Source organism: Fringilla coelebs, assembly GCF_963513975.1.
Source record: "Fringilla coelebs genome assembly, chromosome: 21".
Taxonomy (NCBI): domain Eukaryota; kingdom Metazoa; phylum Chordata; class Aves; order Passeriformes; family Fringillidae; genus Fringilla; species Fringilla coelebs.
Genome location: NC_140047.1, coordinates 8,940,440 through 9,062,146, shown reverse-complemented (window position 1 = coordinate 9,062,146; position 121,707 = coordinate 8,940,440). Strand labels below are relative to the sequence as shown.

Sequence of the window (121,707 nt, the reverse complement as noted above, 5' to 3'; positions counted from 1 at the left end):
TGAAGGCAGCACCATCTAATCTCCCGCGAAGGACCCGGTGCATTTATCCGAGCAGAGCTACTCCAGAGCTACTCCAGAGCTACTCCTGGTTGTTCCTCTCAGCCTTCAGGGACACAAACAAGAGGCTGTGGTTTGCTTCCGTCACAGGGAAGGCATGCTGCAATTCCCTGTTCCCAGGAGATCTAGGCCAAACACAAAGAAGAGGGAAGCAAAGAAAAAAAAAAAAAAAAAAAAGGAATGACCACACTGTTTAAATGTTTATTATCAGAAGTATCCTGACTCTGCTGCTTAATCTGCTTCCTGCTAGTGCAGGGAAGCCAGCCCTCGTGGAAAAAAAGGAGGGAAATCCTTTAGTGGGCAAGATTTAGGGTTTTTTTAAGGCTCTCTTAGTGCTGTCTGTGAAATTCCTGGCTCTGTTATCACCAAACTGGCAGAGGTTGATAAGGGGGTGGGTGCACTGTGAGAGGGGCAAGGAGGAGGATTGGAACCTGCCACCAACTGCTCTGACCCTGCCCTGCAGCCACTGCTGTGAGTCCCTGGAGTCAGGACCCTTCCCCATAAACCACGGAGGCAGCAGCAGGGGAATGGAGGAGGTGAAACCCAGCTGCTGCTCAGTCAGAGGCTTGTTCCTCTCCTCCTTCCTCCGAGGAAATTCTGCTTTGCTGTCCCTGAGCTGCCTCAGGCCGTTCTCTGCTGTGCCATGGCTGCAGTGAGGGGCTGGGCTGGGCTCTTTTCCCCCTGCCCAGCTCCCAGGGCTGTGAACACTCCAGGTCTGGCTGATTTTAATGGGAAACCTGTTGGGGTTGAGGAATTCTTAATTAGTGGGGGTGTCCCAGCAGCGTTGGGAGCTGTTAACTGGTGCTGGCTGGCATTCATCCCAAAATGAGCCTTTTCCACAGAGAAAGGCCCAGGGAAGTGCCAGCTCCACCTGCTTGGTGCCTGGGCTCAGAATCCTCTACCAGAGGAGGTAACTCCCAGGCTGAACAAAGAGCAGCTGAGTGCTCAGGTAGAAGAGGAGAATCCAGTTCATCCCTCCTGGCCCGCATGGAGCTGTGCCAGGTTCATTTTCCTGCTCCTTTCCGTGGTGACAGGCAGTGACCTCCAGGGGCAGCTCCAGGAGGTGGCTCCCGCAGGAAGGGACCGGGGCAGGGCGCACCTTGTCTGGGCAGGTAGATCAGGTGTGCGATGAACCAGACAGAGGATTAGTGTCTGTACCCAGCAGCCCAACGCTTTGGTGGCCCTGTGGTTTTCCCCCCGGCTGATAATCCAGCAGTAGTGGGTTTGCCGAGCTGGGGCTTGCGCGGCTTTCCTAAAATAGCCGGTGACGGGAGATCGCAAATTGGGAGGGAGTGCTGCGAACGGCACGTAGGCTGTGTGACAGCTGCCGTGCCAGCAGCCGGGCCGCCTCCTGCTCCGGGGACCCTGCTTCCAGATGGACACACGTCCCCTGGCCCCAGCAGGGTCCGGGACACGCTGCTGCACGCCCGGGCTGATCCAGAAGGTGGCAATGGCAATCCGCAGACACCGCCTGCGCGGGGAAAGAGGATTTCCTGGCGGTGTGGGTCTGGGGTTTGAGGGATGTTTTCAGAGGGGCTGCTGTGGAGAACTCTGGAGTGACACCGGCATTGCAGGAAATGCACCTTTCTTGGGAATGTGGCTGCGTCCCGGGTGTTTTGGGGCTGATTTGTGAGGTATGGTGTCCTCATACATGTTAGTGCACTTAATTTCCTTCCTTCCTTCTCTCTCTCCCCCTCCTTTCACTAGTTTTGCCTGTTCCATGCAGCACTGGGATGTCCCCAACGAGCTCTGGGACATTTCCAAAGTGTCACCACTTCCCCAGCCGGGTCCCCCTCCCATTCCCTGTGCACGGGGACCCGAGCTATGGGGAGGGGGCTGCCTGCCAGGCTCCTTGTCCGTACACACGGACACATTTGGGGGCGAAAAGGCACAGAAAAAGCACAGAAAAGGCACAGAAGAAGCACAATGTTCCCTCGGCAGCATCTTCATCCAGCCACCTTTCGTGAGAGGAGTTGAAACAAAAGCCCAAGGAGCAAAATCTGAGCGGACAGAAGCTCCAGCAGAGGGTGGTGTCAGCCCCTGCCCTGCCTGGCCGGCATTCCCTCGCTGTCTGTCCTTCCCTGGCTGTCTGTCGTTCCTTGGCTGTCATTCCCACCAGTGCCAAGACGCAGGAGAGGGGAGCACCAGCTCCAGCACAAAATCCAACCTCTTTAATTTATTCAAGCTCCCTTTTAGGTCCACATTAAAAACAGGACCCGGGTCCTCTCCACACCCTCCTGCAGGACAGTTTGTACAGTCTGGAGCTCACGGCTCACCAGCCTGTGCTGGGTTCAAGCTCCTCCTGAGCCTGGTTTTGGTTGTTTTTAGTTTTGCTGCTCTCAGAAATGCCTCTGCCATCAGCCTTTGGGTTGCCAGAGGTAGGCGAGGAGCGTGCTTGCTCCAACACCTCCCACGCAGAGCCTGGCTCTGCAGCTGCAGGGATTGCTCCCAAGTGTCCAGGGGCCAAGAATGCTTTTTATTACTCAGTGAAAAAGCTGAGCTGCGGCTCGCAGCTTTAATTATGCACATACAATCAACTCCTCTGTTGTCATCTACCTACAGACCTGACCTCACACGGCAGGCTGGTTCTGAGTCAACCAAAATTATCGCTGGCACGACTCCACTGCCTCCAGTAGCCTCGTGATCCCTGCCCATGGGTGCTGTTGGAGGGCAGAATCGCTTCGTGAAGAGCTAAAAGATCAAGGAAATCATTCAGAGAAAGCACCTCCTCGGGGTATGGGGAGTGTGGGCTGAGATCTGGATCCTCCCAGGGCAGGGTGCAGCTCTGACGGTGAGACTGGAGCGTGTGGATGCTGCTCCTTCTTGGATGGCACTGCTGACACCCTGCCCTGGCCCAGGGGCACAGCCAGGATGAGCTCTGGACAGCCAGCACCTCGGCATGAAAGGATTTCTTCTTACAAAAGAAAAAAAAACAACCCAAACTTTCCTCGGAAAGGAAGGATCATGGCTGTGGAGTTGCTGTTTCTCCTTTATCTCCGCTTGGCTCCATTTGGAAGAGATTAGTGTTGCATTTGTTTGACATCCAGGTTAATAGCTTCCCTTCGTCCCAGTGCCGGCTTCCGGTTCTGCCTATCTGGAAAGCCGGGCTGGAAATTAATCGGCAAACTCTGGGGAGAGGATCTCGGAAGAAAACTCAGAACAGATTTGAAAAGAGGCTGTTCTAAGCCGCGCTGATTTGGAAGGAAGCCACCGGTGAAAATCAGAGATTTTTCAAGAGTTTGCTGCCAAGGAGTTAATGCCTGAGAGTCGAGGTTTTTAATAAATACGCTGGTAATTAATTATAGGAGTTGTCCTCCCGTTTGAAAGTCAAGGAACACGATGCCTTGTTTGGGTTAAACATCTCCCCTGCAGTATTTGCAACCCAAACACGGGATGACGAGTGGGAGCGAGCGCTCAGACAAAGCGGGGTCTGTGTGAGCGTGTGCGGCCCCGGGGAGGCGGGGGAGCCCCGGCACCGCTCCTGCCCCAGGACCGGGGGAACCGGGGAGCCCCGGCACCGCTCCTGCCCCAGGACCGGGGGAACCGGGGGAGCCCCGGCACCGCTCCTGCCCTGCCCCAGGACCGGGGGAACCGGGGGAGCCCCGGCACCGCTCCTGCCCCAGAACCGGGGGAACCGGGGGAGCCCCGGCACCGCTCCTGTCCCGGACCGGGGGAACGGGGGAGCCCCGGCACCGCTCCTGCCCTGCCCCAGGACCGGGGGAGCCCCGGCACCGCTCCTGCCCTGCCCCAGGACTGTGGGAACTGGGGGAGCCCCGGGGAGTGGGGGACCCCACAAAATGCGGTGGCGGCTCTTCCAGCGGGGACAGCAAAGCAGCGACGGGGCTCCGGGCGGATTTCCTGGAACAGGGAGAGGAGCGGGAGGGAGGGATGCAAGGGGGGGTGGAAGGGAAAAAAAACCCCAAGAAGCAGGGAAAATAAAAAATGGGCGGGGGGAAAGGGAAAAATACTGGGGGAAAAAAACCGGGCTGCGAACCAAAGCGTCGCCAAAGCCCCTCCGCCCCCGCCGGCAGCCCGGGCTCCCGCAGACAAAGGGGCGGCGGGGCGGGCCGGGGGCGGGCCGGGGGCTGCTCGCTGCCCGGGGCGGGCCGGGGGCGGGCCGGGGGCCGCTCCGCTGCCCGGGGCGGGGACAGGAGCGCTCGCCCCCACGGCGGTGCCCGGCTCGGCCGCGCAGCTGGGGACCCTCAGCAGCGCAAGTTTCCACAGGGCACCGCCACGGAGTTGCGCGGGGGGCGGCCCCGCCGTGCCCATCCGTCTGTCCGTCCGTCCGTCCGTCCGTCCATCCGCCGCTTTGTTCCCGGAGGATGCGGCGCGCCTAACCCCGGCCCAGGCGGTGGGGCCGCAGCGGGGGCAGGGGCAGCCCTCCGCCGGAAAACTCCGCGCCGCCCTCCTTCCTCCTCCTCCTCCTCCTCCTCTTCCTCCTCCTCCTCCTCCTCCCGCTCGCAGCCCCGGCGCGGAGCGATGCTCTCGGGGCCGGCGGGCGGCGATGGAGCGGGGCGGTAGCGCGGAGCCGCCGAGCACCGCAGCCCCTCGGGCGGCTGCCCGCGGCCCCTGAGCGCCGGCTGGAGGAGGAGGAGGAGGAAGAGGAAGGCCGGGGGAGCCAGCAGAGCGCGGCCATGGAGGAGTGGCGGCAGTGCGGCCGCTGGCTCATCGACTGCAAAGTTTTGCCCCCGAACCACCGGGTGGTCTGGCCCTCGGCCGTGGTCTTCGACCTGGCGCAGGCGCTGCGGGACGGGGTGCTGCTGTGCCAGCTGCTGCACAACCTCTCCCCCGGCTCCATCGACCTCAAGGACATCAACTTCAGGCCGCAGATGTCCCAGGTAGGAGGGGAGCGCTGGAGGGAGGGGTGGCTGGGTGGGGAACCCCCGGGAGCGCCCGGATCCCTGCATGCGGCTGCTGCTCTGCACAACTTGGTGGGATGGGGTGGGATGGGATGGGGTGCGATGGGTGGGAGACTGTCTTTTCACCCTCTCGGATGAAATGCGGCCGAGAAATTAAGATAAAAAGGGAGGCTGCGTCCTCCAAAAATTTGAGAGACCCTAAGGTAGTGCCCCATAGCCTCTCCCTTTATTCGAATAAAGTAAAAGGACTCCTCTGTCTCCTTTTTGGACATAAACCTCTGATGTTTGTGGATTAATTTTCCTACCACCCGGCAGCCCCTCCCAGGCTTTATCCCCCCGGTTTCTCGCCGGTCCAGCGCCCGCGGAGCCGCGGCCGCACGGGAAAGGCTCCGGGGCGGGGAGAGAACAGCCCGGGCAGGAGGGAAACATCCCCTCGTGTTTACAGCCATGGCGAAACAAAAGCAAATAACAGGGCTAAGAGGAGGAGGAGATGGGATTATTGGGGGTTTTCATGGAGGCGCTGGTTCGTCTGGGATGTGCGGGAGGAGCGGGCGCCGCGACCAAAGTTTGGCTGGGAAGACTCAAAGCAAAATAAATGAATAAATTTATGAAAACACACGAAGCTCTGGTGCTCTGCGAGCCTGCCCCGAGCCCGCCCGGGCGGGGAGCGAGGCCAGAGCAGTGCCCGAGCCCCGGAGCTGCATCCCCGCAGGGATGGGGATGGGGGCTCAGGTCAGGGACCCCAATTCCAGCCTTGCCCTGTGCCCTGCCCCGCTCTCATCGAGGCTTTGGCTCCTTTAAAAGGGCTCCATCCTTGGAAGTCTTTCCAGTTCCTGGTTGGTTTGGTGGAAAGAGGCTTGAACAAACAGAAAGAAAAAAAAAGAAAAAAAGAAAAAAAGAAGTAAAATCAGCTCAGCTCAGGTTGTTTTGTGTCAGAGCTCCGCTGGTGTTTTTGCAAGCCGAGCTGCAGGTATTTGCATGGGAATCGGGAAGTGAAATCGATTGAAACAAACGAAACGGGGCTTTGTGCCCTGCCCGCCGGCAGCCCCTGTGTTGACAAGTTCATTTCAGAGCGTCGGCTTTTATTTTTGAACAACAGGTTCTAAGCGGTGAAATTTGAAGGGAAACTTTCCGTCTGTAACTTCGCTGAAGCCTTCAAGGATAAATAAACCTCCAGTGCCCACACGAGCTCAGTTCCTGCGCTGCGAGAGTGAATCCCTCTCCCTTTTTCCACCGGAGTTTCCCTCCAGGGCGATGTTTTTTTCCAGTTTGTCCCTTTCACCCAGCAGGACACAGACACGTGTGGCTGCTGTGGCTGAGGACAGCCAGGAGCTCTCAAATTTGGAGCCCCTCTTTGGGGAGCAAAGGGCGATTTGCTGTCAGGATGTCCTTGATCCTGCAGAGCACCGGGATGGGAATCCCCAGCGCCGTGGTGAAACCAGCCCTCAGTAAATAAAAACACGTCCTGATGCCTCTTCCCGGGGTGGAACAATGCTGGGAGATTTCCTCTTGGCTTTCCAGGCTCTGAACTGATCAAACTGTTTTCCGCTCAGGCTGATGTTTCCAAATATAAACTGCAGTGCAGGAGCTGTGAGTGTGGAGGGCTGGAGCTTTCCTACAACGTGCTGGGAACGGCACCCTGTGTTTTGGGGTTTTTTTAGGGAAACACTGCAGTCCCACAAGGCTGATTTTGGTGTGGCAGTTGCCCTGTGGGGAGTTCAGGCTGGGTTTAAAGATGTGGCGCTTGGGGACGTGCTTTGGTGGCAGATTTTTGGCAGAGCTGTGCTATGGGTTGGACTGGATCTCAGAGGGCTTTTCCAGCCTGAGCTCTGGTTGTGTGGGAGCTGTGATCCTGGGGTGGGCTGCAGAGGAGAGAGGAGAGCAGAATTCCCAGCCCTGCTGTCTGTAATAAAATTGCTTTCTGCTGATCCCAGCTGGCTGCTCTCACAGCTTTAGGGGGTGTGTAAAGGTGATTGGGATGGGTTTGGTGGCCCTGTCTCTGAAAATGAGGTCATGAGAGGGGACAGGCACCGAGCTGAGCCCACAGGACCTGCAGAGCATCGCCTGGTGGGGAGTGGATGCTCTGCTGAGGCTCAGCCAGGGTGGGACCCAAATCACTCTGGAGTCACCCTTTATATTGATGTCTTTGGAAATTCCTGGCTTTGGGAATTTGGCTTTTCCCCAGGGTGGTTAAAGGCACCTTCTAAGCCCTGAGGTGATGGGGAGGAAGGGGCTGAGCCAACCACAGAGGGGACAAACACCCCTGGGATGCCCCAGCCCTGCTGTGGATCCGGGGGAGCAGTTGGGTGTCTCTAGGCCAAATTTCAGAGGAATTGTGTAGGAATCCATCCTCGTCACCCAGCTGTGATGTGCTCAGACACAGGGATGGGGTGTGCAGGGCAGAGTGCACTGAGGAACTTCAGAGGCTGTTTTTGATGCTAAATGCACATTTTGCCTGGCTGGCTGGACTGGCTAACCAGCTGTCTGCCTCACTAGAGAGCTCATTTTGTTATTAATCAGGTAAAATGCCAGGGGACAAGACACTTGTGCTAGACTTGAAACAGCCAGTAATATTCTGTCATCCACCTTTGCCTCTGAATTAAGTGAGGTGTGCAGGTGTGCGATGAAAAACAGATTTTTGCCCGAGGTGAGCAGCGTTTCAAAGGCCAGAGGTGAAATCTCATCTCTGCAGAGAAACACTTCAAGATCCAAGCACTTGTGTGTTATTTTTTTTTTTTTAATCCCTTTCTGTGCTGATTTGTTTTTCCTTGCAGCTGTTGGAGGTGTGCTGAGAGGTGAGGCTGGAGTGTTGGCAGCACAGGGACTGCTGCTCCTGCTGGGGTGTCTCTGTCCTCCTAAAATGTCCCCAGCCTCATCAAACCTCCCTGTGCCTGTGCAGCAGAGAGGCCAGGCTGGCCATGCAGCAGTAGGGGGTTATTAAGCATAATACACGATGGTTAATTAAATCAATGAGGCAAATCACCCCATTAGCTGCAGCCTGAAATTCGCTTTATTTTCACGTTCAGTTCCAGAGACCCCAAATCTGCTGCTTGGTGGTGCCTGGGAGGATGGGATGACCCAAGGAACTTCCAGAGTGGCCAAGAAAATAAACAGGAAAAACAATCTTGAGTCCCAGCTCTCTTCTGAGAGTCGCTGGACGTGAGGCCAGTTTTGATGGGGTAAAACTTCATTTCTGCCCTTTGCTCCTCTGTTTCTGGAGAGCTGGGAAGTGGCACCAGGGTGATTGCCCTGGGTGCTTATTGATCATGTTCTGTTCCCATGATTGGATTTCTGGGGCTGTCACTCAGGGAGATTTTCCAGCCCGCTGGCAGAGTGTGGTGCAGAGGAGGTTGGGATTTGCAGAGGTAGGAGCCCTGTGCTTTGCATTCCCCAAAACCCCACTCCTCTCCCCATTCCCCTTCCTAATTCCAGTCCTCTGTCCCTGTGTGCTCTTGTGAGTGAGGCAGAGATCTTTAAGCTTTGCATTTTCATCAATAATTAGGTTTGACTCTTAATTTTGTTAAATCTCTGGTCAAATACAAATTAAATGATTTCCCACTCCTGTTTCAGCATATGTGCAATAAAGCACCTGCGTGTTTAGGTGAGGTTGAAATTTGGTGCTGTGAATTTTGTGAGGTTTTCCTTTTTTTTTTGGCATTTGTCTTAGATAAAATTAATCCTTCCTGACAGGGCCTTGGATGTGTTTGGGGGGATGGAGCAGAGACCTCGTGGGGGCTGCATCAGCTGTGCCAGCCACCTTTGCAGGTGTGGGATTTGATCAGGAATTATCCAGGAAAACTGGGGGGATCTGGGAGTTCCCTGCAGAGTTCCAGATCTCTGTCCCTCTCCTGGTTCAGTCTCCTCCCTCCTGGGGATGCTCTGAAGGGAATTCCTGCTCCCAACCTCTGCAGCTGAAGGAAAATGGGTTAATCCAAGGCAGAACAACTGAGGAAGAAGCAATAACCCCCCAAACCCTGCCCCACTGCCCCATCCTGGCTGGCTGAGCACCTGCTGCCATCTCTGTGGGTTAAGAAAGGTGAAAATTGGTGCCTACACAAAGCTGAGATGATGGGATTTAACACCAAGGCTCCCATAGATATCACACCCCCCTCAAGGGCTGGTCTGGGCAGAATCTCTCTGCTAAATATCTTCATGGTCTCTGCTAAATATCTTCATGGTCTCTGCTAAATATCTTCATTTTCCTGCTCCAGAACCTCCTGGAGTCTGGAGATGAAGCAGCCACAGAGTGAGTGTTGGTGGGTGCATGGAGTTGAAGCCAGCAGTAATGGCCAGCTCGTTAAGGATCCTCATTTGGAAAAATATTGCCATCCCTCCAGAGGGAATCCAGCCCTCCCTGCAGCACCTGGAGGTTTGATTGGGGCCCTGGGGGCTGATGAGAGGCAGCAAACCTAATTGGAGTGGTGGCTGGGCTGCCCACTGCTCTGCTCTGGGAGCCAGGCAGAAAACTGCCTGCCAGCCCTGCCTGAGCTGTCACATTCACCTCTTGCTTTTCCTCCATTTGCCACCCAAATCCTGTTTATTGGTGATGGAGGTGCTGTGACAGCCTGGGAGCAGGTGGCTGGGAGCCTCCCCCAGGTCCAGGGGAGGTGGAAGGGTGCTGGAGGATTTGGGGCAGGTGATTATTCACGAGGCTTTGGGGTTTTTAATGTGCCACTTGAAGGGTTTATAGCTGCAGTGCTCGTAATTGCTTCCATATGTCATGATAGCAGTTAAATATAATTTGGTATTATCAGGGCTGGGTGGGTTCTTTGAGCAAGGTTTGTGTAGCCACTCTTGATTTACCCTGCTCAGCTCCTCTGGCTTTTTATTTACTCTCTGCTTTTTTGAAACTGAGTTCTGTTCCAAAAAAAAAAAAAAAGTGAAAAATGGCCTGGTTGCATATCCCTGTTTACTGTGTCTCACTGACTTCCCGTTGGGATGTGCTGAGCCTCACAAAGGGAGAAAAGGAGAAAAAAAAAAGGAGAAAAAAGGAAAACAAGGTGCTCTGTGTGTCCAGCCAGCCTCGGGAGCTGCTGCCACTCTTCCTGCCCAGCCCCACTCAGAACCCTGAACCCTCCTGGCAGCAGAGGTGGGAGCCTCTTTGTGACCCCCTGAGCTTGAAGGATCCAGCTGAACCTGCAGCTGAAGGCTCATAAATATTCTGGTGGGGCAGGAGAAGGTGGAGGGTGTTGGATGGATGCTGTGAGCTGTGCCAAGCAGCCTGAAAAGCAGTGAAAACTTTTTTTTTTCCCCCCTCCACGCTCTTGAATGATTGATGAGAGTTAAATACCTGCATTAAACACCTACCAGCAACGGGCTCTTGAATGAATAGATGTCTTTAAAAACACAAAGCCACCAAAAAAAAAAAAAAAGTGATTTGGTTGGGTTTTTTCCAAGCTGGGACTGGAAGCTGCCTCCTGTCCCTGTTGATGAGCTGTAAAAAATGCTTGGCTGGTCCATCCTGCTGGGGTGGAACAGGGGGTGCCTGGGGGCTGGGTCCCTCCAGAGAGGAGCAGGAGGGGTTTTGGCACCACTGCCCAGCTGCTGGGGCTGGGTGAGGAATTGGGGAAATGAGGGAATTTGGGCTGGATTGTGTTGGGAGGGCTGAGCATCCCCAGCTCAGCCTGCTGGGATGGGGCCCAGCACCCCGACTCCCCTGGGGGTGGGAGCCCCAGAGCCTTTTCCTTCAGCTCATCCAGAGCCAGAAGGGACCTGGCTTTTGGCAGGGACAGAAATGTGCCTTCAGAATGACCCTGCTGGGATGGACAGACAGGGCTGGGATGGACAGGCAGGGCTGGGATGGACAGGCAGGGCTGGGATGGACAGGCAGGGATGGGATGGACAGGCAGGGATGGGATGGACAGGCAGAGATGGGATGGACAGACAGGGATGGGATGGACAGACAGGGATGGGATGGACAGTCAGAGATGGACAGGCAGGGCAGGGATGGGCAGGGATGGGATGGACAGGGAGGGATGGGATGGACAGAGAGGGATGGGATGGACAGACAGGGATGGGATAGGCAGGCAGGGATGGGATGGGCAGACAGGGCTGGGATGGACAGGGATGGGATGGACAGACAGGGCTGGGATGGACAGGCAGGGATGGGATGGACAGACAGGGCTGGGATGGACAGACAGGGCAGGGAAGGACAGACAGGGATGGGATGGACAGACAGGGCTGGGACCCACAGACAGGGCTGGGATGGACAGGCAGGGCTGGGCTCTCCCTCCTGGCTGCAATCAGAGTACAGAAATTCGTACATTTAACAAATCTGTGCTCTCTCCAGGTGCCTCATCCATCCCTGGGCTCTGTGGCTGTGCAGCTGCTGAGCCCCGTGCCTGGGATTTGCTTTTTCCCTGCACATTTTGTGCTTCTGGGGGTGTTTGTCTGAGATCCTGCACTAGCCCAGCCCTGGAGCTGTCTGAGTTCACACAAGGTTTAGCTCAGATGCCCTAACCTGAAAGACTTTTTTGGGGTTTCTGGTGGGTGTTTGGGCTGTGTCAGGGATGTTTGTGCTCTACCTAAAGCCACAGGGGCTCCACTGCAGAAGGAATTGTGAAAATAGCAGGTGTAGATGCAGCTTGCTCTGAAAAAACCCCAGTTCTCCTCAGGAAGGTCACTGCAGACCATGTTTGCCATCAGATGTCCCGCCCTTGTCTAAGCAATCCTGCAGAATAAACTTTTGGGCACCTCTTTGGATCTTTTTTGACACTTTTTGGACATTTTCCTGGAGTCCCCAAGCAGTTGTGTGAGAGCTGCCAGCCCTTCCTGCCCCAGGACAAAGGAGGTGCCTGCCCTTGTCCCTCCTGTGCCCAGCACCCTCTGCTCTGGGGAGGCCACGTGGAATCTGTTCCTGTTTTGTAACCCTGTCTGGACAGCCAGGACTCAGCTGCAGGAGCCTCCTCTGCCTCCCTGCACAGCCCCAGCCTGACTCATATCCTGACTTGCTCCTCGAGGCTCTGCACTCCATGGTACAGACCCACCAGAAAATCAGATTTTATCCACTGTGATGCCTCTGTGCTTGTCAGGATTGGATTTTCCAGCCTTGCTGGACCTGGGGAACATCTCCCATCTCCCAGTGCCCTCTCCCAGGCTGTGCTCCATTGGCTCAGGGAGATGCTGAACCCCTCCCTGCAGCCTGTGCCTGCCCCCACTGGGGCCTTGCTTTGGCCCCCAAACCTCCAGGATTTGGTCAATGAGGAGAGGGGGAAGGTTAAAAGGTTCCCATGGGGGAAATTTGCTGTTTTCTCTTGCAACATTCGCCTGAACACTGATGGAGGGGTGTGGAATTTGCTGGGCAAAGGAGGAAATGATGAATCTGACTCCGTGTTCTTAGAAGGTTAATTTATTGTGATATGAATATAATATAATATAATATAATATAATATAATATAATATAATATAATATAATATAATATAATATAATATAATATAATATAATATAATATAATATAATATAATATAATATAATATAATATAATATAAATTATTATATAATAATTATATAAATATTTCATAGAATATAAATAGTATTATATAAATCTAATTATATATAGTTATCTATATTATGTATAAATATAATTATAAATATTATTAGATAAATAAAACTGTTCCATTTCATTATATAAATATTATATTATATTATATTATATTATATTATATAATATAATATAATATAATATAATATAATATAATATAATATAATATAATATAATATAATATAATATTATATTATATTATATTATATTATATTATATTATATTATATTATATTGTATTATATTATCTATTATATTCTATATTAATTATATTCTATATTAATTAGATATTAATGTTATTATATTTTATTATATTATTGTACTAAAAAATAGAGAAAGAATACAGACAGAAGGCTAAAAAGATAATAATGAAAACTCCTGACTCCTTCCAGAGTCCTGCCACAGCCTGACTGTGGTTGGTCATTAAATGGAAACAATTCACATGGAACCAATCAAACAAGCACCTGTTGGATAAACACTCTCCAAACCACATTCCAAAGCAGCAAAACACAAAATAAGCAAATGAGATAATATTGTTTTCTTTTTGATCTGAGGCTTCCCAGGAGAAGAAGTCCTGGGGAAGGGATTTTTCAGGAGATGTGGCAGTGACAGAGGGGGGGTTTTTGGCCCTTTTGGAGCACTGACACATTTTGGGGTGTTTTATGGCGCTTTTCAGCTCAATGGAACATCTGGTGTCTGAAGGGGCCCGGGAGGGGACAGAGGAGGTTTGTGTCTGGGGAAGGGGAGGAGTGGTTTGTGTTCAGCACCACAATCACTGAATTATCTGTGAAATCCATGGAAATGGGGGCACCCAGTGCCTGGGGAGCAAACCTGGGAGCAGGGCAGTGCCCGAGCTCCTGCCGGGGCTGCGGCAGCTCCTGAGCCCTGCAGGGAGCTGTTCTTGGCTTCCCAGCATCATCCCTTGGCTCCTTTGGCTGTCTCAGAGCTGGGGATGCTCTCAGAGCACTCAGCTCATGCAGGATCTGGTTTTTCCTGAAGCAGAGCCCTGCTCCTGAGAGGTTTGGGGCAGGAGCTCTGAGAATATGAGATAGATCTGTGATGGTATAAATATGTTCTATATATAAAATATGGGTTAGACATAGGTGTGCAAAAGATATAAATATATTTTATTTTTATATTTTAACTATTATTTATATTTATATATTTAATATTGTATTTCTATTTAGAAGAAGATAGACTGGACATGCCCAGATTCCTCCATCTTGCCCCCTGAACCCCCATTCTAAAAACCCCAAAAATCTATTTTTTCACCCCCTGACTAACTATTATTCTACTTAGACTTTCGTGGCTTGCAGATCCTAATATAAATATAAATATAAATATAAATACAAATACAAATACAAATACAAATACAAATACAAATACAAATACAAATACAAATACAAATACAAATATAAATATAAATATAAATACAAATACAAATATAAATACAAATAAAAATACAAATATAAATACAAATATAAATCAATTTTATTTATATAACTATATTTATATATAAACATAGAAAACTTATCATTATATATAGCTAAATATATGAAATAAATATATACATATATAGTTATATATTTATATATAACTGAATATAGAAAATAAATATATAAAACATATAGTTATAGATTGATATGTAACTAAATATAGAAAAGTTTATATATCTATATATTTATAAAATATATTTATGTGTAAATAAAATCGTATTTCTTTAAGACCTGGAGTGTGTGAAACCCTGGAAATCCCAGGCTGAGTGGCATGGCCCCAGGACAGGAAATGTGCACAGCACTGGGACAGGCTTGTGTGCACATTTTGTGTTTATGGGAAGCACTTTCTCATGTGAGTGATCTTCCAAGAAAGTCACTGGTGAGCTTTGGAGAGGGGAGGAGACAAAAAAAAACCAACAAAAAAAAAAAGAGACAAGGCTTTTCCTCCCATAGCTGTGGGAGAATTGTGGCTTTAAACAGAAAATAAACCAGAAAATTTCCTTGTAAACCCAGCAGAAGAGTTTATGATATTTTTTTTTTCCTTTATAGATCAGCTTCTGTATCTTTATTTTCCTGCTGCTGCCGCAGGGTTTGGGGCTGTTTGCTGGGAATTGCTGCTGGAGCAGCAGCTGTGAGCACAGCGTGGCCCTGGGGGGCTGGAGTGGCCCTGGGGCTCCCTTTGTGGCCCTCTGGCAGCAGATGCTCCATTGCAGGGGGGAAATGGCTTTGTTCTGTGTCACTCTGGTTTTTAAAGATTTTTTTAAGCTTTTTGATGTTTACATTCTTGTAACGAGCTTTCTCGCACACTTTCTGTAAATAACTTATTGTTTTGCATTCTTCTGTGGAGGAAGAGAAATTTGATGGGCTGTTGGTTTGTCCAGTGTCACTGGAGAGGTGGCACTGTCACCCTCCAACCCACTGCCACCTTGGGAAATCTGCAAATGTTGGAGCCAGGAAATAAACTTCCCTTTTTTCACCTTGGGAAGAGCCCAAATGAGGGATGTGGGGCTGCAGGGGCTCTCCAAAATGCAGTTTGTTGTGTCCAAGAGTCACAGCAGTGCAGGGTCTGGGGTGACAGAGCTGTGCCCACAGCTGGCAGCTGCAGCTGCAGGCAGGCCTGGAGACCCTGGGTTTAGGTTACAGTGCATGATATACTGTTCTTTAGGTTACAGTGCATTCTGTACTGTTCTTTAGGCTACAATGCATTCTATACTTTTCTTTAGGTTACAGTGCATTCTATACTGTTCTTTAAGTTACAGTGCATTCTATAATTTTCTTTAGGTTACAGTGCATTCTATACTGTTCTTTAGGTTACAATACATTCTATACTGTTCTTTAGGTTACAATGCATTCTATACTGTTCATTTGGTTACAGTGCATTCCATACTTTTCTTTAGGTTACAGTGCATTCTATACTGTTCTTTAGGTTACAGTGCATTCTATACTTTTCTTTGCTCAGCATCCTCATACAGCAGAACCAATCCATCCCTTAACTCTCACCTATAGCCTGTCATAACTCCTGTCATTACCATATCCACGTTACTGTTCTCCAATCACTAAATTCAGTGCATCACAGTTGAAGCCAGAAGTTGTTTTTCACTTTTCTTGCAGTGGAAAATTCTGAGCCCTTTTTTCTCCTTGCCACATTTGCTGCCTTGTTTGCCTGTGCTCTCTTCCTGCTTGGTAAAAACATCTTCTTGTTTGGGGTGGGCTCTGTGTCTCTGAGCCCCCTGGCAGGGTTGGAGCCATCCAGGGCAGCCAGAGGGACGTCCTGAATTCGGACACCCAGGGGCTGGGATGCTCCCCTGATGGAGGAGAACACTTCCAAGGGATTTCCCACCTTCAGCTGCTGCCCCTCCCTGCAGCTTTGGCCACTTGGAGCTGATGCAATCGGTGTCTGGCTGCTGAGAACTTCACCTGGGATGCAGAAAGTGTGGTCAGGTACCCTGGGCAGCCAAACCTGTTCCTTTGGGGCAGGCTGAGAGCCCAGACAAGCCCTGTGCTGCTCCCCTGCTGCATTTCCCACCCTCAGCGTGTCCAGGTGCACGTCCCCAAGCTCTCCCCACACGGAGAACACCTAAATTTTTTATTTATTTTTTTTTTCTTAGAGGTGACAAAGGTTAGAAGTGAATTTTCCTGGTATTGACAGCTGGGTTATCTCGGGAAGGGTAATGAGGAGGCTTTAATGAAGCTACAGTATCTGCCTGAGAGTGGGGTTTGAGCCAGGGTGTTGCAAGAAGCATTTCTAATTAGGAGAGATTTAATTCCAGATTTTTGTCATCCCCCCCCCCCCCCCCTTAATTATATTTGCTAACGTGTTTAACAGCTTTCCCTTCAGAAATGAACAATTTATTCAAAGGTCATAAATAGATTCTGGCATTAATTACTCCAAGAGCCACACCGGGCTGCTCTGGAGAAAGAACTCCATGGGGAATGCTGAACCTTTCCCAGTGGGATTTATCTGGGCTTGAAATTACTTTGTTTGCACACTCCCCCATCCAAAAAAACCCCAAATAGCTGCATCCACATTTGTACCCAGCTGAAAACCCCCTGGGACCTTGTGGCTGATTTCCCTGAGACTTTGGAGCAAATCACAGATCTCTTGAAATTGATAAGAAATTATAAATAAGATAAAAATTAAAAAATATATAATGTAATGTAATATAATATTATATATAATATAATATATATTATAAATATACAAGATAGTATATAGTATATACTATACTATAATATACTATACTGTACTATACTATACTATAATAAATATGCAAGATAGTATATACTACAGTAGAGTATACACTATACTATACTATTCTCTAATAAATATAATATAATATAATATAATATAATATAATATAATATAATATAATATAATATAATATAATATAATATAATATAATATAATATAATATAATATAATATAATATAATATAATATAATATAATATATTGCAATATATCATATAATATAATATATTGCAATATATCATATAATATAATATATTGCAATATATCATATAATAAATTATACAATATATAATTGAAATTATAAGATTTGGGGGTGTTTTTATGGATTTTTTTTTTTTGTGGATGCTGAGCTGGAGCAGGGAGAGCAAAGCCTGGCTGGGGGCAGTGGCAGAAGGACAGAAGGACAGAAGGACAGAAGGACAGAAGGACAGGGCTGAGCTGCTCCTCCTCCTCAGCCCAGCTTAGGTTAATAGTTTTTGTAACCTCCAGATTTTGGAGTGGCTGCAACATCTGTTCCAAGTGATAATAATGCAGTGCTGAGGGGGAATTAGCATACAGCTGCCAGGGTGGGGGAGAGCCTCTATAGAAAAATAAATGAATTTATTGATGGCAGATGAAGCCTCATTGAGTTTTCATAGTTCTGGCAGTTTTGGCAGCGTGGGTAAAATCTGTTCCTGTGCAGTGGGAAGGGCTGGGGCTGGGCTGTGGGACCCTGGTGTGGTTTGAGGCTCCAGTGTCCTTTGTTTTGTCATTTCACCCCAAGCCAAGAGCACTTTTTGCTGGCTTTAGGTTCCTTGGGAAGGCTCCATCTGCCAGATGAGCCCTGGGCTGGGCTGGCTGTGTGGGGGGAATATTGAATATCCCTGGGAATAACTCTGCTCCCTCTGAGAGCTGACCCAGTGGGTGCCATACCCGCACATCAAATCTCTTTTTCTTGCACTTTGGCCCTTGCTGTGCTCACCAGGAGCTGCAGGTTTGTGCTGGCACTTCCCTTGTGCTGGTCCCTCTCCATCCTTCATCACCCTCAGGGTCAGGATCCTGCACTGAGGTTAAAGATTTCTGTGGCTCTTCCTCCCCTGGTGTTTTCCCTGGCATCCTGTGCTGTGACACTTTAATTTTTCCTCGAGGGAAGGCAGACAAACATTGCTTTTGTTGCTTTGGGGAAATGCAGGAGGACGTGATTGAAGTGTTCTCTGAAGCCTCTCAGACTTGAAAGCGAATTTAAAATGCCCAGGTTTTAAAATTTATAAACCCAGGATGATGATTGGTGAGATTCTGGATTCCCCTCCTTGTGAAATAACACAAAAATTAAACTGAAGCCAACCCACATTCAGCTCCACCAGCAAGAACGGAGAAAAGAGAATTATCTGTTTGATGTGGGGACAAAAATGATCTCAAACACCTGATTTACCTGGATGTGAATGAAAGGAGTGGGGGTAAAACTTCAGTAAATCCAGAGGAGCAGAGAGGAATTGCCAGAGGTGTGGCTCTGTGTGTGCAGGGATGCTGAGCCCCCTGAGCTGGGCAGAGGGAGGGAATAACCAACCCCCTGCAGCCACCAGGTTTGCCAGGGTCTCTTCACAGGAAAATCTGTTTTTCTCTGGGCAGATGTACAACTGCTCAAATCTGGTTTGGTTCTTTTTGTTTGGTTGGTTTTATTTATTTTAGTTTGGTTTAGTTTGGTTTTTTTGTTTGGAGGTTTGGTTTTGGGGGGTTTTGTTTTGTTTTTCTTTTATTTTTGTTTTGGTTTTTTTGTTTGGTTGGTTGCTTTTCTGTTTTGTTTCTCCCCTCTGATTTAGAGGTGTTATTTATTTTTTTTGAGAGACATCTCTCCTAACAGCAGTGTGAGGATGCTGTGTGACACAGCCAGGCTGCCAGGGGTGTTGTGGCTCTATACAAACCCGTTATTCAGCGAGCAGGGCTGTCATTACCTGCCTCTGCTGCTGCTGAGGCAGGAGGAGCTGCTCCCAAAAAGAGATATTTAACTTGTCTGTGCTCCAGGTGCCTCAAGAGCTGCCTGGGTTTGTCTCTGGCACGACAGCAGCCAGGCTGGGAGCGCTGGGGGATCACTGTGGAGCTTCTCCTCCCTCCACCCACTGAGGGTTTTACTCAGAAATTGGACAGAAATCCTCCTGGCACTGGCTGCTCATCCCACCCAGGGCTGGCTCAGGTCTCTGGGGTTTGACATTTCCAGTGGAACTGGAATGGATCTTCAGCCTCCCACCCTGCTCTCCTGCTGCTGTGCTCCCTGGGATCCCAGGAGAACCGATAATCCCAGGGGTGTTCTGGCATTGCTGTTCCTGAAAAACTTCTGCAGAACATTTTTTGGGGGGGAAAAAACCCCAAACAACTGTTGGATTTTCACAGTTGTGTGGGTTCAAGGCTGCTGTGGGCTGCTCACACACCCTGGTTCTTTAGGGATCTCCCTCAGCAGTGGATGTGAGTGCAAAAAAAAAAAAAAAAAAAAAAAGAAAAACCACTTTCCCACTTTCCTGTTCCTGTTTGCATGACTTTGGGTTATTTGCATTGCTTTTTGGATTATTTCTGTGTTACTCACGGATTCCCAGCTCCAAGCTCCACTGGGTACCAGGCCCTTTGCAAAGAGAGGAGCTGATCCTGGGCAGAGGTTGTCCAGATGGGAATGCAGAGCACCCAGATCTCATTGTGCCTGAGCAGAACCACTGGCCAGGGTGATTTCTGTCCCTCTGCCTTGCTGGGGCTTGAGGAGAGGCAGCTGGGCTGGATTTTGTAATCCAGAATTTGTTTTGGTCAGGAAGGGCTCAGCTGCTGGCTTACAGCTGTGCCTGGTGGTGCATGGCTGTGTGAAGTTGAAAGGGGCAGAAGTGTGAATTCTTCCTCCCCTCCTCCTCACCCTCCTCCTGGGGTGGTGCTGGGTGCCAGGTTCAGGACGTGGATCCCTTTGCAGCTGCAGGAAGTTTGGGAGGGCTGTGGGACAGCATTCCCTGGCTGCACCCCCAAACCTCCCAGCCTGAGCAGGGGCTCTGGGGGAGCTCAGCTGCATTTCCCAGCCCTCCAGAGGGTTTGGGAGCAGCTCTGGGCTCACTCTGACCTTTGGAGCTCCTGGAGGAGGAGATGGGCTGGCTGAGGGATGGAGGCTCCAAGGCACAGGCAGGAGTTTGGAGGTGCTGTGTGACCATCCCTCCTGCCTGGAGGCTGGCCCAGGGCACCTCTGCTGTTTTCCTGGGAATTTGGGCTCATTTGGGGAGTGGTGCTGCTGTCAGGTCTGTGGGATGTGCCTGGTGGGGAAGGAGGATTCCATCCTGGTGGTTGTGTAACCCTGCAGTTCCTCCCTGGGCATTCAGAGCTGGGCTTGACACTGGGCTGCCCTGGAGGAAGAACTCAGTGGGGAATGCTGAACCTTTCCCAGCTGGATTTATCTGGGCTTGAAATGACTTTGTTTGCACACTCCCCCCATCAAAGACACCTCCAAAAAAACCCCAAATAGCTGCATCCACATTTGTGCCCCTGGGACCTTATAGCTGATTTCTCTGAGACTTTGGAGCAAGCCTGTAAATCACAGCATCTCCCTTGATCTCTTGCAATTTGTTCTGTGAGATTTGAGGGTGTTTTTGTGGAGTGGTTTGGGATCCCCTTGTCGCTGGGCACAGAGCAGCTGGGAGCTGGTTCCACGTGCTGGAGGGGGGACAAAAGTTCAAAAGTTGAGTGTCTGAGTGAGAGCAGCAGCTCCAAAGCAGGGGGAGCTGACAGGGCTGGAAACCACAACTGCAGTTGTGTTTCAGATGGTTGCATCACTCTTACAGGATGTTCCTTGCATTATTCAGGGCAGTGTGGAAGGAGTGGAGGTGGTGGAAGGAGGCATTGGGGAGTGGAGGAGGATCAGAACCTCCGTGAAATCCCTTTGGTCCCTGCTGCCAGGCTGGGGAGGGATGGATGAGGAGTGTGAGTGTGAGTGTGAGTGTGAGTGTGAGTGTGAGTGCTGGGCTCCCTGGGCTGGCACACTCAGAGATTTGGGATCTGGGAAGAGCCCCCAGGGGCTGCCACACCCTTTGGAGCTCCACCTGTGCTGTTCCAAAGCCAGAGGTGGAACAGCTTTGTTCCCTGGAGGCTCCAGTGCCCATCCCAGGGAGGTGAGCAGGGCTTGGCACCCTCAGCCTCCCCTCCCTGGGAGCCCTGGCCAGAGCTCCAGCAGGCAGGTGCTGTCCCTGCCCCAGCCCTGGCCTGGGAATGCTGTTCCTGGTGGAGTGTGCTCCAGGAAAAGCCTCTGTCTGCTCCCTGAGTGTGAGCAGAAGTGACAGCTCACGATGACTTTACATGACATGTTATTTTTGCTCCCCTCCCCGAGGCACTCAGCAGCTGGAGAGCTTTTCCCCCACGGGGCTGGAGGCAGCTCTGCTTTGAATAAGAGCATTTTGCATTGGAAGCTACACCTTGGGAGAGATGTTTTATTTCCCTGGCTGTTTATAGCCCTGTAAAATACTGTGGAGCCTTCATTTTCCCCTCTTTGCGTGGTCTCCATTGCATTATGCAGAGGAACAATTTATTCCTAACAGCTCAGCCTAATGTGTGCCACAGCCATTTCCACAGGAGCCAGACCTGCCCTAATGCTTGCTGGATGGCTTTTTAAATGCATTGTGCTGGCTCCCAAACCAGGCTTTTTAACAGCTCCTGCTCAGAGCTGAGTGTACATAAGTCTGGCAAAAACCTTGGTGCTTGTTCTCACACCTTAATTCTGGGCTTAAAAAATCCCTCCCTGAGTTCCACTCTCTGTGTGTGTGTGTTGGTGGAGGCAGTTGCTAAGAGAAGGGATAATTTAAAGCAGAAGGAAGTCATACATGCAGCTGTACTAAAAATTAACTTCAGTTGGGTGGTACTTAGGAAATTAAAGCAGGGATGCTGCCAAAAAAAAAAGAAAAAAAAGGGGAAATGAAGAGTCTGCCTTTGACTGGGTGCTGATAGTGTCAATAAAGTCACTTTAATTCGTGGGTCAGTGAGCTTTTTTAGGGCTGCTGCCTGTTTAGACTTATTGATCCTCTCCCATTCAGCTCCAAATGTTGTCCTTTCCTGTCCAGACAATTCTCAGCCCAGTCCAGCAGAGTGGGTGGCTTTGGAAGGAGATGGAGTGGAGCTGCTGAGAAGGAATCAGATGCTGCTGCCAGTTCCCCTCTTCACCCCTCTGGCTGAAGCACAGCATTAATGGTCCAGCCCAACATGTCCCTGGGGCCTGATCTGCATCCTCAAATTGTACCAAATTAATTAGCCTGGCACAGCAAAAGCAACCCAGCCTTCCCTGACGCTCTGCAAATGCAATTACCCTGCTACCAGAGTTTATTTGAGATATTCCAATTAACAGCCAGCTTTGCTTGTGCACTGTCTGGTGGAGCTGCTCCTGTCTGGCTGGGAGATTCCTCATTAAATCCATGGAATCCCAGACTGGGTTGGGTTGGAAGGGACCTGGATGCTCCTGCAGTGCCCCTGGGCAGGGGCACCTTGCACTGGAGCAGGTTGTTCCAGGGGAAATGATGTCCTGGGGAAATCACTGGGTTTGACAGGACCTGATTCCATCCAGGAATTCCCAGAAAGCCAACCTGGATTTTCCCATTGTCTCACAGGGAGATTTTCCAGTAGAATTTTCCTGCCTAACAGAGTGTAAATCAGTGCAGAATCACACAAGTATTTGTGATGGATCCCCAACGTGCAACTCCCCATGAAATAATTTACCAAAGCCTATTTGAAAAAGCACAGCCCCCCTCACAAAGCACAGAATAATGCTCTTCCTTATTTTAGCAGAGAAAAAAAAGGATAAAACCTATAAAAATATCTCTCTGCTTGTGTGTGTTCAGCTCCTGTTAGCTCAGAAAGGAGGACTTGCCTTACAGAAATATGAATCCAGGCCTGGAAACTGTTCAGTCAAAGCATCCAGGAGATTTTGGGAGGATTCCCAACCCCCTCTAGCCCCAGGTGCCAGCTTTGGGTGCACCCCTGGTGTGTTGCTGTAATAAATGAGTGTGAGGAGCTGCCAGGAATGGGATGTGGGTGTTAAATTAGAGGGTCCTGTTATCTTGTTATCCTCCCCAAGCATTAATTTATAGAAATATCCAGAGCCTTGTTTCCCGTAATCGCTGGGATCTGTTCTCAGGGGTGGTTTTTATGAGCTGGGGACCTGACCTTTTTAAGCAGCTTTACAAATTAAGTAGCCAGTAGATTAATTTTCTGTAGCCTGTTTTCATCATGGGGAACAGGAACTGTTCTGCATTGCTGGGGCAGTAAATTTTACCTCTGGAGCTTGGCAAGGGAGGGGAAAAAAAAAATCTTCCAGATAAGGTAAAATAGTCACATCCTCAAGGAGAGATTGAAATAAATTGGGCAGGAATGAAGCTGCCCTTGTTTTAATTCAGGGGAGGTCAGGGACAGGGTTTTGCCCAAACCCAGGGAGGTTTGGAGACTGTGGCCAAAATTTAAGCACAGCTCACTGCAGAAAGATCTTTAATTCATGGTGGTAAAAAAAAATCTCTTGATGCTTTAGGAAATTTCCCAGAGCCAGACTCAGTTCTGGCTGGAGTCTCTCATTCAATTCCACCCTTGCAAAAAAAAACCAACTTGAGATGGGAAGTGATTTCCTTTTTGCTGCCTGTTTTGGGGTAATTGAGCTGGGGCTGGGTTAGGACAGCCCTGCCCCTGCTGGGGCTCTGAGCATCCTTCCCAGAATTAGGGTTTGTTCCAAACAGGTGCCAGGATGGAGGAGTGATGGCTCTTGTGCTTTTCACCTGGTTCCCACTGATGTCACAGGGATTGCAATGATGCTTGGTGCTCTCCAGTAAGGAATTAAACCTCTCCCTTTCCTCCACCAGGGCTGAAAATGCTTAATGGAAATCTTACAGATAAAATACAGCCTCTAATCTTAAAATCTTAAAAAAAAACGAAACCCCAACCAATCAACATCACAGTAACGCCAGTGGCCTCTTCATCCTCCCCTTGATCAAAGTTCATTCTGATTTTTATCTGATGCCTGCATTAAAGATGATGGTTAACCTTCAGATTTCCTGCCTCGGCCTCCCAAGCTTTGTGATACAGTTACTCCTCAGTTAATTCATTTCCTTGCAGTGCTGTGAGGAGAGGAACTGATACCCTGAATGCAAATTGCCCAGGGCAGCACCAGTGCTGCAGGTGGAAAGAAAAATGGGTGTTCCTGCTGTGCTCGTGGGTCTTTTCCTTTCCTGGGACACAGGGGTGGGTTTGGGGTTGGTCTGTTTGGGCAAGCAGGATTTTGGGATGTGCTCTGAAGCTTTCTGGAGTCTGGTAGGGACTCATGGGGGGTTTCTCCTGCTGCCAGGGGAGTTCTGAGTGCCCAGCTGTGTGTTTAGCGTTTCACACTCTGATATTTTCCTGTTCCTGGGGGAAGGTGCAGGGCAGGGGCTTCATCCCAGCCTCCCTTTAAACGTGAGCATTGCCAAAAGCCCTTCCTGCTCCAGCACTGCTTCTTCCCTGGACTGAAATGCCACAAAACCATTCCTTATTTAAGCTGAGGAGGGTGAGAAGCCCTGAGTGACCCCTGGGGCTGTCTGTCCATTCTGTCCCCAGGCACAGGCAGCCTCCAGGTGCTGGCACAGCCTCTCCAGGCTGCTCTGCTGGAGCTGCTCTCAGCTCTCCCCATCACCCAGGAGGCTCAGAGAGAGGAGCTGCTGTGCTGCAGGAGAGCTGTTCATGCTGGAGGAGCAGTGCCCAGGTTGGTTGGCCAGGGGCACCCCACGACCCCAATTCTGCTCCTTTTTGGGGTGAGGGAGGTGCTGAGCTGCTGGAGCAGCATCCAGGGACCCGCTCCAAAGCACATTTGGGGCTCAGTCCTGTGGAAATGCAGCTTGATTTTGTGTGCAGGGCTGCACCAGCTCTCCAGGACGTGAGGAGTGTTGTGGTTTTAATTCCTGCTCTAGGCAGGAGCTGGGGGGTGTCTTTCAGCATCATTACCTGGTGCCATTAAGTGAAATGTTCTGAGAATTTGTTGTCTGCTTCTAAAAATGCCATCCTGGCCCCTGGGGTGACATTTTGGGGCTGTGTCTCTCCAAACCCACTGGCCTGGTTTTCAGCAGGGCTCTGGGGGTGGCTGGCAGCCCTGGAGGTGTCACCAGGGCTGGGCTGTCCCCAACTGCTCTGCTGCTCTGGGAGCTGAACTGAACCCTCCAGGTCTTGTCTGGTGCACAAAGCTCTGCAAATCTCAGCACTGTGGGGTTTGCTGAGGTCCCCAGGATGAAGGAGGAATTGATGAGTCTGTGTTCTTATAAGTCTAATTAATTATTATATTATATTTATTATATTACATATTATATTATATTACATATTATATTACATATTATATTATATTACATATTATACTATATATTATATTATATTATATTATATTATATTATATTATATTATATTATATTATATTATATTATATTATATTATATTATATTATATTAACTTGATTCTTATATATTATATTAAAATTATGATATTACATATTATATTATATATTACATATTGTATTACATATTACATATTATAATATATTATATTACATATTATATTATATTGCATATTACATATTATATTACGTTACATTACATTATATTACATTATGTTACATATTATATTATATTGCATATTACATATTATATTACATTATATTACATTATATTACATATTATATTGCATATTACATATTATATTACATTATATTACATTATATTATTAGAATGCTATACTAAAACTATACTAAAGAACAGAGAAAGGATACAGAAGGTTACAAAGAATAAGTAAAACTCATCACTGAGTCCTGACACAGCTGATGGGGATTGGTCATAAGTCAAAACAATTCCCATGAAACCAATCCAACCTGCACCTGCTGGATGAACAATCTCCCACCACATTCCAGAGCAGCAAACACAGGAGAGGTGAGGGAGATAAATATTGTGAGGCTTCTCAGCTTCTTCAGGAGAAGAAATCCTGGCAAAGGGATTTTTCAGGAAATATGGCAGTGACAGACCACAACAGACATTTGCAGTTTTTATTTCCTCCCTCACCCATTTCCAAGGTAAAAGCTGTGTGTTATGAATGTTTTTCTTGGCTGAGAGTTTGCTTTGCAGGGGTGATTTCCCTGTGGGTGATGCTCTGCCTGGGCTCCGTGGGATGAATGTGGCAGGAGTTTGTTTGTTCTGCCTCCTGGCAGGTACCCTGGCATTTCTTGCACTGAGGAAAACACCACATTTGGCTGTAATTTTGGAGGCTTTGTGAGAGTGAAGTGAGGCTAATTGGAAAGGAGTCACCCCACAGCGTGACTGTGTGCAGAAAAATTGAATTTTACCCACCAGGGATGAATAATGCCATGGCAGCCATACAAGCTCTTCCCAGAAAAGTCTTTTGGATGTTGGCAGGACTGCATGCTGTTGGTCTGATGGCAGAATTTCTGAAATCAGATTTCTTGAGATGCTTTAAGAAAGCAGAGTCTGCAGTGAGGCCCCTGAAATGAGGATGTTCCTCTGGCTGATGTCAGCTCAGGCGTGTTTGGGGATTATAAAATCACAGATTTGATGGAAAGGACCATAAAGCTCCTTGGAGCCATGGGCAGGGACCTTCCAGATATCAATGAATATTTAAAATCTACTAATATGGGGCTCCTCTATAACTGATATACAAAGATTTTTAATTCAGCTTGCGTGTTTGATTGTTATTTAATTGTCTGTTTTGTGATTTTTGCATGGATGACACTGCAGTCCCCTGCTGCAGACACCCTCCAATCCCACCCTGCGCTTCACCAAAGTTTCAGAGCTTGGCTCCCCACCATTTTTTCAGGGCAGCTTGGTTTTAGAGAGACCAAAATGAGTAGTGGGAATGCCTGGATGAGCCCAGGCTTGCAGGCTGCACCCAGAGCTGGACATGCCAAGGCTCCATTTGCCACCTTGGCTGCTCTTGACTCCTCTGAGAGCTGCCCCAGAGCTTTTCCACCCCTGTCCTGCCCAGGGCTCATCAGGGCCCCCTTCCCTGGGCCAGCCAGGGAGCAGCAGGAGGGCAATGCCTGCCTGGGGAGCTCCCTGGAAGGGCAGCCCTGCAGGGTAACTCTGGCTGGGCTTACGCAATTCCTGCCTTTCCTCAAGAGCAGCTGAGTGCTCTGCTGTAATTTGATGGTCATGGTTGGGGTCAGGTCCTTTCTCAGAGCTCTGGCTTGGCCCAAATGGTTGGAGTTTTCTCTGCAGGAGCCTTCCCACGCAGGCAGTTATCTCATTTCTCCATCAGCTCCCAGCAGGGTGGATTTCTCACGTGTCCCATCTCTGATCTGTGGCCGTGTTTTTGGGGTGAAGTGTGATCAAACACGAGGTTGGGAGTCACAGCAATACTGTCAGCTAAGACATCTCTTTTTTTTTATTCTTTTTTTTCCCCCTTTTTTAAACTGAGCTCTCCTGATAGAGCTGGGTTTCCTCCAGCAAGAAAAGGATGGGTGTGGAAGGGAGTTCTTCATTCAGGATGCCACATGTGCCTCTGAGCCCTGCTGCTCCCAGGCTCTCTGCAGCCTCAGATTTCACTGCTCAGGGAAGCCCAGCCTGGGTTTGTCAGCCTGCAGTGGAGACACCCAGATCTGGCATGCAGCACTCTGAGATTCCTGAATCCTGGGAGAAAGCCCAAAAGAACCACCTTGGATGGATTAGCTGGGGCGCTGATGAGCCCTGGAAGTTTCTGGGTTTCTCCTCTGGATGATCCTTGGTGGCCTGCCCACACTCAGGGGTGCAAAGCCTCTCTCCCTCCTTGCCATCCATCCCCCAGGAGCTGCTGGGTGCCAGGGCTGTCAGAGAGGGGCTGTGCCCACCTGGTGTTGCCAGAAACTCTTGTTATTCCTGGGGCTGGCTCTCCAGGTCTCTTAGAGACATCCTAAAAGATCCATTTTGCCCACCTGCTGTTGCCAGAAACTCTTGTTATTCTTGGGGTTGGCTCTCGAGGTCTCTTAGAGACATCCTAAAAGATCCATTTTGCCCACCTGCTTTTGCCAGAAATTTTTGTTATTTCTTGGATTGGCTGTCCAGGTCTCTTAGAAATATCCTAAAAGATCCATTTTGCCCACCTGCTTTTGCCAGAAACTCTTGTTATTCCTGGGGTTGGCTCTCCCTTAGAGGTCCCTTAGAGATATCCTAAAAGAAAGGACAAAGCTCCTTTTCTGGAGTCCAGTCAGCCCCACAGGGATTTCCTTGGGCTTTCCAGAGCCCCAGTGGGAAGGGTTTGGGTGGCACAAACCTCATTTCTGTGCCTGGAGGGTTCACCAGTGCTGAACCTGTTGGACCTGCTGGCTTTGGGGTGGCTGGGGGAATTTCAGCCCTTGTGAGCACCGTGGGTGAATCCCTGGCAGGCATTGCAATTAAACCTTAATTACTCTGCTTGCCCAGCAGAGTCTGCAGGCCCGGGAGGGCTCCACAAAGGAGGGAAGTGCTGTCAGCAGCGGCAGGTCCAGCGTTTTCTTCAGGAAGCTGCAGCTTCCTTCCTGTCCTTTGGAGCCCCTGAGTGCCGGGGGGTGACCGTGGATGGACAGACGGACGGACGGAGCCCGGCGTTCCCCCGGGGATGGGGGATCTGCTGCCGCCTGGCACGGGCTCTCAGAGCCTCCCCTGTCACCAGGGAGGGTTTTTGGGGCTTTGGGGAGGCCGTCAGTGCTGGTGGGAGTTCAGCTCACAGATGTCTGGGCTTGCCTGGGACGTGCCAGTGCCACCAGAGCCTTGTCCCCTCCTGCAGCCCTGAGCTCTCCTGAGTTATCCATCTCAGCTGGATGTGGGGTTTTCTGATGGATGGGGGGGTTTCAGCCACACTTACAGCTTTCTTTTTGCTTTTCATTCTTTTTTTTTTTTTTTCCCCATGTGTAATGGGGGAAACGAGCCTGGCATCCTCATGGGGAGTTCAGGAGCCAGGAGAACTTCCTTGGGTGAAATAGGATGAGCTCTTGGAGGCCTGGGTGACAGCAGCACCCTCTGAGTGTCCTCTGCCTCTGGGGCTGAGGTTTGGGACCTCTGGGTATTCAGCAGGTTACTCCACAATCTCTGATTTCTATTGCTTTACTTCTATTTGGTAGTTTTTAATTCTTTTCTCACACTTCCATGTATACTCTGGTTTCCAGTTCATGGGGTTTATATTGTTAACTGAGAGACCTCTTCCATGGGAGGTTCCTGGGGGGTGACTGGAGGTGTTTGTCCCTTTGACCATGCCAGGGCAGTGATGGTGAAGGTTTGGGGATGATTCCTGGGGGGTGTTTGTCCCTTTCAGCCATGCCAGGGCAGTGATGGTGAAGGTTTGAGGATGATTCCTGGGGGGTGTTTACCCCTTTGACCATGCCAGGGCAGTGATGGGTGAAGGTTTGAGGATGGGCAGGACCAGAGCAGGGCTTGGCAGTCTGTCCTGCCCTGCTGCTGGACCCTTGCTGCACTTCTCTTGGGCAAGGTGGAAACTCCTGGTGAGTTCCTGCAGGAATTTTTCATCCCCCCTGAGCTCTGGCTGATTCCCCTCCCTTGGAAGAATCTTTTCTTGCTTTCCCCCAGTCCTCCCAGTGCCCTGCCATGGGTGTTTGCTAAAATCCATGGTTGCTTTCCCTCAGGTGCTTTCCTAGGGAAAAATGGTGCTTGGGAGGGGATGTGAGAAGGAGAAGCTGTGGAGAGGTCAGCCCTCATCAGTGTTTCAGGCTCATTAATCAGCCTCCCTAAGTGGAATTTGCCCAGCCCTGGAGCACTCAACAATGGGAATAGCTTTGAAAGGCAGAGGGGGGGGAAATAATAGTGCTAAACTGTTTGAGAAATAATTTCATTCTCCACTTCTCAATAGATAAATCTGCTGTCCAACAACCTGAAATTTAATCTGTCCATCTGAAGTAATTGATGAGCTCTGACTTGAATCCAAATGCGTTGGGGAATTCTCTGCAGGGAGGTTTTGTGCTGCCTCTGCACCAGAGACAATGGGGTGAAGCTGGGGAGGAGCAAAGCCAGCAGGAACAAAGCCAGGGGAGATCTGGGGAGGGAATCCAAGCTCCACTGGTGCTTTTGACTCATTGCTGCTCCCAAAACTGTCCTGGGGAAGGCCTTGGTGTGGAGGGGAGCTGGATGGGGCAGAGCTGTTCAGAGAGGTCAGACACAGGTGGTGATTTTCAGTTTTAGAGAATGGTTTGGGTTTGAAGAGACCTTAAAGACCAGATAATCCCAACCCCTGCTGTGTGATGGCTGCAGCCCTGCAGCTCCCTCTGGATACCCTTGGGTTTTCTCTCCATTCCTGATGCTGGAGGAAGCCAAGGGAGGTTTGATGAGTGGCACAGGACGACTCACTGTGGCTCAGAGGTGCATCCTTTGGCTCTCTGCAGAGGTTTGGGCCGTGGCACACCTGTTTTCCCTGGCCAGTGATGTGTTTTCCCAAGCAGCCAGCCTCCCTTGCCCCTTGGCAGAGCCTGTGATCAGCAGATGCTCCCAGCTCCCCGCTGAGGACTCACTTCTCACCCAGCAGTCAGATAAGAGGAAATCTGACATCAGGGCCAGGAAGTGCTACAGAAAGTCCCTTGCATCATTCACCAGAGGGGTTATCTCCCCCAGCAGAGCTCCAGCACTCCTTGCCTGCTGCAGGACACATTTCAAACCCACAGCTTTGGGCATGATGCCCAGACACCCCTTGTGCCATTTGTGCTCCCCCCACAGCCCCAGCCCCTCTCCCAAAGGCCCTTCCCAAAGTGCTGGGAGCTGCTGGATGTTCCTGCCCTCCCAGACCAAACCATCCTCCTCATCTCTTTCCTTCCCTTGCATTTTGTGGCACTTTCTGGACATCTCTCAGAGGTTCCCAAGCTCTTGTGTGTCCATCCCAAGTGTGAGGAGCAGCTTTGGTGCTCCTCCAGACCCCACCTGGGATTTCTCTTTGGTTGTTGAGAGGCTGCTGCTGCATTCTGCAGCTTGTTGACTGTCTCTGCCATCAGCAGGCCGAGAAAGGGACAGAGTCCCCATCCCTGGTGGGGTTTAATGGGGTGTGGATGTGGCATTTCGGGACGTGGCATTTAGGACAAGCCACCCCCTTAGTGGAGGGCTTGGCAGCACTGAGTTGATGGTCTGACTCAATCTTAGAGGTCTTTTCTAACAAAAATGTTGTGTTTTTCTATTAACAAAGCCATTTTGGGGGGTGGGATGTGTTTCCAGCCCGCCCTGAGCAGTTTTCTCTTCTGAGATGAATTTGCATTGGAAATGGCTCCTGTCTTGTCAGTGCAGGTGCCAGGGCTGCCCAGTCATTTGGGGACTGCAGGAGGGGCCTGAAGTGTGGGGTGTGAGGAAGAGTCACCCCCACCCTCCCCCAGAGCCCTCTCCACGCCCAGGGCTGGAGTTTCCAACTGCAGAAACCTCTGACCTGGCTGGGCACGTCCCTGCTGAGATCCCAGCGCAAGGTGGAGCCGCCCAAGTGCCAAATTTCCCCTTTTTTGGCCTCCCCTGAAGGTGCTCCAGTGCATTTCTGAACTGAAACGGAGTGGCACAAAAACTTGGCAGCACAACCCTTTGTGTGTGTGCCCTGTGATCATCTGGGGAGTCTCCAGACTCACTGAATCCAGCAAAAGAGAGAAAACCCTGAAAACCCTCTTTGAAGCAGAGCATCCCAGAAGCTGCTGAGGAGCTCCCAGCCCTTGGGGCTGTCGCCCACCCCACGTGCAGGAGGGTCCCCAGGGGCTCCCAGTGGCAGTTCAGAGCAGTTTATTCACTTTATGACTCTGCAGAGGGGTTAAAAATAAGCAGAGCTCTTCTGAAACTGGGTGAGTGCAGGTGATGGGGCCCTGCTTCTCACAGCCCTCCAAGCCCTGGGGCAGAGCTGACCACAATTTTCTCATCCACTGTCAGGCTTCAGGGTGTTCTGTTCTACCAGACGAGTTTCTTGCTGTGTTTTTCACCATCCCATCCCTGTTCCAGTCCCTCTTCCCTGTGGTTTAACTCCTCTGATGGGCTTTGCCGTGCCCAGGATGTTCTCCCCAGCCATGGATTTGTTCTGTGGCTGTCCCAGAGCCATGGAAGTGTTGGTGGCCATGGAATTCTGTGGCTCTCAGCCATGGCTGGTGGCTCCCAGGGCTGTTTTGGATGCACAGGAGGGTGGTGGCAGGGCTGGGAATTTGTGATGTTGGTGATCTCAGGACTCTGCTCAGCTCTGTCCTCGCTCAAAGCAGATAAATGACCCCACTGATTTTGGGCCTGAGAGGTGCTGAATGAGCCCCATGGAGAACATTGATCCCTTTTTTCTCCTCTGCTTGTCCAAAGGTGTGACTGACTGGGGGATGAAACAACCTCAGCACAGCCCAAGTTAAACTGGAGCTAATTTTAACCTGTGGCTGTTGAGTGACAGCCTTGAGCCAAGAATTCATCATCTCCCATCAGCAGCGACCTCGAAACACCAAGAAAACCAAAAGCAAAGATTCCCCTGTGCAGATGGGCCACAGAAGGAGGGCCAGGGGTGCCTTGTGCCACCAACACCCACGCTGGGTGTCCCCACCTGCACTTCTGGGTGAAACCCACCTGCAGTGGTGGCTGTGCCTGTGGTGGCCTTGCTCTGCTGCCAGCTCCTTAATTAATTGGTGAATTGTGTTTTTTGTGGCTTACACCAGGCCTTTTCCAGCAGCTCTTTGAGTAAATAATGGGATTTTTCCTCCATGTTTTTTCCAGTGATGTGGTGGCTCTTTGCTGGAGCTGCCACTGTGGCAGGTGCCTTCTCCTCTTTTTTTTTTTTTGTTTTTATTTACCAGCTGTGGTGAGGAGGTTTCCACCTCTGAATTGGGTGAGGAACATCACTTTTGGCCTTTGGTTCCTTTGCTGGTTCCTTTACCCAGAGCAGCTGTGGCTGCCCCATCCCTGGCACTGCCCCAGGCCAGGCTTGGAGCAAACTGGGATGGTGGAAGGTCCCTGTCCATGGCAGGGGGGTGGAAATGGATAATCCTGAGCATCCCAACCCATTCTGTGACTGTGATTTTGAGCTGCCCAGGCTGGGGTGAGCGGGAGCAGGGGAGGGAATGCTGCAGAAGGGGTTTTGCATCTTGCTGTGTGTAATTGTGGCTGCACCCTGTGCCATTAACTTTCAAAATTGGAGGCTTAAAAGGATTTAAAATAAGCACACGCTGGAACTTTGGGTTCAATGGGACTGCAGTGCAGCAGCGTGCGCAGCCCGGGGTGCAAATTCTTGCAGAGATAAAGTTGTGAAATAACCAGTGTCAGCAAGAGAGCCTGTAAAGCAATTCCAAAGAAAAAAAAAAAAAAGAGAGAAAACAACCAAAACCCTCCCAGTCTAGACACTTCTATTTACTGCAGTGTTTGTGTGAGATAGAGGAATGCCCCAGAAAATCAGATTTGTTTTCAGTTTCTGCCTCTGGCATGTGCTTGTCTAATGAAAAAGCTCTGATGTGACGGGACTGTCCTGTGCCCCCCGTGCTGGGGGAGCTCTGCTGGCCCCGTGGCGAGGGCCAGGAGGGTAAAAGGTTATTTCTTGCTTTGTGTAGGTGAAGCAGCCTGCTGTTAATGAGGTGGTTTTGCTAATCCAGGCTGGAAACCCTCGTGTCTAATCCCCAAAGCTGCACCACGGCCTCGTCCGTGGAGATACCACGGCCCCAAAGAACTGTGCTTTGATTCTTTTAATTACAAGAAAATTAAGCTGTTTTCTTTGGCTTTGAACCCTGGGTGAAGTTTGCGGGCGGTGTGTGCTCGATGACGGCTCTGGGATTGTGCCATGTGACAAAAGCAGGGAGGAATCCACCCAAAGGCAGCCTGGCTCCTCTGCCTGTTGATCACATGGGGCTGATTCACCCCCTTAATGGATTGATTTCCTCAGGATCCTCTTTGTTAGGTGTCTGTGAGGAATTTGCTGAAAAAGTGAAGAGTTGCCTAAAGATACAGCGATAAATTGAAGGTATTTTGCAGTGAGGATGTAAAAAGAAGGGGAAGTTAATTGGCTGGCTCAGCAGATGAAGGATGTAGGTGATGCAGCTGGAAAAGTGAAGCAGATTTTTATTTTTCTCTTCTTAAGCCCCTGTGTTGCCAGGAGCAAAACCATTTGGAGTCCTCAGGCTTCAGAATCCCAGGTGATTTTGGATTAAAAAAATCTTTTTTTGCTGTAGCCAAAGGCAGGGTGTTTTAAAAGAGAAACTTGATGTTGCTCTGCCAGTCAACCTTGCTGGATAACCAAAGGTTTGGAAGGGATATTGTAGATCACCCAGACTGGGCAGGGACACCTTCCTCTATCCCAGGTTGTTCCAAGCCCTGTCCAGCCTTCCAGGGACGCTTCTAGGGATGGAGCAGCTGCATCTTCTCCGGGCAGGGAAGAATTCCCTCCCAATATCCCATCTAACCCTGCCCTCTGCCATTTAAAGCCATTCCCCCTTGTCCTGTTGCTGTAACTCGTGTCCCTTCTGTAGGGATCCAAAGGGATCCAAATGGTTAAATGTTCACCCCTGGGCTTCTGTGCAGCATCAGCTGTAATTTACATTTGCCTTGGAAGGGAAACGTCCTGGCTTGAGCTTTGCAGCCCTTCTGCAGCATTACCTTGGGAGAAAGTTGTTTTTCCAAGGGGCCTTGTGTTCCTGGAGTGCAGCTGAGAGCACAGGAGCCTGAGAGCACCAGAGCCTGACATCCTCAGGAACAACTGAGGATAATCCAGATAAAATCCTGCCTGGCCTTGCAGGGCGAGCTCCTCACTCCCTGCTTGTAGGATGGATGGAGAGTGGAGATCTCTGCAGCCAGAGCTTGGAACTTGGGGTTATTGCAAAGGGCCAAGTGCAGGGCCCTGCAGTAAAGAGAGGGGTAAAGAGAGAGAAGGCAAGAGTGTGGTAAAAAGGATGAGAGAGAGGGAGAGAGCAAAGAATTAAAGCAAAAGGGAAAGAGAGAGCGAGGCTCCCGTTCCAATACAATAAATCTTCTTCTGTGTTGAATATTCTAATTATCACTAACCAACCTAGTACAAGATACAAATCCCAGAGCATTTACATACAGCCTATGAGAATCATTGCACTACCACACTGTGTTACATTTTAAACTATAAAAACTCCTCTTTGGGCCCTTTGGCCAAGCCAGTGGGGTCAGCCCTTGGACCTGTCTGCAAGCAGAGGGAATTGTTCCATCATTACCTTCAGCCAACCACACCATTGTTTTCCAGTTGTTCAGTAACTGAGGGATCTCAAAGCCTGCTTTCATTTCAATCTCACTTATAATTCTCAAAATCTTTTGCCAGGCAATCATATTTATAAAGCTTTCCTCTTTCACCTTCCCCAACACCTGCTCGCTTGTCTCGCCTTTAACTCAGGAAATCTCAGTTGTGATTTGTGCCTCTCTCGCTCACTTTTCCCCTCCTTTTCTCCTTTTTCTCCCCCAGTTTCTGTGTTTGAAGAACATCCGGACCTTCCTGAAGGTGTGCCACGACAAGTTTGGCTTGAGGAACAGCGACCTCTTTGACCCCTTTGACCTCTTTGACGTGCGGGATTTCGGGAAGGTGAGAGTTCCTGCTCAGCTCCTGGGGCTGCTCCCTGGGTTTGGGGGGAAAACACAAAGGTTTCGTGGTTTTCTGAGCAGCCTCTGAGAATTGGGCACCAGTTCCCCTGTGCTTGGGGTGTATTTAGGATTCTGCTGTGTATTTAGGGGTTAAAACCCTAAATTTGGGGGTTAAAAACCTAAACCAGGTTGGTTTCGGCTGTGTCCTCAGTGAAGGGTGACCAAGCCTCCAAGTTTTCTGCTTCAGATGAAAAACCCTCTGGGATCAGTCTCTAAAGGATGTGACCTGTGGCAATGTTTTTCACTGGGGGTCACCAAATGTGGAATTTGCAGGTAACTCTGATGTGGGAAGAGATGAGAATCCTGACTTCGTGTTTCAGAAGGTTGATTGATTATTTTATGATATACATTATATTAAAAGAAAATGATGTATTAAAACTACACTGAAGAATAGAAGAAGGATTTCATTAGAAGGCTTGAAAGGAATAGAATGGAATGATAATAAAATCTTGTGACTGACTAGAGAGTCTGAGACAGCTGGACTGTGATTGGCCATTAATTAAAAACATGAGACTAATCAAAGATGCACCTGTTGCATTCCACAGCAGCAGGTAATTATTGTTTACATTTCGTTTTTGAGGCTTCTCAGCTTCTTAGGAGAAAAACCTTAGCAAAAAGGTTTTCCATAAAATATATCCCTGACAGTGACCCATGTGTTTTTGAGAAGACCCAAACCTTGCCTAGGGTCCACACCTTGCTCAGTCCTTCCCCATCTGCTGCCAGAGGTGCAGAGCAAAATAAACTTTGCTGAAATCACCCCTGATTTTTGTCTTGGGGCCACTGAGTGTCTGTGGGGTCAGGGAGTTTCGTGGCAGGGTGAAATGAATGCCCTGAGCTTCTCAGAAGTGTGCTGGCTCTGAGTGATGGCTGGCACCAAATATCAAAGAAGGAAAATCTCTGCCTGGTTCTTGTTCTGATCCCCTGCCTTTGACACCAGGGCTGATGGATACAGGGCTCAGGGAAGCCATTACCCAGGACAATTGCTATATTCCTCAGCAGAAAAGGTGATAAAAGATTTATTAAAGCTCTGTATTGTTTTACCTGTTTCGAGCTGCCAGACATAAGCTGCTGGAAGGCATCTTCCCTTCTGATTATCCAAGGAGTAGGTTTTCACTGCTGATGGGGATATATTATTTGATATTTATTGCCTAATTTATTTCTGGACCATTATGTGGAATGTGCAATTGCAGTGCCTTGTTTTATGAGTTTTTTTTTTGATTTATGGAATACAAGAAGGCAGTTGTTGTTCTGGGAATATGAATGCACAGAAGGAACCTTTTGGGCTGGGGAAGGAACTGCTGCTAATTAAAATGCTGCTTTATTGTCACATTGTCTCCTGCTTTGTGCAGCTCCAAATTGCCTCTGAAGCCTGGTGTTAAACACTGCTGGAACACATCAGCTGATGAGCACAGTTTGCTTTTCCTTGTTCTGCTCTTCCCTCCCCCTGGTCACTTTTTGGGGGTGCATTCAGCTTTGTGACTTTTGGAGGTGATTTGCCATTCTCTCTTTCCTCAGGGCAATCTGATTTTTTAGGCAACTTGGGGAAGAAATGTGTCATAAACTTCCAAGAGATCCAAATGTGCTTTACTGCCTGCACCGTGCTTGTTTCCACGTTGTTATCATCCTCAACCAACCACAGAAAATGTGGGAAGCACAGACTCTCTATACAAAAATCCAATTTTTTCTTTTTTATCAGCTTGGTGGAGGTATCAGCTGTCCAGCTCTGCACCACCCTAAACCCCTCTGGAAGCCTGTCAAAACATTCCCATTGTCTTCAGCACCTTTCATTCCCACATTATCCTCAGATCTGTGTTCAGCAGTGGCAAAGCAAATAAACAGGGAAAAATCTGACCAGAGCTCCCTTTCTGTTTTGAGTCACAGCAAGAGCAAAAGGAGCCCCTAATCCACCTCCCCACTGGCCAAACACAGACTTCACACACCAGAAATTCTTCCTGGAGCTGTTCACTCCTCAGATCAGTGGTGATTTTTGGGTTACAAGAGGCTTACACCGTGCAGGAGGCGTTTCTGGCGGGTCACAGTGACAGGGAGTTTAATTGCACCGGGCTTTTGGTGGAGTGGGGTTGGGTGTTTCCTTCCTGGATGCCACTGGGAGAGTTATTCCTCTCCTCCTCCAAACCAAAATGCCACTGGGACAGCAATTAGCAGCAGTTTTTGGGATTGCTGGAGTGTAATTACTGAGGAGAAAGGAGGGGGCTTGGTGCCAACCTCTGCGTAAAGGGCTTTGAATCTTCAGGGTTTTTTTAGTGTTAGAAAACCACTGGTGCTTTAAAAGAGGTCTGATTCTGCAGGCTTGCTGTTAGTACAGAAAAAGAAATAAAATAAAAAGCTGGTGCTCATGTAGTGTGTGTTGTTGCACATTTAGTAGCAGTGATGGTATAAAAATCAAACTCTTATTGGACTTGCTAATTTATTGGCAGCAACTGTAATGACATAAAATGTACATAAATATGGATTAAACTCTTTATTACTCTATTAGTCAGCGTGATGGTAGCCAGGTTCATTAAAAGGAGTTACTCATTTTAAATAACTTGCAGTAATGTCCAATTTTTTAAAAAAGAAATATAGTTCAAATATTCATAAACCTGTGGAGCGTGCCATTTATTAGCCTCCCTCTCCTCTCTGCCCCCCTGACGTGGATTTAATCACCCTGAATTCCTTTTGAAGTCCTTGCTCTCTTTGAAAAAGGCTTTTTTTGGCAAGATAAGGGTCCTCCCTGCCCTGCCCCACAGATAGGAAACACTGCTGTTCTAGAAATGAAAAAGGGAAGCGACTCCCAGGGCAGCTGAAGGAGGAGGAGAGGCTGGTACCGAGGTTAAAGTCGTGTTTTCCCCTCTGCTTCTGCTCCAGAGGCTGAAGAGGGGAACCTGTGTGGGGTGACATCCACCACACCCCCAACACCCTGCTTGTGCCATTTGGAGCGCTCCTGGCCATGCCCAAATCTCCCTAAAGCAGCAAACCCAAACATCACCCAGGGATCTGCACCCACCTCCCGCCTGGAGCTGGGTGTGGAGCAGGCTCTGCATCGATTCTTCCTCTCAGCTGAACCCAGGGAGATTTTGGCTGCTGTGTGGCAGGGCCAGGGCTCAGAGGAGATTTATTTTGGGTGGCTGAAGTGCCAGGGAGAGGATGTGGCTGCTGGGGAGGTGCCCCGAGCCTGGCACGCTCCAGTGGCTGTGCCAAGAGCTGCTCTGGAGGGGGAGTGAAAGGGTTAAACAAAAGGGTGTCCTTTATAAATTTGGGGTGATGGTTCCAAAATAGCTCCAGATGTTCAGGGTATTTTTTAGGGTTCCCTTCCTCCTGCTGGGGGGCTGGTGTGGATCCCTCCTGGGGGGATCCAGGCTGTCCTCACCGGGTGCTCTTTGTCCCCAGCACCTTCCAAGGGAGGGATTCCCCTTTTGGGATCCATTGGGTGGGTTGGGACAGCTCTGGAGGGGCTCAGTCCCTTTCTGTCACACCCCAAATGCTGCCAGAGAGTCAGAAAACTCCTTTTTCTGTTTGCTTTCAGGCAGGAGGGTGGGGAGTGCTGTCAGGATTATTTAAGGGATTCATAACCGAGAGTTGGTGCTCGGTGTTTCTGTTTCTCTGCTGAGAATTCCCCTCCCTCCAGCCTCTCTAACCCCATCTAGGAGCCTCCAGCCCTGCTGCAGTATTTTTAACCCCGAGAAAAGGCAGGGATTTATATGAATTCATATAAAAAGGCAGAAACTGCAGAAATTCCAGACATACAGCTGCTGTAAACCCAGTGCCAGCTGTGACCTGCTGCTGCTGGGAGCAGCTCCTCCTCTCTCATTTTGACTTTCAGGGGGTTTTTTCTGACCTCCTGCAGCCAAGAACAAATGAAAAGCAGTGTGTTTCCTCTCTGTACCGTGGAGTGCATGAAGCAATAGTGTCTGGGAGCAGAGCAGGGCTTCCCAGCCAGCCTGGGTGTCCCATCCCAGCCCTGCCCCTTATTTTTACAAATCCCCAGAGGTCCAGGCAGCCTGGATGGAGCTTCCCACGTTGTGGTGGCCGTGCCAGCTCCTCAGATGGCTCTGTGGCGTTGGCTGTGTGCCCAGGGGGACCCTGTGGCAGCTGGGAGCATCTCAGATTGCTGTGTCACAGGGTGGGTGGGGAGGGGAAGGAGGGGAATTCTCCAAAAGATGGGTGTGTGTGTTTTATGTATTTTTTCTATTTTTTTTAATTCTCAAGGGAGAAGTTGAGTAACTGGCCTGCCATGAGATTTTTGTGTCATTGCATGGGAGAAACACACTTTTAACTCCTTGCCTGCCCAGTGGTTGGTGACTTCATCCCCTCTGCAGGAGCCCCATATTCACCCTGTGCCCACAGCAGGGCTTTTCCCAGAGCCTTTGGGGCTGCAGTTCCTGCCTGAGGGAGAATTCCCAGCTCTGGCAAGTGCAGGAGAAGGTGGGGAAGGCAGCCCTGGGTGCCTGTGCAGGGCTGTGCCTGCCCACAATTGATGATTAACTGCTGGGGTTTGCTGTTTCAGTGCCTGGCTGGAGATCTGGGCATGGCCAGGGATGCTCCAAGTGGCAGAGGCAGGGTGTTGGGGACGTGGTGGATGTCACCCCACACTGGTTCCCCTCTTCAGCCTCTCTTGGCTTTGTGCATCTGGTTTGAAATGTGCACATCTCTGCACAGAAGGGGGGCAGGAGTGGAGCTTTGGGGGAGATTTCTCAAGGAAAAAAAAATTAAAAAATAAAAAAAAGGAGGAAAGATTGTTCCCCTTCTAGAAAATTTACACAGACACTTCAGAGTGCACTGAGAATAAAATTGAGAAGATTTTTTGGAGGCTCTGGGGGTGATCTCCTGTGACAAATTCTGCTCAAAGACAAAACAACTGGAGGTTGTGCTGTGGGACTGATGGAAATAAAAGCTTGGAGAGGCAGGGTGTGAGACAGATCCTGCCTGTACCTGAGCCTGATGGAGTGCAGCAGAGAGAAACTCACTCTTCCAAGCCAGTGGACTGCAAAGATGATTGGGAAAAAAATGGAATTTATTTCTTTCATGCGGAAATAGTGCTGCAGTCCCTGTACAGAGAGATTTATCAAAGGGACCTCTGTGCTCCAGCAGCAGGGCTGAGCTCACAGCTCGCTGCAGATGTGAGCTGAACTGACTGAGTGCCACTTTCAGCAGCTCTGAGTAACCATTGTGCAGTGTCCTGACCCCCAAGCCAGCCCTGCTCCCAGGCTGGCCTCTCACAAGCCAGACTTGCACACAAAATGAGTTTTTATTTAAAAAACCTGAATTTTCTGGGCCCTGGAAATGCCCTAGGGAAGCTGGATGTGTGGGCTCTGCACTGGGAACTCCAGTGTGGGATGCTGGAGTTCCCTGGAGAGGATGCTGCAGGGCCAGGGAGGTGTTGGAGATGGACCCACCAACATCTGGGTCGGTCTGGTTTTGTTTCCTTTTCCAGCTGGGATGTTCCATCCTGTTATAACAGAGATATTTCAGCAGTTATAACAGAGATATTTAATTGTAAGAGGTTATAACAGAGATATTTCAGCAGCTCTGAGTGACCATTGTGCAGTGTCCTGACTCCCAAGCCAGCCCTGCTCCCAGGCTGGCCTCTCACAAGCCACACTTGCACAGAAAATGAATTTTTCTTTAAAAAACCTGAATTTTCTGGGCCCTGGAAATCCCCCAGGGAAGCTGGCTGTGTGGGCTCTGCCCTGGGATGCTGGAGTTCCCTGGAGAGGATGCTGCAGGGCCAGGGAGGTGTTGGAGATGGACCCACCAACATCTGGGTTGGTCTGGTTTTGTTTCCTTTTCCAGCTGGGATGTTCCCTCCTGTTAAAATAGAGATGATTTTATGTCTATTCAGATGATGCAACAGTTTGGGGTGCTCTGATTTTTGTGGGTGTAGATGACAGCTGATGTGTGAGAATCTGATTTTTGGGGGTTGAGTGCTCAGTGGGATTAACCTTCAATGTCTGCTTCTTCTTTAAAAGAACAGAGATTTATTCTTCATAAAAGAATAGAGGTTTATTCATAAAAGAACAGAGATTTATTACTCACTGGGAGTGTCTGAAGCAGGACCTTGAGTCAGATTTGCTTGCCTGGAAAGAGAAAAAACCCCACTGACCTTCACGAGGGGCTGAAGGAGCTGGGTCTGGCTCACCAGCCCCATGTTTGATCTGGAAATTAGAAACTCCATTTACAAACACTCCTGCATAGCAGAATGGAGGGCTGGGAAGGGCAGAAGGTTTTGGTTGAAGTCCAACCTGCAGGGATCCTGTGAAGGGCTCTTGCCTGGGGGCCTCACTTGACTCTGGGTGTTTGCTCAGCCCTTTTCCTCATCCAGCCAAGTCCCCACGGGAGCTCTGCTGCCTGCCCTCCCCCTCACCCTGGTTTTAAATTTTTTTTCCCCCCTCCTAATATTGTTCTAATTACTGGAGTGTGAAGAATTGACTCCTAAAATGCCTCTTGGCAAATTCCATTTGTGCATTGATGAAATGTCCAGCCCGTCCTGGCACCAAACTTCCCCATCCCAGCCAAACTGGGACACGTGGGGCTGGTTCCCCTGGCTGGGGATCCTGAAATCCCCCTGGAGATGGAAAGGAGAGAAGAAAAGGAGGGGTTTGGGGAGGGAAAAGGGTTAACTCTTGTTTGCTGGCATCCTGCTGGGCTGTGTTTCCACAGGGCTGTTTCTCCTGGGGAGCTGCCAGATGTGATTTGGATTTTTTTGGGGCTAACCAGGGACAGGCTGTGGGTGCAGAGCTCAGAGGAGGAGCTCAGGGAAGGGCTTGGCAGGAAAGTTGTGGGGCTGAGGGTTTTGGGGGTGTCCAGCCCCAGCAGGAGCAGGGGGGTTTTTGGGGTGGTTTTTGTGGCTGTCTCACCATGGCTGTCCCTTAAGGAAGGGGTTCCTGGCTCTTCTGGACTTTCTGCTCCCTGGCTGGAGCATGGGCTTGCAGAGGATTCAGGGGCTGTGCTTCAGGTACTTTCAAAGTGAATTATTTTAAAACCAGCACTGCTGTAAGGCTGTTTCTGGAGGTTTGGGGTTTTTTTGGTGTTTTTTTTTTTTCCAAGTGAGGAAGGAGCACTTGTGCAATGCTTCAGGCCTTTTTCTGCATTTCCAAGGGCATAAAAACCTGAAAAATGACGCTGAAAACTCAAGTTAATGAGTAATTGCAAGGTTTGCAGGACTGAGGCTTCAAGAAAAATGCCAGGGAGGAGGTTTTGCTCAGAATGCTGGAGGCTGGGCAGCTTTGGAGCAGGTCCTGATCCCAGAGCACTCCTGGTGGATCCAGTGAGCAGGGAAATGACATTTTCCAGGGAAATGACAAATTGCTGCTGAGCCTGCAGCAGGGCTGGGCTGGGGAGGGGAAGGGGACAGAGGGGAGCAGAGGGGCTCTGGCTGCCCAGGAATCTCCTCCTTTGGGGTGCAGCCCCAGGGGATCCCCCTGGCAGGGTGGGTTTGGGGCTGCACAGGGGTTTGGGTGGAGCCCAGCAGGTTCTGCTGGAGCAGCTGCTCTGCCAGGGAGCCCAAACTCATCCCCATCACCCTGCTGGGTGTGGGACAGGGGAGGGGACAGGTGTGTGACAGCATCCTCATCCTCTGTGCCCCTCCTGGGGTCTGGCAGAGGGGTGCCCCAGCCTCCATCTCCCACTGGGGACACCTGTCCCACCTCCCCAGCTGCTCTGGGGACACCAAGGGGTGCCAGTGTCCCCTCCTTTGAGTGGCAGGGCTGGGTGAATGCTTGGGCTGGGTGATCCTGGGGGTGTTTTCCCAGCTCAGGGGTTGCATGGATGTGTGATTTTAGTGCTCCTCTCCTCTCTCAATGGCTCACAGAAGGGCAGTTATCCTTCAGAGGAGCAGCAGAGCCTGAACCTTGCCCAGCTCACCCCCCTGCTCTGGCAGCTCAGCACTTCTCAGAGTTTAAAGAGCAAGGGGAGGGTCAGAGCCCTGCATGGGAGGAAGGGAGACCCGGGCAGGGCTGCTCAGCTGTGGGATTTGTGTTTTCACAGTGCCAGGGACCTTCAAAGTGCAGGAAAAGGGCAGTGCTGGGAAACCTGGGAGCAGCTGAAATGGGATGCAGCCCAGGTGATGCTGCTTTTTGGAGCTGTTCATTCTGTGAAGCCTCAGCAGGAGCTGCAGCAGACACTTCTAACAGGTCTAACAGGCTGTAAAATGGCCCCAAACCCATTTGACTTCAGGCACTTCACTCTCCCCAGATGCTTCTCCTGCTCTGCCTTGCCACAGAAAGGCTTGTAAAGAGGGAAGAATCAATGAAAATGAAGTTCCTGGTGGTGGGAGCTGTCTGGAGAACAAGCAGATCTTTAGATTCTTGTGTCTCTTTTGTGGTTTTCCTCCCTTGTATTTCTAGGTCCATTAAATCCATTTTTTACCTTGTTCTCCACTGAAACATAAATGAGTAAATGAGGTAACAAGGGCACACTTAAGGAAAAATGAAGCATGACCATAAATAGGAGTGACCCAGCTGAAAGGAAGGTCAGGTAAGAGACATTACCCAGTTGTGTTCATTAAGGGTGCCAGGCTGGAATTCAGAACCCTGCTCTAGGATTTAGGAAATTAGCTGGAGGAGCCGTGGAGAGAGATAAGAGCTGCAAGAAATGGAGAGGGAAACATTTTCCTTCCCGTTGTTTGCAGAGGGTGAAGTGAAAGAGGGTTTTTGGTAGTGATGATTTTCTGTGGTTAGCTTGGAATTTTGGGGGGGGAAAACATTTCAGGGGGAAAGGGAAGCTCTGGGCCTCGTGGTGCTTGTGTTTGGGGGAAGGCAGGGCTGTTTGATTTCCTGCCCCTTGGTATGTGGAAAGTACATAAAGGTGCAGTCTGGATCCTGAAATTTGGGTTTGAAAACTGCCACCCATCTCTGGTGGTTTCTGCTTGAGGAACGCTGAGGGGAAATGCATGGAGGTGTTCAGAAAACAGAAATAAACTGGAGACAAGAGACAAACTCCCTGCTCTGTGGGGCTGAGAAGGTTTTGCAGGGCTGTTGGATCTGGTGTTCCTTTCCAGGGCTCTGCTGCCTGTCACTGTCCCTGGAGCTCCCCAGGTGTCCTGCCAGGTGATGGCAGGGAGGAAAGGCAGCCCAGAGAAATTCCTCTTCATGGCAGCAACCAGGAGAGTGGGGATTCATCTTGGAGATTAACTGGGCTGCTCTTCTCAGTTTGCTTTTCCTGCCACGGAATTCAGTCCTGTGAGCTCCACAGAAGGTGAAGTGATAAAGCTGTTTAAATCCCCTTTTGGATTTGGGAGGGACAGTGGTAATTCCCCTGGCGATGAGGTTTATTTTTCTCCATTAGTACCTGGTTTTGAAGGGTTTCTTTTCTTCCCCTTGCTCAAGGCTGGGCTTTCAGAAAAGCCTCTTCTGGAGGAGACTTAGTGTGTGCACACACCACGTGAAGTCAGCAAGGGCTCAACTTCAAAGTGAAGCGTGTGGATAAATATTATCCTGACTTGAGGCTACTATTTATTCTTTTTCTTCCAAAACAAAACACATTCACACATGCCTTCTCAAGACTTGGGATTAATTATTTTTAATTTTTTTTTTTTTAACCACTGCCTGTTCACTGTGCTTTGCTCTGATGATCCCACCTCATCTGCCTCTCTCAGGTGAGTGGGGTTTACAAAAATTTCAGCAATTTTTGAGTAGTGGAGCCAGGGCCAAAATCTTCCACTCTTAGGCTCAAAATCCTCTGCTGCTGTTTGTGTGGTTTCCATGGGTCACCAAAGTGGGATGGGAGAGCCCAGGAAGATGGAAACCTGAAATTTGGAGGGTTGGGAGATATTTGGTTCAGCTGAACATGAGTTATGCTAGTACTGAGTGGGATTTGCTCCCTAGAAGTGCCCGCAACAGGCAAATCCCTGCATCCCAGGTGTCCAAAAGAAGCCACTTTCACTAAAAATCAGCCTGGTTAATTCTACCTCAAAAGCCTCAGGAGCAACTCCTGATATTCCAGACAATTCCTGGCTGTGGGATCACCATCCCAGCTGCGTCTGCTCCGACCCCCCGCACGGGGCAGAGCCTTCATGCATAGGAAATAATCAAATAAAACAATTCCAGCCCATGTTTTATGTATGAGGAGGCACGGGGCTGTCAATAATCTTCCATGTTTTTTAATGCCAGCTCTCTGGGTGCTGCTGCTCGTGGCTGATGACACCAATTAATTTGATTGTTTGGAAATAATCTCGAGCGCCGTGCGATTTGCACGGCCCCGGCCCTTCTGCTTCCTAATGATTTCTCTATTAATTTCACTGCTGCCAAGAAGCTGGGGATGCCTTTCAAGTGGAAAGGGAAACATGACCTAATACCATGGATAAAATATTAGTGAGGGTGAATTAAATCCCTGTTAGCAGTGCTGGGACCCCAGCCCCTAAAGACACAGGAGCTGCTGGAGCGTGGCAGAGAGAAAAGAGCTGCACATGCTGCGTGGGGATGCACCAGTGTGGAGCAATAAGTTCTTGAACAGCTTTAAAATTAATGGAGGACCAGTGGTTTTCTTGTCCCCTCCTGCTCCAGCTGGCTTTTGCCTGGTTAAAAAAGAGCTGACATGGAGAAATTCAATGTCTGGGGCTCCCTGTGGGACAGGAACCCCTCTGGAGCTGGGGTTGTGCTTTGCCTTAATTCCTAATTTTTGGTTTGATTTGAGTGTGGTGAACTCCTTGGCAGTGCTGCCTTTGTCACTTCGTGCTCACCTGGAAGGATGATGCTCCGTGGAGGCTCTCCCCAACCTGCAGGGCAGTGCCATTAATTTTCCTGGTTTTCAGCATCACAAACCTCAAGCTGTGCTCACCTTGCCTTTTTATCCACCCATCTAGCAGAAATCCCTCCAAAAAAGGCTTATATACAAGATGCACTCATCCCATCCCATCCAAATCTCCTCATCCTATCCCATCCCATCCAAACTTCCTGATCCCATCCCATCCCATCCCATCCCATCCTTCTCATCCCATTTCCATCCAAACCTCCTCATTTCATCCCAAACCTCCCCATCTCATCCCAATCCATGCAAACCTTCTCATCCCATCCCAAACTTCTCATCCCATCCCAAACCTCCTCATCCCATCCAAACTTCCTCTTCCCATCCAAACTTCCTCATCCCAACTCATCCAAACCTTCTCATCCCATCCAAACCTTCTCACCCCATCCAAACCTTCTCATTTCTCTGGGGTGAATCACTTTGTGTGTTGTTTTATAGTCTTAGTCATTTTCCCTGGTTTAAATGACTTAGTGTGGTATTTATATTATAAATATAACTTAGTATATTATTTATGTTATAACGTAGTAAGTTATTTATATTATAAATACTGATATAACCCATGGATAGCCAGGATCTGTTCCTCATGCACTCACAGCACAGCAAAGCATCTTCCTTCCTGTCACAGCAATGCAAGGGGATTTCTCATCTTATTTAATCCTCCAGACAAACTCTTCATTAAAAAAAAAACCTCCTAATTTTGGCTGAAATGCAGCTGATAGTCTTGTTTAAAAAACCATATTATTTGAGATGAATTTTCTTTAATTTCTACGCAGCGTGCTTTGTCTTCATTTTAAATTATGTTTAATCTGGTGAGGTGCAACATGAATTTGTCACCACAACACTCGTGGCATGGATTAAATTTTGGTTTTTTGCTGGATGAGGGGAGCTGGTGAGGGCAGGAAAAAGAGGAGAACAGGCAGGGATGGCCAGGATTTGCTGTTGGGCTGAGATGTCCCTGTTTGCTCAGGGATTGTGTCTGTTACAGGAGCAGCCTTGGCTCTCCAATAATCGATTTTCTTGGCTTCTTCAGCCTCTGGACCATGGAAAATGTGGTGGGCATTGGCTTTCAGCATCCTCCCCAGGGCAGGGGATCGATACAGCTCAATCTGGGCTCCAGCCTGTGGTTTGTGCTTTTTCCAGAAGGACCTGGGGAGAAGAAAAGCCGTTTAAAGAAAATGACTGCATTGCCTATCAGCTGAAAACAAAAGTCTTTTGTCCTGTCAATCAGGGGGAGGCTTTATCTTGTCAATCACTGGGAAAATGCTTCCCTTGCACTTCTGCCAGGCTTTGCTCAGAGTGGGTTTCTCCTTCAGTCACACAAGCCAGTGTTGGGCACAGCAGCTTTTAATAAAAATATCTATTAAAATGACATTAAAATATGTTAAAATTACATTTAAAATATAGAAATTTTACATTAAAAAATATATAATTACATTAAAATATATAAAAATTACTTTTAAAATATATAAATTTTTCTTTAAAATATATATAAAATGACATTAAAATATATAAAAATTACATTTAAAATACATAAAATTTTCTTTTAAATATATTATAAAATGACATTAAAATGTATAAAAAATGACATTTAAAATATATAAATTTTACATTAAAATATATATAAAATGACATTAAAATATATAAAAAATACATTTAAAATATATAAATTTTACATTAAAATATATAATAAAATTACATTAAAATATATTAAAATTGCATTAAAATATATTAAAATTACATAAAAATAAATGTTCATGTTTTATCATTATTTAGACTTGAGAGAAGGTGGTGATGCAAGTCAGAGGGCAGATCTTGGGGGTTCAGGCAGGAGGGAAGGGGGGCTGCAGTTTGTTCCTGTGAGGAACACCCCGGGGTGTTTGCAGAGCCCAGATCGAGCTGTTCCTGTCACTCACCCTGGCTCTGGTCACAGACTGGGCTCTGGGGCTTGTTTTGAATCATTTGGGGCTTTTTTTGTGCTGAAAGTCACTTTCCATTCCCTTCCCACCTCCTTCCCTTTTTGGTTTTCCTCCTGGTGCTGTGCCCCACAGGTGGGCTCAGGTGGGGGTTGATTTTGTGAGGGTTCCCAGGACGAGGTGAGAATCTGACTCCAAGTTCTCAGAAGGCTGATTTATTACAATATGATATGATATGATATGATATGATATGATATGATATGATATGATATGATATGATATGATATGATATGATATGATATTTATTATATTATATTATGTATATTATATTTATTATATTAGATTATATTTATTATAGTATATTATATTATGGATATGAAATTATATAACAGTATATTATATTTATTGTATTATATTTATTATATTTAATATATTTATTATATCATATCATGAATGCTACACTAAAACTATACTAAAAAAAGGATACAGCAGAAGGCTTCACAAGAATGAATAATAAAACCTCTTGCCTGACTCCTCAGAGTCTGACACAGCTGGCTGGGATTGGTCATTAAGTAAAAACAATTCCCATGGAACCAATCCAAGCTGCAGCTGTTGGTAAACAAGCTCCAGAGCACATTCCAGAGCAGCAAGCACAGGAGAAGCAATCAGATAATTGTTGCTTTCATTCTTTTCTGAGGCTTCTCAGCAGAAGAAATCCTGGGGAAGGGATTTTTCAGGAAATATGGCAGTGACAGGTGGGTTTGTCTGGGAATAAATGCACTTCCAGGAGTCTGTCTGTCCATCCACAGCACTGGGAGCTGGGTACCAACCACCTCTCATCTTTATTTTGGGGCTCACAGAGATGCTGCCACCTCTCCTCCTGCCTCAGGAATGTTCCTTTTAAAAAACCTGGCTCATTCCCAGAAATTCCCCAAATTCTTTGTACATCAGTGTTTTAAAAACCCCAGAGCACCCAGCCCTGGGGAGAGCTGAGGTGTGAGGAATCCCTGGGTGCTTTGGAGAGTCCTGGTTATAAACCCCAGAGCTTTGGGGAGTCCTGTTTAATAAACCCCAGAGTTTTGGGGGGTCCTGTTTAATAAACCCCAGAGTTTTGGGGAGTCCTGTTTTTAAAACCCCAGACTTTTTGGGGAGTCTTGTTTTAAAAACCCCAGAGCTTTGGAGAGTCCTCGTTATAAACCCCAGACTTTTGGGGAATCCTGTTTTATAAACCCTAGAACACCCAGCCCTGGAGAGATCTGCAGTGTGAGGAATCCCTGGGTGCTTTGGAGAGTCCTGATTTAATAAACCCCAGAGTCTTAGGGAGTCCAGTTTTAAAAACCCCAGAGTTTTGGAAAGTCCAGTTTTAAAAACCCCAGAGCACTCAGCCCTGGAGAGAGCTGAGTTGTGACAAATCCCTGAGTTCTTTGGAGAGTCCTGTTTAATAAACCCCAGAGTTTTGGAGAGTCCAGTTTTATAAACTCCAGAGTTTTGGAGAGTCCTGTTTTATAAACCAGAACACCCAACCCTGGAGAGATCTGCAGTGTGAGGAATCCTTGGGTGCTTTGAGGAATCACTGAGTTTTTTGGAGAGTCCAGTTTATAAACATCAGAGTTTTGGAGAATCCTATTTTAAAAACCCCAGAGCTTTGGAGAGTTCTTTGGAGAGTCCTTTTTTATACACCCCAAAATTTTGGAGAATTCTGTTTTACAAACCCCAAGGCACCCAGCCCAGGAGGGAGCTGCAGCGTGAGGAATCACTGGGTGCTTTGGGGAGTCCTGTTTAATAAACCCCAGAGTTTTGGGGAATCCTGTTTTAAGAACCCCAGAACACCCAGCCCTGGAGAAATCTGCAGTGTGAGGAGTCCCTGGGTGCTCTGAGCAGTCCCTGGGTGCTTTGGAGACCCCTGCCCTGGCACCCACCTCCTCCCACCCAGCATCCCCCCCTCCCTGCACCCCAGACAGGGACAGATGGGTCCTGGCACTGCCTTTCACTGCCCTGAATGCAGGAGATCTGTCTCAGCCAGGCTTTTCTTCCTCCAAGACAAATGCCACTCGCCCTGCTGGTGGGTTTTTTCACACCAGTCTTTTGTTTCTTTCCCTTCTGAGCTGCAACAAAAGCTTCAGAGCTCTGGGAGCAGTAATTAGTTTTGCTCTTATTTTCCACAGAACTCACCTCTGGAGCACGTGTGTGCCAGCAGCCACATCCAGGAGAATGGCCCCAGGGCTGAATTTGCATTTCTGATGCAGAAATTCAAATTAATTCCATACATCAAGCGATTCCAGTGGTCAGAGGATCATTCCTTATCAGGGGCTGCTGGGATCCTTGGCTGCAGCTGCCAAATTCTTTGGAAACTTGACAGAAACAACCCCAAATAACCCCCAGGTGGGATGTGTGCCTCTGGAAGTGCCTGTGTCCTCTGCCAGGGAGGGCTGTGGTGCCTTGGGCATCAAAGTCTCACCTGGGCACTGCTTTCATCCATGATTGCACCTCCTTGGGAGTTTATTCCATTTTTATCTCAGTGTTTTCTGGCTGCTCCTGAGCTGATTGTGCTCAGCCAGACTTGGTGTGTTTGGATTTATGGAAATAGTGAAAGTGGATGGTTTTACATCCCTGGAGCATCCCAAACCTCTCTGTGAGTGGAAATCTCTGCGAGGGAGGCACAGCCAGGGCCAGGAGGTGCCTTGGGGAGCACAGGTGTGACAAACAGAGGGGTTTGTCTGTGCCCCCTGGAGCTGAGGCTCCCAAAGAGGAGCAGATGGCACTGAAAGCATCTTCCTGCTGGCAGCCAGGCCTTCTGCAGGGCTGCTTGCACCCAGGGGGTGACACTGGGAGGATTTTCAGGGCTTTGGGCAAGGTTTGCAAGTTGTGTTTCCCAGCTGGGTGTGCTCCTGTTGATGCAGAGCACGGCAAAACTTCATATCCACTGTTCTTCCCCCTTTTTTGTATGGAAAAAAGAGATTTTTTTTGGTGATATGGATTTGGTGATGTGGATCTGGCTGTGAAATGACATTTTGCACCCCCAAAGCCCAAACCTCCAGGGGGATGAGGCACCTTGGATGGGGAGAATCTCCAAACTGCAGCAAGACAGGGCAGGAAGAAGCAGAGGGAAGAGATCTCCTGCAGGAAATTGCAGCTTGCTGCCTGAGCCAGGGGGTGTTTGTGGGTGCTGGCTGCCTTAGGGGGGCTCTTTGCTGTTCCTTTCCATCTCCAGCCCTCTCCTGCTTTCCAGGAGCTTTCCCTGCCCCAAATCTCTGGGACACTCATTACCCACATCCAAAATTGCTGCTCTTCATCAAAATCCATCAAAATTGCCCCTTCAAAAGTGAGGAGCTCCTGTGGAGCATTTGCTGGGGAGGAGAGGACTGAGCATCTGCTGTGGCTTTGTTTGGAGGAGGAAGGTAAAACAGACAAAAAATAAAAAAAAAGAGACAAAAAATCAGCTCCTTGTTCAAATTCCCCATCTCCTCTGCCTCATCACTTGGGTTTTGGTAATTGCTTTAATCTGCACTTGGGCTTTCCTGGCAGGAGAAGGATTTTTCAGGGGCTGTCATTTCTTTGTTCCTGGTTGTTTCCAAACTCATTACTCCTGGCATTTATTCACCCAGGCTGGGAGCAGCTTGCACCAGGGGCACAGAATGGAAATTGATTTACAGCGACGGTGTGTGATCTAGAAGATGTCAGGGTTTTTTTTGTTTTTTTTTTTCTCCCTCCTGAGTCTATAAATTAGTTTTGATCTCAATAAGGTTTTCTGCTACAGTTATAAATCAGATCCCAAGGAGCTGTGGGAGCTGGGATATGAAAGCAGTGAAGCAGCAGCCCTGTATCCCAATATTGCTGATGCCCAGAGGTTTGGTGGGATCAACTTGGGAAAGGGGCTTTCATTTGGGGAGAAGAACCAGCTGCTGAAATACAGGTGTATCCATAATAAATCCATTTTAAAATTGTACAGGTTTAAGTTTTTAGAGAGGTAAGGGCCTGGAATTGTTTGTGATTTAAGGAAACAAGCCCCACACTGAGTTTTTTGGAGAATATTGCTGCTCCAGCAGTTCTGAGCCAGCAGATCTCTGTGAGGCTGTGAAAGCTCTGATGGTTTGGCAAATTTGGGCTTGTTTGGATGTGCAGCCCCAGCCCTGGGAGGGCTCACAGTGTGTGAGCAGCTGATGCAGGGCAGCACTCTCAGGGTGCAGCTGAGGGGCTGGAGGGAGCTGTGGAAAGGGGAAATCCACCCTGGAGCTGGGCTTTGCCAGGATTGCTGTGAAATTGGAGCCAACTCTGAGGGCAAACACCGTGGTGGCTCCTCAGCAGCTGCTCCCTGGGTGTTGGTGTAGGTCCAAGGTAAAAAAGGGGTTTTATTTCATTTTTCTAACCCTAACATTGATAGATTTCCCAAAGTGACAGTGGATTGGAGGGTGGCAGTGCCACCTCTCCAGTGGCACTGAGCAAACCAACAGTCCATCAAATTTCTCTTCCTCCACAAAAGAGTGCAAAACAAGAAGTTGTTTCCATCGAGTGTGTGAAAAAGTTCATTACAAGAATGTAAACATTAGAAAACTTAGAAAATCTTAAAAAAATCAAAGCAAAGCCTGGGCTCTGCCAGGTGCTGCTGGGCTGAGTCTCCTGATTCCAGGGGTGTTCCTGGGGGGATCCCAAAGCTTTTCCAGCCCTGGCTCCACTGCTGTGGCAGACAGTGACCTGGCTGCCAGTGAATCTCTGTTCTGCTCAAGAGCTCCCTGGAAAAAGATATCTCTGACTGTGGGAATCTCCAAACTCAGAAGGTTTTGGGAAAGCTGCAAAAGCAGGTTTCAGCAGAAAAATGATGTAAAATGTAGAAAAGCAAGGACAAGGATGCCAGTGAATCTCCTTTCTGCTCAAGAGTTCGCTGGAAAAAAATCTCTCTGAGCTGACCCCAGAGCTCACAGGAGGTGACAGGGTGATGTAATGTCAGCCTCACTGGATTTTCCATGTGCCCAGCCATCAAAGGCCAGCAGCAGCAGGGAGCATCAGCCCCCAGAGCAGCTGGGGCTGTGCTGAGCCTGATCCCTGCTCTGGCACCCAGGGCTGGCTGCTCACCTCCCAAACCTCCCAAACCTCTAAACCAGCCCCCTGCCCTTCCTGTCCATCCCACCCTGCTGGTTTTTACAATCTTTCATAATTTTTCATCCTCCCAGTGCCAATGTTTGGAGCATTTTGTGGATGTGGGGGGATCTTTGCTTTGCTTTGGGTTCATCGAGCAAATGCTGGTGGATTTTTATATCTCTCTTTTTTTTTTTCTTTTTTTTTTTTTTTTTTTTTTGTATTTTAATTAGGGAGATTGAAAGCTTAGAGCAAATTTGAAGCAGATGGAGCTGGTGTGACATCACTCTTTGTTTTACTCCTGTTAGTGCAGATTAGCTGCTTTGGGGTAAATCCTGGAGAGAACCTTCCTGGGCTCAGACACCTCCAGCCTCTCCAGCCTTTCCCAGCCCTGTCTCTCTGCTCTGTCCTCCCTTTGTGCCCCCTCACTCCCCCCAGCCCTGCCTCCATCAGATGCTGTTTCCAGTCCAAAATCCCATCCTCTTCCAGCTGTTCCTTCTGCAGGGTGCTGCTTCCCCTGGGATGAGCCCCCAACCAGGGCTTGGTGCAGGAGCAGAGCCTGAGCTCTGCCAGACCCTCCCCAAACCTCCCCCACCCTCCATCCAGGGGAATTTGGTGATTTCTGTTCCTTGCACAGGGGTTTGGTGATGGAGCTGTGAAAAATGCCTGTTTTATGGTTGGCTTTTCACAACTATTCAAATGAATATTATATGTGTTAGAATGAATATTATATGTGTTATATGTGTTGTGTGTTAGAAAGGCAGCAGCTCTGGGAATGTCCAGCAGAGCCCTGCTCCTTCTGAGCCAGGTAAAAATCTTCTTTTCCTTCCTTCTTGTTGTTATCTCATTCCTGCTTAGTTCAGGGGTCCCTTCCTGCAGTGCTGCTCCATCCTGCCATCCTTTGGCTCCAGGAGGAGCTCATTTATTCCCATTTATGTACAGTACAAGCCATTGTCCCCAGTGTTTATGGAGCACAGAGGTGTTTCCTCTCCTCATTGCTCATTTTTAATCAATGCTTTTTGCTTACTCACCACCAGCAAAGCCACAGAGGGATCATTGCTTTTCCTTTTCTCTTTTATTAAACTCAACACCCCTGGTGGAGGTACCAAAACCCAACCAGTTGCTTGGAACAAAACCATGATTTTCCTGCTTTGGGGACAATCAGCTGTGCCATGATTGGGACCAATTAAAATCAAATGACAGCAGCAAAATGGGTGCTGGTTGCTGGTGCAGGGCTGGGGGTTGCAGCCTCTGGGTTACCTTGCAGGCAAGCTCAGCCTTGCAGCAGCAGAACTGGAGATTTTAAAATAAAAAGAGCTTTTTCTGCATCCAGCCAGGTGCTCTGAAGTGTCCAGGTGCCTTTTGGTGGTGGCATTTGGCTCGTGGATGGAAGGACTTGGTGGAAGATTTGCTCTTACCAAAAATCAATGAATTTTGAATCAGTAACTTTACCAAAAATTGATGCAAAACCAGCACAGGCAGCAAAGCCAGGCTGATGCATCTGGTGGAAATTGGAAGTTTTTCCTCTTTTGGGGCAGGTTGATCCGTGTTGGAGGTGCCAGTTTGTGCTGCAGTTGTCGTTCCCCTTGTGTTTCACCCCCAATTTCCCCTCCCTTCAGGTCGTTTGGGGTCAGGGCTGCCATGGAGAGGATCCTTTGGAAAGGATGTGCTGCTGCTGTGTTTGCTTGCAGAGTTTCCTGTTGCAGTGTGGTTTCTCTTCCTCTGCTGCTTCCAGCAGCATCCAGGGGCTCAGCCCGTTTCCTGCTGCCTGCCCTGGGTGTCCCCAGTGTCACCTGGGTGTCCCCAGTGCCACCAGCAGCACCTTCAGGGTGTGCCCTGACAAATCAGCTCCACCAGTTAGGCTGGGTATTGGGTTTAGTCTGCTCTTATTTGGGTTTAATTTATGAACTCTTCAGGGGTGATGAATCAGTGTTGGGTTTTCTGGCGTGGAATAAGAACATTTCCCATCACTTCATTCCCTGGGAAAAAAAAAACCAAAATAAGGGGAAAAAAATGTGTCTATGAATAGCTGCATGAGGAAGGCTGTGCACAATAAAGACATTATGAAAAATATTGCACTCATCCACATTGATTTTTGCTTTGTTTGCTGGCTGGTTCCTTTATTACCCTGGCAGAGCCACGAGCAATGTCATCCCAGCTCAGCTAATGAGAAAACATCAGATGCTGCTGTCAGGCTGCCTTGAAAAGCCACTGCCATGGTCATTTGAAAAAGGACAGTTTGGAATGCCCAGCCTGGGCTGTGGGGCTGGTCCAGCCCAGGGAAATGCTGGGAAAATCAGGAAACCAGCTCTGATTGCTGGCCTGGTAGTGGTGAGGTAGATGATGTGACATGGAAAATGTGGCACATCCCTGGGGCAGGGCTGGGCTGGGGCAGCCTCCCCTGCCCTCCAAAACTGGGGCTTTTTGCAGGATGGCTGAGCCCAGCCAAAGGGGATTAAAGACAATCCTTCCCCAAACTTAGGTGCCTTTTATTCCCTGGCCTCTCCTTACCTGGTGTGCTTCACCCTCCTGTAAGGAAATGTTTCCAGTGCTTTATTTATTTTAAGCTGAGCCTGTTCCCAGCAGCCAGGGCTGGAGTGAGCCCCAGGCTCTCTGATGGGCTGAGGTTGGGGCTGTCACAGAGGATGAGGTGCTGGGGTTTGAGTGCCATTCATTAATTAGGATTTTCCAGCCCCTTTTCCAGGCTGGAGCAGCACCTCCCTTCATTAGCAGAGAGATAAATGCTCCCTGCAGCCAGCTCAGTGTGGTCCCAGAAACCTTCCTGGCTCCTTGCTGGAGCTCAGCTGGGACTGGATTTTCAGTGCCATCATGTATTATTCATCCCAAATAATACATATTCCAAGCCTGTCAATGTGCAGGGCAAGGCAGAGTGATTTGAGGGATATCTCCAGCCTATAAATCTTAATATTCAAAACATTGACAGATTTTGTGGGGGTGTTTTTTGGGGGGCACACAAGGAATCCTCCTCCTTAGCAGAGAGCAAGGCATGCACCCAAAATTAAATGTTTACAAGCAGTTTCCCTCAGGTGTTCATGAGGGGTTTGTTACAGAAATTCTGGTCTGGTCTAAATATATCTGTTGGAAAAAAAGTGAGAGCTTGCAGTTTGAGAGCATCCTGTTGGACTTGAGGTCATGATGCTTGCTTTAAATGATGGTTATGGCCAAGGTAGAACCTGTTACTAAATGTAGATTTCCTCATTTGTTGGTGGGATTATTTCTGGTTGGGGAAGAGGAAATAATCTTAGCATTTATTAAAAAAAATAAATTCTATGTAAGTATCTATTAAGAAATTTGGGCAGTGCAACTTTTTAAAGGAGGTGTGCACTGATTTATCTTAATCTCATTATAATAATTGATGTTAAAGGGAAAAAGCAGCAGTGAAAAGCCACGTTCCTTACCATGGTGGAAATCTTTGTATTTCTCATAATGTCATATTTACCCCAGGACTAAATTACAGCTTGTGCAGCCCTTTTCTTTAACTCAGTAAATAAGATTTAGCTCCTGTGTGCTATCCCCCTGTTTCTATGGAAACCAGGCTGCAGTGCCAGGTGATGGATCCAGCGCTGGCCGTGGCTCTGGAGCCACCCCAGGGCCAGGGGGGCTCCCAGTGGCACCTGGAGGAGCCCAAGGAAGGGGGACAGCTCCTTGCTGTGATGCTGAACTCGTTCCTGTGATGCCAAACCTGTCTGATCCCCTTAAAAGTGACAATAAGTTGATTTTTGTGCCTGAAACGAGGATCTCGCTTGCTTTGGAGGGGGAGAGAAGATGCTTGGAGCTGCTGTCTGCACACAGACCTGATTATTAATGTTTATTAATGGTGTTATTGATTAATTGGCACCCTGTGTGGGACGTGGAGGGGTGCAGAGCTTGGGGGGCTGGTCCAGGGGATGATCCCAGATGCTCCAATGAGCCCTGGGCTGGATCCTGGATGAGATGAACAAGGAGGAGTGGAGCTTGGCTCAGGGTTCCTCTTCAAGAGCAAAGCAAGCCAAAAAACCTTGCTTTTTTTAGTGAAAAAAAAAATGATTAAAGCATAATTAATATCTTAGACTTGGATAATGAAACATCTTTCTCTGCAGGCCTGAGGGCCCAAATAGGAGCATTTTTAATGTTATTTTTAACAGTGCTATTTTTTTACATGTCTCAGCTCCCATTCTCTTCCTGCTCAAAGCAGGCAGAGCCTGGCAGTGGGATTGGTGTGAAAACCTCCAGCCTGTTTTTGCCATGTCTGAGCTTAGATAACGCAGCAGATCTGAGGTGTGCCCTGGGGACAGGGGGTGTGGGGAGCAAATATCAGCTCCTTAAAGCCAGATGGCCTCCCTGGTCATCCTTCTCTGATATCAAAGGCAATTTTGCATCATTTTTTTAATGTTCTGATGAAAAACTGGGGTGGATGTTGGTGTTGCCTCACTCAGGGCCTGGACAATCCCGTGGTCTTTCCAAGATTATTCCATAATCCTTTAGGTATTTTTTTCTCACTGCTTTCCTGGCATTTTCCCCCTCTCTTTGCTGTGCTGAGATTTGAGGGAAGCACAACTGGGTGGAAAGCAAACCCAGCCTCCCCTGTGCTCTGAAATCTTGATGGTAATGAGCATTAGTAACGTGCCAGAGTGAGAAAATGGGAGCAGACCCAAGGTTTAGCAGGAAGGAGCAGGGCAGGATTTTTACTGGCAGCTCTTGGGTGATGAGGAGCATCAGCCACCACTTGTGAGAGCTCAGGAGCCCCCCTGCTCTGCCAGGGAAGCTGCTCCTTCCTTGTTTGCTGCAATGCCTGTGGAGCTCATAAAATAGATTTTCTGCGGCTGGAGGCTTCTGCCAAACTCCTGGCATTCCAGTTTGGGGGTTTTTGGGATGAAAGGTGGTGTGTTCTTCACCCCATGTGCCAGCCAGCTGTGTCCAGCTGTGCCAGAGGGGGTGTGTGTGGGGCAGGGGAGATGCTGGGCTGGCTGCAGAGCCTCTCTTTTCATCACCCTTCATTTCTTTGGCATTTCCTCCTCTATTTCCATCATCCAAGTGCCTGTTCCTCAGCTCAAACCACCTGGATGACTGGTGCACCTTCCAAGTCAGGGAAACCCCCCTGCCTGTGACCAGTTCAGATTTTGGTGCATTCATGAACGGGGCAGAAACAAAATCCTGGATCTGGAGCTTTTCCCTTTCTTCCAGCCCCAAACCCTTCTGTAATCTTAATGGAAAAAAAAAAAAAAACCTCCATCCCCATCCACCTATCCTTTATTGGAAGTGCTAAACAACCTTCTTCAGCGAGTTTTTCTAATAAAAGGATGTCTGTTAAACAGAGCCCCAGAGAGCTGAGCTGCTTTACAGGGAGCTGTTTGAACTGCTCTCCGTGCTGCCTTTTTAATATACTTTAATACAGTGCTGGCCCTTTTTCTGCATAGTTTTTCCCCATCAAAGCTTATCATTCCCACTCTGTTGTCTGAGTGTCACGCAGCTTTGGAGGGGGTTTGGGAAGGAGCAGTGGAGAGCTCCACATTTCACATCCCAAATGCAGATTCACCAGTGACTCATCTGTGTCCCGGGTGGGGAGATGCTCTGAAGTTCAAATCCCAGTGACAACGGGCATGGAGCACCCCAGCTGTTCCCTTAACAGGTTGCACTGTTTCATTTCTTGATTTGTAATTGTATTTATTTGAAGTTTTTCCTGCAGTGAGGGATCGCTTACAGCCTGACGGCGCCGTGCAGCGCAGGAGCAGCTCTGGGGACAGATGTGGCCCCAGGCAAACAAAGGCAGGAACACAGATGTGCTGCTGGGGCCAGCAGCCAGGGAGGAGAGATGGGCATTTCCATTTCCTGGGGGCACAGACTGGGCAGGAGAAGGCTCCATGCACTGCGTGGGAAAGGAGCAAAATGTGGGAAGGGATCCTGGCAAGTTCTGGGGTAGCAAATTCACTGGTGCTGTGCTGACTGGGCATTTTGGAGGGTCTTTTTTTTCCTGTTGTTCCCCTGTCCAGAGGCACCACCAGGATGCTGCTGCTGGGAGAGGGAACTTGGATCTGGTGGGACTTTCAGGGTGCCTGTGAGCGCCCCAAGGAGAGCCCAGGTCCCTTTACAGGTCAGCACAGGGTGGGTTTTCCTTTCAGGTGGGGTTGGATGAGCGGTGGCAACACAGAATTTCAAGCTGGAGCTGCTGCTCCTCCCTTTTTGCACCCAAACCCAGAACTGCAGCTCCTCACTGACCAGTCCCAGCACTCCAAACCCCATTTCCAGCCAGCAAGGGGAGAGGGAATTTGCTCAGCCGAACGTTCTTTTCACAGATGTAATTCCCGCATAAATATCCATACATTGTCAAACCATTTTTTTTCATTCTTCTTCTTGATTTTTTCCCCATTTAGCCCCTCAAACATGTGATTTTGATTTCTCCAGCTGCAAAGCCGAGCTGGTGGACGTTAAATTGTTGGAGAAGTCAAACATAATTACTCAATTCTCCGCCGCCGCGCGCGTCGGGAGCGCGGGATCTGAAACCGGCGCGGGCAAACGCTTCCGTGGGGCTTGCACTCCTCAGGGGGATGTCACTCTGACAAGAATGGATTTTCCCTCCTTCACAGCCTGTCTCGATGCTTTGGTGGAAGTCTCATCAGCCGAGTGGAGTTGATTTTGATGGGGAATTGTTCCGAGCTTTCAGGTCGCTCCCTGCGGACCTGGTTTGAGATGATGCTGGTGAGGAGCTGAGGGGCTGATGTCAAGTGAAAGGTTTTGCTTTTGCAAGCCTGGTTATCTCTTGGTAATGCTATCCAAGGCTCTGTTCTGCAGTCCAAGCACATATTCTACATCTGGCCAAAACATGGCATGAAAAAAAGATGTTTTGTACAGCAAAACAGCCTTAATAGCAGATGGGGAAAAGTCATTTAGACTCAATTTTCAGGGACTTTTTTAAAAGCCAGAATTGGAAATTATTTTATTTGTGGACATACAGGAAACGTTGTGGTTTTCCAGTGGACAAAACCAAAATGCTCCTCAGTATTGATCAGAACAGAAAGCCCTTTCACTTTTCTCTAGCCCACTCCTCAGTTTTGAGTTTTACACCAGGCTGAGCTTTTCCTCTGGGAATTCCAGACATTTCTGCCATTTTAAGCACATGCAGTTATTTGCAGCGTGGATTTTCATGCCACACATGATTCACCTGAGCAGGGGCTCACCCTGACCTGGGAATTTTTGGGATTTTGTGCTCTGTGAAATGCCCTGTGCAGTGGTAACTCAGTGGTGCTGGTTGTGAAGTCAGTAAGATTTTAATGTGCTCTTCCTGGCAGTTAGAAAATGCCAATGCTGAGAAAAAAATCCCTGTTTCCTGTCCCCTTCCCACAAGTAAATACTTGTCAGGCATTTCCAGGAGCTCCATAGGACAGAAACCAGTTTTACCTGTTTGATGACAAAAATCTCCTTGTTCTGGACAGGAGCTCCAGGGAGGAGTTTTCCCTGACCCTCTGGGGCTGGCCTGCTCAGACCTGAGGTGGCAGCAGTCACTTCTCTGATCTCACCCTCACATTTGCATCAGTGGCCTCTGGGATGCAGTTTTGGGTTTTGACATTAATTGATAACTCTGCCCTGCTGGCACCAGAAAATTCCTGTTCTTTTTTAACTGTTTTTTCCCTTGGTGGCTGCTGGGACCCTCATTCCCTCCTGCACAAGGGGTTTTCAAGGACTCTCATCCATCTTGATGACCTTTATCCACATTGTGTGCTCAAACCTGAGCCCTTAGAACCATCAGGGGGCCGTGGTGATGGCAGCCTGCACTAACACCTGGATAAATCCCATTTTTTCCCCTCCCCCTACGACCCCAGGCTGACCACAGTGCATGGCCCAGCTGCTCTTTGTCTCTAAACTCTGATTAAAGGGCTGGGAGAAGGTGGTTGGAGCCACATTTCCCTTTCTCTGTGTGATGATGTGTGAGTGTATTTTTGGCATTTTCTCTCCTGTACCAACTCTGGCTTTCCCCAGCCCACTGGGTTTGAACGTCTCGTGTCGAAATCCCTCAAAGCCTCAGCTCTCTGTGTGTTCCACGCTTGCTCAATCTGTTCCTATTAATTTTTAAAGGCCTTTTTAGCAGCTGATAAACAGCTGGTGACACTTGGGGAGCTGCTGGGAGGCTGCACAGCGAGCTGGGGGATGCTGGGTGATGCTGGGGATGTGGGGATGGGATTCCCTTGGGATGCCAGCACCCTCTGAGCGCTGCTCCGTGCGAGGATGGGGCTCCCCAGCTGCCCCTTTGCTCTCCCTGCTGTTCCCCACCATCCCTGCAGGTCCTGAGCAGAGCTGAGCTCACACTGCAGGATGAATCTGCCTGAGCATCCTTGACAAAGCTATTTGCATTCCTTAAATCACTGGCTGAAAACATCATGCCTGACTCCTTCTGTTTTTTTTTTTCTTGGAGACAGACAAGATCTAATCTATGATATTTTTTCCTTTTTTTTTTTTTTTACAGCTGTATGGATTTGTTAGGCCTGAAGGGACCCTTAGATCATCTTGTCTCACCCTCTGTGCAGTAGTGACTGTGGAAATCCATCCAGCTTCCCCTCCCACCCTGTCATTTGTGAGCCCTGACACCCTGTCTGGATGGTTTTTTTTCAGTGCAGTTCTTTTCTGGGCCCTTTTGCTGGGAGTGATGCACATTTCAGTCCCCCCCAGAGCAGTAAATGTGCTGTCTGCAGAGGCAGAGCAGCAGCTAAATTTCAAATCCTCAGTCAAATCAAAGCACTTAGTGGGTGTATTTATCCTCTGTTACAGGATGAGAGGGAGGGAGGTGGTTTCTGGGCATCTCTGGAAAATGCCTTGTGGGTTGCTGCTCCTCCTGCCTTCCTGCAGGTGGAAATGCATTAATTGATGTCATAGGATTAATTAAAGGGAAAAATGTGGCAGTGTCAGAGGTCTCTGTCCCGTGTGCCATTCTCTTTGGAAAGCCCAGGCCAGGAATTTGCCTGCCCAGGGGTAGGAGATTGCTCCAGACAGAGTTTTGTCTGGAAACCTCTTGATGCTTCCAGTGAATCATGGATTTGGGAAATTGAGAGCTTGCTATTTTGAGAACTGAATCACAGAGGAAGCGAGGGTTCTTTCTGTGCTTGGGATATGATTGATGGGAAACCCTTTTTTTTTTTTTTAATTTCTGAAATAACATTTATTTCTGGAAGGTATTTCACCAGCAAAGCAGAATCTGTAATAACATAAAACACAATTCTTTTATCTCCTCCAGGGAGGGCAGGGAAGAGGAGGAGCAGCACCCAGAGCACACGGATGTCTTGGCTCTGCTGCTTGGAGAGGCTTCATGTGTGTCAAACATGGAATAATTGCAGAGAGAAAAGCTCCTGGTAGTGTTGGTTTGCCTGGTAGAGCTGTTCTTTCTCTTCCTTTTGAAACAGTTCTTGGAAAATTGGGCAGGAATTGGGCAGTGAGGAAGAGCAAAACACACAAATGAGGAGCTCTGATATTCAACACTGGCCTCTGATTGTGGCTCTTCTTACAGAATAGAAATTTAAACATTTGTAGGGGTTTTTTTTCCCCCCCAAAAATGAGGCAAACTCACAGAAAAAGGTGATCTAACCTTGCCTCAGGAGCTGGGAATTTTTCCTCTCTGCTCTGAACTGCTCCTCAGCCTTCTGAACATCCTGGTTCAGCTCCTGCTGCCTGCCTGTTTTTCCAGGAATTGGGAATTTAACACAGCTGTGTTCCAGGAAACCCAGGGGTGGCACATTGGAGACTGACAGGAGGGCACTGAGCTGATGGCAGGGTCAGGCCAGCAGCAGAATCCTGGCACATCCCTCTGGTTTGGGTGCTCAGGACAGGGAAAATGAGTGGATAGAAACAGCCTGGTGAAAATAACAGGAGGAATTTCTCCTTGCTGCAGCTGAGGGTTCAACCAGAGCTTTCCACAGCTTTGAATGGTTTTGGGGTTTTTTTTTTCCCTGTGTCAAGAGCAGTGAATCCCTGTGATGGCTCTCAACAACCTGGATAATTTGGGCATTTTTTCTGATGTGAAATCTTCCCTCTGGACAGGAGGAAGGAGCAGGGGGGATGCTCTCCTGCCTGCCTCCATGAGTGGCAGCCCCTATCACTCCTCCTTTCCTCAGAGAAACTTTGGGAAGGACAATCACAGCAGCTAAATTGGCAATATTGGAGGGCTGAGGTTCGTGTCAGTTATTTCCCAGACTTGCTGGATGCTTGCAGACGCTCTCAGAGTGCTGCAGGAGCTGGGTAAATGATCCCCTGATTGATTTCATGTCTGAACGTGGCTCTGTGGGGTTTGGGAGCCTCCTCCAGCTCAGGAGGAAGGGCTGAGAGCTGAAGTCATGATCTGAACTCAAGTTTCCTGGGTTTAGAAAGGAGAAGTTTGCTTCCTTGTGCCCCACACTTGAACTGCTGTAGGATGCTTGAGGTGATCTTATCGAGGGTTTTTAGTTACTCCTGAAACCAGGACCTTGCCCTTGCAAACAACCCAGGGTGGCACCAGGAGATGTCTCAGTTTGAGGAGCTTTGAGGGTCCTGGAGCAGCCCCTTGGTGCTGTGTCCAAGTGTCCCCAGTGCCTGAGAAATGGAGATTTAACAGGCAGGGTGGTGCTGATCTGGAGGCAGCTCAGACCTGGCTGCCTCTGGGGGAATTCTGTTTGCAATCATAGCAAACCCCACAGGGTTACAAGGTGCTGCTCCTCCCTGGGGTCTGGGAGAGGATTAGGGCTGAGGAAATGAGCTTCATCCTGCTTTCCTGTGCTTCTCCTCCTACTGTTCTCCTTCCTGAGTGTTTCTGCTCCGTGTCACCCTGTGCTTTGAGGTCCTTGGCAGAGGGGAGCTCCAGCCCTCTCCTGGTTGTGTGTTCCCACAGCTCCTGAGTTCTTTTGCACCTTCCTTCTCTTCTGGGCTTTTCCCCCTCCTTTTTTTAAACCTGAAGCTGTGAAAGTGAAGATGTTTCATCCATCCAGGTGGGTCTGTGCTTGTGCAGGAAGCTGGAGCAGCCCCTCCATCTGTGGAGCCAAGAGGGATTCCTGCTACAAGCCCTGAGCAGCTGCAGGGAAGGAAACTTCAGTGGGAAAGGTCTCCCATCCCTGCAAACACAGCAGTGCCAGCTTTGGAGCAAATCAAAGCAGCAAATCCCAGGCAAATTCTAAAAGCTGCCGTTTACAGTGCACTTAAAACGCTCCTGTTTGCTTCCTGCCTCTTTTGTGTACCTTGGAATTACAGGAATTCCTTTGAGCTTAGACGAGTTTTTCTCCTGATTTGTGAAACACAGCTGGTCTCAAACAGCCTCTGGATGGCTGAGCTGCTGCTGCAGGAGGGCTTTAGGAGGGACTCAGGGCTGATGCTCTGCAGGTAGGATGGGATGGGATGGGGGCAGTGAAGCAGAGCTGCAGGATGAATCCAGCCTGAAGGGATCAATGGAAAAGCTGCAGGGCTTGGAGCACAGCAGGCTGTGAAGGGTTAAGGTGCAGGAGCCTCCCTTGCAGTGGGATATTTCCATCCACTGGCATGGGGACTCTAAAATCAAAGTTTTTACACACAGCTGCATTTTTTTCCTTTAGCACCTGGGATAATGATGAAGGAAATCAGGCAAGGAGGATTTTGAGCTCTCTCTCTCTCTCCAATAGGTAAATTCCTCCTTGTGCAAGTGGATTGGTTTCATATGGATGCTTCCAATTTCTCCTGCACATGCAAAACCTTCCTAAACCTCTTTTTCTTTTTTTTTTTTTGGTGCTCCACATGTTTTGCTCTGACCTCCCAGCTCCCTTTTGGAGCCAAGAGGAAATGGGAACCCAGAGGTATGTGAAAATCTGTAATATTTTCTGCTTCCATCCCAGGCCTTGATCAAAAGGGATTAAATTTAATACAGATTAAAGCCAGTTTCTTGGAAGCAGGTTTGGATATCCGTGTTTTGCATCTGACTAGCTGTTTTCTCCATCTGTTTCAACAAATCCAATCAATACTGGGGGAAAGGGGGGGGATGTTTTTACAGGAGAGCCTCTCCTTGCAGCGTGCAGGGAACCCTTGGAAGTCCCCTAGTCTGGAATTCACTGGGAATATCTCAAGGTGGAGCTGATGAAAGGGCTGGGATGGGGTGTGCTGGCTGGCCTGGCAGCTTTTTAATTTAGAGTCTGGTCAGGGAGTGCTAAAAACACAGAATTTGGACATTAGAGTCCATCCTGTCCCTCTCCCTGCCATGAGCAGGAGCACCTTCACTTGTCCAGGTTGCCCCAAGCCTATTTCAGCAGTTCCAGGGATGGGGCAGCCTCAGCTTTTCTGGGTGACCTGTGCCAGTCCAGTGCAGAATTTCAGCTGTGAGGACAGCCCAGGTGACAGCTGTGAGCAGAGCCATGCCCCTGCCTCACCTTCTACCACCAGGAATTAACGTGAGCTGCTCCTTTTCCCTGCCCTGCCTGAGCAGTTTTGTACTTTGGGTGCCTCTGACAGAGGCTTTTCCCTGGAAAAGTTTCTTGGGGTGGCTCTTTTTGTGTCACAAGATGAGGGTTTTGCTTGAGTGCCTGACTTTGGGTGGCCTGAATTATGGGCTGGGGTCAGAGAAGGACCTGGAGCCCTTTAGCATGAGGAGGGGATGAGGTTGTGGAGCAGCTGGCCCACAGTTTGGGGAGTAAACTGAATTAAATCTGACTGGATTCAAATGTTTAGGAGGAGCAGCTGATTTCTGACAAAGTTTTGGTGTTCCCTATGTCGTGAGACAAACATTGGGGCCATTTTTGGGGTTGTCTGTCCATCCTATCCTTTTGCATCAGTGCTGTGGGGTCAGGAGTTGTCTGCAGGACCCTTTCCCCTGAATATTCCTGCTTGTTACATCCACAGAATGCACAGATGTGATGCTTATAACCGCCCTGCTTAGCATGGGCTGAGCTCTGAGCCTTTTCTGGGCTCTCCAAAGCCTGCAGAGATCCATCCAGAGCATCCTGGCCAGGGTTTGGACCACCTGTCCTGCTGCTGCTCCCTTCCCCACGCTCCCACACCTGGGCACGAGGTGTCCTTGTGGCACACTGCCTGTGTGAACCCATTTACCAGCATTTGAAGCTAATTAGTGCTTTTAAGGATTTTTTTTTGCCTTTTTCCCCCCCTTTCCTGCCCCTGTTTCCAGGCCAAGTGCCCAGCACAGCTCGGTGGCTTTCAGCAGGGGCTCGGCGAGGTCGGAGCTGTCAGCGCCCACGTCCTGCCACGTGCTTCACACCTTCCCACGCTCCAGCCCCCTCCTCTGCTGCTCAGAGCTGGGCATCCTTCCAGGCTCATTAGCCAACAGTTAATTAGGGGCAGGGGAAGGAGCTGGACAGAGCAGAGGGGCTGTGTTGGGGTGTGGGGTGAGAAGCTCTGCCTGGTGCTCACCTGTCTGCTCCAGGCACCTGAGCCAAGCCAGTTTGTTTGTGCTTTTCCCCCCTGTAATTTGCAGAAAAAGCCCAGTTCCCCTGCCTCATTACCCTCTTTTCCCAAAGGACAAGCTCTTTTTATAACCATCACAAAGGAGCCCTCTCCAGTTACACCCTGCATTTTCCTTTTTTCTTAAAAGGCGATTTTATAACACCTTTAATCTGGAGGGAGCACATCCAGCACCCATGGGTGCTGCTGAGCTCGCTGCTCCCGTTATTCCAGGGCCATCAAATCAATCTCTGTGCCCTGTTCAGCTCATCTGTGTTGACTTTGGTGTTGGCTCACTTGAGAAACTGCTGGGTTTCCCCCCCTGAGGCTTTTAAAGTCCCATCAAAGGCAGCTCCTTGCTGCTATCACACAGAGATAATAAAAGTCCTGAACGAGGCAGTGGCTCAGTGGAGGAGAGAGCCCATTAAGGAGCAGAATAACTCTTTATTGCTGCTGTATTAGAGGAACTCAGCAGCACAAAGCAGGCCCTGGAGTTTCAGGGCATTAATTCCTGTGTTTGGAGCTGAGCAGGGAGCAGGGCTGTGGCTGGGCTGCTTTGCCTCTTTCTTCCCTTGTTGCCTTTGGATCTTCTCTGTGTCCTGGGAAGGTGAGGGAGCTTCCCTGCCCCTGGCCAGGTGGGGACAGAGGAGCACGGACACACAGACACACAGACATCGGGTTTGGGGACACCAGAGATGTGTGACAGCGTTCCCTTCCTTCCTCAGCTGCTCTGTGATGGCAAAAGACAAATTGGTGTCTTAAATATGGGAGATGGGGTGTGTGCACCTGGATAACTTATGGTGGTGTGACAGAGTGCAGAGATTTTCTAGCAGCAGCCATAAATCCACCTGAATTGTTCTTTTCTCCTCCTTGCAAGGGAACGGTGCTGGTTTTGCAGTGACTGCTCACTCTTGAAAGGCTTCATGATTTTAGAAATGATGCTAACCCCAAAGAGCCCAAAATAAACCTGTTCAAATCCTACACAAGTCCTGTTCCCACTGGAAATAAGCAGTGGCTTTGCCCAGTGATTTAATATTTGCATCCCCAGCACGTAATGCCACCAAATCATGGGTTTAATGCAAAATAGTGATGGTTTAATAATGTTGTTTTTTAAAAGCCCATTCAAGCACTTTACAGCTAATGGGCTTCACTATCCTGTGGGGCTGGGGAAGAGGAGGAGCTGCCAGAGCTCTGAGACCAGAAACAAAGCAAATGGAAGTGGCAGTGAAGGATCCCTGGTGTTTGGATCCCTGGTGTTTGTTGGAGGGGGGAAGAGGCTTTACCATGCCCAGCCTTCCCCATCTGTTGCATGGTCCTTGCAGTGGATGCAGGGACAGAAGCCTGGCTGTGCCATCACAGGAAAACCCCCCTGGCTTTGATCTGAAACCCTTCTCAAATATGTACCAGCCCAAATCAGCTCACTGGCACCTCTCCAGGAGCTGGATGCCAGCACACACCACACCTGGCACGAGAGGGAATGGGAGGAGAAGCTGTGGCATCCCTGGGCAGGTGAAGTGGAGCCACTGGGGAAATCACCCAGGCAGGCACTGGAAAGGCTCAAACCAGTTGTCCAGAGCAGATATTACTGGACAGCCTCATCCTCAGCAGGCAGCTGGGGGGATGTGGGCTGCTTTGAGAGGGTGGCTGTAGGAAAATCCATCTGGCTGGATCCTGGCTGGATCCTGCCCAGCCAGGGCTGGTGCTCTGCTCAGCTTGCATCAGGAGCTGGGGGTTTAAGGAATTCCCCAGTGAATTCCCAGGGTGCTGAAGCAGCAGCAGCAGTCCTGGCTGCTCTGTGTCCAGGGAGAAGGGCTGGCTTGGGCTTGATGCCTCAGAGTTGAGCTTTTCTATTTTTCACATTCTGTGCTGCTTTGGTGTGTGGGTCTGGGCTCACATCAGGGGATGGTGAGCTCTGTGCACAGAGCAGGGAGACAAAACAATTCCTGCTCCAGCTGGGCACCAAGGACAAATGACCCAAATCTCAGGCCAGGAGCACAAACCCCGTGGGCTGGAGAGAGAAAAACAAGGATGGGACTGCAGGGGCTGAAGCTGGGATGGGACAATGAACTGCAAGGTGCAAATGGAGCAGAGCTGATCCCAGGGAGAGACCCCGTGCCCGGCCGGGCATTTTGGGGCCATTTTGGTTCATCTTGGGTGCAGCCCTGGCTGGGCTCTGGTGCTGCCCCAGGTGGATAAATCCCTGCTTTATTCTGTAACTCCATCCAGCCTCTCTTCTAGCTCAGCCTTCCCAAGACATCAGCTCTGGCAGGTTTATGCCCCAGGCAGGAACACAAATGACTGCCCAGAGCAAGCAGGTTGTGCTTGGTGCTCCCCTCACCCTCTGGGCCCTTCTGCATTTCCAGGCTGGTCCAGCCAAGGTCCAAACCACGGCACAGGGATGTGCAAACAGAGAGATGGGAGGCTGCAAGCTGCTGGTGAGACCTTGGTGTGCAAATCCCAGGTGGTGCCCAGCCCAGGGAGCGCAGGGAGAAGAGCAAACAGAAGCTCCAGGGGGACAAAATCCAGGATTCTGCAGCACCTCAGGCAGGAGGCAGCTGGGTGAAATCCTCCTTGCTCTGAGGACTGCTTCCCTTTGAGCATTCCTGTCCCTGGGAGTGTTCCCACCGCTGTTTGGATTGAGGGGTGCCACTATCCAGCTCAGAAATGAAATCTCTGCCCTCCTCCCGTGCCAAGTGCTCCCCAGCCCAGCTGCTTTGTTTTGTTTTTACAGACCTGAGAGAGTTTATTTGAGAGATTTTCTGGTTGCTCAGAGATACCATCAGTTTGATTTTGGGGTCAAGTTTCTGCCTGAGGCTGGGGATGTTTGGCCTGAGGATTTGTTCTGCCCTTTCTGAGTTAGAGAATGACTCCTGTAATTGCAGGCAGTGCCACCCCCTCTCCCTGGCAGGGGATGTGCAGAGGTGGCACAGAGAAATCTCTGCCCAGAGTTATCACTTTTGGGCACAGCTCCTGATTTGCCTAGAAGGAAATTTGTTCTGGAAATGCTGAGTGCTGGCTGTGAGCCCTCAGCTCATCCCTGCTCCCAGGGTCACTCCTGGAGTGCCCAGAGCTGGAAAGTTCCTCCCATGCAAAGTGTTCTCCAGCCCAGCTGGGTCAGTTTGTTTTTTCAAATGAAAAACAGTTTATTTTAGAGTTTTCTAGATGCTCAGAGATACCATCAGCCATAAACAATGCCAGAGGAAGCAGAAGAGCAGTGAACATAATTTATTTTCCATTTGGCTTTGGTTTATTTTAAAATCTGTGACTCCTAAAAGTGTTGGAAATAAGGAAGAAAAGTGGTGAATTTTTTATTGAAGTAGCATGGCTACTGTGGGGTTTTTTTAAATTCTGTGAAAAAATTCCATTTCTTTACTCACTTTGTTGTTTTCCAAAGTGACCAGTGAGTGTGAGGAGCCAACCTTGAGTCTTGATTATTTTATTTTATTTTTATTTTCTTTCTTTTTCCACAAAGTGCAGAACTCAGGGGCATTTTTTAAACCTGAAGTCACCTGCAGGGCTGGTGCCTCACTTTGTGGTGCTGTTGTTTTGCAGCAATGATCTCTCTGGTCAGTAAATAATCACCTGGCTGGTTGGATTGAACCACAAATACAAAGCACACTGGAATTTCAGGAATGTGAAGGGCATCCCTCACTTGTCATGGCAGAACCACCAGAAATCTCCCCACGAAGCCTTTGCAGGTCACTGGTAGAGAAAAGTGTCTGTGCACCACCTGCATGTGGTACCTTTATATTCCTATTTATATTCCTGCCATCCTATTGTCAGTGGGATGTTATATATAGCTTTTATGGTAATTTTGTGTGCTGAATGCAGTTTCCAGGGAGGAAATTGCATTGAGAAATGGGTGAAGAAGTAATAATAATAGCAATAATCTGCATAAGCCCCTGTTGTTAAAACCCACAGCCCTACATCTCCTGGAAGAAAAATGCACAGATAAGGGAATAGTTTTCCAAACAACATCTTCAAATTACTTGGAGGGTGACTTTTGGCAAGGGGTGGAGTGGCAGGGCAAGGGGGAATGGCTTTAAACTGGCAGAGATTTGGGTTAGAGGGATATTGGGAAGGAATTCCTGGTTGTGAGGCTGGGGAGGCCCTGGCAAAGCTGCCCAGAAAAGCTGTGGCTGCTCCATCCATGAAGTGTTCAGGGGCAGGTTGGAATATCTGTTTGGTGTGTCCTGGAATTCCAGGAGCAGGGAAAAGCCTCAGCTGGGATCAGGGACCTGTGGGTGTGGGACAGATCCTGACCTAACCCCAGAGCCAGAATCTGGCCTGGGTTTGCTGCAAATAAGAAGGGGAAAATGAGACACAGTTTAGCAAACACTTAAGGGCTGAGTTAGTTTTAATAATGTTGTTTAATCCTGTAGAAATTGAGAGGATTACTTTTCCTTAAACACTTCCCTGGCTGGGGGCTGGGAGCTGGCACTTGGCTTGTCTTGCTCTTGGGGAAAATATTCCTGATATTGGGACAGTCCTTCTGGAAAGGCTTCAAGGAGGTATTTTATGCCTGAGCCCTCACACTGGGTGGCTTGGCTTTGTCACCTGAGTGTGGGTTTGGAATCCGTGGATTTGGGATCAGTGGATTTGGGATCCGTGGGTTTGGGATCAGTGGATTTGGGATCCGTGGGTTTGGGATCAGTGGATTTGGGATTCGTGGGTTTGGGATCCGTGGATTTGGGATCTGTTGATATGGGATCCCCACTGGGCTGTGCTGGCTTCTCACTTTCTCAGCTGAGTGTGGATTTGGGATCTGTGGGTTTGGGATCTGTAGATCTGGGTGGAATGCATGGATTTGGGTTCCTCACTGGGCTGTGCTGGCTCCTCACTTACTTACCTGAATGTGGATTTGGGATCTCTGGGTTTGGGATCAGTGGATTTGGGATCCCCACTGGGCTGTGCTGGCTCTTTGCTTTCTCACCTGAGTGTGGATTTGGGATCCATGGATTTGGGATCCGTGGCTTTGGGATCCCCACTGGGCTGTGCTGGCTCCTCCCTTCCCCACCCGAACATGGATTTGGGATCTTTGGATTTGGGATCCATGGCTTTGGGATCCCCACTGGGCTGTGCTGGATCCTCACTGGAAGCAGTGCCAGGCCCTGATGTGCCAGGGTGAGCAGAGCCTGGGGCTGCTCAGCAGGGAGCAAAGGGAGCCGTGCTGGGGAGGAGAGCAGGGAACTTTCCTCTCCAATTTCCCTGGAAGTCAGACCCCGTGGTGGCACTGTCTGATTCATGAACTGGATTTTTCCTTCAGAAGGCTAAAAATAGAGCATGGCAGAGACTCATTCAGTCAGTCTAGGGCTTCCCTGGTGCTATTTTAAGCCCCCTGGAGCAGGGCTGGGGGTGCCAGTGGAGTTTCCAGTCTCTGTGCCCTGTCTGGGCTGGGTGTTCCAGGCACCACTCGAGGTGTTCTGTGCCCTGCTGAGCCCTGGATCCCCTCAGGGATGTTCTGTTCCCTGATTTCTTTCCATGTGGAAATCACCCCCTTTTTGTGTGATTTTTCCAGTGTTTTGCTTGCTGCCCTGGCTTTGGCTGCACAGCAGCAGCTGACAGCCAGGCTGGCATTCGTGGCAGGTGAAAAACGGGAGGGATGAAGGTTGCAAAAGTGTGGAGGAAAAGGATGGTCTGAGATGAGGCTCTCATTGATGTCCTGGGGTAAAAACGTGGCTCTGAGCTCATCCCAGGAGAAAATCCAGGGATGTGGTCCCTGGTGGGTGGTGTGGAGGTGGCTCAGCAAACCAGGGGAGCATCCCAAAGTCAAATTCCTGAATAAAGGGGTCCCTGTGGCAGCAGCAGCCCCAGGGGTTGGGTTTGTACACCTGGAGCCCACTCAAGAAGCCCTTTATCCATGTCCCATCCCAGGAGATTGGAAACCAGTCCAAAAATAACAGGTTTGTTTTTATCACTCCAGCTTTGGAATGGTGAATGTGAACAAGGGTAAAACCACGCTTTAAATCTACCTCAAACCCATCCTTTGTTCCTCTTCGTTGAGAATTCCCCGTAGCAATTAAAACTTCCATCAAAAATGGGAGTTCTTCTGAAAAAACCTGGTGGTTTTATTGCTCCTGATTGCAGTGCTGATGAGAATGTTTTGGTGTTGAATCACTCCTGGCTGTTTTCTGCCAGAAAAGGGCGATAGTCTGCACTCACCTCTGACAAACTGGTGATGCATCTTCATTCAATTGCAAGAAGTCAGAGCTGCTCAGCCTTGGCAAGTTTGCCTCAATAAGATCATTTGGTGTGAGGAGAGCCATGAGAGGAGTTGTAATCCTTTTGTAATAAAACACAAAGTAAGAGGGTTTTCTCAGCTCTTCTTAGTGTTGCATAAAGCCTGTCAGGGCAGGTCTGGGCTCATTAAATGAGTGTGGGGATGGAATTTCCTCAGATGAAGCTGTTCAGTAACATCCTGAGGGTTCAGTTTGTGCTCAGTGGTGGAACCTGAAGCAGGGTTTGCACTGGCAGGGTGATGGTGACACTGTGACACTGAGGGGGGGACTGGAGCACTTCCAGCTCCAAGCACCAGGCTGGGGCTCCTTGGGCTGCCACCAACCCTTCCTGTGTCCTCAGTAAGCACAGCAGCCTCTTTTTCTCTCATTTCCAGGTGATCTCTGCCGTGTCCAGGCTCTCCTTCCACAGTATTGCTCAAACCAAAGGAATTAGGTAAGATCCTTTCCACGTGATGCCTTCAAATGACACATCTGTCTCCCCCTCTCCAACTCCCTGTATTTAATCCCATCAGACTCTTTGGGAGCTGCACGTGATGGAGTTAAACAGACACCTCTGGGATACAGGCAGGAGTAGTTTCAGATGAAATAAGTGAAAACAGGAGGAATGGTGTGAGCTGTTCACGCTGGGGAGGGCAGCAGGGACAGGTTTGCTGTCTCTGGCTGGAGGTTTTGCTCAACTCCACGAGGGATCCCAGGAAAGCCAGCAGTGCCCAGGAGCTGTGGCATCGCCCCAGTGTCCCCAGGGACCTTTCTGCCCCTCTCAACTGGGAAATGTCCCCTGGCTGTGCCACAGGCACATCCCTGGCGAGGCTGTAGGACTGCAGGGTGTGCTGCCTGCCCCTCCTCTGAGGGAGCAGTGCAGAAGGAATTAAAAGCAGCAGACAGCCCCTATTAAGCAGAGCTGTTATCCTGCTCTTTGTTCAGCTCCCTGCAAAATTGCTTTGCAATTGCTTTTCCTTGTTAGAGTGCATTTGTATTATTAATCTGGGAACATCTCATTAGGGCCACAGCTATAACAGGGATGAGTTTGCAGCCTAAATTACCTCTCCTCGTTTTTCTGTGTGTGTTTTCACCCCCCCAGCTACAGAACACATTGGATTTTCTCTACAGCACGTGTCCTGCTGCTGCTCTGCTGGGGATCTGCATCCCAAGCCAGGCACAGCCAGGATGAAGGGATGGATGGATGGATGGATGGATGGATGGATGGATGGATGGATGGATGGATGGATGGATGGATGGATGGATGGGATCCCTGCCCCCTTCCAGCCCTGCCACCCACCCCCAGCACCTCCTGCCACCACTCCCACTCTTGGAACATATTTTCCCTGCCTTGTCTGTGCTGAGATTGCTGGAGGGGAACAGCTTTTCACGTGTAAAACCAGCCCAGAGCCTTTCCATCTGTTAAACACAGATCCCAGCAGGGCTGGGGGAGAGGGTTTGGGGAAGAAAGATGTGCTGTTTGTTGTGATGATGGCCCTGAGTCCTGCAGGAGCCTGCTGTGGTTTTTGTTTGAAGGGAGAAGAACATCCAAGGGGTTTGGAGGCTGGGGGATTCACAGGCACAAACTGCAGTGCCTTGGCAAGGGCTGGGTGCAGCCCCACCTTTCTCCTCACAGAGAAAAGCAAGGCACAATTCTTCCCAAGAATGTTTCTGGGATTTGCATTCTCTGGACCTCAGAGAAAGGAAACACAATTCTTATCACTTGCTGTGCTGTGTTTGTGCCAAAGTAGAATGCAGTATGGAGATTGTTTCCCCAGAGTGATGGGGTGTGTGTGTCAGGACTGGTGGGTGACAGTCACGAGATTCTGAGCAGGGTGTGCAGTTGTGTGAGTGCTTGGCAGGTTCAGTTTTAGATGTATAGAATAATTTAGTGTAATAAAGTCATTAATTAGCCTTCTGATAGCCTTGGAGTCAGATGCAGCATTCTCTCCCCTTGTCAGGGCCACCACAGCATTGCTACAGCTGGGTTGAAATCTTGGGGCATCACTGGGAGGTTTCCAGGTGTCACCCCTGGCAAAGCCCTTCCCAAGGCAGGGAGGGGGTCCTGGATCCAGCTCAGAGGATGAAGGAGCTGCCATCCCCTGGGAAGGCTTGGCTGAGCCCCTGTGGGTTGTGTCAGGGCTGGGCATGGCTGGGATGCAGAGACAAGGGAGGCTTTGCTGTTCTTGTGGCTTTTTCTCATTCATTTTACAACTGGCATTTGCAGTTCCCACTAAAATCCTTTATCTTGGAAGCCTTTGGCACCATAATTACACAAGAATAGCACAGAGCTTATGAGCCTTTGCTTCTAACCCTGTTTTCTGTGTGTTAACCCTGTTTCTCCTCCAGCTCTGCAGGAGCAGACAATGCTGTCACTCCTTTAGCTGGAAAATGGAACAGACTAGGAATGAATTCTGTAATTCCAGGAAAACACCCTCCTGGGAGTGCTGCCTCCCATCTCACTGTCCCCTGCAGCCACAGAGCCCTGGCTTTGTCCATTGCTGCATCTTCTTTCCTTTAAATTAGGTGATTTCTTGCTGCGCCATCACAAACCCCTCAATGGCAGAAACTAATCTCAAATGAATGAATCTGAATTAATCTAATCTTGTGGGAGCCAGCAGCAGCTCTGGCTCCCTGAAGGGACTGCTCACATCAGCCACCACTGCCCCTCAGCTCGTGGGGTCCATCCTCTTCCCTCTCCCAGTGAAGATGCTTCCCCTGAAAGTGGGAAAATTCTTGTTGGCTTAGGCACAGTGCTTAAAACCATGGTAAATACAGTGAAATTGGGATGCTGGGTGGATTGCATGGTCTTCAGCCTCACAGCATGAACGTGGCTCTGCTCCAACCCCTATTTTAGGGCCTGAGAATCAGGATCACAAATTAACACTGAAATAAATCCCAAAGCCTGTTCCTCGTCCTCTAATAAGTTTCGTGGCGTGGAGAAAAATAAAAATCAATCTTGTGTGCTGCTCAGTGAAGAAAAGAAATCCACTCTTTCTGTCTTAATAATTTCTGGCTGCAGGAGCCTTGGCAGAGGAGGCCTGTTTCCCAGAGTCCTGCAGATAGCTATCAGGGCAGCTCTGAGGAGATGACAGAGTGTTTCTTCCAAGAAACAAGCAGCAAAACCAGGGCAAAACTCCATCCCCAATGCAGTGTTTTATTTGCAACGTGCCTAATGTGCAGCAGCTGTAGCTACAGCCCTGCTGTGGCCATCCTCTGCCTGCCCTGTCCCCATCCCAGGGCTGCTTGCACAAATCCTGCAGGAAGCAGGCTCTGTGCTGATGGGGCTGGGAATTTTACTGTTGGGATTTTGATCCCTCTGTTGTCCCAAAGGGTTGCACGCAGGGACAAAGAGCAGATCCCATTTTTCTTGTTTTTCCCTCTCCAGCCCACGGGGTTTGTGCTCCTGGGCTGAGGTTTGGGTCATTTGTCCTTGGTGCCCAGCCTGAGCAGGAATTGTTTTGTCTCCCTGCTCACCATGCCCTGATGTGAAGCTCAGAATTCCACACCAAAGCAGCGCAGAACCTGAGAAATCATTGCTCAGGAGAGGAGATTTATTTGTTATTGGTTCTCATCCTTCCCTCCATCTCCTTGGAGCACTGTCAGCACTTCCAGGGAGAAGTTCCACTGTGCTCCATCCCTGAACAAGGAGCCTTTATTACCCAGCTAGGATTTTCCACTGCAGCCCTAATTCCATTACCCCATTCCCACGCTGGCTGGCACTTCCCAGGCAGCCTGCAGGATTCTCTAGCAGCTTGCTCTTTGCACAGGGATGTCGTGCAAAGCTTCTCCTGGGCTTTGGAGCAAGAATTTTCATTCCATTCTCGAATTTTCATTCCCTTTTTGCGTTTTTGTTCCAAGTTTTCTTGAGCAAACTCAGCTTTCTGGAGGACAACAAGACTTCTTGTTGCAGGTCCCAATAAACCAGGATTATAATTATTTTCTTAAGGCTTTTTTTCCCCTGTTTTCCCTTAAGACCTTCCTGCCACAGCCACGGCTGTTCCCTGCTGCCTGTGGCACATCCTGGCGTCCTCTGGGCTCCATCATCCTCCTCGTGCTCTGGGGGCTGAAAGGGAGCTCTGAGCAGAGCAGAGGGCATCTGTTTATTCATCTCCCTGAGATCTGTGTTTTTCCTGGAAGCAGAGTTCTGCAAGCAAAGCAGGAGGTTCAGGAATATTGGCCCGTGCTGCCTGCATGCATTTTTAATGTGTGCACAGCGAAGCCCAGCTGGGAAGGGGAAGGGGTTTGCACGTTCAGAGGCCTTTGTGGAGGCCCTAAATCTGAGCAAATCCTTTCTGTGTGAGCTGAACCTCTCAGTGACTCTCCTCAGAAGGCACCACAGTTAATAAAAGACAGTTAAAAACATTTACAGATGGGCAGGAGGGTGAATCCTGCTTGTCAGAGGAGGTTTTCTCTCACCAGGAGCAGTGGCCATGGAGGGAAGGACACAGGGATGAGTTTTCCCCCTCTTGGGGCCAAGGCAGGACAGCTGGGTGACAAAGGGACCACTGCAGGTCCAGTGGGAGAGGCTGTCAGGGCTGGGTGCCCACGGTGTCTCTGGTTTTTTGGAACAGGTTTCCCAGAGAAGCTGTGGATGCTCCATCCCTGGAAGTGCCCCAGGCCAGGCTGGATGGGGCTCTGGTTGAGTGGATGGATGTTGGATTAGGGAGATTGGAATGGGGAGATCCTTATGGTCCCTTCCAAGCCATTCCAGGATTGTGTGACTTTCATCATCTCCACAGGGCAGACAGAGAGGGGAGAGGAGAAAAGCTCAGCCCTGGGATTAGCTCAGGTCAGAGCTGCCTCCAGGCAGCCAGGTGAGTACCAGCATCCATCCAGTGAGGATGGAGCCAAGGAGGGCTCCCTGCAGCCCCTGCCAGCCTCATCCCTGTCCCCTGTGCCCAGGTGAAGCATCAAACAGGCCCAAAATGAGGATTCAGCACTGTCAGCCCCGGGGTTCTGTATGAACAGCTTGCCAATAATATCAGGATGTGTGTGGGGGGAAAGGGAGGGGAGAGGCAGGGCAGCATTCCTGGCAGGAGATGCCCAGGCAGGGGAGGAGCAGGGGGACAGGGAGCTGGACCTGCAGCCCCTGCCCTGCTCAGCTCGGGTGTCTGAGGTCCCAGTGTGGCCACTGGGTGAGCAGGAGCCTCCTTGACTCAGCCACCAGCTCAGAATGAAACCTGGTGTTTTGTCCCGTTTCATAACTTGGATCCACTTCCCCATCTGACTGAGCCCCACTTTGGTGTGGGGTGACCCTGTAAAAAGGGCTTTGTGATCCTGATCCTGAGTAAATCCTGATCCTTGGGAAGGCTCCCCTGGAGCAGAGGCTGGGCAGAGCTAAAGAATAAAGCAGGGATTTATCCAAAGGATCCTCCATGGATCCACCTGGGGCAGCACCAGAGCCCAGCCAGGGCTGCACCCAAGATGAACCAAAATGGCCCCAAAATGCCCGGCCGGGCACGGGGTCTCTCCCTGGGATCAGCTCTGCTCCATTTGCACCTTGCAGTTCATTGTCCCATCCCAGCTTTAGCCCCTGCAGTCCCATCCTTGTTTTTCTCTCTCCAGCCCACGGGGTTTGTGCTCCTGGGCTGAGATTTGGCTCATTTGTCCTTGGTGCCCAGCTGGAGCAGGAATTGTTTTGTCTCCCTGCTCTGTGCACAGAGCTCAGCATCCCCTGATGTGAACCCACACTAAAGCAGCACAGAACCTGAAAAATAGAAAAGCAAAACCTTCAGGCAGCAATCCCACCATCAAACCCCACATCTTGCAGAGGATGTGGTGGCACGAGCTGGAGCTGGGTGTTCCCCTCACTGTCCTGAAGGAGAGAAGGGAGACAGGCAAGATCTTTTCTGGCCTTTGCAAGGATTCTCCAGCGTGCCCAGGCTTCCTGCAGATCAGATTTGGTCTCTGCTCCCCCTGCCCCTGGGGATGGGAGGCAGATCCAGCTGGGTGTGAAAATGGCTAGCAATTAAAGGCACTAACAATTAAGTCCCCAAGTGTCTCCTGGTGAGGAGGCAGTTAGGGCTCCTCTTCTCCTGAAGGCTGGTTTTACAAGGACTGTTTTATTCCCTGCCAGGGGCTCTCTGGAATTGCACTCTGCCCATTATTCTTTTACTGCCATTGTGTTTTCCTTGTACACACTTTAAGTGTTGCTATAAAATGGATGGAGCAGGCTGTGGGAGGATCTGTGTCTGGAAATGGGTACGGCTGCTGGTTCTGCAGAGCTCTCCTGGAACTGGGACCAGTCTTGGAACTGAGAGAAGCTCAGAGAGGCTCAGCACAAACCCCACAGGCAGCAGGTCAGGTGCAGATTGTTTCTTGTGAGCCACCAAACCTTTAGGAGTCACCCCACAGCTCCTCCATTTGTTGGTAAGCAGAATCCTTGGCTGAAAAGCAGCTCCTTTCCCACTCAAAAAAAACAACAACAACAAAAAAACATTAACAGATTTCTTTTTTTTTTTTTTGGCAAGTTTATATCCTCACAGAGAGCCTGAAAAAAATATCCCTGACATGTTTTCCTGCACGGCTGCTTTGTAGGCTGGGGGGATGCTGAGGTCACCCCACAAGCATCTGCTCACAAAGCACAGGCAGCTTCTCTGTCCCCTCCCCACAGCAGCTTTGCTTAATGAGCACAGCTCTGATGAGCTGGGCTCAGGTGGGGCTTGCTGGGCTTTGGGGTCACCTCCTGTGTCACTGCCCACCCTGTGGGACCTTTCCAGCACCTCTGGTTGTCCCCCCAAAACGCAGCTCTTGCCCCCAAGGATGCTCCAAGGATGGAGAGGGGCTCCAGGCTCTGAAATAGGGGAGCTGGGAGGTTCCAGCACTGGGGGGTGGATGGGGACAGGATGCTCTGGGACAGCCCAGGTGTCTCTGCAGCTCCCTGGGAAGGGATTCCTGGTGCCCTCAGGATGGGCTGTTTGGAGCTGGTTTGTGCTGCATGCTTAGGGCCCTCCTGGCTGGGATGTGCTGGTGCTGGAATCAGGCAGAAAAGTCCATTTTGGTAATGATTCCTTTTTATTGGCACACGTGTCGTGGGATGGTACAGCAGAAAAACTCAGAGTGATGAAAGCTCTCCTTGTGCTGCTTTGCTGCAAGTTAAAAATGGGGATTGCAGGGTTTGTGTTTTTGCCAGGGGTTTTCCAGTGTGAGGCAGTGGATGTTGGATGGGGGCAGTCATTCCCTAGTGCTGTTACCCCACAGGGTTTGGGTTTTTTTTTTTTTTCCTTTCTTTTCAAGAAAGACATTTCTGGATTCCCCTTTTGATTTTTATCCATCTGTTCTCATCAGTGTGGAGCTGAAGTGAGGAGAAAATCATCTCTCTTGCTTGAGTGAGGCATTGGTACACGAGGGGTTTTTAAAAACGTGATAATGTGTCGAAACATCAAATTCTATGAGCTGTTATTTTCTTGTCTTCTCATCTCCAGAAATGCTCAGTTCAGATTGGAGCTGAGGATAAAGCAGGGCCTGCAGCTCACCCTTGGGTGCTGACACTGCACCGAGCGCTCTCCTGCAAAATCATCATCATCATCATCATCATCTTTGTGTTAGCTGGTGATGTAACTCGCTCTTTCCCTGCTGAATTTCCATCAGAATTCATCTTGCAAGAATTTCTGCAAGTTCCAGACCACAAATAAAAGCGGACTGTAATTTTTCAGAGTGTCTAAAATTTGGCTCCCCGTGAGGTGCTTCTTTCCAGAGATGAGTAATGTAACAGAAAAGTGTGATTTTAATTAAATTCAGCAGCTTTTGGTATGCTCTGATGGGTCTTGTTCTGCACAGGGAGAATTGATTCCGCTTTGCTTTATAGAAATGGATTTTTGGGGGCATTAATAGGGTGGTTTTACCTTGCAGCACTTGGCCAGGGTCACTGCCTGGTGCTGCTCCTGCTTCACAGGTGGGAACCAAATGTTGGAGGGGCAGCTCCAGGTCACCCCTTTGCTGGTGCCTGGTCAGCTCCCAGCCACCTCTTGGTGAATTAATGCTGCTTCAATTCTGCACAATTCCATGAAGCCAACGAGGGAGGCACTCTCAGTGGTGTGTAAAAGTCTTGGAGCAATACCTGATTTTCTTTGGGGCAGCTCCAGGAATGCTCAGGGTGGCAGCCCCAGGGTTCCAGAACTGACAGGAACGGGGTGACCCCAGTGCCTCATCCTCCTGGAGAAAAATAGAGGGGGAAAAAAAAGAAAAGAGGAAGGTTGGAGCTACCAAAATGATGTGCTGGGAACAACCAAAGTCTGACATTTCAGGACTGAAGCAGCATTAAACCCCAGCAGCGGGACAGAAGGACTTTTCTGGAAGCATGGGAGCTGTGGGGCTGAGAACCCCACTCCCAGACTCTCCTGAAGCCTCAAATGTGGATGGAATGAGTGTCCTGTGGGATTCCTGTGCATTGCCTTCAGAGCAGGGATGCCAGGGGCTCTGCACACCCAGCCAGGGGAGCGGGCAGTCCTGCAGGGCGCAATTTCAGACTCCACACCAGGGGAATATTTTTCCACCAGGAGGATTCAGCACAGCCCTGTCCATCCCAGCAGAGCTGCAGGAGCTCCTTTGCACCAGCTTGAGGCTCTGGTCCTTGCCATCAGTGGAGAAACGCCTCGCAGAAGGGACAGCAGATGGGAGCAGCTCAGGTTTCCTGGGTGTCACACGCTCCACCTGCTCTTCAAAACACTCAAGTGTTATCCTGGACTCAGGAAAACAGGGGCAGATTATCCTGCTGGTGCTGGGAGGGTGGAATCCCCCTCCAGGAAGGGATGAAGCACCTCCTTTACACTCCTCAGGGTGTTCGCACAAGTCAGGGAAACTTCCTTGCAGGTCTGCCTGACAAACCATCTCCACTGGGAGCAGCCTCAGGTGGGGATGGAGTGCCCTGAGTGGGACTTTTCCTCCCTCTCTGCTTCTCACCAGCCTTGCTGCTCCCAGGGCTGGTGTGACCCCAAGAAATCAGAGTGGAGAGTGGGAAAATGGTGAATAAACCTCCTCCTTGCTCTGTCCCACGTGGATTTATTTTATGAGGCCGAGGTGCTGCTGTACAAAACCATCAGACTGAAGCTGCCTCATCCCTGCCCCTCTGCAGAGGTGAAGAGCTGCCTTTATTGCCAGGACAAGGCAGCCCAGATGCTGAGATATGCTCATAAATAAATCAACCCCGCTGTTTATTGCTGTTAGAATTGCAGCCTACCTGGCTCTTCCCCTTAAATAATTCAGAGCAGAGAGCAGCCAGGCAGTGCTGAGAGGTTCCCTGGGCAGGGGTGGATGCTGAGGATGTGGTGTGGGAGGGATCACAGGGCAACCTGAGAGCAAGGGAGGGGTTTTTTCTTCACATGAGGTGCCTGGTGAAATATTAATTGATTGTCCCTGTGGGGGATGTGCTGTGGCTGTGGCTGGCTCTGCCTGTGTCCCGTTTGCTCTGTGAGATCCAGAAATGGCCAAAAAACGTTCTGTGAGTCCAGGGGGATGCTCTGCATCGAGGTGTGCTGTAAGTCCTGCCCTCCAGAGGAGCGGCTCGCTCCAAACTCCAGAACAAATCGCTTGGTCTGTCTTTCCTTCCCTTCTCAGCCCCAAACAAACCCATCAGATCAATCCCACTTCCCTTCCCTCCTTTGATCTCCGGGAGCGATGCTGTGCGCTGCTGTGGGGTCTGTCTGTGCAGGACTCCACTTTGGGGGTTCATTATCTCCTAAGAGCCTGTTCCAGCTCCGTTTGATGCCACTGGGGGCTTTTGCTTTTCATCTGAGCAGGGTGGGGCTCACGGCAGCCCTGGCACGGGCTGGGAGGATGAATGGCTCAGCAGGTGGTTCTGCACGGTGGTGGAGGGAAAAAAGCTGGTGCTTAGCTAAAGATATGAAATGAGAGACGTTTGCAAATGAATTTTAATAAACTGGGGTCTCTGCAGACCTGCTGGGTTTGAGTGGACTCAAAGTACTCATTGCTGTTGGGCATTCCCAGTTCCACTGTGCTCCTACATCAGGAGCTGCAATGTGCCTGGAGCTCTTGGACAAATCCCAGGGAATCCAGAGCTTTTAGATCTTTTGACTGACAACGTTTTTACTCCTTTTACCAAAAAAAAAAGGGCACAGAGATTGGTCCCAAGCCAGGTGTTTGCTGTTGGGGAGCTCATGGCTGGGGAAGGTGCAGCACCTTCACCCACCTGGATGGAGATGCTGCTCCCTGCATGGCTGGGGCCAAGGGTGAGATCTGTGGGCAGGTTCTCAGTGAAAACCCTGTGCTGCTGAGAAATGCTGCCCTGAAAGGTCTCCCAGCTGGCTTTTCTGTGTGTGCCTTGTTGGGGATCTGATGGGGTGGGAGTGAGAGCAGAGTTCCTCTCACCCACTCTGTGCCTACCACATCAAATCTGATTTTGCAGCCAGCTCAGGTGTGTTCAGGGACAAAAAAAAAGAACCTAAAGGGATGTGTAAGGGAGCTTAAGTCAAAATTAGGAAGATACTTCAAATAGTGGCTGTTGGTAGAGCTAAATTAAATTGTGATTTTGTACTTAGAACTCCTGGGGAAGAGCAAGGGATGAAGAAAGGAAAAACCCAAGGCTTTGTCCCAAAAGCTGCCCTTCACCTCCAGATTTTGGATGGTCCATTTAGTAATCCTCACCCTGGTGTGACTTCTCCCTTTAATTGCATCCCTGAGTCCTTATTTAGCCATTAGCTGCCACTGCAGGGACACAGGTTATTAATTCCTCCCCTGCCCTGACTTTCACTCTGGGCCTTCACCAGCACTCAAGGTGAAGCTGGGAGGGCCAGGGGAGCTGCATCCCCATGAAACTCTGATTAGAAAACATTTTTCTCCCTCGTTGTCTTACATGGGGGGGTTGTATCTCAGGAGCCAATTATACCTCAAGCCCAGATTTATGGCTGGAGATGTGTCCATGTGATTTTAATATTTTTTATGGCTCTTTTGCTCCTTTCTCTCTGGTGTGGTGAGCACTGGAGAAGGAAACACTCAGGGAATAAGAGCAGAAAATGCACGTAAAAGAAAGGAGGTCCTGCCTTGTGGTGGATTTCTTTTTATTGTTGTTGTGACAAGTGATATTTAACCAGAAGTCACCTCTGAGTTCTGCCTTCTTGCCAGAGCTTTGCATCCCTTGCCTTCCTCCCTCCTGTGCTGCCACTTTGCACACCTGGGGTGCTCCCTGTGGCAGGGCAGGGCAGCTGTGACAGCTGGAATTGTCCTGCCCCATGGCTGGGCTCAGCACAGCTCTTTCCCCTCCTGGTCAGGGTTTTACCTGAGCTGGCTGCAGGTCTCAGCTCTATTTCAAACTGCTTGGTGTGGAGCTGCTCACCTAAGGAAGGCTGAGGTGTAGCAAGGGGGAGAAAGCAAATTAATGCCAGTGAAAGCATCCAGAAATAGCAAATTCAGGGGCTAAGCAGGCCGTGTATTAAATCTTTCAGGAGAGGCAATCTATCACAGGCAGGGAGGGGAGAGGAGGAAATTGCTCCTGAGGGCAGCTGGAGGTTCAGATGTGGCCAGCTTTGCTCCTCCACAGTGTCCCATCCCCGTGGCTCACAACCTGGGGAGCCCCACCTGCCTTCCCCAGGATGCCCAGGAGGGATGGATGGGCAGGGCTGTCCTGCTGCCACCCCTCTGTGTCCCTGTGCTGTCCCTGGCTGTGCCCATGGGGATGCTCCAGCCCCAGCAGCCACAGCCCAGCCTGGCCCCGTGCCAGCAATAATACGTGGGGTTTAATTAAAACAGTATTTTTCATCTCCCTCATACGTTATTTGGTTATTGCTTCAGAACGAGCCAAGGAATTCTTGTGTTCCTCCCTCACTCCTTTAATCTGCTTTCTCCCCTCCTTTCTTTCTGCCCTTTTGGTGTCCTTTCCCTCATCTCCAGGGGTTTAACTTTTTTCAGCTGTCACAAAGTTGTTAAGATGAGGAAGCCTGTGGCTCATAAGGACTCAGTCCTTCCACTGGGTTTGCTGGGAGATGCTTCCAGGGCAGCAGTGCAGAGCCTGGCCGAGCAGGGAAGGAGCTCACAGGTGGAGAGGCTGGAGGAAAAGGTGTTTCTCCATCCCAACAAATCCAATCCCAGGCTGGGATGAAGATCCCTGAGTTGTTTGTGCAGGAGGGGCTCAGCCAGGGGGGCTCTGGGGTGCTGTGCTGTGCTGTGCTGTCAGAGCATGCAGCTGCTCCTGTTGGTGCCCAGGTGTGCCAGGTGTGCCCAGCCAGCCTCCCCACCTGCGCTCCTGCCCTGCCCCGGGACAAAAACGGCTGTGCAGGGAATGTTTTGTGCTGCTCAGCAGGATGCTCAGGGCTGGGCTGAGTTCAGCAGCTCTGCTGTGAGGGGTGAGGCACCAATATAAAATATAACCCTGTCATTCCTTCCCTTCCCAGGCCCTTCCCTTCGGAGGAGACCACGGAGAATGACGATGACGTGTACCGGAGCTTGGAGGAGCTGGCAGAGTGAGTGGCCTCACCTTCTCCTCCTGGGAGGGCTGAGGGAAAAGTTCCTGTGGGTTTTCCAGCAAAGGCAGATAAAGTTTGACAGCATGGCTGGGAGAGCCAGCACGGCTGCTTTGATCCCTTGGCCAGGAGATTTTTGTGCTCTGACAAAAGTCCATCTCTTTCTGGTGGGAAGCCCTGGGAGATGTCACTTTTAATCAGGTTGAGCTGATGAGTGGCTTGCTGGGGGGTGAGAGGGGCCAAGCCCAGGGGATCCCCAACTCCTCCTCAATCCCCAAACCCTTCATCCCCTGAGATGATCCAAGCCAGCTCTGGGAGTGAGGTACTCATTTCCCCCCATGGCATTTTTTGGGTGCTGGCACACGGAGCTGCGCCCCCATGTGTGATTTTGGCCCTGGGGCAGTCAGAGAATAGTTTGGGTTGAAAAGGACCTTGAAGACCATTTCATGCCACCCCTCTGCAGAGGGCAGGGGACACTTCCCACTCCCCCACGTGGCTCCAAGCCCCATCCAGGCTGGCCTTGGACACCTCCAGGGCTGTGGCAGCCACGTCCTGCCATGGCACCCGTCCTGCTTGTCCTTGGTGGGACGTGGGGCGATGCTGCTGCTGCCTCTGTCCGTGTTTATCTGGTTTTTCTGCCCGTGGTGGTGATGTAACAGGCTTTTAAAATCAACCTTGAACTGCAGCACACGCAGTGAAGTGCAGGCACTATTGGAATTCGATGGCAGCATTCCCATCAAGCCAGGGTTTTGCTTATGAAGTGCAGTCTGCTGCATATGGAGGGATGGAGTGCATGGGTGGATGTGTGGCTTTGTGCAGTTAAATATTATTGTTCCACAACATAAATAATAAGGCTCCTTAATCCAATGAGTTCCTTATGGCTTCAGTTATTACAAAAGTAAATCATAAATTACCAGCAGAGGGAATGGAGTGCCCTGGAATTCCCTGCTTGCTGTTGGCTCCCAGCAGCTGCAGTTTAATAAAATTTTAACCAAGAAAGGGATCCTTTCAAGAATAGCATTTTTTTGTGCCCCCTCTCTGAAAGTTCTCAAAATCCCTTTAATATCAGGGTTTAAAATTCCTGTTTCTCACACAGAGATGTGCTTTGAATTGGAGAGAGATGTGTGTGGGGGCTCTCACACGAGCGCTGGTGGGGATGGCAGAGAGAGCAGGTTCGGGGTGCTGCCCTTGGTTATTTGGTGCTGGAAGTGGGTTCACAGCTTTATTGGTTATTTGGTGCTGGAAGTGGGTTCCCAGACTGGTTCTCTTGTCCCAGTCTGCTGGGGACAAGGTCTCCAGGTGGAAACTTCCCAAACTGTTCCTTGCCCCTTGGTCAGAGGGGCTGTGATGCCCATCAGATAACTTGGAGGTTTATTTCCACTGATTTCCCTGTTCTGTCCCAGATCTCTAAATTTAACTTTCCCTGTTGTCCCATTCTCTGCAAAATCCTCTTTTTTAACATCTTATTTAGGACTTGTGGGGGAAAGGCATGTTGAAATGAGCAGGGATTGCACAAATTCCCTCCCAGTGCCTGGAAACACAGGCTATGAAACGGTGTCAGAACCCACCCACAGCTGGAAAAACCCCAAAAACTCCCAGGGAACCCCTCAGCCCGAGTTCTGCTGCTCCTGCTGCCTGCAGCCCTTTCTCCTTTGGAGCAGGCAGTTCTGGCTGGAAGTGTTCCAGTCCCAGTGCTGTGCCCAGGTCCCGCAGCCCAGGCTCTGATGGAAAAGCCATTCCTCAGCTCCTGCCCTCTCCAAACAGCTCCACAGGGGCAGCATCCTCTGCTGGCAGGGATCCATCCATCCAGCACCTCTGCCTGGAGTGCTGCTGCTGATCCAGCAGCCCTGGGGAGATGTGGCCGCAGCCAAAATGCTTTTTTTGGAGGCGAGTTAGTGATTTCCACAGCAGGCAGGGAAACGACCCAGGGTGTGTGGAGGGAGCTGCTCCAGCCCTGCCTCTGGATCCAGCAGGGGTTTGTCACCTGCTGTCCCCACCGGCCTCAGGGGGACAGGGGTGGGTGAGGAGGGACAACCCTGGTGGGCTCTGTGCCACCAGCTCGCCCTGGGAGGGGGGAATCCTCTTTTCCTCTCTGGAGGAAAAGCTCAGGATGAACTCTGAGTTGGTTCTAACAAAACATTTTGAGGTCTGGTAAATGAGGTTTGTTTTTTGGGTTTTTTTTTGAGAATGTCAGAATGCTTCATTTCAACTTGAGTGGAGTAGTTTGGTGTCCCCAGGTTGAGGTTTTGAATTCCTGTGCTGCAGAGCCTTTGGGATATGGACAGGTTTGTGATGGAGGTGCTGGTTTGGGGAGCAGAAGGAGCCAGGCTTTGTCCCTGCTGTCCCTGTGATGCTCTGAAGAGGGAGAACCTTTATCCTGAGAGCTCTCCCAGCAGGGAGGAGCTGTGGGACAAAAACCAGGGCTGGAAGGGGATGCAGGAACGAGCTGTGTGTGAAATCATGGGGCGGCCACGGGGTTCTGCTGTGTTTAAAGGACGTTTAAGCCTTGCTGACCCCATTGTGCTTTCACCTTTGGGGTGGTGCAGGGACTAATCCCAGCTCCAGACAGATCCCCAGCCAGCAGATCAAGGCACATAATTGCCTGGAAACAGCTATTTAGTTAAAAAAAAAACTAAATAATTGGTGATGGAAAGGGGAAGGGAAGTTAAAGGCTATCAGGGGAGCTGGGAACTTCTCAAATTCCATTTCCAGCCCTCTGGCCCCTCGCTTTGCTGTGCCCTGGGCCAGATGGCAGCTTGCAGCCAGCCTGGGCAGATGGCAGGGGCTGCCTGCATTGCAAGTGCTGCCTGATCGATGCTGTGAGGAGCTGGAAAGGGACAAGTGGCCTCTGCTGCCAGATTGATTCCAGCCAGCCCCATGCCAGACCCTGGAGCAGCCATTTGGGGGGAGTTTGTCCATGAAATGAGCTGGGTTTTGCAGCAGCAGCCTGTGGGTTCATCCTCTGGAGCCTGTGCCCCCAGATCAGGGATTGCCAGTGACCCTTGTCCTGAGGATGCTCCTGCAGATCCCTGGGGAGGGGAGCTGCTGCTTCCCACATGGCTGTGGCTGCTGGGACCTGATGTCAGAGGCAATTATCCACCTTACTGCCCTGCCAACTGCTTTTCCATCCCCCTTTATGGCTCTTTCAGCTGCTCCAAACCATCCTGGTACCTCACAGTTATATTTAACATTTCACCTAAATTTTCTCCTGCTGCCACTTGAGCTCTCTCCAGTTATTTTGTCTCATTAAATTTATGGCAGTGATTAATCCTGGCCATTTTTACAGCCCCAGAGCCTTCTTTATGATGAACCTTCTCCTCTGCAGTGGCACAATTGGGCAGATGACACAGGGCAGATTTTGGGTTATTTGTTATTTGGGTTATTGTTATTTGGGTTATTGAGGAATTCAAGAGTCAGGCAGAAGTTCTGTGAATGGTTTGATGTGAAACATTTAATTTGCATAACTTTTACCTTTGTTTTCTCTTCTGAAGATAATTTGTTGTGAGGAGAGGAGTTGTAGTGTTGCATTAAGGACCAAATAAGTGTTTTAGGCAAAGCAGGTCCCCTCCAAAACCTACCCCTGGAGAGCTTTGTCCCACGGGTTGATGTCGATGTCCCCTGCTCTTGTTTTGAGCTGCAGCTCCCTGGGAATTTATCCCCAACAAATTTGTTGGGATAATTGTGTATTCCCAACCTTTCCACCCTGGAGAAGGGGGAAAGGAGATCTGCCAGGCCACAGTTTCCCAAGTGATGCCTCTTCTGGGCTCACCTTCTTGCTGAAGCTTCTCCTGCTTCTCTCACTGCTGTCACCAGCACTGCCCCCTCACATCTTCCAAAATAGTGCTGTGATCAGCAGAATTTCTCAAATGCATTAAAGAAAGTAACGAGCCCAGGAGCCAAGGTGAGATGATGAGTGAGCTGCCACTTTTCCCATTATTTTTATGTTGGACAAAGCAGGCACAGCAGCCCCTCAAATAAATGGCTCTGTGGTGCAGGGCACTTGAGCCAGAGTGCCTGTAAATGTGTCTGTCCCTTGTGTGTCACTCCTGTTGGTTTTTACACGTCCTGCTTGTGCCATTTCTAGGGTCACATTGGTCACTTTTCCTGGGCTCAGAGCCTGAGAAATTCCACTTGGAATGGGGAATGTGAGACCCAAGAAGAATAGATGGGGAAAGGCTTCTGCTATTTCCAGATGAGTGTCTCCATCCAAGTCCAGTCTGAGCAATGAAAACCCTGCAAGATCTCGAGTCCTCCAGCTGCACATCTTGCACTGCCTCACCCTGAAACCTAAACCTGCCAGATGTGCTGCAAATTTAGGGTTCTGCTTGTCCTCTCTGACAGAATGGGCTGGAGGAGCCCCTGAATGAGGGGTTGGTTGGAGGAGCTGTGTATTTATAGCTCTGAGGGCAGGGTGAGGATGAGCAAGTGGGGATTGGGGCGGGCTGGAGCCTGACAGCTGCTGGGCAGCTGCCTCAGAGACCCTGCAAATCTCCCAGCCTGGACCTGTGGTGGCTCTGAGATCTTCTGGCTCTTAACCCTGGTCACAGGACTGGAAATTTGGGTTTGTCTCTTGGTTGTCTTATTTTAGCTCCTTCTGTCCCCTGCTGCTCTTTCTTTTGCTGTTCCTGGTGGTTCTGGCTCTTTCCTCAGTGTGGTTTCGACGGAGTTTTGCTGGGGTGGGTTTGTCATGAGGGTTTGTCCTTGAATTCTTGAGGCTGGTACAAACTCATCAACTTCCCACAGCAGCTTTTATGGCTGGAGAGGCTCTTCAGTGGCCCTGAAATGCCTCAGAGCTTCCCCAGTGTCCCTGCAGAGATGGGGGACCTGCTGCGTGTCATTTATTGGGGCCCATTTATCGATCACAAACTGTTTGTGCCCATAGTCCCTTCCAGCCCCAAACAGTCTGTGATTTTATAGATCTGTCCTTCCCTTTCCCTCACTCCAAGGCAGCATCCTGGCAGCAGTCCCTCTGTTCTGGGAGCTGCTCCTTGGCAGGGCTGCTGCCTGGCTGGGTGGGTGTTGGTGCACAGCAGGCACTGCCAGCGAGGCAGAGCTCAGCCAGAAGCATTGTTTTAGCCTGAAATTGCCTTAGATATGAAAAGCTTTATTCATTGTCAGCTTTTCTGGCTCTGCAAGATGCTGCCAGCCCAAAGCTGGTTGTGTCCATCCTAATAGCAGTAATTGCAAGTGCTGGTGTTCCCTCTGAAGGGTGGCTGAAATCCCTTTCCTAACCCCAGAGCTGTCAATGAATCTCCTAATCCAGGCAGCAGATCATAGGCTCTGATACCCACGGGTAACTCACAGAACTCTGCTGCTTCTATTGAAGGAGTAAATTGCTTTTCTTTGTGAGGAATGAGGTGATCTGGCTTTCCTTGCTCAAGTTGTTCTGTCTGCCCATGTCACGCCTGGGAGGCTGAATTTATTGCCTGAATTCCGTGTGTCCTGAGGTTTCCACTGGCTGGAATCATCCCAATCCCTCTGCACGTGTCCCAGAGCAGTTCCCAAGCTCTCCAGGGATGGGCATGCTCGTCCCTCACTCCACAGCAGGATTGCCCTAGTCCTCTCCTGGCTGTGTTGATGCCTTAGGAGGAAACAATGCCTCAGGTTTAGCTTTAATATTTTTCACATTCTGTGCTGCTTTGGTGTATGGGTCTGGGCTCACATCAGGGCATGGTGAGTTCTGTGCACAGAGCAGGGAGACAAAACAATTCCTGCTCCAGCTGGGCACCAAGGACAAATGAGCCAAATCTCAGCCCAGGAGCACAAACCCCGTGGGCTGGAGAGAGAAAAACAAGCAGGGTGGGACTGCAGGGGCTGAAGCTGGGATGGGACAATGAACTGCAAGGTGCAAATGGAGCAGAACTGATCCCAGGGACAGACCCCGTGCCCCATGTGCATTTTGGGGCCATTTTGGGTCATCTTGGGTGCAGCCCTGGCTGAGCCCAGGTGGATCCATGGAGGAGATCCTTTGGATAAATCCCTGCTTTATTCTGTAGCTCTGTCCAGTCTCTGTTCTATCTCAGCCTTCTCCAGGCATCATTTCCACACCCAGCTGGCTCCTGCCCATGCCATTAACCCAACCACACATTCCCAAAACCCCTCCAGCCATGGAAATGATGTATGGAGAGGCAGCCAGCAACCCAAGAGGTGTGGGCAGGGAGATTCATCAGGAGCTGGGAGAGACTGGCTCTGGGTGAGGAGCAGAGCTGAGAATATAAATATTGGTGCAGATAATAACAGTGATGCCTGGGAGGGGGAAGATGGATCACCAGCTATTAGTGGGCATTATTGCAGCAGCTGCAATGCATCACCCGGGAAGAATGGGATGGATACATCATGCCAGTGTACTTATTTAAAATCCCCAAACTTTTATTGAATAAATCTGGTTGTATAAATAGAAAGGGCCGTATTTAAGCAGCCTGGTTTTGCAGGCAGATGTGCTCTGCTGCTCCCTGATATGTAATAGAGAGATGTTGAGTGTCACACTTGGAGCACAGCTTTACACCTAAATTTATTTGTGTGTAATTAATGCCCCTGTTGAAAGGCACAGCTCGTAAAATATGCGAATGCTGTTTGATATTCCAGCATTTCACACCGTGCTGATCCTGTGGGATTGACTTCAGTGGGAGCTGTTAGCAGCCAGCACCTGTAGATCTAAGCACTGGAATTATTATTGTTAATTGCTATTTAATATGGGCTGAATTTTTCAAAAGTATTCCAAGGCTGAGGAGCCCCTGGGAAGGGTGTGGAGGCTCAGATGATAATTAATTACTGAACACCATCACCTTTAGCACCAACTGGGCTCTACAGCTCTGGGATGCCTTTGAAGCCTGGGAATGCAGGGGCAGCTCCAAAGTGGTGGGGCTGGTCCTCAAAATGTGACATTTTGCTGCTTAATTTCTCCCTGCTGCAAATGTTGTTATTGGCCTCTCCCCTGCGAGCTGAGCTGAGATTGTTTTGTGCTGGTCAGGAGAGCCTCCTATAATTCCAGCAAATTCTGGATTAAAACTCACCCAGTTGCCCATCAGGGCAGGGACTGGGCTTTGTGGGAGTTGGTGCATCACTCAGATAACAGGATGCAGAGCCTTGAAGCCTGGATGGAACGCCCAGGGCTGGGTCCTGGCGTCGCTGTGGGTCCTGCACAGCCCAGGGCTGGGTCCTGGCGTCGCTGTGGGTCCTGCACAGCCCAGGGCTGGTTCATCAGGGCTGGGATGCTTTTCCTGCTGCTCAGGGACATTGGTTGAGTGTTCAGCATCTGCTCCTGCTTGGAGTGGAGCTGGGCTCCTACAGCACTTTGCAGCCCTGGCTGGGGGATGGTTTTGTGGCACAAAGGAAACGTTTCAGTGAGGAAAAGCCAAACCAGATCAAGAGCAAATGCAGAGCCTTAAGCAGACCAAAATCCAACCTTAGAGTGAATTCTCTGGGCAGGATACAAAGTCACTGAGGCAAGGGCTGCTCCTGGTCCTGGAGAGGAGCTGAAGGGGAGGTTGTGGGCACCTTTGGAGCTGGGGGAGCTGGGGCTGGTGGCTCTGGTGGCTCAGATGGTCCCTCTGAGCCATCCCAGCTGGGCCCATTAGTGCTGAGCAAAGGCTCTGCAGGGGCAGAGCTGGCAGCCCGTGGTGCTGTGGGCATGGTGGGCACAGAGCCTGGCACAGGGCACAGAGCCATTCTTGGCTGTGATCCCTGCTCGTGTCGTTCTGCCTTTTCCAGCCTCCGGCCAGCGGAAAGAAATGTGCAGCAGGCGCTGATCCGGGAAAAGCAGAGAGCAGGGGCTGGATTCTCACAGGATTTTCTTACTGGGATTCTCCTCCCTCCTCGGTGCCTGATGAAGTGCCAGTGAACATCCCCTGGGTGTTATACCTGACTCCTTCTCCTTCTCCTTGCAGCGAACACGATCTGGGGGAGGACATCTACGACTGCGTGCCCTGCGAGGATGAGGGCGATGATATCTACGAGGATATCATCAGAGTGGAGGTTCAGCAGCCCATGGTAACAACCCAGCTGTGTTTTCACAGCTACACCTCGCTGGGAGGGGGAGGGAGAGGGTGCCAGGAAGGGAATAACTCCCTGCCACTGGCAGGTGATGCTGCAAGGAAGGAATTGCTCCTCCAAACTGAGCAGCAGCTGGGATGGCACCAGCCCACAGGGGTTCTCCAAGGAATTTCCCAGCCCAGCCTGTCATCTGCAGGAGTTGGGGAGGAGGAAGGGAAAGGGAGACCTAATAAGCCCTAAAAGATGAGCTAAAAATAGGATTTTGCTGCTGCTGAGGCTGTGTCACTCCAGCCTGCTCCGTCAGCCAGAGGTGCCACTGGTATTTTTAGTTCAGGGTGACAGATCTGTGTGCCAGGGATCCAGCAGCTGCCTGTGCAAGCTGCTCCTACCTGGAGCAGGAAGATATTTACAGTGGAGCTTTCTGGGGCAGCAGGGACCAGTGTGGCACTGGGGATGTGGAACTGTTCCCATTTGTCACCTCTAACAAGATTTTGCTGATGGAGAAGCCTGAGTGTGAGGCATGGAGGGACCTGTGCTATCTCCAAGGGCTGTGGAGCAAATGTCACACTCCAAGGATGAGCCAAGGAGGTGTTGGTGGCCCTTGCACCTCCCCAAGGTGCCCACAGCCACCTCCCTACTTATGTCCCAGAGTGTGACCTTCCAAATTCTCTCCCCCCTCCAAAATCTGCCTCCCCCAGGCTTTGTTCAGCCACTAATGACTCTCCCCTAGCTCCCACCTCCCTGGAACAAAGCAGGATCAGTGGACAAGCTCAGTGATCCATTCAATCCCTGGAGCAGGATGCAGCCTGGGGATGCAGGGCTGCATCCAGGGATGCCTCTGCTCTGGTTCCTCCGAGATCACAAACCCCTCATTCCACCCCTTCACACCCTGGCTGCAGCTGGAGGAGCTCCCTGCACACCAAAACCCCTCTGGGTCAGGGAGCTGAGCCCAAAATATTCCCCCTGGTGCTGCCAAAGGGCTTGGATCTGAAGGCAGCACAGCTCCAGTGGTTTCTGACACCAGCTGCAAAAGCCACTTGGCCCAAGAACTGCCCCAGGGGAAGGTTTTGGTAGGAATTTGTTGCTTAAATGGGAAAAATGGGGGAAAGCTCCAGCAGCCAGGTAATACAGGATTCAGGTCACTGGAATTGGCAATTTTTCACTGTCCCCTCCAGATTATTTTATGTTTTCTGCTGAGGAGTTGAGAGCTGTGACTCCCTTTCACTTCCCTGAGCAAAAGAGTCTATTTCTAATATATCTGCCCAAAAATTGAGAGTTTTTGGGTAACATTTGTTGCAACAGCAAGCGTGTGATTCTAATGGCTTCTTGTATTTCTGCATGCTTCAGATTAGATACATGCAGGTAAGATGAATTGATTAAAATCTGGGTTTCATCCAGCTGCAAGGCCCCAGCTGTGAGTTCTGAGGGGGTGGACAGGGGGGCTCTGTTCCTGTGCATGATCCATCAAACCCCATCACTGAACTCCCTCCCAAATTCAGATTCTGCCCTGCCAAGGGCAGCAGCTCCCAACACGTGGGCCCAGCTTTGCAGAGCAGAAGTGACTCCAGGAGTTGGAGCTTTGGGAAAAGCACATTTTATCAGATTTGACCTAAAATCAGGAGAGTTGGCAACCCTGGCCAGGGATTTGTGGAAGTCTGACGTATTATTTGTGACCCACTTAGTATCTGTTGTGAGTTTCATCTTAAGCAATAAGAAAAAAATTAAAAAGAGAGAAAAAAAATCAGCCTTTATCTCCTATTATTCTTCTTTAGCTGATAGTCTTTGGTGGTGTGGCTGTAAAAAATGCAAAAAATGCAGTTTTTTCCATGTTTAAACATATTTAATAACACAGCCAGAGTTCCTCCTTATATTTTTTGGATAAAAATAGTTCCTTTTAGCATAAACCAGTAGTGGTTCTCTCCTGACTTGCCAAACTTGTGCTTGGTTGCTGTAACTGGAGCCCCACCAGGTTGCTGGACCACCCTTAGGACCATCTGACCATGCCTTATTTTTCCTTCCCCTAGAAAATGGGAATGACAGAAGATGACAAAAGGAATTGCTGTTTGCTAGAAATCCAAGAAACCGAGGCCAAATACTACAAAACCCTTGAGGATATAGAAAAGGTGAGAGCTCTGCCTTCCCCAGCAGATCCCAGGTGAATTGTGCTGGGTTGGTTCTTGCTCCCAGAGCTGGGAGAGGTGAGGGGCAGGATGAGGAAAATGGGAGAGGAGGGGGGATCCACGAAACCCTGACAAGCAGGAGGCAAAACCAGCATCTTTTTTTGGTGATTGCTGCAGGTTAGAACCAGGCTGAAAACCCTCCTGCTGTGTCCCCCCATCCTGGGGTGAGAATCTCCCACTCCTGGCTGATAAGAGCTGTGTTTGCAGATATCTCTTATCACTCTGATTGATTCCTTTATTCTGGGTGCTGAGGCTGTGCTGACTTGCCACTGGAGCTAATTGGATTAAAAGGAACGTTCTGCTGCCTCAATTCGTGGGGGTTTAATTGGTTTTGATGAATTATTGTGGCTCCTTTCTTTTAAAAACAAATGAAAGGGAACACCTCAGCAATGGATGGAGCCTGGAGGTGGTTCCTGCTCCCAGGGAAGCAGCAGGAAGGAAGAACAATAATGAAAATCAAGCTGCCATTTCTGATCACCCTGATGCTTTTGTTTCCTCCCCTTTTTGCCATTCTCTCCCTCTGTCTGTCTGCTGAAAGTTCCCCCAGAGAAGCTGTGAGCAAAACTGGAAAAATGAAGAACATTTCCAGGAAAATGTCCCAATATATTTGTAATTTCTGTTTCCTTGTTCCCTGGAAACAGCCACAGCCCTCTGGTTTGGGAGAAAGGAAGAGTTAAATTATTGCTTTCTTATCAATTAAAGCTGGCAGGCCCTGGTGGTGTCATGGGGGGAGTTTCCCCTCCTGGGTTGTTGTATTTGGGGTTTTTTGCAGTCCCAAGTCACGTAGATGTTCCTATTAATATGTATTTGTTCAGAAAGGCATTGCCCATGTAATCACATCATTGCTGCCTCCTCAAGGGCAGAATTCCAGGGAGATAAAGAGCTGGGAAGATGCTTCAGTGCAGCCAAGGGCTGCAGAGTGCATTTCACCCCCCTGCTGCAGCTTTAGCAGGGGAAGGGGCTGTGGGCACCCATGGGTGGGGGTCTGGCACCTTCCCACCCCTGGAAATGCTGTGGGAGCTCAGGGATGATGCACTCATGGAATTCCTTCCATCCCTGCTCATCCTCTGCCTTTGCAAGTGCTCAGGCTCATCAAAACCTGCCCAGGTGAACTCAGCTGGTGAAGCAGAAATTACAAATCCTGTGCACAACCCGGTTCCCTCCTCTGCAGCACCTCAATCCCTTTTCCATTTCCCTCTTGCAGAACTACATGAACCCCCTGAGGCTGGTACTGACTCCCCAAGACATGGAAGCTATTTTTATCAATTTGGAGGTAACATCGTGGGCATTGTGCCTTAAATCTTTGTTCTTTTCACAGCAGCTCAGCCCTGTCCCTGCTTGGGAGGAGGTTTTCTGATTTCCTGTTAGATTTGTGCATTCACTTGGAGAGCTCCAGCCTTTTGTGTGCTGTGGAGCTTAAAGTGCTTCAGGAGACATTCTTTAACACTCAGTTTTAGAGGTGGGGAATATATGAACTCTAGGAAAGAAAACAATTCTATCAAGTGGATGTTTCAGGGCTGGGGCTCTGGATTTCAGCTGATTTGGGCACAGGGTAATGGAGGGGTTTATTTCTCCTCTGGTTTGCACTGGGTCTAGGTCAAAACCTCATCTCCTGCACTCCTTCCATCCCATCTCCTCCTTCCTCCCCAGCCTGGGGCATTGCTCCCTGCTGGAATTACACCCCTGTCCTCCAGGCCAGTCCCACTAGAACAACTTTCTTTACAAACACCTAAAAGAGGGAAAGCCCTGCCTGCTGAAGGAGGGAATGTGCATTTCTCTGGGCTCTGTTTGCCCACCTGCTCTGAATGTGTGTGAAGTGTTGGCTGTTGCTTGGTTTTAGGACCTCATTAAAGTGCACTTCAGTTTCCTGAGAGCCATCGATGTCTCGATGATGTCTGGAGGAAGCAGCCTGGCAAAAGTGTTCCTGGAGTTCAAAGAGAGGTAAAGGAATCCCAGGCTTCAGGCAGCCCCAGTTTTAACAGATTTGGGGTTAGTTTTGGAGATTTAAACAGGGGTTTTGTGTGGTCTCTGCAAGCAGCACAGGGCTGTGATGTGGTGGGGTGACTCCTGTGCAGGGGAGACTCAGCCCTGCTCTGATCAAAGCGATTCCTCACTTTAAAGAATCTCATTTTTTGGCACAGAGCTCATCCTGCACCTTCTGCACGATGAATAAATGTGGAAGTTTCTTTCACAAACAGAATCAATGCTGGGTTTTGGCAGCTGCAAGCAGGAGCACCCCAGCACACACAGATAAGGTTGATAAAAGCCTTTAATATCCTTAATACTAATCAAAGGGTGATTCATTGTGGAATGGTGCCAGGCTGTTATTTCCCTGTGATTAAACCAGTGTCTAGACACAGAAATGCCATTCAGAAGTCAATAACTCCAGAAATACCATCTGCATTAATAACACACCGTGAGGTCACATCTTCCATCATCCTGGGGGCCTCTCTTCACAAAGGGCTTTTTTTTTTATGGGTTAAATTACGAAAATATTCCAAAGAGGAATGCAAATAATTTCAAAATACTCCTAAAAGTCACTCAGGTGATTTTGATCTCCTGATTGCTGGCTCAGCCCCGTGCATGCCGGGACACAGGAGGGTTCTGGAGGTGGCACTGCTGCCCAGGGAGGTGCAGGGGCTGTGCAGGAGCACGAGGCTGGGGTTTGAGCCATGGAATCAGTGTTAACAGCCTGGTGGGAGCTGGCAGAATTGCTTGGAGCTGGTGAGTTCCCTGCAGATGGGAGAAGCAGCTGACCCCCTTCCTAAAGGAGCTTGCAAACAACTTCCTGAAGGACCTGAAAGCCTTGGAGAGATGTGAGGGGAGAGGAAAAAGCAGCTGTGAGGTGGTGATGGTGGATCTGAAGCTCTCTTCAGTCCGTGGGGATTTTGGGGACATCAGTGCTGTGGGAAGCTGCTGCTCAAGGGGGGTTTTGCCTTGGAGAAGTCCCTAAAATCAGATTGTTGGGGATGAAGAGTTTGGAGCAAGCTGATGGAAACAGGCAGAGTCCTTTCCTCCATCACATTTTACAGCAAGGGAATTTCCCTGCAGCAGGAGGAGGAGGAGGTGAACTCACTGGGGAGCCAGTGCTGCCCCACCAGGAAGGGAGCACAGACCTCCAGAGTCCCCACTTGGTCCCTGAATGTGGGACCTTCCTCCATCACATCTGTCCATGACAAATAACTCCTGCTGCCCTCCACATCCTTGGAGACATTCTGGCAAAATGATGCATTGCTCCTTGGCTTTGCAGGGGCCTTTTTTAAGGAAATAGTTTGTAAATCTCTTCCTCTGGAAGCCAGAGGTTTGAATTTATGCTCCTGAAGCCTTTTTGAAGCTCTCCCCGTGCTGGCAAGGTAGATATTATTGTGCCTGTGCAGAAATTGTCAGGGGGAAAAGGTGGAAGAATAATCTTTGGTGGCTGTGGCTCCATAAATCTCTTTATCCACTTCCCTGCAGGGTGTGAATGTCCCAGGTTTATGGAGCAACTGGGTCAGTGGTTCCCAGGTCATCTCCATCGAGAGATGAGGCCCCCAGATAATGGATGAGGTGCAGTTTGTGATGGAAGATGTGTCCTAGCAGCAGCAGCACACTTAACAGCCAGAAAGGGGGAGAGAACCCAAACCTGTCAGGCAGGATTAATGAGGGAAAAGGGGGAATCCGTGACAAAACTGCTCTTTTTTCTGTCAGTGTTTAAATTTATAGCCCAGGGTGTCCATGCAGAGCTTCCCTGTGCTTCCAAAGGCTGTGACAACATTCTTTTCCCAATTACCCAGGCTCTTGATCTCTAGGTCCCTGTGGCTCTTTCAAGAAGATGTGATTCTAAAATGTGACATTGAACCATCATAGAATCACTGAATGGTTTGGGTTGGAAGTGAGCTAAAAGTTCATCCCATTTCCCTTCCACCATCCCAGCTTGCTCCAAGCTCCATCCAGCCTGGCCTTGGGTAATTCCAGGGTCAGCCACGAGCTCTCAGGGCGACTTCTGACAGTTCCTCACTACTTTCACAAGGGAGAATTTCATCCCACTGTCCCCTTCAAAACCAGGCTCCTCTGCTCTGGCCACCCAGCCCCTTCTGTTCATCACGAGCTGAATCACCTCCATGAACTCTAGAAACTTCCAAATGTTCAGCTGTTGAAAATCTAAATGTCAAAAAGCCACACAATCAAAGAGTGTTTGTACTTTGCTAAGCAGTGAAAAGGGGGAATAGCTGTTTGCCTCGGCCTTTCGCTGTACACACATTTATTTCTCTTTTTTAACAGCCTATAACTGCCAGCACTTCCAGTTAAACCTGTGATTTTCCCTCCCTGCAGGCTGCTGATTTATGGCAAGTACTGCAGCCACATGGAATATGCCCAGAACACCCTGAACCACCTCCTTGCCAACCGGGAGGATGTCAGGCAGAAGGTGGAGGTGAGCAGGGGCTGAGTGCTGCCCTGTCCCAGCTCTGGGAAGGACCTGCTGGAGCTGAGCTCGGTGTCTGGGGGATGTTGGATGGACCAGCAGAGAAGAAGGGTGTCAGAGTGTGATTGTGCTGCCACAGAGGGAGCAGAGCTGGGGGTCACCCTGTCCTGTCCCCTCGTTTTTCCCGTATCTCCTCACCAGACCCTCACTCTGTCCTTCCTCCCCAAGTTTATCCAAGTTAAACCAAACCAGTGTCTTTATTTGGCTGGGACAAGTTCTCTGAGTTGTGCAGGCCCTGAGCATCCCCAAAGCAGGAGCCACGAGGTTTTCCAAAGCCACCACCCAAATCCCCAGGCACACACCAGAATTCCTGCCCTGGCCTCCTCAGTGTGAGCAGGGGCTGTTCCAGGCATTAAGGGAATCAAAGGAGCCTCAGAAGGGCTGCATTGTTTGAGCTGCTGTTTTCACCCAGCTCTAATTCCTGCTCTGCTCCTGATGCTAATCAGAATTTGCCTGGCTGTCTGTCCACGTTACCTCACCTTCTGCAAATGTGCTCTGGTTCCCTGTGTGAACCCAGTTCAGGGGTAAAACTGCAGCTGGGAGTTGTGTAAAAAGTGCTGTGGCTGGAACTGAGGGTCCAGCCCCTGGATTAATCCTTGATCACCTCTGTGGTGGGAGCCCAGCCCTGGCTGGGTGGCTGCAAGGACCACAGGTCTGTGGGCATCAGAACTGAGTTTACAGGAGCCAAAGAAGCATCCTCAAGGCTTCTTTTCGCTGGGAAGCTGTTGTTTTTTCACTGCTGATTTATTGATCTCCTTCCTAGGAATGCACACTAAAGGTCCAGGATGGGAAATTCAAGTTGCAAGATCTGCTGGTGGTTCCAATGCAAAGAGTTTTGAAGTACCACCTCCTGTTAAAAGTAAGTTTTTCAGCACTGGCACTTCTCTCTCTGCTGTAGCATCTTTCACCTCTGTCAGTGGAGGGTGAATCATTGCCAAATGCAGAGCAAGGGTTGGGATTTTTATACCCCTTCAAATAAAATAATTACTGGAGCTACTTAACACGACATAATATTTGTGCTGTGTCCTAAAGTACAGTGACCCAGGGTAATTCTGCACTTGCTAGCCACGAGAGGCACTTAATGAATATAAAATAAGCTTGCATATAATCTGATTATGTGTGAAATTCCTCCAGTCAACTCCATGTAACAGATCTCTCAAGCACCAGCCCTTGGTCTGTTCCCTGTCCTCCTGCCACAGCTGCCTGCTTGGGCATCCCTGCCACCTCCCTGGCATCCCTGCCACCTCCCTGGCATTCCTGCTGCCACCCAGGCATCCCTCCAGTCACCCCTGGAATGCCTGCAGCCACCCTGACATCCCTGTCACCACCCTGCCAACACTCAGGCAGACCCTGACTGGTGCAGGAAGGGTCTGGGCATCTTTCCTAGCACATCCAAAATCATTCTTATTATTAATTTATATTTGATGCTATTATTTATTTAGTTTTATTTATTTGTTATTTAATATTTATCATTTTATTTTTTTATTTTTATGATTTTATTTTTATGATTTTATTTTTATGATTTTATTTTTATGATTTTATTTTCATTTCAGGAGCTGCTCAGCCATTCCTCAGACCGGCCAGAGAAGCAGCAGCTGAAGGAGGCTCTGGAGGCAATGCAGGTACAGGAGGTGAAGTGGGGAGGGGGCTGAGCTGGCTGTGGGCTGCAGCAGAGCTCAGCATCCCTCTGCTCTGTGGAACAGAAATTTGGGTGGAACATCCATCCAGGAGCAGCTGGAGGGAAGGCAGGGTCTGCTCCTCCTGGCCACACCTGTGTGTGTGGGTTGTCCCTTGGTGTGGTGGCCTCAGAGCAGATCCCCTGTCACCACTGAGGCAGAGGGGGGAGCTGGGGTTTGTTGACAAGTCAGGACTTTTCCCTGACTGCTGTTGTGTGTGCAGAGGCCGTGCCAGATCCGGCTTTTGTTTCTGCTGGGAGGGATTTGGAGCAGCTCCAGGGGAATCAGCAAGTCAGGGAGTGTGGCAGCCATGGGAGCCTTCCCTGGGTGCTGGCTGGGAATCCTTTCATCCACCTTTTTTTTATTTTATTTTGTTAAAGGGAAGATGTGTTTTCAACAACTGATGACTTTTGGCATCAGCACTTTGCTTTGCTTCGAGTCGTTTTTTTTTTTCAGCTTTTAGCTGGAGCCCCCAACATCTCAGAAAAACCATCAGCAACAAAAAAAATCAAATTGCAGAATCATCCAAACGTTTTCTGGCTGGGTTATGTCTCCCCACACACACATTCACAGCAGAGCTGACTGGAGGATGCTCTGGGGAGCACCTCAGGGTTCATCCCCGTGCTCGTGCTCACTTTGTTTTCCACCTCTGGGCTGCACCTTTTGTATCGTGGCTGCATTTCCTGGCCCTTACATAAGCTGGGTGACCTTTCCAGCCACTTTGCTGCCAGCCCAGGGACCCAGGGCTGCTGTGGGGCTCTCTGTGGAGCTGAGGTGCTTTGAAGGACGTTGCATTCCCAGCCTGCTGCTGTGGCCTCAGATGAACGCTGAGCCTGGTGACAGCAGTTAAACCCTGCTCCTGGCCTCATCACCCAGCACCACTGCTGAAAAATAAATGTCTGTTTGCTCTGGCTCTGCTGCAGACTCAGCATTTGCTGCAGGAAGATGTTGATAACCATCAGGGAGGTTTCTCTCTTCTCCTCCCCATGGCCAGGAGAGTGTGGGAGCAGTTCCGACCGCGCTGGGCTCGGGGGGTTTGGGAGCCGTTCAGTTTGGTTTTAATTGATCTGTAAACCAAGGCTTAACTTCCAAGTGATGTCTTTCATCACCAGTCCAGCCTTCCTGTCTGCTGTGCTGGCAGGCAGCAGACATTGCTGCTGTCTGGGGTGAGAGCTGTGCGGTGACATTCCCAAAGGGATTCAGCTCCCTTTTATTTTGCTTGAGTAGTTGGTTCTGCAAGGCAAGGGTGGGATTTGCACCAAAAAAAAATCTTTTGTGATGGGTTTTTTTGGTGCAGGTGCCAATCCTCTGCCTTGAGTTCCCAGTGGTAGTGGGGGAGAGGCAGCTCCCAGTGAAATTCCAGAGGTGCCAACATTTGCAGGTTGTTGTTTCAAGTCCTGCTTGGTGCTGGGATTGTGTTTCCCTGGGATTGTGTTTCCCTGCTTCAGAATCCTTTTGGTTGTGTCATTTCTCATCACCATCCCTGCCATCCCTGGCCTGGTGATGTTACAAGTATTGTCACGTAGATCTGTGATTATGGGATGTGATTAACCCTCCTTGTGTTGGGGAGCTGAGCCAGGTCTGACCCGGGGGGATGTCTTAAAAAATCCCCTGCTCAGATTTAATCCAAGTTGACAAGAGCTGTTGTTGAGGTCAAGGAGGGAGCAGATAAGAAGCAAACAGGCACAGCAAATCCACTCTGAAAGGTGCAAGAAGTTGTTCCAGTGGAAGGGATGGTTCCTTCCCTTTGATGGATGAAAATTTGGGGTTTGGGGTCGCTGTGCTGCCATGGATTCTTGCATTGCCATGGATTCTTGCATTGCCATGGGTTCCTGCATTGCCATGGGTTCATGCATTGCCATCTTCTGGGAAATGGAAAACATTGCAGCACCTGCCTGGCTCTGTCCCAGGCTGCAGTGGGATCCTGCTCAGATTCCTGAGGGATTCAGGGAGCCAGGCTCATGTCTGTTCTCCTGGGTAAAGTAAAAATCACTATTCACCCTTTTTATTTTTTTTTTTTAAGGACTTGGCCATGTACATCAATGAAGTCAAGAGGGACAAAGAGACTTTGAAGAAAATAAGTGAATTTCAGAGTTCTATAGAAAACCTGGTAAGGTGGAAAATCCTCTTGAACCCAGTTTAGTTTGATTATTATTAATTAATTAGTAATTATTATGTATTTGGGGGTTTTGGGCAATTACTGCTTATTCTGATGTGCTGAAAGATCCCCATATGTTCAGGCTCTCTTGTGGTTTGCTGATGGTCCAGAGGTGGATGCTCCATCACAAAACTGCTTTGGCTGGGGTGGAGGGTGGCTTCTTCTGCTGGTGTTACACTAAAAATGTTTCTTCAGCTTTTTCTCACCTTATCAGTGTAGGGAGGACACAGAAGTTCCTCAAGCTGCTTATCTGGCTTCTGATTAAAAAGAGGTTTTCTTTTGATTTTAAGAGGACAGAGGTTAACTGAAAGGGGAGGAGAAGGGCTCATATAAAAAGGCACCAAATCCCCAAAAATTCCAACCAGGTATTTTAAGGAGAACTCATCCTGCAAACTGCAGAGCTGTCAAACACTCAGCCCTGCTGCTGTGCATCAGCAGACCTGGAGGGGTGCTGGGTTTGGGGGCTTTAAACCTTGACTTCATTAGGAAACGATGAACTTCTAACTGATGGCTATTTACCAGAGACAAAATCCTTCATTATTATGGAAACCTCTGAAAAATACCTTATTGCAGCTGGGGAGGGGTTTGACTGCTGGGGGTTCCTGGGGTGCTGTGCCCATGGCCAGGCTCCCCTTGGAGCATCCTCCCTGCCCTTGCTGGGGGTGCTGCTGCTCCCAGGAGCTTTGGCAGGGCTGGGGGGTGAATCCAGCCAGCCCTGGGGTCCCACCTGCCCAGAGCAGCGCTCCAGGCATGGCTGTGGCTCTGAGCCCTGCTCTGCCTCCTGCAGCAAGTGAAGCTGGAGGAGTTTGGGAGGCCCAAGATCGACGGGGAGCTCAAGGTGCGCTCCATAGTGAACCACACCAAGCAGGACAGGTGAGTGGCCCCTGTCCCCAGTGTCCCCAAACATGCCCTCATCTAATGACTCCCCTTGAGCTCATTTCTTTCATAACTGCCTGGAATTTCACTGCCATAACCCAGCATCAATGTGAAATCACAGCAGGACACAAGCACTCAACATTGAGCTGGGGAGCTCCTCAGAGCTTTCCAAATCTCTCCCCTTGGGTTTTTTAAATCATGTGTTTGACTGGCTTGCTTGTTTATTTGCTTGCTTTGGGCAGGTATTTATTTTTATTTGATAAAGTAGTGATTGTCTGCAAGAGGAAAGGATACAGTTATGAGCTGAAGGAAATTATTGAGCTGCTCTTCCACAAGATGACTGATGACCCCATGAATAACAAGGACATTAAGAAGGTAGGTGGACCAAGGATTAGCTCTGGAGAGCATTTTGGAGCTCTTTCAGGGTAGTATGTTCCCATTAGCCTTTTAAAATAGGAAAAAAAGCTGGAAAATAAATGCTCAGCTTTCAAGGCAGCCTTAAATAGCATTGGGAAATGTTTATTAATGTGGGGCTGGGCTGGATCCTTGACCTGTGTCCTGGCAGAACAGCCCTGAGGAGGCTGGGATGGTTGGAGTCAGGAGGGAGGAAGCTGCTCTCTGCTTTCTGGCCCAGTGTCAGGGAGCAAACATCAGATGGGCAGGAGAGGAGGGCAGGGAGGAGGGAGGGAAGGTCCAGGATGTTCTTTCTCCCACAAGCTGCAGGGTGGAGGAGCCTGGAAAGGCAGCTTTGCACACCAGGCTGCCAAAATTGGCACTCAAAGCACTGAAGGAACATCATTTCCCTCTGGTTTGATGCTCACTCTGCAGCCATGGAGGAAAAACCTCCCAGCTCTTGCTTTAAGCGAGCCCCTTTAGCTGAATCCACTCCCATGCCATGGGAAGGGCAGGTGGGAAAAGGGACACAGGGGTGAGAACAGCCAAGAGCTGCTGAGGGAATGCTGCTGGCTTTGTGTTTTAATGAAATCTCTCTCCACTTTGCTCTCCCATGCTTTCTAGTCCCATGGAAAAATGGTAAGCAGAGCACCCCTGTGGCTGTGGTGTGTTTGTGTGCAGCGTGCTGACGAGACAGGCTGAGCATATGTGCACTGGGCAGGTCAGCTGCTCCTCCTGGGCTGTCACTTGCTGTCAGCCCCAGACAGAGGGGCTGGGGAGGATCCAGTGGAGCAGAAGAATCTGGGTTCTCTCATCTGCCACCAGGAAATCCTGCCTGCTCCGAGCGCACAGCGCCCAGGCGCTTCGGGCATCATGAACTGGGATGTGTTAGAGAAGCAGGGAGATCTCCTCCCTGCTCCTGCTGTCCCTGGCCATGGTCCAGCTCAGGGGACAGGGACAGCACTCAGAGCAGTGTCTGGGCTGTGTGAGTGGAGTGTGGTGTGCTCTGCTGGGAGATCAGCTCTCTTTCCTCTTGCAGTGGTCCTACGGCTTCTACCTGATCCACCTGCAGGGGAAACAGGGCTTCCAGTTCTTCTGCAAGACTGAGGAGATGAAGAGGAAGTGGATGGAGCAGTTTGAAATGGCCATGTGAGCATGAGGGGCTGCTCTAGCCCCGGGTGCTGTTGCCAGGAGTGGGGGAAAAGTGTCTGAAAGTGTCTGGGGCCATCAGGTCACTGCAGAGCAGCTCTGACAGCAAAACCTGTGATGGGGGAGCTGGATGGAGCTTGGACTGTTCTCTGAGCCTCCCCACCAAAGCCTCTCTGACACTGAGAGGGGATTTTGGACAGGAATCCTCCCCAGTTCCTTCCTTCCCTTCCCCAAAGGGTGGCAGGCCCTGGCACAGGTGCCCAGAGGAGCTGGGGTGCCCCTGGATCTCTGGGAGAGTTCCAGGCTAGGCTGGACAGGGCTGGGAGTGACCTGGGGCAGTGGGAGGTGTGGAATGGGGATGGGGTGATTTTAAATGTCAGAGCCAAAGCTTTCTGTGGTTCTCTGGAAGGACACCTCACCTGCTCCTGGCCGTGGGAAGGCTCCAGGAGCAGGGTGAGGAGGGAGGGTGGTGCTGCAGGACCTGCTCCTGAGCAGGGCAGGGCTTCACTGATGCTCGACTCAGGCCAAACCCATGCCTCCTGTCCCAGGGGAAGGTGATGGGCAAAATCCTCTCTCCACAACCTGATCTCCTCCCACAGTGGGTTTGGTGTCTGTGGGGTGTCCAGGCTGTGACTGAAATGCCCCAGTCCAGGCTGAAAACCCCCAGCTCCTTCCCCTCAGGTCCAACATCAAGCCAGAGAAAGCCAATGCAAATCACCACAACTTCCAGATGTACACATTTGAAAAGACAACCAACTGCAAAGCCTGCAGGATGTTCCTGAGGTGAGCAACAACCTTCTGCAGTAAAACACAGAAACAAAACTCTCAAAGCTGGGGCTGGATTAGGATTTTCTGACTTTTTTTTTTTTTTTGTGGCACAGAGGAACCTTCTACCAGGGCTATCTTTGCCCCAAATGTGGAGCAGGTGCTCACAAGGAGTGCTTGGAGATTATTCCTCCCTGCAAGATGGGTGAGTAATTTGATGAGCAGCTCATTGCTGCCCGTGAATGATCTGATAAATTCACTTTATAAAGCTCTGATGTTTGTTAATGCATTACAAAATACAAGTATGCTCCCACCCCACCTGCCAGAGCTGTAATTCATGTTGGTTGATGGTTTAGAACACAAACAAAGCAGCCAAAATTCTCTGAAACAAGGAGTTAATCCCATGGATGGCAGGAAATCTCTGTGCAGGGGTGGGATGCTCCAGCTCTTGTGGGTGGGCATTGAAGAGAGATTATCAATTCTTCATCATTTAACAGCGAAAGCAGGAGGGTCTGCAGCAGGGAGAACAGCTCTGATGAACACAGAGCTCCTCTCTGGACCCCAAATGTCCCAAAGTACAGCCAGAATTTGTGTCCTTGGTCTAAACTGGGCCAAGCTGGGACACCCAGGGCACAACCCTGGTGATGCTCCAGGGGTGGGGGGCACAGGGGGGACTGCAGAACTTGGTGGCAGTAAGGGAATGGCCCTGTCTGGTGCAGCCCCTCCCAGAGCAGAGCAGTGACTCCAGTGTCCCCACCTCTGCTTTGGCTTCAGCTTCACAGCCTGTGCTGCTCTGTGACACTCAGAGCATCAGCAGAGACAGAAGATGGGTTTGTTGCCTGTTGAATTAACCCTTTACCCCACTTTTTCTCTTGCAGGTTCTTCAGCAGACCAGGTACGTGGTTTGGCCTTTTCCTCACCCCCTGTGTCCTTGTCCAGCTCATGGGAAGGGCCAGCAGTGGCCTCAGAGGGGTCACAGGACTGGGGACCAGTGGGGCAGGACTGGGGACCAGTGGGGCAGGACTGGGACCAGTGGGACAGGGCTGGGCACCACTGGGACAGGACTGGGCACCACTAGGACAGGATTGGGGACCAGTGGGGCAGGATTGTGGACCAGTGGGACAGAATTGGGACCAGTGGGGCAGGACTGGGGACCAGTAGGACAGAACTGGGACCAGTGGAACACAATTGGGGACCAGTGGGGCAGGACTGGGGACCAGTGGGGCAGGACTGGGACCAGTGGGACAGGACTGGAACCAGTGGCCTCCTCTCCAGCCTATTACTGGCCCAGTTTAAGCAGCCCCAGCTGGGGTGAGCACCATGGGCTGGGGGGTACCAGGGAGATTTGGGGAGGGTTTTTCTCATCCCAGTGGCACCAGGTGGGTGCTCGTGGGGAGAGCTGAGGCTGATGTGTCCTCACTGAGTTTTTTTCCTCTTTCTTTGCAGGATTCACTGGGTGCAGGACCTGGTAAGGGCATTGCTGTGGGGCAGAGGGCAGGGACAGGTTGTGGCTGCAGGAATCCCCAGCACTGGGTGTGTGGGAGGGGGAGGCTCCTTCCAAAGCCAGGAAAGAGCTTTAGTGCCTGCAGAAGGGTGCTGTGCTCCCTCCTGGCCAGCCATGGGGCACTGGGCACTCTCCTGTCCCTGCTGCCCCAGAATTTCTCTCCCCTTGTGCCCCTGGCCAGCCCTGGGCCAGCAAAGCCTCTGCCCATCACACCCAGAGGAGCCTGGCACAAGATCCTGGTGCCAAATCAACCTTCAGGGCAGAGCAGGCTGTTCTGGCAGGGAGATTGTGGCTGGTGGGCAGCATCTTCCTCCAGTGTGCTCAGGGCTCTGATGGGCCATCAGTCACAAAGGTTACTGCAGTCACTTTTATCTTCCTGTGTTTAAAACTCGCCTGGACAGAGCTCTGGGCCTGCCCTGCCCCTGCTGTGGCTCAAAGGAGAAGAACAATTTGTTTTTGTGCTGTTTCTGATGGAAGGAAAGCCAAGCCTGGCAAAAAGAAACCTGAATCAAATTTGTGGTTAGGGAAAAAACAAAAAAAAACAACAAAAACCCAACAAAACAAGCACAGAGTGCTCTTGCTGGGAGGGGAGAGCAGAGGTGGGGAGGCATTTTGAGGATAAACACTGTGGGTTTGGTGCAGCGGGGGAAGTTTATTTAATGTGCAGTTGTTGGCCAGACAAGTGGACTTTGACTGGGAGCTTCAGGGGCGTTCTGAGTCCCAGGTCCAGCTGATATTCAGTGGTAGCTGAGTGTTCACTGCTCCCTTTTGCAATTGTGGGGTCACTGCTGAGCCTGGCAGGGCTTGCTGCTGCCCAGGCATTGCCTGGCAAGAGCTCCTCTCCTCGATTTTCCTCTCCTTGATTTTCCTCTCCTTGATTTTCCTCTCCTTGATTTTCCTCTCCTCGATTTTCCTCTCCTCGATTTTCCTCTCCTCGATTTTCCTCTCCTTGATTTTCCTCTCCTTGATTTTCCTCTCCCCTCCTGGATTTCAGCTCCTTGGTGGGGCTCAAATCCAGGTGCAGGGCTGGGAGCTGGAGCTTCAGCTTGGCTGGGTCTTTCCTGGGTTTATTTTTGCTCAGGGAACTCAGTCATGCATGTAACTGTGGGAGCCAAGAACATTCACTGTGGACACCATTCCTTTCTGCTTTCATGTTTCCTGCCCCCAAGTCCTGCCTGCTGTGCCCTGTCAGGGGGTGAGGAGAGCAGGTTTCAGGAGGGGTGGTTCTCTTCGGGCTTTTTTCAGCTGGGACAAGGTTGTGAAACCGTTTTGCTTCTCTGCCAGGTCCTAAAATGGTGGCAGTTCAGAATTACCATGGAAACCCAGCCCCTCCTGGGAAGCCAGTGCTGACCTTTCAGATTGGGGACGTGATGGAGCTGCTGAGGGGCGACCCCGACTCGCCGTGGTGGGAGGTGAGGGTGATTCCTCTTGGGGAACTCCTAAACCACTGACTTCTGCATGATCCCTTTCATTTTGGGGCTTTCCTGGTGCAGGGCTGTGCTGGGGCTTGGGAGGCAGCGTGGGGTCTGTCCCCAGCCCTGCCCAGTGCCACCAGTGCTCCCAGTGCTCGCCCAGTCTGATGCCCAGCTTGGCTTTGCAGGGGAGGCTGCTGCAGACGAAGAAGTCGGGTTATTTCCCCAGCTCCTCAGTGAAACCCTGCCCTGTGGATGCCAGGGTAAGTGCCAGAGAGCCCATGGAGCTGCTGGGCTTGTCCCTGCTGCTCTCCTCAGCCTTCTCCTCAAGACCCCAGTCCTGCCCTGGACCTTCAGCAGGGTCTCTGCCCCACAGGGGAGGGGGATGTCAGGGCAGGGCAGTCCCAGCCCTGCTCCCAAGGCTGGGGTTGGCACCATCGTTTCCAGCTCTGTCCCTTCTCTGACCCAGGAGCAGAGTGCTGGAGATCAGGCCCAGTACAAACTGCATTTGGTTTATTTTAATTGCCTTTAGCTGCTTGCTGTAACGTTGTCAGCCGCTTCCCAATTAAAAACCACTCAGGTAAATGAACGAACGCAGCCTGGCAGCTGGGAGGGAAATGCTCAGCTACAACACTGCCCTCCTCTGCCCGAGCCCAGGATCCAGGGGATGGGAATCCTCCCGTGCAGAGGAGCATCCCACACGTGCTGAGGAGCTGCTGGCCCTTCACTAACGAGCAATTCTCAATTTGCAGCCCCCCAACAGCCGGCCGCCCTCGCGGGAGATCGACTACACAGCCTACCCGTGGTGAGTGGGCACAGACACAGACCAGCCCAGCCTTTTGGGTGCTGCCTGCTCAGGAATCTGCTCCAGCCAGGAATTCCACCTGCAGAGCTCTGCATCCAGCTCTCTCTGTGGCCATGGAGCTGCCACCGTGGTGGTTGGGGGGTGTTGAAAGCCCTGGCAGCAGCTGTGGGGGTTTTTTCACTGGTTAGAGGCAAAAAGAGAGATGCTGGTTTGTCTTCCCATTTTCTGTGCCCAGAAGGTGGTTGTGGGAGAGAGGAGGCAATTCCTGCCTTGGAGGGAGAGGCTGTGCTTGGCTTGCCTGCTGCTCCTTCTCCCCAGCTCCAGCCAGGGTTATGAATTGGTGGATATAAATTAGCCCTGCTCTCCAGCTCTTGCTGAGGCCTCATTAACCTGGAGACTGGTTCAATTAGTGGGTTTTTCCAGGTGTCAGGCACTTCAAAGGGAAGAGGCCACTCTCTGTGTGCTTGGGTAGCTCAGCAGCTTCTTGTGTATCTCAGGGCACTTCCCTTCCTGCTCAGGATATTTCAGATGTTTCTCCACCTGCCTTCCACCCTTCATGCCTTTAAAAGAGACATCTCTCTTTATCCAAAACGTGCCTGTTCAAAGGTACAAGTTCATTTCAATGAATTAAATGAACTAATTAACCTCTGGGCTCAGGTTTGCAGGGAACATGGAGAGGCATCAGACAGACAACCTGCTCAAGTCCCACGTCAGCGGCACCTACCTGATCCGGGAGCGGCCGGCCGAGGCCGAGCGCTTCGCCATCAGCATTAAGTGAGTAACTCCCCCTTTACCAACTCAACAATTCAGTATTTCTCACCCACAGAGGACCAGCCAGGGCTGGAGCTGTGGCTGTGGTTTTTTGGCAGGTTCAACGAGGAGGTGAAGCACATCAAGGTGGTGGAGAAGGACAACTGGATCCACATCACGGAGGCCAAGAAGTTCGAGAGCTTGCTGGTGGGTTTTTGTTCCCCCCCTTGTAGCACTGTCTCACAAGTCATGCAGCAGTGGCAGAGACAGCCAGGTGCCTCTCCTTCCTTCCTTCCTTCCCAGGAGCTGGTTGAGTACTACCAGAGCCACTCACTGAAGGAGAGCTTCAAGCAGCTGGACACAACTCTGAAATACCCCTACAAATCCCGGGAGCGCTCTACCTCCAGGACCTTCACCCGCTCCCCAGGTAAAACCCAGCTTGGCTCGCCTGGAAAACCTGCCCTTTCCTGCCAGCTCTAGGAGCAGGGGATGAAGGAATTGCCAGCTTCTCTGTAGGGTGTGAGCTGCTCAGTTTGCAGGTCAATCCTTCTGGGCTGGTGGCATTTTCAGGATGGGTCTCACCGGAGGTGGTGGGGGCAGCTGGGGCTCTCTGAAGGGACAGTTTTTGCTGGTTCCTCTCCTGTGGTTTTCCACCCTGTGGTTTGCCCACCCTCTGGTTGGGAGCAGGGGTGTGATGTTCATTTTGTGGGATTTAGCCTGTCTTTCCCACCCACGTGAGATTTTTGTGTTTTAACGGCTCTGGTTCCAGTGTCACTTGTGGTGGTTTGAATCCCAGTGGGACTCCTTTAGTGGAGATGATGGGTGAAAGGGTAAGTCTGTGTCTAAAAGAAAGGAAAAATCAAAAGAAATGGGAAGAAAAAAGTGCAATAATGCAAGATGTTGTTTTGTCCAAAGGTCTGAGTGCAGAACTAGCTGCTTTGTGGGGAAAAATCTAAATATTTTTCTCCATGGTATATTTAGAAAAGAGTATCAAAGGAAGATAGGTTTCAAAAGTTAAATACCTTTTTGCATTAAATACAACCCTAGGGTGAATTTGGAGCCCCCAGTGGCTGTGGGGCTGTGGCCAGACCTTTCCTCAGCTGTCCCAGCTCGGAGCCCCTGCACAAGACCCTCTGCATGCTTTGCCCTGTATCCCTCCATCAGCTTTTAAAGCATTGTGCCTTATAATATTTTATTTTAATTTCCTTTTTAATGCGTGTTCTGCCTCTTTCTGTTTCTCTCTAACCTCTTTGCAGCCTCCTGCGCTTCCTACAACTTTTCTTTTCTCAGTCCTCAGGGCCTCAACTTTTCTTCTCAGAGCTCCTCCAGTCCCTTCTGGTCAGGTACCAGTGCCTCTCCCTGCTGGAGAGACCTGCCACCATCCCCAGCTTGAAAGCCATCACCAGTGGGACCTGTGGGGTGCCCCCTGTCCCTCCATCCCCACAGGCAGTTCAGGGGGTCCCCAGTGCTGCCCTGGGAAATCAGTTAATTAGGTTAATTAACCGTGGCTTTGTTGGCAGTAAAATGCACTCCCCCCCTCTCCCCAAAATCAAGGCAGGGAGGAGTTGGACTTGTTGCTGTTTGAGAAAAGGGGCTAAAATTAACCCCCCCCAAAAAAAGGGGATGTAGCACTTTGGGATCTCATGATGTACTTCAAGCTTGAGCTGCTTATCCCACGTGTCTCACCCTGAGCATCAGCATCTCACCCTGCCCCAGCCTGCCCCTCCTTGTCCTCCAGGAGAACATCCCAGTGTCCTGCAGGGGTTGAGCTCTGCTCTCTGGGGCTGCTCAGGAGCCCCTTGCTGAGGGGACAGGGACACACCTGCACTCTCAGGTGTGTTTTGGGGCTCAGTGTCCCTGCAGAGAGGGCACTGCCATCCTTTCCAGGCTGGTGTCATCCTCCCTCCTGATGGCATCAGAGCAAAATCCTGACAGATTTTCTTCCCATTGAAGTTTTTATCTTTCAGTCTCGACAGAGAAAATCACCAGCAAAGCCACATGTGCCTTCCTTGTTTGGGAAGAACGCTGAACTTTTCAAGCACAAATCTGGGATTTTGAGATTCTCTAACTGCACAGAAAGTATTGCAGGAAGTGATCTGTGTGGCAAGGGGCTCTGAGCAAGCTCCTGACGACAGAGCTCAAAGCTGCCATGATTTCTGTCCATCCTCCAGCCTGGCTGCCTGGCCAGGATGGACAAACCCTCCAGTGGTTGCCCATTGTTTGTCCAACACCATCATCATCCTCATCTCCTTCCATCCCAAGAGCTGAAAACCTGGGCAAAGCTTTCCCTCAGACTTTGTTCAACCTTGGTTTGCACACTTTTATAGTTGAAATTAACCCTTGGAAATCCTGGGAGAAAAAGGGGAATGAAACACAGCATCCCCTCAGGGTGTTTTGTTGGGTTTTTTTTGGTGAACTTCAGAGGACGTGCATTTTTCTCCTCCTCTGCTCATCCCATCCCTCCACTGTGGTTCTCCAGCCTTTTTTCCCTGTGCCCAGACCTTGGGGCAGGAATGCTGAGTGCTGCCCCTGCCTTCCCCCTCCTTGTGCTTCCCCTGAGCATCCCCTGCCTGAAGTGATGGAGATCCCCAGGGCTGGGGCTGTGCTGGTGCAGCTCAGCTCCTGGGATGGCTCCTGGGCTCATCCCCTCATCCCAAGGTGCTGCTCAGTGTCAGGGTTTGGCACCATTTGCTCTCTAATGGGACAAGTTGCCAGGGTTTCTCCCTGGCAGGGACAGGAGCAGGGAGGTTCCAGGTTAGGAGCTGGTTCCTCCTCATGGCAAAGCACACAGGATCCACTCAACACCTCCAGGAGAACCCATTCCCAGTAACTCTGGTTTTGAGGTAGCTTAAATCCAAGTTGATTCACAACGTGGCTCCATCAGGTGCTGGGAGCTGGGTGGCAGCTCCACAAGGCAATCTCCCAGACCTGACACAGAGCTGAACAGGATTTCCCCATGATTTATTTGTTAATGGTTGTGTACTCCCTATGAAACCCTTCCTTTTACCACCTCCCAAAAGTGCCCTTCACCCCAGTGACCCCCACCAAACCCCTGAGCAGCAGAGAGGAGCTTCCCAAGCCCACAGAACCCTTCAAACCCAGTTTAACCCTGACCACCCCACCCAAGCAGCTCAGGTGACGCCGCCCCTCCCTCTGAGCAGCTCCAGCTCTCAGTGCCACGGTGGAAAACCCAGGTTGAACCTCTCCAAGCTTTCCCCAGGCTTCAGCCAGCGTGGGGCTGCTCCTGAGGCTGTGCTTTGTCCCCTGGCAGTGTTCACCCCCCGGGTCATAGGCACGGCCGTGGCGCGGTACAACTTCGCGGCGCGGGACATGCGGGAGCTGTCGCTGCGCGAGGGGGACGTGGTGAAGATCTACAGCAGGATTGGAGGGGACCAGGGATGGTGGAAGGGGGAGACCAACGGAAGGGTGAGTGCCTCCAGGGGAATTCCTGCCCCCTTCCTGCAGCTGGGTGTCCTCCCTGCTGGCAGGATGGAGGAGGGAAGGGGGTTGTGTTCGCGGGGTTCCCCGAGGAGGGGAGGAGTGATGAATCTGAGCTCGTGTTCTTAGAAGGCTGATTTATACTTCTAAGATATAATAATATCTTACTTTAAGACACCATATTATATAAAAGAATACTATACTAAACTATACTAAAGAATACAGAAAGGATACAGGCTAAAAAGATAATAATGAAAACTCGTGACTCCTTCCAGAGCCCTGACACAGCTTGGCCCCGATCGGCCAAAGAGTGAAAACAGCTCACATGAAACAGCCACCTGTGGGTAAACATTGTCCAAACACATTCCAAAGCAGCAAAACACAGCAGAAGTAAATGAGATAATTATTGCTTTCCTTTTTCTCTGAGGCTTCTCAGCTTCCCAGGAGACGAATCCTGGGCAAGGGGATTTTTCCAGAAAATGTGACGGTGACAGAAGGGGGTGTCCCGTGTCCTCTCGCTCTTTCCTGGGTTCTGGGTGGGCTGTCACCTCATGAGAGCCACCTCTGTGTGGCCATTTGGTGCTTTGTGACAGTGGCAGCGATACCCAGGGCACACAGGTGGGTGGCAGGGTCTGACCTTCCCTTAACCTGCCCATGGGGGATGTCAGCAGGCCCTGCAGCCTGGTGGCTTGGCCTGGAACCCCACAGATTTTGTAAGAGAATCTGGAGACAGATTCTTCCTGCCTGATGCCTCGCTGGCAGTGTGTCCAAGGTGATGTACTCCATCCCAAATTAGGGTGACTGGGGCTCACACCCTCAGGACCTGGCACATCCAGGACTGGCAACAGCACTTGATGGCAGGGCAGTAATCCCAGGGACAGGACAGGAGCTTACAGACCCAGAGCTGGAAGGGCTCCACAAGGATCATGGTGTCCAACTGTAGTGGATATTTTTGTCCCCGATGAAGGAGAGGAATGGCGAGGAGAACTCCATCTTATCAGAAGACTAATTAATGACAATCTCCATGTTGCATTCTACTTTGGCACAAACACAGGCACAGCAAATGAGATAAGAATTGTTTTTCCTTTCTCTGAGGTTCAGAGAATGTGAATCCCAGAAATATTCTTGGGAAGAATTGTGCCTTGCTTTTCTCTCTGAAGAGAAATGTGGCTACATCCAACTCCTCGCCCTGCACAGGACACCCCATCAACCCCACCCTGAGTTCTCCAAATCCTTGAACTCCAACAGGCTTTGTGCTGTTCCCCTGGATCTTCCCAGCCCCCATCTCACCTGTCCTGTCCCCCCACAGGTGGGCTGGTTTCCCTCGACCTACGTGGAGGAGGAGGGCGTGCAGTGACCGCGGCCGTGCCCGCTGGAAGTCGTCGAGCGCCCGGAGCCAGCAGCTGCAGCCTGAGCACACTGTCCCCGTGCTGGACACCTCCCAGGACTGTCCCTGCAGCCCCTCAGGACCCCCTCTCTGTGCAGGCTGCCCCGGCCTGGCCCCCGTTCCGTGTACAGAAGATTGCTGGGCTGTGGGGCGGCGCCGGCGGAGAGCCCCGGGAGAGCCGCGCTCTCCGCGATGGACAGAGCTCAGAGACTCTGGGTGCCCAGCAGGGCGTGGGCACTGCACCCCTCCTGTGGCAGGGGGTTCTAAAAGCCACCCTGGGGATGCTGGAGGGAGGGTGAGGCTGCAGGTTTTGTGCCTGGGGGAGGATTTGGGGGGTTCCAGGGGAGGGAGCCCCAAGGAGGCGATGCAGACCCACTGCCACGCCACTCAGGGCGTTCCCCAGGTCAGGATTTTGGCAGTGTGCTGTGGCCAGGGTGAGGGGCAGGGTGGGGACACCTGGCCCAGGAGGAGGAGAGGGCTGTGACCATTGGAAATGGACCTGCAGGTCAGCCAGGAGGGGCAAGAGCCGTTTTGGCACCCCCGAGCCCGTTTTCTTTACAGTCACCTCAGTCCCACCAGCCTTGCTGCAGGCAGTCCCACCAGCCTTGCTGCTGCCTTGCTGTGCCCAGGGAGCAGACTGGTCTCACTGGTGAGCAGGAGGTCTCAGAGCATTGCAGGACTGGAGATGTGCTCCACACAAGGGGTTCCAGAGGCCACCAAGGCACCAGGTACATGCAGAGGATGTGTCCGTGGGTCTGTCCTCCCCAAGCCAGGCTGATTTTCCTTGCAGCTGTGACAATTCCCACCTCGTGAGCTCAGGGTGAACCCACCTGAATAAGGGCTATGGTATCAAGTCCTGAATCCTGTCCCTGAGCTGTGAAAGCATCTCCTCTTCCCAGCTGTGTGTGCACTTTTGGGGGCTGGCGGTGTTGCCCCCCACTCTTCCTCCCACAGGCTGTTCCTGCTGCTGCTGTCAAGTAAAGGTCCGTGTGTTGTGACATTCCCACTGTGTCCTGAGCACCCTCTGTCCTTCCCAAAGTGCAAATACAAACAAAATACGTGTGTGGGAGCGTGGCAGGGAGCAGCTTCCCTGTAGCTGAGCCCCAGGAGCTGCCTCTCTGAATACCTGGCATTTTGAGCTGGTGCTTCCATGCCCTGCTGCTGTTCCCTGGGGATTTGGGGTGGTCCTGCTGTGCAGCATCTTGTTCCTGCTGTGGGATCCTGCTGCCAGCCTGGGAGATGCCAGTGCTGCTGCCCTCAGTCCCTGGCATGGGCAAAGAGAGCAGCAGAACTGTGTTTGGGGTAAGGAATGGAAGAGTTTGGATCTCTCAGTCATGCTAACTTGGGAATTATGTGCTGCTGCTCAGTGACAAGCCCAGAGCCGCCCTGCTTTGCTCCCTGCTCCTCCTGGAGCTCTGGGAGTGCCCCAGCTCGTGGGGTGTGAGGTGGGTGCAGCGGGGTCTGGCCAGGGCAGGCGGGAGGTGACAGGGACTCGGGGGGCTCAGGGCATTCCCAAGGTACTGTTTGGTGCTAACCCCTCCCAGCCAGCCCCTCCAGGCTCAGTCTGGGGGCAGCAGCCAGCAGGGAGCTGGCAATTCCCTGCCCTGTGCCGGGCAGAGGCTCCCATGGCCATGGCAGAGGCTGTGCTGGAGCTGAGGGGGCATTTTGGGTGGGTGGGACACACAAACTCCTGGTGGCTCCTGCTCTGCCTCACAGCCCAAAGCCTTACAGCCCCTCCTGTTTAACGTGGCCAATTCTGTAAGGTGGCAAGGGCATCACCTTGGGAGAGCACAGGGCCCCCGTGTCCCTTACACCCCAAAAGGGACCCCCCACCCTCTGCCTGCCCTGCCAAACCCCCTCCCCCAGAGAGCTCTCCCTCTTGTGTTTACTGGTGTAAGAAACTTGTTAAAAAAAGAGATTGTTCTGTTTGTAAGTAATTATTCAGCCATTTGCCACAAATATATCTGTGAATAAGAAAGGGAAATGTTTTTTTTTATGATGGCGAGAAAATTGGATGTATTATTTCAGGTCGTCGCAGATCATTCGGAATTGCAATGGGATAAGTTGGAAAATAATATGTAAATTCCTTGGGTTTTTCCTTTGCACTGCACTAACTGGGGTAGGGTGGAGGGGGTTTAAAGATAAAACTGTTTGTTTAATGGAATAGTTTATAGCTGGGAATTTGGAAATCATTTGGAATAGCTTGTAATGCTGGAATAGAAACTTTAGCTGCTACTTAGAAACCCTTTTGCATGTGGTTTTTCCAGGCCTTTTTAAGTTACAATTCATCAAAGTAAATTCCCCAACGGGAAAAAAAAAACAAACCAAAATAAAGTGTAATTTTGCTGATAGGTTTTTTTTCCAGGCATGGTTTTTAATGTGCCAGGGGTGTCAGGGTTGTCACTAAAAGCCCCTTGGCTGCACTGGGGCTCAGGGGGGGCTCAGCCCATCCAGGGAAGACGGGTGCTCCCAGGGATGGATCCTTCCTGATTCCTGGCATGAACAGTAAGTGCTTTTACCCTCCAAAATTTGGAGTAGATCCCTCCTGTGGTGCCTGCCAGGCTCCTTCTCATTCCTGGAGCAGCTGCCACTCGTGGAGTTGTCCCATCCAGGAGCTCCCCTGGGACTCCTCTCCTTTTCTGAGCTGAGCCCCTGCGGGGTGAAGGAAAGAGGCTGATTTTCCATGGCTTTTAGTCACTCCTGGATATCATATTCCACAATCCCACCTGGCCCTGCAGGCAGCAGCGTGTTCCAGAGCAATAAATGAGCTGCACAGTTGCTTATAAAAACCTGAGGTGTTCAAGAGGCCTCACCTGGAGCAGGGATGTGATGTCCCTGTGAGCTGCCATGTCAGTTAATTAACAACATTAATTTTTCCACCCTTGGAGTCCCCAGTGCTTCACTTTTCCCAGGCCCAGCTGGAAGGGGATGTAGCAGTGAGCAGAGGGGTTTTACTCACAGGATCAGGACGTGAGCTGGGCGCTAAATTTTGGATGCTGCTTTGGGAAGGTGCTGCCCAGCCAGGTATTAAACCTTGGTCCAGGTGCTGACCCTGCCTGGGATGAGCCTTTTCCTCGTGTCTCTTTGGTCTCAGTGCATCTTTCCAGCATTCACCATGGATGAATACCAGGTTTAGGTGCCTGGTGCCTCCCCTGCTGCTGCTGAGCCCCAGCCTGGCCCAGGGATGGCACAGCTGGGCTGCCAAATGCAGTGCAAAAATCTGTCCCCGTTCTGTCCTGCCTCTGGGGACATCCCTGCCAGCCCAGGGCTGGGGACACTGAGCCTTTGGGGAGTGGCTGGAGCTGGCAGGTGGGTGGCTTTGCTCAGCTTTGTGCCAAAATCTTCTCCTGGGGCTTGCTGCAGTGCAGGGTCTGACAGCTCAGGAATGAATGGGGCATTGATCCAGCGTGCCCAGCCAGGGCCAGGTGCAGTAACCAGAGCAGGGGCATTAACAGCAGAATAAATTCCATCCTGCACAGCCCTGGCCTGTCCCAGGAGGGAGGGACACACCAGGCACACACGGGGTTTTATTTATTATTCTGATTTTTTCCCCCAGCAGGAGCAGCTGCTGATGAAATCCCCCCCGTGAGCTGGGCTCTGAGCAAACACGGCGTGGGGGTGGCTGTGTTTGCTGGCTGTCCTCCTGCTCCTGTCACAGTGTGACAGCCACCTGCCCTGGCCCTGGGACTGCCCCTCGAGCCCCCTGGCCACCAGCCAGAGCGTGGCCACCTCCCTCTGCCACTCTGGGGGTGAGCTCACTCAGCCCAGCCCAGCCCAGGGCACCCCAAAACCAAACTGCTGTGCCACCAGGGTGGGGAAACTGAGGCAGGAGCAGAGCTCAGCACAGCTCTGCCCAGCAGGACTCTGTGGCACTGGGGTGCTTTTGGGTCAGGGGCAGGTGCTGGTGGTGCTTCCCAAGCCCAAACTGGGGTTGTGGGGCAGAGCTGAGCCCACAGCTGGGATGGGGATGAGGATTGGGGTGGCAGAGGCAATGCTGACAGCCTGCAGCACGCCTGGCTGGCTCAGCCCTGCATTAACCACGTTTGCTGTGACCTAGAAAACTCCAGCTGGCGCCTGAGCCACTGCGCTGCTTTATTTCAGAATTAACCCAAAAATTATAGGGGGAGGTTGAACTGTGTAGGCTCCCCCTACTCTGCACTGATCACCCCAAAAATGCACCCCCCTCATTGCTCCTCTGGAGTCACATCAGGGCTCAGAGGGGCTGTGGGAGCTGCCACTGTCCCCACTGTCCATCCTGAAGGGCTCAGGCTGCTGGAGTGGACCTGGGCTCGCATTGTTCTAGGTCTGCTCTAACCCAAAGGTCATATTTATAATTTGGACAGGCTGATGAAATGGTTCTGGCCTGTCAAACAGAAACACCCCACTGCAAACAGGAGTTTAGACTTGTTTGCAGCTCTGTGGTTATTCTGAGCAATTTAGCCCGTGGAGAAGCCTGCAGGAACTGGGGCTCTCTGTGAGAAACTGGTTTTGTCTTTGGGAAAAGGAGGGGAAATGCTGCTGGAGACAGGGGATAAAGCTGGACTGAGGGAGCCCCTCGGCTCCTGCTCAAACCCTTCCCAAGCTGGGGCAGTTTGGATGCACTCTGGGTACCACAGGCTGTCCAGCAGGCAAGAGCAGAGGGAAGGGGCACTTCCACTGAAGCTGGATGCTTAAACCCCCCCAAAAAACCATCCCATGGCTGCTCAGAGCCACACAGGGGTGGGAGATGCTGCCTGGGGGACCATGATGCTGCTGGGACCCCAACCCCTCCCAACCACCAGCCAAACCCTGACTCCACCCCGACTTCTGCTTCTCTGAGATACCAGCATGAGGCCCTTCAGCAGAGCTTCTGTGTCCTGCCCAAACAGGCCCTAATTCCAGAGCTGAAGGAACAACAAACCTTCAGGTTTGCAGATCAAAATCAAACCCTTCTTTTTCTACTCAACTCCAATTAATTTATTTTTTTATTATTTTTTTTGGTGTTGCCAGCTTCACTTTGAGCTCTTGGGTCTGGCTTCGGAGGGGTGTAAATGAATTTTATCTCTGTTCTTTGACTGGAGCCACTGGGAACTGCAGCAGGGGGGTCAGATGGTGCCTTTCCTCACCGTGTTTGCTCTCTGGCATCCAGCTGACAGCTCCAGCCAGCCCGGGAGGCTGCGAGTCCCGCTGGCCCCAGCTGGGCTGTTTGTTCTCTGCTGGGCACCCAGCCGGGGAAAAAAGCAGCATTTTCCTCCCTGCTTTGAATTTCTCCTCTCTGCCAGACTTTTTGTCTTGCCTGGGAAGCAGCAGAGCCACGAGGAGGGGGACAAGGAGGTGAGTGCCTCTTTTCTGTCGGCTCAGGCTGGCTCTGCTCGCCTCCAAGTGCTGGTTAATATTTTTTGCAGCAGGGGCCAAGGGGACGGAAGAGGAGGAGGAGGAGGAGGAGAGCATCGGAGGAAGGCAGGGGCCCCACCATATCCTAGCAGGGAAAGGCAGCCCGGAGTGAGCCTTGCTGGTGAGTGGTGCCTGGGGGGAATGTGCTGTCACCAAGGGGGAGCCTGAAGCCTGGGGGGACACTGTGGGGACACTGTGGGGACACTGTGGGGACAGCGGGTGCTCTGGTGGCCACGTGGCAGCAAGCAGGGGGTGTCAGAGGGGTGATCCCCAGGGCACACCTCGGTCATGGCCTGTGGCTTGTGTTGGGGGGTCTCTGTTGGCCCCACTGCACCCTAAATCTTGTTCCAGGAGCAAATCCCGAGCTGTGTCCTCAGCCAGGACCCACACGGGGGGTGCAGTGTCCACGGGCAGGACCTGTCCCCGTGTG

At 50.4% G+C, this 121,707-nt stretch overlaps 1 protein-coding gene across 2 annotated transcripts; it reads left to right on the top strand.

The window, feature by feature from the left end:
- The first annotated feature begins 4,228 nt into the window (after positions 1-4,228).
- On the top strand, positions 4,229-118,215 carry VAV2 (vav guanine nucleotide exchange factor 2). Of its 2 annotated transcripts, XM_084219821.1 has the most exons (28): positions 4,229-4,895; positions 35,051-35,167; positions 72,937-72,995; positions 84,889-84,957; positions 92,844-92,946; positions 94,974-95,072; positions 96,334-96,402; positions 96,970-97,070; positions 99,441-99,540; positions 100,355-100,450; positions 101,145-101,213; positions 103,291-103,377; positions 104,213-104,298; positions 104,544-104,676; positions 105,734-105,843; positions 106,525-106,626; positions 106,725-106,813; positions 107,487-107,503; positions 108,055-108,076; positions 109,397-109,524; positions 109,713-109,787; positions 110,277-110,329; positions 110,987-111,103; positions 111,199-111,286; positions 111,383-111,506; positions 112,336-112,422; positions 114,351-114,505; positions 115,827-118,215. In XM_084219821.1, the coding sequence occupies exons 1-28, from the start codon at positions 4,692-4,694 to the stop codon at positions 115,872-115,874; spliced, it is 2,607 nt and encodes an 868-aa protein (XP_084075947.1). In that variant the 5' UTR covers positions 4,229-4,691; the 3' UTR covers positions 115,875-118,215. The 2 variants fall into 2 exon arrangements, with proteins under 2 accessions (XP_084075947.1, XP_084075946.1); XM_084219820.1 differs by lacking the exon at positions 112,336-112,422.
- Positions 118,216-121,707: the final 3,492 nt, after the last annotated feature.

Excerpts from the sequence above, each read along its gene's own strand:
- VAV2 (XM_084219821.1), top strand. The coding sequence starts at position 4,692 with ATGGAGGAGTGGCGGCAGTGCGGCCGCTGGCTCATCGACTGCAAAGTT. Across the intron at positions 84,958-92,843 it reads AGCTTGGAGGAGCTGGCAGA|CGAACACGATCTGGGGGAGG; the intron begins GTGAGTGGCCTC and ends TTCTCCTTGCAG. Across the intron at positions 111,104-111,198 it reads CGCTTCGCCATCAGCATTAA|GTTCAACGAGGAGGTGAAGC; the intron begins GTGAGTAACTCC and ends GTTTTTTGGCAG.